The sequence below is a fragment of the Astyanax mexicanus genome, chromosome 22, assembly GCF_023375975.1.
Source record: "Astyanax mexicanus isolate ESR-SI-001 chromosome 22, AstMex3_surface, whole genome shotgun sequence".
Lineage (NCBI taxonomy): Eukaryota > Metazoa > Chordata > Actinopteri > Characiformes > Acestrorhamphidae > Astyanax > Astyanax mexicanus.
In genome coordinates this window covers 30649162-30766921 of record NC_064429.1, presented here as the reverse complement: position 1 = coordinate 30766921, position 117760 = coordinate 30649162, and the positions used below count along the sequence as shown (strand labels likewise).

Genomic DNA, 117760 nt, shown 5'->3' with positions numbered 1-117760 from the left:
ACACAGATACAGATGCAAATCAATTACGTTTGTGAATGTGAACCGTCAAGATGGCCAAATCCGATCTGAGCAAAAACTCGGATTTGAGCAATGAGGCTTGTAATGTGAACGTAGCCTTACTAACCATACAGTGCAAGTCGATATAAAAATGTAAAAAAAAAAAAATAAGGCATTTATATTAGTTCATTCATTCTAAAATATTAACACAATGTATGAAACAACTGCCAGATTCACATTATGCCAAAAAATGTAGGAAAAAAAAAAAACCATATACAGTATATCTTACGCACTTTGTGGGCAAACTGTAAAGAACAGTTCTTTACCTATAAAAGAGTACGAACTGTATCAACTACGTTTTCTTTTCAAAACACTTTTTGCCGTCAGTATAAAGACTGTTCTGAACCAGTAATATACAGGATGTAGCTGTAGATGCTCAGTGGTTGACCTGCTAATAACGACTTGGATTCCCAAAGGCTCATTCCAGTTTTCCTAAACAAGATCCCAGGACTCCAGAACAGCTTTTGTGTTTTGTGTTGCTGATGTTTTCTGGGAAACAGTTAAAATGTAGCACACTAGAGGGCTGATTGGGTTGCATTGCCAGTTCAAATCCCGGTCATGCAGCTTGCCATCAGCTGCTAGAGCCCTGAGAGAGCACAATTGGCCTTGTTCTCTCTCTGGGTGGGTACAGTACAGTAGATGGCGCTCTTTCCCCTCCTCATCACTCCTAGGGTGATATCGATCAGCACAAGGCTGCATCTGTGAGCTGATGTATTGGAACCGAGTCGCTGCGCTTTCCTCCGAGCGTTAGCTCTGTGATGCTACTCAGCAATTCTGCATCAGCAGCAGTTTGAAAAGAGGCGGAGTCTGACTTCACATGTATCGGAGGAGGTGTGTGCTAGTCTTCACCCTCCTGGTGTGTTGGGGCATCACTAGTGATAGGAGGAGTCCTATTGAGTGCGTTGGGTATTAGGCCTTTTAAATTGGTGTGAAAATGGGATAAAAATGTAAAATAATAAAAAAATGTAGTACACTGGAAATGACGTGAGAACTGACGTTCTTTCCAGTACTGTGGATATGTTATAGCTTATATGTTGCTATTTTCTGGTACAGTAATTAAATAGTATTAAAGTGATATAGTCAACACCACTTCCAAAGCAGCGCACAGCATTTACTCAGAAAAACACTCTTCAGAAATGATCGTAATGTAAATCTGCTTTAGTTTATTAGTTCTCAGTGCGTGCCTGAAAAGGTTAATAATGACTCATTAAATGAAGTGAGTTGATTACTTGCATACTGGAAGCAAATTCTGTTGTTTTATTGAAAAATGGCAATCTTTGCAGCTTTGCCCAAAACAGTATTACTGAGCGGTACATAGAGCATCATTCATGTATTTAGGGTATTAATAATTGTAGATTTTCTGTTTGAGTACACACAATTACTTAAAGTCTTAAAAAATATAAATATCTGGGTACCACTTTAAAATAAGACTACCTTTACAAAGGGTTTATAAATGGTCTAAAATTAGTTTATGAATGGTTACTAATTAGGTTGTAAATGCCTTAAAAATCATTAATAATAGTTATAACACATACATAGAAAGGGCAATAGTATAGATGGCTGTGGGTTCACTATTTGGCAAACAACAGGTCATTGTTGCCCTTTCTACATATGTGTTATAACTGATTATTAATGATTTTTAAGGCATTTACAACCTAATTAGTAACCATTAATAAACTAATTGTAGACCATTTATAAACCCTTTATAAAGGTAGTCTTATTTTAAAGTGGTACCATTATCTGTCACATTCATTCAGTACCAGTCTGTTAGAGAGGCTCATTCTTACCCACACAAACACACACAATGAAAAGTATGTATCTCCATTGTTTTATGGGGTTTTTTTTTCCAGTTTGAACGTTACAGCTTCTCTGTACCCTGTATAAATAATACTGACAAATTAGCTTACTTAATAATTGGCTTGCATTCAAACTTAAAAACATTTTTGCCTTATTCCTGATTCTTCATGTTTTCATTGGACAGCGACAATACATATAAAAAAACAGTGTTTTTGTATTTTCTTTTATAAAAGAAAGTGCAAAAACACTTTTTTTAACAAAGATGGCATAGCTGCACATTTACAATGCTGGTCAAGAAAAACATAATAAGTAATACAAAGATCAGCAAAAATGATTGGTGATTGAATTCATTGATTAGGAAAAAATTGAATTTATTTGAATTTTCCAAACCCCTAAAGATTTATGCATCAGATGCAGGACAGACCTGCAGTATGATTAAACCCTGGATACTTTGGCTAAAAATACAGTTTTAAATAACTTACTAGCCACAATACGCACAAATCATAATCAGCTGTTTTAATACGACTGTCTTAAGGTTTCATTTATACTTATTTAAAATTTGGGATATTTTTTTTTTTTTTTTTTTAGAAAATCTAAAATCAACAAAGAATGTATTTTATTGTACTGAATATATTCCTGTTCTGTTGATTGATGCCACTGTTTGTTAGTTAGTTTGTTTTTTTGTCCATGTCATGCTTTGTTTGACCTCAGGTGTCATGACGTGTTTGGATTGATAATGAAAACATGTTTATATGTGTCTATATTTATAATGACAGTTATTATTGTTAATATTAATAATAATTATTAATGTTGCTTGAGTATTGCCCTGTACACAGGGCCAGTAGATCAGTGCCTATTGTCTGAATCCCTACAATCAGTCCAGCGTGTATCTTCCATTGTTGTGTACTTCTGATACTTAAATTGCCTTAATTATTTTAGATTAATGAAATAATTCTGTAATTAAACACTGATATTTAAATTAGAGCTTTATGGCTCTGTGTGTGTTTTTGTTCATACAGTATTTATTATTTGTTACAGTGAAGCTGATTCTGCCACCTAGTGACTTTTCAGTATAAGTGTCTTAATATAATAACAGGTCTTCCAGCCAATACACGTGACACACGAGTTTACCCACTATCATACCTCTCTCCGACTTCCAACTCTGATCATTCATTTTGCCTTGCCATTAATTTACACATGGCTATCCCATGACTTTTGTCTACGTCAATATACTATCTGCTACAATTACAATGAACCTAATATTCACATTATATCATTATAAAAGACTTTGCAGTATTTTTTTAACTGCAAAGAATTAAGATACAAAAAGAATTTATCTATTAAAGAAATGTATCATGTATGCCTTTTGGAGTATTTCCTTTAACTGTAAAGGATTAAGATTAAAAATAATTTAACTATTAAAGAAATAAGAAAAGTATCACTATTAATGTTATACCTTAAAGATGTTTCTTTTAACTGTAAGGGATTAAGATAAAAAAAAAAAATTAACTATTTATAAAATGTATCACTTTTAACATTCAGCCTTTTGGAATATTTCTTTTAATTGTAAATAAATAAGATAAAAATAAAGAAATTACCTATTAAAGAAATGTATCATTTTTAACGTTATGTCTTTTGGAGTATTTCCTTTAACTTTTTACAGTACCAAATATTTTGGACCAGCGGTGCCCACACTTTTACATGCCAATGTTAATTCATATTATGAATGAATGAAAATAATTTACATCACTTTTAACATTAAGCCTTTTTGAGTATTTCATTTAAGTGTTAAGGATTAAAATAAAATAGAATTCAGCTATTAAAGAAATGTATCATTTTTAAAGTTACGCCTTTTGGAATATTTCTTTTAACTGCAAAGGATTAAGATAAAAAAGGATTTGACTACTAAAGAATTGTATCACTTTTAACATTAATTAATCCTTTTGAAGTATTTCCTTTAACTTTTCACATTACCAGATTTTTTGAAACAGCGGTGCTCACACTTTTAAATGCCAATGAAAATTCATAATTATAAATGAATGAATGAATACATTTACATTTTAAGCCTAATAGATAACCATAACACAATCAAAAAGTTAAACTATGTGTAAATTTAGGAGAAAAAGAATTTGCTTTTAATAACATTTTTAAAAACTATCTAAAATTAATTTTCAATATTGCTGTGCCCTCTAATTTTTTTTGCATACATGTACAAAAATGTATTATGGTTTATATATTAGGGTTTTATTAGGGTTTTAGGGTTTATTTTATATTGTTATTATATTTGTCGTTATATTTCTAAACCTTAACGTCACACTTCACTAAGTTTCCCTCTGCACCACTAGAGGATGCCAATACTATATGATAAATAAGGCACTCATATGATGTCTATGATCAGGCCTGCCCCAGTAAAGGAAGAGCAAAATTTTCCTCAGAAACCACAAATTAACAGCTCCCCAGATAAGGGCACCTCAATGCTTTACAGAGTATTTTGGTTTGTTTAACACTTTTAAGTTACTACAGGATTCCCTCTGTGTTCCTTCATAGTCCAAGTACGTCTCGCTGCAGCCTGTAGGAAGGCGGAGTTGGACATCCAACTCCGCCCACATCCAACCCCGCCCACATGTGCTCTTGTACGCCAACCCCCCTACTTTTTTGTTCAAGAAGCACTGTGTGCCACGTGAAATACGCATATAACGCCGATGTTGCGCTAAATTTACGCATATCTTGTGAGTAGTTCCACCACGTAGCCTTGGCTACAGCACTACACATGCTGTAGTGTAATGCACAGATATCACAAAAAATAGGCTATATATACAGTACCAGCCAAAAGTTTGGAAACACTTTCTCATTCATTTTTGGTTTAACATTGTAAATAAAGTAATACATAAGGAATCATGTGAACTTAAAAGTGTATGATTTTATTGTTTTTCTTATATGGCATGCTGCTAACTTGTGGTTTATGAGGCTGGTAACTCATTCTGTGTAACAGAGGGAACTCTTGCTCTTCTTTTTCATCACGTGTGCCATTTCTCCTTTATTTTATACAATAAGCAAATAATTGCATACAACGATTTGCTGTTTCCAAAAGATCAATTGCCTCTGTCCTGTATATCACAATACATTATACATTAATCTGTCCCACTCACCAGCAGAGTAAGCCATTATTTCACTGCATTAATCCTTACATTTAAATTTGTTAAACTAGTTGCCAGAGTGTGTAGATTTTATAAATTTATTTTAGACTGGTAAATATCTCCAGAATTATTGATTAGCTATCATAGGAATCATTATTTACTTATTATATAAAGTTAAAACTTACGATATACAGTTTTTGGTTATGTTCCATATGAAATAAAGAGCACATTATCAATCATGGCTTTGCACTGGTAGAGGCTGGTCAAAGGGTGCATCTGATTATTAAAGTGTTTGATTGTTAGATCACACCTGTTCTCTGTACTGTAATGCTCTATACTTCATATTACAGATAGACAGTGCTTCTTATCACCACTCAGCAGGGGGAAGGCTATTTGTGTCATAGGCATAGCTAATATATAATAATGATATTAGAAGTAATTCTGCATCTTCACTGTCAACAGGGTGCTGAAAATATTACAGATGAGAATGACACAGCTGCACTGTATAGCATACAATTTAGGACCACCACAGAGCAGCTATTATGTGGCTTGTTGGTTATTCACAACACTACAGTGACACTGACATAGTGGTGTTAAGAGCTGTGTTGGTATGAGTGGATCCGACAAAGTAGTGCCTCTGGAGAATTTAAACACCTCATTGTCACTACTGGACAGGAAATGCTCCATCAACCAGCATCATGTGGGCAGCGTCCTGTATTCAGCATCAAGTAGGCACCATCCCATGGGCACTGATGAAGAATTTGCAGATTTGCAACAAACTGTGCAGCAACAGATTTAAAGATTCTGTCTCTGACTTTTCACTCACAATGTAAAGCAGCTGTTGGTAGAAGTGTCTAATAGAGTGAACAGTGTTTTATACCTATTGTATATTATACACCAGTAAACCATTATGCAACTAAAGTGTCCTAGATGCTAATTGGAGCTAAAAAAAAGAATAATAGAAGCAGAAACAAGCAGGTGGTAATAATGGTATGCTGGATAGTGTATAACGATAGAGTACAATATATCAAATGCTGTGGATTCAGAAATTAAAATATCATATGTATGCATAGCTATTTTGTCAATAATAATAATAATAATAATAATAATAATAATAATAATAATAATAATAATGATATCCCTCTCCTGCTTCTCCTCTCCCAATTTTTGTATGGCTGACAGTAGTTCCCAGGGAAATTAACTCCATTTACAAACACTTTGTCCAAGCTAATACAATATCTTTATTGGCATTTATTGGCACACTAGCCTTTAAAATGTTTGGTTACATGCTTTGGTCAAACAAATACAGAAGTCTTTATTTAAAAATGCAACACCCAGCCACTCACACACCCAGCCACTCACACACCCAGCCACTCACACACCCAGCCACTCACACACCCAGCCACTCACACACCCAGCCACTCATGAAGCTGGCTGCAGAATCCAGGGTGCTCGTTTTCGCTGTAAAATGCCACAAGCTCCCCTCGTCTCCCATGCCCAACGTAGCCTGTAATATAAGTAAAAGCACACACTTTCACAAAGTAACAATCTCTCAAGCCCCAATACCTTAAATATATTGACTTACCAATTTCTGACCTCAGGAAAAAATTATCAAAATTTATTTAGAACAAACATACCCAGTATGTAGTCTTTATAAGTTTCTTGACAGTTCTGGCAGCACTGCAGTTCGTACATCCTGCGAAACTCGTCTTTACATGCAGCACTGTGATGTTTTCATGGCACTACACCTGTAGGTTTAAAAAAATCAAGAATTTTAAAATGATTTCAAAATCAATGAGTGTAATTCCTTTTCTAAGGGAAAACAAACATCTTAACTGTACTGAAATATCATGCTTACTGTCAAGCCACTCGAAATGTGCCCGGGCCCGGAATGATTGTTGTCCAAACAATGTCCCGGAAGAGACGACAAACCAGTGACAGCTTTAAAAAAGCTTTGTCACCCTCTTCCAGAACTGTATCTATGAGAATAAGGGGCATCTGTGAAAAACATTATAGAAGCATGTAGATTTTGATTCATGAAAATTATAGTAATTGAAAAAAATGACCAGATAACATTCTAAGGCTGCAACCAATTACTATTTTGGTATTCTATTAATCTGAGTTGGCACTTATTATTTCAATCATATCCCCAATCTCTGATTACTGTAGGAATGGCTAGCATTTTTGCCTGAAGACTGTAGTCAGCGTCATTCTGTTGACTAATCTCTGCCTTAACGTAACAAAACAGCTCTCTGCTTTTCTATCCCTTTAAAATGATAGCTCTCCAATAGCTTATGGGCTTCAAATGCCCTTGAAATGACTAGTCAACACTAGGTCAAGTTGAAATTTCAAATAATGTCAACTTATCTTTTCAGCCCAATTCAGACTTTTGAAAACAAACCACAACAGTAAAACATTTTAAATGGCCCAGTTAAATTAACCCGAAATAAAAAACACACATCCACACCCTTACACCTGTTCAAAGGAGACGTTGCCCATTCTATCTCCTTCATCAGTCACACGTTCAACACGCTGAACTTTCCTGAGAGAAAATATAATAATTAATATAATTAATACCATGCACAGAGGAAGCAAGACCAGAACTGGGAGAAGGTGTATCAGGAGTAGCTGGCAGAGGGGGAGCTGGACGTGCATCAGAAGTAGCAACAGTCTGTGGATTAAACACTTCTGCTATAATGGTCTTGGTTGCACTGCTGCACAGAGATACATGATGTCTGAACTGGTCTTTGCATAGTATTGTATGGCTGCAATAGACACAAAAGTGTGCTGTAGGTGTGCAGTTTAGAGATGAAGGAAACTGTAAGACCAAAATGCACACAACATGCAATTAAGCCTATAAATATTAATATTCTTCAACTCATTATGCCCATCAATTGAGTGTAAGATGTAAGTGCATTTGTTGATTCAAGATATTACATTTACATGTTTATTTGTTATAGCCAATAAAATCAATATCTCTCTCTCTGTTTAAAGAAATACTTCCCCATACCGTTATTCTCGACTGCTTGTTTGATATGGTTTTGTAGATGTAGGCTGTTATTAAATCGCTGGTCAGTGTCAAAACTGAAGCAGGGGCATTTGAAAACACCACACTGGCCAAACCGTGAAGGGTCAGGAGTGGCCTGGACATGTGTTGGATGCTGTAAAACAGAAAGCAACAAAACACAACATGAGCTTACAATTACTATATCGGTGCACATTAATTGTAACTACATTCAGTACAAAGGTAATAAATGTGCATCGACTTAACCCTCCTGTTACGTTACGGGTCAAATTGATCCATTTAGTAAGATAGTAAAAGTATTTTTTCTGTATGAAACGTCTTCAGCTTGCCTTTATTTGTATAATTAACATATAACATGAAAATGGTTAATTTCATATTTGCAACAACCCCCTGCAAAAACTAAAACTAAAACGAAATTGTAATGTTATGTTTCATTTATATGTAAAAATATTGTGTTGGTTGTTTAAAAGTAACAAAGTAGTAAAACAAAAAAAAAGTAAGATTTTTTAAAATGTAAAAACAAGTGAATTATCCTAATTGAACTATTACCTCTATTGTACACTATTGTACTAAATGTTGATACAACAATCAGCAATGGAGTTAGTTATTAAATATTTACTCTTCTGGTTAGGATTATTTTGGTTTCAGAAATATTTTGGATAATTAAAAATGAACCAGGTCAAATTAACCCGGGAATACCATTGCTATTCCTGACAAATTAAATAGGAGGATTAAGCATTGATATCTTCAAATATTTATTTGTATGACTAAGACTTTGAACCAATTTGAGTTAGTTAGATTATCTTGCTATCTTGTTAGCCAATTAACTTCTTGTATAGACAGTTTAAACAGTTTTTTAGGTTAGCTGACTATAACCCCTAGCTATGCCTTAAAAACAAAACTGATGCCTAGCTCACTACTAGCTATGAGAGTTTATCTGTGATACCATTAATTGGTAGCATTTTAGCCCATAAAACAGAAGGTAAGATAACTAAAGTTTGAATTAGACAAGACTGGGTGCAATTCTGCATTAGAATCCATCAAAAAAAAACGGCAATATGACTAGCTAGAAGCAAACAAACCACATGGTACACGCGCCGATGTAGAACCTTCATGTGCGTATCAACGACTCACCGTTTATTCATAAAATATAATATAGAAAAACAAGAGGACATTATAAAAATAGCTCTGTTAACTTAAAAAATAACTCAATATTTGTACTTATCGCCATAACCGGAGATATAAATCAGATAGATGCTTTAGCTGCTTTCTCGGCTACAATTCCTGTTTACCGGGAGTAAATGTAGGCGTTCGTGACGGACGTAAGGTGGGTGTTGCTTTAGACGTAAGGCGGAGTTGGACATGGGCGGAGTTGGATGTGGGCGGGGTTGGATGTCCAACTCCGCCTTCCTACAGGCTGCAGCGAGCGGCTCCTCTCATAGTCTGCATGTCTTTAGTATAGGTTTACAATGGAAAAGCTCTCCCTGCACCACTAGAGGGCACCAATACTATTAAATTAATGTGGTGTGTAGTAAAAATGAAGAGCTGTCTGTTATAATGAATATGCAACATCTTTTTTCAAATGAGAAATGGTTGAAATAACAACAACAAAATGCAGAGCTTTCAGACCTCAATTAATGCAAAGAAAACAAGTTTATACTCATAAAGTTTTAAAAGTTCAGAAATCAATATTTGGTGGAATAACGCTGATTTTTAATCACAGTTTTCATGCATCTTGGCATCATGTTCTCCTCCACCAGTCTTACACACTGCTTTTGGATGACTTTATGCGACTCCTGGTGCAAAAATTCAAGCAGTTCAGTTTGGTTTGATGACTCGTGATCATCCATCTTCCTCTTGATTATATTCCAGGAGTTTTCAATTTGGTCAAATCAAAGAAACACATAATTTTAAAGTGGTCTCTTATTTTTTTTCCAGAGCTGTATATGCAATATTAATATTGAACATTGAAAATTCATGTTTAAAATTGCCGAGTTGAATATGGATGAGTATCTGAATTTGCAGTTAAAGTTTATATTAATTAAATATTAACGTATTTATAAATATTTAAATATCTTTATATATTACATACCTAAAAAACACGTATTTGAACTACATAAGATAACCATAAATACCATAATTAGTGCGAATGTTATAAAGTTTCTGCAATAAATAAACGCTAAATGAGCGGTAGACAAAAGTATCTGTTCCAGTCCACCTTAAAACAAAAATAATTACTCCCAGTCGCCCTTAAAAAACTTTCTTCAAAAGCTGGAGGCAGGGGCCGTCTCTCGAAATCGCAATCTGATTCGTGTTCGGCCATGAGAATCCCACCTCAGTTTCTCATTGGCTGTATTAAAATGAACTAGGCGTGTCCCTTGCTCTTATTGGCTGCATGCTAATGTAGGGGCGAGTCGTTCAGTGCAGAGGAATGAGTAGAGGTGACGTCAGCCCCCCGCCTAGCAGCTAGAGCGAGGAGGGAGCGAGCGAGCGTGCGCACGCGTGTGTCAGTGCGCGTGTGGACAACAAACATGGCGACAGGATGGTGCGGGAAGGGGAGCGCGCTGGCTATGGTGGTGTTGGCGGTTTGCGGGGTCTGCGCGGGCGCAGCGGAGAGGGGAGCGGGCGCGGGGGGATCCGGGGACGCGGGCGGAGAGCCCCGCATCCTGGGCGTGCGGCTGGAGGGCAGCGACAAGCCGTTCACGACCACCGAGGACGGCGTGATCCAGGTGACCGAGGAGAGCAGCGTGTCCCTTCGCTTCTACGGGCTGCACCTGAGCAACGACACCCGGGCGCAGGTGAGGTTCGTGGATCTGGGCGGGGACGCAGGTGGAGGTGGTGCAGGTGGAGGTGGAGGTGGAGGAGGTGAGGATGCGCTGAACGGCACCTGCGACGATGTCACCAAAGACATCACCGTGCGGGGCAGCATGAACGTGAGTAAGCTGGGCACCTCTGCGGTGCTGCGCGTAAAAGTGAAGCTGCTGCGTAAAAGCGAGAAGCAGAGGGACTATGGCATGTGCACGAGGAGCCAGAGGGATGGTAGGTGGCATCTGCTGGGCGAGCAGGATGGCAAGCTGCGTGTGGTGGAGGAGAAGAAGTCACTGCTGCCTCTGTGGCTCCAGGTGATTCTGATCTGTGGCCTGCTGGTGCTGTCAGGTATGTTCAGTGGCTTGAACCTGGGCCTGATGGCACTGGACCCAATGGAGCTGCGCATTGTGCAGAGCTGTGGCACCGACAAGGAGAAAAAGTATGCCCGCAAGATCGAGCCCATCCGCAGGGAAGGGAACTACCTGCTCTGCTCCCTCCTTCTAGGCAACGTCCTGGTCAATACCACCCTCACCATCCTCCTGGATGACCTCATAGGCTCAGGTGTGGGCGCGGTGGTGGCCTCCACCATTGGCATCGTCATCTTCGGCGAGATTGTGCCCCAAGCCCTCTGCTCTCGCCACGGCTTGGCGGTGGGTGCCAACACCATCCTGCTCACTAAGTTCTTCATGCTGTTGACCTTCCCCATGTCCTACCCAGTCAGCAAGCTGCTGGACTGCGTCCTGGGCCAGGAGATGGGCACCGTCTACAACCGTGAGAAGCTGGTGGAGATGCTGAAGGTGACCGAGCCGTACAATGATTTGGTGAAAGAGGAGCTCAACATGATCCAGGGAGCCCTGGAGCTCAGGACTAAGACAGTAGAGGATGTCATGACCCCTCTCAGCAACTGCTTCATGATCCACAGTGATGCTGTGCTGGACTTCAACACCATGTCCGAGATCATGGAGAGCGGGTACACTCGCATCCCCGTCTTCGAGGATGACAGGACTAACATTGTGGATGTCCTGTTTGTGAAAGACCTGGCCTTCGTGGATCCTGACGACTGCACCACCCTCAAGACCATCACCAAGTTCTACAACCATCCGGTCCACTTTGTTTTCCATGACACCAAGTTGGACTCCATGTTGGAGGAGTTCAAGAAAGGTGTGTTGGCACGGCACAGGGTCTGGTGTGGGGTTGTTGGTGCAGGTTGAAGAGGGTGCACTAGTAGTTTTTTTACTCTGAACAGGAAGGTTTTTCTGAAGGTATTGTAGATAGATTGTACATAAGCAATGATTCAAATCAGATGTTTGTTTTGGGTTCAGGCAACTCAGACTTGTCCTCAGGTCCATCCAGATGGTCCACAGTTTTGCTCTGTCTATATATATGTATGTCATGAACTGAGCAAACATGGAAATTATGAGGACTGGTTTGAGAGGCACTTGCACAAAGAAGCATTAGTCTAAGGCCTCTTAAAGTATCTCCTATCATAAAGACTTAACACTGATCAGTTTCATCAGGTCTAATCAATATGAATGAAATTTAAAGTAACAGTCTGTAGGTTTTGGGCATGTGGGGATTGAGAAAGTGTAATTGCAGCAAAAGTAACCAGCAAATTATACTGGATCTTCTTTAAAAGCTGTATGTGTGACATAAGTATACACAAATCCTTCCAAAACCTACCAGACCACTCTGTTTTTAGATTAATAATATATTAGAGATTACAGGGTTCGTTAAAACAGCACACTGATACCATAAATCTTAAAGCTTAATATAGGGGTGGGCGATATGGCTCTAAAATAATATCACGATATTTCAGGGTATTTTTGCGATAACGATATACTTGGCGATATAGGAAAACTAAAACAATTCATTCATTTCAGGAATATAGTATAATAGTTTAACAGAATAATCATAATGTGGCAAAATAAATAATATAGCATAAAATAATATAATGCAGCAAATAATATTGCAGAATATTTAGTGCATGCATATAAACTGCAAACTAAAACAATTATACAATTAAGACATTAAAGTTTCACAGTAAATAATAGAATACTTTTAAGACAGAACAGCCCTATTATCACAATATGGATTTTTAATATCATGATATTTCTGTGTCACGATATATTGTATACGATATAATATTGCCCACTCCTAGCTCAATATGTAAGGACTGCTGCTTTAAGTTAAGCATATTACTAACATCATATTAACAATGAATCTCACCAAGCTTGTTTAATCTCTAGTCAGGTCAAATTTATTTGTATCACACATTTTGTTAACTGATGTTGGATATAACACTCATTCAAAGCTAAAGGAACTTAACTACTCTGGGATGGTCTAAGACTCATAAGGGGTTCTATCCTTTTTTTTTTGGTCCAAGCCACTTATACAATAATTAATAATGGTATAACGTAGTCTTAACACCACTTACTGGTGTTGTACTGAAATAATCATTGAAATGCATAGTAATAGTAGTTATAGCAATAAAGAAGTAATAAAGATTGATAATAGTAATTATAATAGCCACATAATCAGTAATACTACTGATTCGTTTATTGTTTAGTGGAAGGGCTTGTTTTTATTACAGCCTTTCTGCAGTATCAGTATGACGAAGGCCAATATCAATATAAAGCATAACTGTTGTGCACTGAAGGAAAGGAAATATAAATACTACATAAGGATTAGAGATGGATCAGTCTGGCAGTTGTTAGCTTATATTTTTTATGTACATATATCTTCCAGTGTCAATGCCAGTATGTGAATATTTATAAAAGCTCTAAATTACGACTATCTTGACAGGAATTTGCATTATATAGAAATATACTGATGTCAGAAGTCATGGGATAGCTGCAAGTAGATGTAAATTGATCATGTAGACTTGAGAAGTGATCATGTAGAAGTTGTGAGGTGTCTTCTTGTAAGGGAGGTTGAATGCTGGCCAGCATGCACATGGCAAGGCGATGTGAGTTAATAGTTGGATCGGATATTCTGTTTTTTTAAGTTATGTCCACTGTGGGCAGCATAGTGAATTTAATGATCGTGACCAACGGCATCTGGCAAGAATTGTCCACGTGTACGTCCACACATACGTCCACACGTACGTCCACATTCAGTGCAGAAGACTCCCACATGCATATCCTACAGGTTTTTTTTTATAAAGCTTCTGTGTGATTTGGGATGGAAGTAATGGAACTCAACACTACTAGTTCTTGTCCAATTACTTTTGGCATGGCAGTGTAATACGTTTTTAATACAAAATTTCTCTATATTTCTCTCCTTATTAAATATCAACTGTAGGGGTGCAAGGTATGACTTTAAAAACACAATATTAATTAAATAAAACATATAATTTCAGGAATACAAAACTTAAGCAAAATTAATGACTGATTAAAATAAAACTTTATTTGGCGATATTGTTGCATATGATATAATATGACGCACGTTTACTTGAGATTTTAATAAGACAATAAGAATTTTTTGTGGACGATATATCATCCCAGAAATTATTGCTATACACAATATTTTTGTAATTTTATGAATTATTTGAATTAACCATTTATCATAATTCGTTTGGAAATTATATACTTGTTTCTTCACCTACTTTAGTCCACACGGTGTGTATGGAGCCCCAGTTATTGAAGCACGACTGGCTAAAATATTTAAATAAACACAATAGATGATAGATATCACGATTATCAAAAATGATTGAGGTCATGTTCATTTATTGTACGATAAATCGATATTGCAATTATTGTAGGCCTAGAAGTCAGTGGTCCAGCATGTCATGATACTAATAATGCACTCCATATATCCAGGATTGAAGTAAAATAAATAAAATTGGAGAGATATAAATTGAGAACAGTGTAATTTTTGTTAAATGGCCCATATAGCCCTAAAATAATCACCATATTTCTGGGTATTTCTGATAAATTTTTGCTGTATTCATAAATGATGGCAATATTATTGCTTCTGATACGATATGGCACACCCCTAATCAACTGTTTAGCTAAATTTTACATGAGTTTGACACTATTTTAGTCAAGAAGTGCTCACCATAATAAGAAAACGAGTAACAGTGAAGTCATACAGCAGTGCATTCCAGCAGTGCATCATCTTCCTCAATAACCTCTCCCGTCTGTTTAGTCTGCTATTTGTCTGCTTTTGTTTCTTTGCAGCCAAGCATGGCTTACACTAAAGAGGTTAAGTCCATTATATGTGAACAAAGGGCAGCAGTTTACAGTCAATAGGCTTCGGCCCTGTGCTCTACACCTGCCAGTGGCATCCTGGCTGGTCTTCCCCATGCGTACAGTGTGGCAGCGGCAGCCAGCTCGCCCGGTCTCACTCTGTGCCGGCAGCACGTGACCTCAGGTTGAATGATGCTTTGACAAAATGAGAAGCCTAGTGTATCCCAGGGTTACTGGCTTCATGTTTGTTGTGGTTGCATTCATTCATCAATCCAGCACTTCATTCTCTTTCAAACCACCATCTGCTTTTTGCCTTTTCATAATGAGTAATGCATAATGAATGAATAGGGCTGTGTGAGTGTATTTGTAGCATAGCGAAGTTTCTGTTCATGGTCATCAACCATACACGGATTAACGCTTTATGTCTTTTATATCAGCTCCACTGACCATATAGGAGCATTTCGTTAGCCACCTGTTTCTCTGTATACTTCATTATTACCCTCCCTTCACCCTGTTCTTCAATGCTCAGGACCCCACAGGAGAGAGAAAACCATAAAACCATAATCCAACTGATTTTGCTATTTATAGGTATATGTTTGAGTAAAATAAAAATTGTTGTTTTATTCTATAAACTAGAGACAACATTTTTCCCAAATTCCAAATAAAAATATTGTCATTTGTTTGCAGAAAATGAGAAATGGCTGAAAAAAACAAGTTTAAATTCATAAAGAGTTTATTCATTTTAAGAGTTCAGAAATCAATATTTGGTGGAATAACCCTGTTTTTTTTAATCATAGTTTTCATGCATCTTGGCATGTTCTCCTCCACCAGTCTTACACACTGCTTTTGGACAACTTTGTGCCACTTTAATTTGGTAAAACCATTTTTAAGTGGTCTCTTTTTTTTCCCCAGAGCTGGTTGTACACAGATGGGTGTGGTGGTCATGAATGAGAATTTCTTGCGTATAGCTATCTTGTTAATAGAAAACACAGGTGCACCACTGACTGATTAAAACCCTGACAACCTGTCAGATGTTCATTGCTGTCATTTGTCTGCTGATGCTCTGCGCCTTTAAAACATCAATCTGCAAAAGTCAGAGCTCACCTGGCTCTTAAAGTTGATGGCACAATGAATTTTTCTGTTGTTACGATACTTGTTGATGGTTCACCTATAGATCATTAAAATAGGTCCCTCTATCTCTGACTTTACTTTATCTACAAGGTGTTTCAGCTGTAGGTAGGAGTGTGTTACAGAGTAGAGAACTGTGAGTGATGATTAAACACATTGTTTAAAAACTACAGCAGCACTGCTGTATCTGATCCACTCACTGTACCATCACAACACACACTAACACCATGCTAATCAGCGCTAATCACTACAGTGCTGAGAATAATGACCCTCCACCCAAATAATAATAATATCTGCTCTGTGGTATTGAAAAACAGGGTGAATAAGGATAATAATGAAATATACATAGAAACAGACACAGGACTACAGTCTGTAAATATAGAACTACAATATGATGACTGCACAAACAAGGAGGTGGTGTTAATGTTTTGGCTGATCATATACAGTACAGTACTGTCTAAGAAACAGCCGTTTTTAGTGTGGTGGGGGTGGGGGACTTGTTGATATTCTCCTAGGTGACACAGTGCACTCAGTCATGTCAGGTCCTTCTGACTCTGTTTAGACAGGGGAAGCTTGTTCGCTAAAACTTTAATGCTCAAATTGTGTTAGAAAAAAGTCATTTTTAACAAATAACATCACAAAAGTGGTATTTTCCCACCTTCAGACAATCTAAATAGCATTTTTAAGTTACGTTTTTTGGAAATCAGATCTGAAAAGAGAGTCAGTTTGTGGCTTTTTACACCTTTAAACCTTTATGTTGTGCTAATAATCGTTGTAGCACATTAGCAATTAGCACTTTCTGCTACTCTGTTGTTTGGTGTGTTTCAGTGTGAGAGTGAATGAGTGTGTGTGTGTGTGTGTGTGTTTGTGGGCTCGAATTGCTATATTGACGTTTTCTCATCCCTTCTTCTCTTTCCCTGTGTGTTACATAATGCTTCAGCATTTTCTGCTTGTAGGTCATCTGTCAAGTAATGTGCAGCAACAAGCGAAATCGAAGTATTTTTCGAACACTGCTCTGACAGAGTTAGACTAGCGCTAGCCCTGAAACAGCCCAGTCGTGTCCTAGCTGAGGTAGTTTTTAATGAAGATGAATGTCTTTAATAGATTTTGTCAGTTTAGTGTCATTACTATACTGTGAAGATTCTGCATCTTTGTGTTCTAGCTAAAGGAATGAAATCCCTGTTGGCAAAAATAAAACAGTCTGGCAAGCTAAACCTGACCTAGCCAGGCCACCCGTATGACCAAGCTGGTCCACCAGCACGTCAACCAGCATGACTTTGTGCTGGTGCTGCCAAATTTAATCCAAAAAAAGTTTTGTCGTAGACTTGTATTTATATATTTGCTCTTCGTTTACTGTTCTTTTACTCTTTTTTTTCCATGGCTTCTCTGCAAAACACACTGATTTTATATCGCCACTGTCCAATGAAAAACAAGAGAGAGATAAAAAAAAAAAAAAACTTCTAAACTTTCAATGAAATTCAATTTAAAAAGATTTTATTTTGGGTAATTTTTAAGAATATATATTTGTCTATTCATCACTATTCAAATTATGTAGTAAACTAAACATAGACAATAATAGAGATACTTGTTTTTCATTGGACAGCAACGATATGTAGCTTAGCTTCTGCTTTAGCTTAATAGCTAGTTAGCTGACTGGCTGTCATTCATACCAAACAGTAACATTTCTTTGAAAAGCAAGAAAAAATATACATTTGCACAAACTTTATATAATGATGAAAATGGTAGCATATATCATATTTTTTGTATAATTTCAGTTTTATTTTATTGCATTGTTTAGCAGCACTCTCCATAAACACCACTGTTGATCAATGTTCAACTCTCAAATTCCCAGCTCTTTCAAATTAGTTTATAATTATATAAAACATTCCTGGCACAAATTTGGATTTTAGGACAATAATTAAATAGACTTTAAATGACCAGAAGATGATTTAAATGTGGAAAGTGCTGATATTTATTGAGTAACTATGTAATATGTTTGTACAAACTGTAACTGTAAACTGAGTGTCCTATATTGTCCCTAACACTTGGTGCTGTTTACAAACTATTATATTGTCTAAATCAGGGGTCGGCAATAGGCATGAAATATCTGGCCCGTGAGATTGTTTTAAACTATAATGAATGATAATGGGAAAAAAATAATAATAAAATGCTTCTCTGACACGCTTTTGTTTACATTCCCCTCCCCTGTCTCTCTGTTGTGCTTAGCGTGACTTTTTAGTTTCTGCCCCTTCTCGTTTTTCCATCCATTCTTGGGCTCCCTTTTCTTTTAATGAGGGTGATTTTTCCCCAGCTGTATCCCAATTCACTAGTCGGGGCAGAGGTAGTGTATTGGAACATGACCTTGACAACATGGGTTTGATCCCGTGTGAGGAGCGGTGTGTGTTTATTTATTTATTTATTGATTTATTCCTTGCTTCTTGGGTTTACCTGCTTTGAGATCAACTTTTTGCAATTGGGTTCAACAACCCTCTGGGCTGCAGAGCTACTAGTCTTTAGCACTCCATCCCATTACACTTTTACAATTTTTCAAAACAGATTTTTTTTTTGTGGCCCGCCACTTAATTGCTGACCCCTGGTCTAAATGTTGTAGCCTCACTGACCTCCCTAGATCTATATTATTGCTAAATTCAATTATTAATATCATGGATTTGGGAGTGAATATTGTATATGCATGTTTGGTTGTAAACCTTTGGACATTGTGTATGTCTATCTTGACCTATATAACCCTTAAGAACCTGTCTGGCTCGTGAAAGCAGTACGCTTTTACTAATTGCCTTTACTGGGATCTGACTGATCTTCTCTTAAGACCTGCGCAAGAGCGTGTCCTTCAAACTGCCCGCACTGAACGTGTTGGAAAACCATCTTAAAGCTGACAAGCTGTTTCTGGGTTAGCGTCTTTCTTTAGTCACCCTGATTGAGATCTGTGTGGGAGAGAGAAACCTGTTCCTGGGTCAGCTCAACAACACGCTGGTCTGGATGGAGGCCGCTGTGTTTGAACAAGCTGTGAGGAAAGGCTGGAAACTGTCAAATCCAGAGCCAGAGTCTCCAGAGCCTGAGTCTCCTTCTAGTACTCACACTTTCTGTCCCTGATCTAAAGCAACTCCATTGTCTGCTGTTTCCTTATTCAGACAGCCTTTGACCTTTTTCTCCTTCCACCCTTCCTACCTGCCCTCTGCAATCTGACACCACGCCCAGGAACGGGTTGACTGACTGTCACTCCAATAACACGTGTGTTTGTTTTCGTAGCGTTTTCAGGGCAAAAATGTCCTGACTTTGTGGGAAAGCTAAAGGTAAAACAGGGAAAAACTGGTTTTGTGTAGATTTATGTGTGTTTGAGTGTGTAATCGGTTAGTGTAGAGCTGAATCATGGTCCTCTAGCACTGTTCTGATAAATTACACCACTGAGTTGGGTCACAACAGTGGGTATTTTATTCTCAATATATCTGTAAAATATCTGATCTGATATATGTCTCAATAGAACAGGAGTAGCAAGTCTGAATTCCTGTACAGATTAGTGCTTCCTCTATTGAAACACACCTGATTGAACTCTGTTCTGATAAAGATAATGAAAAGGACCAGGTTGGCCTGGTTGAGTGTGTGTGTGTGTTATGCTGTACTCTGGCCCTCAGTTCTCTACCTCTGTATTAGTCCTGATTAATTGGATGTCCTGGTACAGATGAACATGTCAAAAATGTTAAATAATGATCTTTTGAACTTATTTGTATAGTATATATAGTATATTATGAAATTTCACCACTGTTTTTATATCCATTCCAAATGATTACAGATTACAACTAGAAAGGTGTATTTCCTGAAGAATGGTGTTGCTGAGTGGTTGCTAGAGGGTTGCTATGGTGTCTGTGGTGGTTGCTAAGGTGTTGCTAGGTGGTTGCTAAGGTGTTGCTATGGTGCTGCTATGGTTTAAGTGGGGGTTGCTATGGTTTTGCTATCTAAGGTGTCTGTGGCGGTTGCTAAGGTGTTGATAAGCGGTTGCTGATGTGTTGCTAGGTGGTTGCTAAGGTGTTGCTATGGTGTCCATGGTGGTTGCTAAGGTGTTGCTGTTGTGTCCGTGGTGGTTGCTAAGCAGTTGCTAGGCGGTTGCTATGGTGTTGCTATCTATTTTGTCTGCGGCAGTTGCAAAGGTGTTGCTAAGCGGTTGCTGAGGTGTTGCTAGGTGGTTGCTAATGTGTTGCTATGGTATCTGTGGTGTTTGCTAAGTTGTTGCTAAGCGGTAAAGATATCCTAAATCCTATGTTAGGCCTTTGCAGAAGAGTAGAAGCTGTTATCCACCAAAGTAAAAACAGACTCTCTATTTGTAGGCCTACCCTTGATTTCACAAGCATTTCTGGACTAGGGCTGCAACGATTAGTCAATATAATCGATAATGTTCATTATTTAAATTTGGGTAAATAGCTCACTCTCACAGTTTACACTGAACGTAGTCTGTGTCTTCAAAAGTGCTAATACTCAACAGATTATATATTTACTCACTAAATAATCAGTACTTTATATGTTTAAACAACATCTAGACTTTTCAATGCCTTTGAAAACCCGTGTTCAGCTGTTTCTATTGTTTTTAGAGATGGAGAACATCTCAGAAATAATCGGTGACTAATCGACTAATCGAAAAAATAATCATCAAATTAGTCGACTACCAAAATAATCATCAGCTGCAGCTCTATTCTGGACAAGCAGGTTTTACCCTCATTCCAAAGATCTCCATGCTCTCACATCAACTTTGGCTCGTATGGAACTAGAACTGGTGTGTCAGTGGAGTCTGGGGTGTGCCCGTCAGACTTTCCGGTTTGAGTGGCCTTAAATTATGCATCATCATCCTGAGAACTGTCCTTTTGAGGGTTTGTTTTCAGGCCATTGTTTCAAGATTTTATGAGATGATCCTATTGTCTTTGTTGTCAGGAATGACCTATTGTCGCTTTACATCATCGTCTGCTCCTGTCTGCATTCGCCCACCTGCAGTCTAGCAGACATAACTCACGTAGACGTAGTAAAATTGCAGTCATAATTACCCTCAAAAATCTGAGTTTCAGCATACAGTAGGCAAGTATATAATAATAGGACACTGGGGTGAATTTCCAGTAGAAGCACTGGCAACCCTTTGCTCCACTGCTGTGACCGGAGTGTTGGTTTGTTTGTTATTATGGTTCGGCTAAGTGGATTCCTTCTGCTCCCTGTTCGGGACCATCATGTCGTAAGCCTCTCCGTGTGTAATAGGATCTGTGTGTGTGTGTGTGTATGTGTGTATGTGTGTGTGTGTGACTCTTTCACAGCAGTGTTTTCTCAAACACACTCTTCCTTTTTCTCTCTTCCTGTGCTGACAGTGCATGTAGAGAAAGGGAGAGAGAGAGAAAACAGTAGAGAGAGAAGAGAGGAAAGGTCAGTGGAAGAACAGTTTGAAGCTGATTGAAACAGAGGGAGGTAGAAATGATTGACAGCTGTCTAAGAAAGGAGCAAAGTGTCATCCTCCTGTCTGAGCTTATCACAATGGTTGACAGCCCCCACGTCTCATCTGGAGTACACTCTGCGCACACTTACACATGCATTGGCTTGTCACGGTAACCATTATTGTTTGGACAATATACTGTCTCAGAAATAATTGCAATATATATCAATATAATAATGTCATTTTATTCTGTTAGTTGCATGTTTGAATGTGTGGACCAGTGCTAATTTTACTGATAAAAACACTCCAATATTTGAGGGCAAGATTAATTATATGATGAATTATGAAGGATAATATATGTCTGTACATCAGCTGAGAGTCTATAGTAGGGTTGGGTAATGCAACAGGGCAATGACCCAAATACTAGTCCACAACAGAATGGCTAAAGAAAAATTTTAAAAATCTCCCTTTGGAGTTTCCTAGTCAGAGTCAGATCTCAAATGCTATATATTGAGGTTAAGAGAGACATACACTTAAAGCTTCCAAAGAATATGACAGGACTAAAACAGTTCTGCAGAAGCAATGGGCTAAAAATATAATAGAACAATTAAACAATTACATCATTTTAAAGAGCAGTGAACATGGAATTCATTAATAAATAAACATATTATAAAAATTATTAACTTTAGCATATTGGCTCATTCACATCAATGGGCTCTTCTTGCACAAAAACATATAATAACCAGTTTTGAGGTCAGCAGCATATTGCGATCATATTAATATATTGTAAAATAAGTGAATTATGTAAATATTGTAACAGACCTATGCATGAATTCATGTTTGTTTGTAGGTGAAGTGAAGTGTAAGTAAGGTGTGAACCAGATATTTGGCAATAATTTGGCCTGAATATGTGAGAATACATAATAATTAATGTACAGTTATTAAAAAATTGAATTCATACAGCTGTAAAAAAAAAAAAAAAAAAAAAGAAAACAAGAAAACAAGTCACTCTCTCTACAAGTGAATTAGTGATTTGAATTCCGAATCATGCTGCTTGTCATCAGCAGCCGGAGTCCGAGAGAGTACACTTAGCCATGCTTTCTTTGGGTGGGTGGATTCCTAGTGTGTTGTTTGTCAGCACAGGTGTCTTTTAGCTAATCTGTCCTCTGTGTACGGATTGGCTGTCTAGTGATGTTGCATCAACAGCAGTAGGAAAAGGGGCGGAGTCTACCTTGAAGTTGTATTGAAGTTGGAGGCATTGCTAGTGATGTGGTTCTGTTGAGTGGGTTAAGTGAGTTATTTGCCTTTCAAATTGGGGAGAAAATGGGATAAAAAATGTTTTTATTATTTATTTAGTGATTTTTTTTTATATCAGCAGAATTGTATTAGTGCTATAGTTGGTTTTTTCTCTGTTCTTCCAAATTAAGGGTTACTTTTGCCCTGTAGATGTATGACCAAGCTGAGACTTCTTCTCTTGAATGCATATACACACACACGTGTCTCAGTTGTTAGCATGCTGACTACACACACGCACACACACACACACACACACACACGTGATTTGTGGTGTGCCAACATGCTGCCCTGCACTGTCTGTTATGGAGGAGCAGAGGTTAGAGAAGGAACAGGTCATTGTATACTGTACAGCAGATTCTGTACTTTAATTTAACTTGACTTGTGGCCAAGTGGCCAAGGCTTTACTGGATTTAGTAGCCACTGACATAATGATAATAGAATAGCACATCAAAGAAATTATAACCTTTTAAAGACAACACTATTTTAATTTATCATATATTTGGAAATATATACTTTTATCTTCACCTACTGCAGTCTGTGCACACTGTGCAGTCTGGTATTGCATGACTGGCTAAAATACTGTTCACTCTTATATACAGCTCTGGAAATAAAATAAGAGACCACTTAAAAATTATGAGTTTCTTTGATTTTACCAAATTAAAAACCTCTGGAATATAATCAAGAGGAAGTTGGATGATCACAAGCCATCAAACCAAGCTGAACTGCTTTTTTTTTGCACCAGGAGTAAAGGCATAAAGTTATCCAAAAGCAGTGTGTAAGGCTGGTGAAGGAGAACATGCCAACATGCATGAAAACTGTGCAAGGTCTGAAAGCTCTGCATCTTTTTTTGTATACAAACATACAATTAAACACATCAGATCATATCACAATTATCAATTATTATTAGGCAATATCTATTTATTCTTTGATAAGTCAATAATTAATATGTATTCAACAGCAGTAAATTCTCCATCTTTTAGGTCACTGTGTGCTAAATTTAGCGTTTGTATGATGCTATAAAAGACTGCTGTTTAGATACAGTATGTGTGTGAGACCCGGACATTCCTGGAGTGGTGAGATGACGTTAATGGGCTGGTGCTGGTTTTAGTTTGGAGTTAATGCTGAGAATGAGTGGACCTTTTTTTCCCCTCAGCATAAGATCACTGGTGGATTATGGCTCTCATTTCCGGACTTTTGTTGGGATCACTGTTGAAGACTGCTCTGATTTTTATCAGTACAGTTTTTGACAGTCTGTTGATGTCACTAGTAGAGTTTTTATATGTTGATGTCATTGATGTAAATGGGTATGATAAAGTAGTTTTTGTTTGTTTGTTTTTATTTTGCTTATAGCTCATGACTCTCACATGTCAGATCACATGACCTGCTGCAGCTTTGGGCTCGGTTCCTCTTTCTTGCTCAAAGACATTGGCCTCCCCTTCCCTTATTCACTCTGAATGGTCTGACACTGTATGTTGGTTATGGAGCAGAGCTAAGATACTCCACTAAGATAACAATACTCTTGGCGATATGATGAAACACAGAAAAAAATAATCAAGATTAAACTACTGCAAAAAAAACAAAAATCTAATTTTAGTATTGCATACAATATGATATGGCACACCCCTAACTGAAATATTAAATAAATACAAAAATTTGTAACAAAAGTCAATGATCCAGAATGTCAAGATACTAATAATGCACTCCAAATATCTCCATATATCCAGGATTAAAGTAAAAGAAATGATAAAGAACAGATATAATCTAATCTGTCTCTAGTAGATATATCATGGGAAATGAGAACAGTGTGAATTTTACTTTTGCTAAAAATGGCTAAAAAGTAGTACCCTGATGTGATAATTAGGGGTGGGTGATATGGTGCGCTATGATATATTTTCCACCAGATACTCCATATAATACAGAAAAAAATAAGCCAAATATTGTGTTGGTTTTCCATAAAAAGTGTCATTAGAAAAAAAATATGATATTAAAGCATTTTAAAATCTTGTTTTTTTGCTTAGTCCAATATACTCCAGTTCAGCAGTGTAGCAAGATATCTACAATTTCTCATCGGCTTAGATGAGAACTTTGCCACCATTCTGTTATGATCAGTAACCACAGTAAGAACCCTTTCATGCAGTATTCTTTCTTTATTATTTCTCATTTCATTATGTTTTAACTGGAGTTAGAATCACTTCTCATGTATTTACAGACTGCAGACTGTTGTGATTCATTAAACCGTTAAACAGCGGTTGAGAAACTGGCTCAGTGGGTTTAAGAAAACAACCCATTTCACCACCTTTTTACAAATGATCAGTCTTTCTCGAACATTACAGCAGCAGAGCTTCACCTGTCCTCTTTATAATCATGAATAGGTTCATGTTTTGATTTTTTTATAGAGTTTTATGCCAGCTCTGGTGTTAGACAAATCTGTGATATCGATCCTTTGCTTTGAATTATGACTTAATTACTTATGTTCAATAGGGGTGGAAGATTATATCATTATTGCTATATATACTTTATATCGTATCATATCAGGTAGATATGTGGCTTTAAATATGAATATTTGCATTAAAACATAGGCTCTCCCTTAAGACTCGCCTCCTGATTTGACTTAAAACAGTTACTGCGTCATTATATATTTATATATATACTAAAAGGCGTACCGTATTATAAGGCACATTTTAAGTGACAATAGTAAGGAACAAGGGTGGCACCCAAGTAGACAAAACTGTCCAACGAGTGCTGGATGTTAATATACACAGATTTCTCTCCTGAAAACGTATTTTATTTTATTTAGGCCAGTAAGCGGAAACTTAAAACTGTTTATTTGGGGTTCGCTGAGCATATCGCTAGTAAATGCCACCCGATAGCACTAGACTGAGGAACCTTGAGTGTTCTGGTAAACCAGGGCACTATTAGCTAGGTTCGTCCCACATAGCTTGTTTTAAAAGGTTAAACACTCAGACTACAGTCCAATATACTCCTCTTTGAACGGCGAAAGAGCTAGCGCTGCGGTTAGCAGCTAATGCTAATACTGCTCCAGCCTCAGTGCTGGAGAAACTTTACTGAAAATCCTGTATAACTCTGTACTTCAGCGGAGTGGCTTTACTGCTCCTTAATACCTTTCTGGTGGTATTTTTTGGGGAAAATTATAGGATTTTAAGTGCACCTTATAGTGTAAAAAAATATGGTACTCAGAACGGTGTCGCTTGTCAAATGCGGTACCTGCGATAAAGAATATTGGTTGTCAAATTTTGTGAAACTGACACCAAAAAATCCATAATTCCTGGTATTTGCCTATAAAACCAACAAATAAACAACACAAATCTATGCTAATTTCTGCTAACACCTTATAAGATTGTAATATTATATGAGACAATGCATTGAGACAATGCATTGAAACAATATATGTGCCTTCTGCACTGAATGCAGATGTAATCTGTGTTTGCCAGGGTCTCATTTGTCACTTTTTCGCATGGACAGTTCTAGCTAGAAGCTGTCGGTCACAATCATTACCACCCACTGCTGTGCGGTCTACTGTGGGTAGTAATGCCTTATCTATGACACATTCCTGGTACGCACTATGGTTACACTGTGGATCGGGGAATGTTCAAGCAGCACTAGGTAGGATTTCCTTTATTTTTGATCTTTTTAAAGAAGTAAAATTACAGCTTGAAACTCACTGCAGCGCTGCATTGAGGTGTAATAAGAGGAATAGCGGTGCTCTCGTGTCTGTGCCGGAGCTCCTCTGAGCTCAAACCAGACTCTGTCCGTTTTCCGAGGCAGCCGCGACCAACGCTCACGAGAACTGCGACCTGCTTTCCGACCTTTAGCTGAAAAGAGACAGAATATGTCTGTGAAAGCCAGAAAACGAAAAAGAGAAACTAAACCTCCTGAAACATTTATTACGCTTTACAACTGTAGGGGGAGCCCATGAGCACAAAATCTCAATCCTAGTGGAGCTTTAAATGTCTTGCCATGAGCACACTGGCTAGTGTATAGCCTCACTCACAAGATAATACCTCACAATTTATTTAAGCATGACTTACACAAGTTACATACTGCTGCCCTATGACCTTTGGCACATATGTGTAGACGCATATCAATGTGCCCATCAGGTTCAAAACATATTAGGCCACTGGGAGAATTTGAAGCATGTATTGACATCATGTAATTTTTCAGCTAATCATCCCTGATTTTAGTATTGAATTGAGCTAAATTGTACATTTCTCTTTTTATTATATTTAATAATCAGTTATAATAGAAACAGCATGACTGACATAACAAAGCGTGACTAAATTTAGATAGTGTGTGTGCGTGTGTGAGTGTTGTGGGCTGGGGAACTGAAGATGTCTAGGAAAAGCTCTTTGGGTGCATACTGAAGAGTAGAATGTGTAGAATGTGTGTAGTGCTGGAGGGGTGTGTGTGTCTGTGTGCAAGTGTGTAGAGTGTGTATTGCTTGTGTGTGTGTGTGTGTGTGTGTGTGTAGAGAGGAGGGAGAAGAAAGACCAACATTGTTTTAACCACAGGGAGCGATGAGTCAGCGAGAACTGGCTTGTGGAAACTGCAGTGTGTGTGTGTGTGTGTGTGTGTCTGCGTGTGTGCATGTGTGTCTGCGTGCAAGTATGTACGCGTGACCCGTGCGTGCACGTCTTCGCATCAGTTCGCATCAGCAGTTACTTAAAAATGGCTCACTCAATCCTGCTGTACCAAAGGATCTCTGTGTGTGTTTGTGTGAATATATGTATATACAGTTCTGGAAAAAAATAAGAGTGATGAAAAATGATGAATTTCTTTGATTTTACCAAATTGAAAACCTCTGGAATAAAATCAAGAGGAAGATGGATGATCACAAGCCATCTAACCAAACTGAAATGCTTGAATTTTGCACCAGAAGAGATATAGCATGAAGTTATCCAAAAGCAGTGTGTAAGACTGGTGGAGGAGAACATGCTAAGATGCATGAAAACTGATTAAAAACCACCAGGATTATTCCACCAAATACTGATCTCTGAACTCTTAAAACCTTATGAATATGAATTTGTTTTCTTTGCATTATTTGAGGTCTGAAAGCTCTGCATCTTTTTTACACGAGGTAACCGCATGGCCTTCATCCACATGGCTGGGCACGTGCTTGTAAACGCACGTGTTGAAAGCTGTGTAACTCAGTCCAACACAGTTTTGCCCATATTTTTCCAGTTACAGCTGAATTCACGCTTTTAATCCCAGAAAAATGCTCTTATTTACCATTTAAAGGGCCATTTAAATGCCTGATTAAAGGGCTGATTACTGTTGTTTTGATGGTTTTTTTTTTCGGGTTTTGAGTGCTCGGCGCAGACTCAGCTCTTGATCGGTCTGGATGCATTGTTTAATATCGCGATATATATATAGTCAAAAATCGTGCAACCCTACTTTTTCCAATATCGTGCAGCCCTAGTTTGAATCCATCATGGCATTTGCATTGAGCTGTGGAGCAGCTAATAGATCTAATAGAGCATCTTCCCTAAACAGCAGAGACTGTTACTCCAACAAAAGCGGGATTAGCTCTGTTTTTAATAATATTAATTTTAGGTATCCCAACACTTTTGTCCATGTAGTACATGTATAATGAATGTATGTGTGTGGGCGTTGAGATGAAGTAATGGCTCGAGTGTGCCAGCAAGGCTGTCAGGACGTTGGCTCATCCTCTGTTGCATAGCCTCTTCACCACAGCCAGTCGTGACTCTTAATCACATGGCTGTATTATATTGTATTATTGTATATTTTACTAATTTTTAGTAATTTTGCCTCAGTCCAATCGAAATAACAAGTATTTTGTATAAATTATACACGGACATGCTTAATGGGAAAGGAACTACTGTGGTGTCCCATGACTTTTTCCATTTCCCTTATAAAATACTGGTTACTGATATATACTGTATATGTGAACAAACATACAGATTAACACAATAGACGATATCAGCATTATCAAATATTATTGATTATGTAATATCAATAATACTCTAATACTCTATAATATTATTGAATATTATAGAGGTCATGCCCATTTATTGTACGATACATGCACATGGTTTTAAAGCATGGTTTACACTCTGATTAGCTTATGATTCTAGCCATGCTGTGTTTTTCTCTCTCGTCCTGCTGCCTGCTCTCGCGCTCTTTTACCACAGGTATGCTGCTTGCAGGCTAGTTAGGGCATGATGGGCTTATTGTTGCGAGGGCAGAGCTTCAGTGGGAGCAGATAACACCACTGTTAAAGAAGCCGTGCTTTCTCTAACGGATCACACTGTATTTAATCCACTGTACAGTTTACCGATAGCTTTCGATCAATCACAGCCATGCTGTTAATAATTTAGCTCTGTAGTTTTGTAATATAAGGACGTGGCTGGGGAGGATTTCAGTAAATCAAACCCAAATCCTGCTCTCCTTCACAAAGCTGCGTTCTGTCTCCTCTTCATCCTGTTCAGCAGGAGAATATGCCTCTCCTTGTTTCCTCTTCTGTCAGATTCTGTGAGTTTCCTTCACTCAGGTTGAGTAACAGTGGGCTCCTTCTCGTAGTGTTGGCGGCGTGAGGTGTTTATTTATTGCTTTTCTAATCTTACATTTACATCAGCAGTGCTGCTTGAGTTAAATATTTACACCAGTATTGCTACTCTAATCTTATATCTACCTCAGTATTACTATTCTAGTCTTACATTTACCTCAACAGTGCTATACTTATCTTACATTTACCTCAGCAGTGCTATTCTAATCTTTCATTTACCTCAGTATTACTATTTTAATCTTATATTTACCTCAGCAGTGCTATTCTAATCTTACGTTTACATCAGCAGTGCTGCTTGAATCAAAGATTTACGTTAGTATTGCTATTCTAATCTTACATTTACCTCTGCAGTGCTGTTCTGATCTTACATTTACCTCAGCAGTGCTATTCTGTTTTTACATTTACATCAGCAGTGCTCCTTGAGTCAAACATTTACCTCAGTATTGCTATTTTGTTCTTATATTTACCTCAGCAGTGCTATTCTAATCTTACATTTACCTCAGTATTGCAATTTAAATTTTACGTTCAAGCCAATAGCTTAAATATACATACCGTATTACACATTTTATTACAGTTACTTTACAGTATATTTACATGCATTAAAAAAAACTGCGTAATAAGAGTGTGAATAGGTAAAATTTCTTATATAATGTGCTTATATTCTAAACTTCCATTTTTTGTCTTCTGATGCATCCCTAAAGGTTTCACATTAAACTCTGTATTTGTTATCAAAGCTTCTGGCAGTTTTTGGACTTTGGCCGCTATTTGAAACTGAAAGGGCCTGATAAAGCATAACTTGTCAGAAATGCTGAATGCAGCTCAGGGCCTGGTTATCAGGACTGGGTGAGTCTTACTCTAATACACACACACACACACACACACACACACACATGTTTGTTTTGCTATCCTTGTGAGGACTGTCCTGTCACATAATAATAACTAGCTAGTTTAAACTTCCCTTACACTTAACCTTAACCTCAGTGACCAAAAGTAAATCATCATCTCAGACTTTCTAACTGCAGGATCACTTCTTTAAACTCGTCTGTGCTTGTGAGGACATTTGGTAGCGAAATGTGTAAACCCACACACAGACACATCATATTCAGTGGCAGATCTATTAAGACAGACAGGCCTTGGGTTTTTTAGAGTGGGTGCATTAGACTAATCGATCAATACTTTGAATAGAATAACAGCTCGTTTACACAAGATGCAATCAACAGGAATGAATGTACATGAATACTGTATACCACATGTGTCAAACACAAGGCCCGCGGGCCAAATATGGCCCGCCACGTCTTTTTATGTGGCCCGCGAGAGCTTGTAAGATCTTAGTGTCTATAATAAATAAGTCAGAAGCGTTCTTTGACCAAAAAATACATTTCCCACAATGCTTGTCGATTGTATTACCCGCAAAGTTACGGCTTACTGCCACTACACGGCAGTGTAGTCATTGATGTGGAAACCCTGCCGGAGGGAAGGTGTAACTTCGCGGGTGGAATTGAGACATATAAATGTTTATCCCATAATGTCCAGAAAAAGAGAAGTTGATGCAGACGGACGGCTGTGCTTCAAGGCGAAAGACCGGTATGCCTTTTGTGTTACTGACCAAAATAAACGCTTTTTAGGAGAGATATAAGTTCTGTGTAAATATTTATAAGACAATAGCTGACAAAATCTGTTTTAATGACGTTAATAAACATCACTGTGACAGCGCTAGTCGCAGTTTCACCGCAGCAAAGTACGAGGACGTGAATCACTTATCTAACCAGCCTTTACTGATTTCTGCCCTCAATAACCCTTTCAATAACCTCCAATAGCCTTTAATAGTCTTCAGTAGCCTTCAACAGTCTAACCTTGCAGCCGTGGTGTGTCCACTAAACTCCTGAGGTTAGCAGCGCGATAACTGACCTGTTTATAATGTAATCCCAGCAGTGACTCATGCTCTAAACGGCTGCTGTTAGCTGATTGGGCTGAAAGATGAACTGTAGAGAGCTGTATTATTCGGTTACAAAAATCTTTATTTCATACACAGAAGAACTTAAAAATTTTAAAAACGCTCCAGACTGGCTGAGCTGAGCCCTGTAGCCCGTGGCTGGGCTGTAGCTCTGACTCAGTAAAGACTGCGGACTTGTGGTGCTGCTGCTGCAGCTCCCACTAGTGGTTGGATGAGGAACTGCTAAATCTGAGGAAATGCTATGTTCTTAACAGCTCACAATTTTTGATTTTATATTTATTAAGCCTTATTTCAGTTAATAATTTCAAAGTTAATATAACTTGATGTCATTTCTATTCACTTGAATAGTTTGGTTCTTGATTGATGGAGTTTTTGGATTTCATGACATGACAAATTAAAAGCATTTATGTTAATAGAGCAACAAGCAAACATTTTTTCCATGCAACTGTAATATTTGATTGAATAAATAATATATTGAGAGTTATTTAACATTAAGGAGTAATTACATTCATTTACATATATTACATTTGGTTACATTTTATTACATTTATAAGTTACATCTGGCCCTCCGAGGACAGCCAATATGCCAATGTGGCCCTCGGCCAAAATGAGTTTGACACCCCTGCTGTATACGGTAATGAATTACACAATAGTCTTAATAACCTTAAAATAATAAATAAAAACAAGACAGATCAGTCCGTGTGACGTTTGTGTATCAGTTATAAATTATGTGTTGTGAGACACCTGCTTACTACTTTTGTACATTGGATTTTGTAACATTTTTTAGTTTAAATCGCAAAAATGAATCAGTTTCTCTGATTTTGCTATTTATAGGTTTATGTTTGAGTAACATGAACATTGCTGTTTTATTCTTTAAACTATAGACAACATTTCTCCCAAATTCCAAATAAAAATATTGTAATTTAGAGCTTTTATTTGCAGAAATGGAATGGAAATGGCTGAAATAACAAACAAGATGCGGAGCTTTCAGAAAAAAGTCCATTTTATATCATTAAGACGAATTGGGTTATTTAGTTTGTTTTTTTCCAGTGTTATACTATAATATATTTCCCCCCTGACAATCTGAATATTACACACACAAAATCATCAATTTTTGAATTTTCCCCTTCAGTCTAGTGATATAATCCAACCTAATTTTGTTGCAAGATGCAAAAATTATAAATTAGAGAATCGAGTGATTTTTTTTTGCCTCTAAAATTGTAAGGAGCTGCATTAAAAAAAATAATTGGAGAAATTAATGAAAACCAGTTTTACACCCATTTTGAATTGTTAAGTTTGGCCTTAAATGATCCTAAGTTTAATTAAATAATTAAAACACTTTGAGCCATGACTTGTTTATGCCCTTAAATCCACTAAAATGACAACACCACTTACTAACCACATATGAACCACTGCAATCCAATGGAAAAACATGACAATACACAGTGGAGAAGAGTCATACTGATAATTATAATATCTAATAAAGCTTCATTGTCTGAATATTGTTTGTTTGAAAACAACCAGAAGCAATTAACATCCCCCTCCTCCCTCCGCCTCTCAGCTCTCAGAGTCTAGTCTAGTCTTGTTGTGAAACATCATAATTTGCTTTATTTACTCATGTACTCACTGCTGTGTGTTTAAACTGGAATCTTAAACACGGATAATTATTCCCATTAACTAGTGTTTACCAGTTTAAACATGACATCACCTTATCACAACAGCTTTATTTCAAAACAGGCTAAAATTAGCACACAAACAAGCCTAAGAACAAACAATGGGTAGCAATGGACAAAAGTAATGGGACAACTGTTCGTTCATGTTTTATTCTATGTCAACTGTTATCCAGATAAAATTTTATTGTATTCCATGAAAAAAAAGCTTTTGTTTGGTTGCAGCCTAAATTAGCTGTATTCATTTAATAGTAGGGGTTCTATTTACATTTGGACATATACAGCACCAGTCAAAAATATTAGAACAGAACTTCTTATTCAATATCTTATTTTATTTTGTTCCTACATTGTAAATGAAAACTGAAGTCATCCAGATTATAAAGAACCAACATAAGAAATCATGTTGTAACTTAAAAGTGTTAAACAAACCAAAATACTCGTAAATGTAAAGTATTTAGGTGCTCTTATCTGGGGAGCTGGTAATTTGCGGTTTCTTTTTTTTAATTTTCTCCCCAATTTTGCACTGTTAATTACCCAACCCGCTAATTAGAACTCCCCCCATCACTAGCAATGCCCCAACAGACCAGGAGGGTGTTGACTAACACATGCTTCCTCCAATGTAAAGTCAGACTCCGCCTCAGCATTACAGAGTAGCATCACAGCGCACTCGGAAGAAAGCACAGCGACTCGGTTCTGATACATCAGCTCACAGACGCCCTGTGCTGCGGACATCACCCTTTAGTGATGTGGGGAGAGAGCGCCATCTACCCACCCGGAGGGAGCAGGGCCAATTGTGCTCCCTCTGAGCGCCGGCTGAGCGGGGCTTTGAACCTGCAAATAATACAAATAGTTTTTTCTAAAAGATAAATTAATTAAAGTTGCATTAATGTTAATCTACAGTCATAATAAAGAACTATTTCTGAGTGATCTCTGTAGCTGGATGTGGTTGAGCTGCTAATACTCATCTGTATGGTCAGCAGCTTTATCAGCCATCAGCTCTGAAATCTTGGTAGTTGTTTAGAGTGATTTATATTGATTGGACTGACCTGTAACCTGTTGTTATTACTTTTCTCACAGGTAAATCCCACCTGGCCATCGTTCAGAAGGTGAATAACGAGGGGGATGGGGATCCGTTCTACGAGGTTCTGGGATTGGTCACTTTGGAGGATGTAATCGAGGAGATCATCAAGTCGGAGATTCTGGATGAATCGGATCTTTACAGTGAGTCACTGTTTCACACTGTTTCATCAGTTACAAAACTCAGAGACATACTTCAGTTACTTAGTCATCCTGAACTGACCGTGCTTACACACCAAACATGCTCACACACACACACACACACACACACACACACACACCATAGATACACAATGCAGTAGTACTGAATACTGCAGAGTCACACGCCTGAGAGAAACTCAGCCCATGTTTTGCTGTGGATCAGTGAGCAGTGACCTTTGACTCATATCTTTCTGCATGGTGTTTGATACTGTCTGAAGGGAAGTTGTTGAATTTTAAGCTACATTGTTTCAGTGAAAGGTTAATATTTAGGTTAAGGGTTGTACACCTTCCTTGTTTGGTCTAGACCAGTGGTTCTCAAACAGTTTAAACCATGTACCACCCACAATCAAACTTAAAATCAAAGTACCACAGCTCACATTAGTTAGTTAACTCTAGTAAGTCTAATAGAGGAATTGTGCAATAGAGGAAACATATGCAAGCAAACTTGTGGTGAACTATAGGGACAAAAATGCAATATGTAATAATTTGGGGCGATATGGATGCAAAGATAATATCACAATATTTCATGGTATTTTTGCATTAACAATGCTTTTGGCGATATGACAATATCTGACAACACTAATAAAAAAAAATTACTGCTTACACTACTGCAACAAAATTAAAATTAAATTTTAGTATTGCATAAGATACGATATGGCACACCCCTAACTAAGATATTAAAAAATATGAAAGAATTTTATCAAGTTTGTAACAAAATATCATAATACTAATAATAATGCACTCCAAATATCTCCATATATCCAGGATTAAAATAAAATAAATGATACTGGACAGATATAATCTGTCTTTAGTAGATATATAATGGGAAATGAGAACAGTGTGAAAAAAACAGCAAAAAAGTAGTATCCTGATGTGATAATTAGGGGTGGTTGATATGGCCTGATATTTCAGGGTATAATATCATTCACGATATTTAAAAATCACAAGGATAATATCACAATATTTCATAGTAATTTTGCATAAACAATACTTTTGGCGATATGACAAAACGCTGAACTAAAAAATGTAAATAAAAAAAATAAAAAATACTCTACTGCAGCAAAATAAAAATTAAATGTTATTACTGCATACGATATGATATGAAACTCCCCTAACTGAGATATAAAAAAAAATACTATAATTTTATCAGATTTGTAACTCAAGTCAATGTTCCAGAATGTCATGATTCTAATAATAATAATAATAATAATAATAATGCACTCCAAATATCTCCATATATCCAGGATTAAAGTAAAATAAATGATACTGGACGGATATAATCTGTCTCTAGTAGATATATAATGGGAAATGAGAACAGTGTGAATTTTGCCAGTTCTTTTGCTAAAAACAGTAAAAAGTAGCTCCCTGATGTGATAATTAGGGGTGGGTGATATTTCAGGGTATTATATCGCTCACGATATTCATAAATCACAAGGATAATATCACAATATTTCATGGTATTTTCACGTTAACAAGTACTCTATGGCGATATGACAAAACACTGAACTAAAAAAATGTAAAAAATAAAAAATAAAAAAAATACACTGCATGCGATATGATATGAAACTCCCCTAACTGAGATATTAAAAAAATATAAAAGAGTTTTATCAGATTCAGTAACTGAAGTCAATGATCCGGAATGTAATGATACTAATAACAATGCACTCCGATTAAAATAAAATAAATGATACTAGACAGATATAATCTGTCTCTAGTAGATATATAATGGGAAATGAGAACAGTGTGAATTTTGCCAGTTCTTTTGCTAAAAACAACAAAAAACTAGAACCCCCAAGTAATAACGCTGTTGAAAATCCTGATGTCAGTGTGAAACACAATAAATTGATGCTACAGTTAAGCATTCTATCATGGTTAAAGAACCCTTTAAATAAGGGACAGGGCAGAGGTTTCAGTGTTTTGAGGTTTGCACAGATGTAAAACATTGTTTTTTTCCTCTAAACTTTACTGAGAGCTGTTTATGTATTGAACTGTGTTGAGTAAAATACGTCTAATCATTTACACCGATGTGTTTTTCACACTCTAGCTGACAATCGTACCAGGAAGAGGGTGGCACCCAATAAGAACAAGCGAGATTTCTCCGCCTTCAAGCACGAGAGTGAATCTAAAGTGAAGATTTCTCCTCAGCTTCTGCTGGCCGCCCACAGGTTCCTGGCTACAGGTATATAACTAGTGCATGTCAGTGTATTGTGATAAAACTTTTGAACATGACCTGATCTGCACTGCCACCACATGACTGGTTGACTAGGTAATTGAATGAATATGTCTCTGCAATACATACAGAACCAATCAAAAGTTTGGACACACCTTCTCATTCAGTGTTTTTTTTTTTCCTTTATTTCTTTATTTAGTTTATTTTTACTGTTGTAGAGTAATATTAAAAACATGACAACAATTATGGGACACATATGGAAATACATAGTAAACAGTATAAAAAAATATTGGTCCTCTACATTAATCCCCTGATCTGAATTGAGGTGTTGATTTGAGGTGATTTAATTGGGATGAGCTGGAGGTTAATAGCATAAAGGAAAAGCAGCAACTATTGTTCAGCACCTCCAGGAACTCCTTCCTTCAAGATGCTGAAAAAAATATTCCAGGTGACTCTACCTCATGGAAAAAAACTGTGATTAAAATTTCAATAGTGTGCAGATCTGTCCCCCTTAATTTCTCAGGGGGTTCTGGGGTAATTTTCTCTTTAATTGGGGATCCTCTGTGATTTTATTCCTGTCCAGAACGAGCATGTGCGTGTTTTTCTCAGACGTCCTCTGAGAAAATGACAGGCTAAATTATCTACTGTTTTTCGCTGAACTCCATGGTCCTCCGGTGATTTTGTCACCTCACGTTTCATAAAACAGCTATTTTGTTACACTTTGGGCGAGCGTTTCCATGGAGATTCAAGTAAACACAATAGCGAGTGGAAATGGAGGAGCTACTGAACGCAATGTTATGTGATCGATAAAGCCAAACCAACTCACTGCTTCTCCTTTTTTTTTCAATTACAGTCCGGATGCAAGAGTTTTATCATTGAGTAGAAGTGTGAAAGATTTTTCACAGACGTCCCCCTGAGAAAATAATCCCGTCTGGATAGGGCTTTAAAAGAATATAAATTAGAAAACATATTCTCGCTTGTTTAACACTTTTTATTTACAGAATAATTCCGCACAAATGTGTAAAAAATCATATAAAAAGAAGAAAACACATTGAATGATAAGAAGTGTTTCCAAGCTTTTCTTGGTCATGAGCTCTTAAAAACCATATTTATGACCTATGAAATCAGCAGTTTCCAGGGGACGCGTCAGTGCTGCAGCAGCGCTGTGGTATTTGTGGCTGCTGCTTATGAGGTGCTCCCATGCAGCGCCGTCCCCTACTGAGCTTTAGATGGTTAGTGGGCTGCTGGCAGCAACAAGCCGTCTGTTAGATGGAGTCATGGTGCTGGGTAAAGTGAACTGGCGCAGGCAGGAGGGAGGCACTGTGGGTAAAAGGCTCTCGCTGTGGTCCGGAGGAGGTCAGGAGCGTGAGGTCAGCAGCATGACGGAGGAGTGTATATATTAAAAGAAAAAAAAAAAAACATTGTTCTTAAAGAATAATTTTTTTTTCCAACATGTTCCCTTTCTTTCTCTCATTCTTTCTCTTGTTCCTTTCTTTTTTCCGCAGAGGTGAATTTATTCAGCCCGGCTCAGATCTCTGAGAAGGTTCTGTTGAGGATCTTGAAGCACCCGGACGTGATCCATGAGATCAAATTCAACGAGAACGACAAGCGGTCGCCTCAGCACTACGTTTACCAGCGCGGCAAAGCCGTCGACTTCTTCGTTCTTATACTGCAGGTAGCAGCTCATACACACACACCTGTGCACACACCTGTATATGCTAGGGGTGTAACGGTACGTGCTTTTTTTACGAACCTTTACTGTACTGGAGTCATGGTTCGGTGATTTAAAGTGTCCAGACACCGTTGCTGCGCTGCCAAAGGAAATGAATGGCAGCCTGTCACTTTCCAGTGTGAACGCAGGGTTAGGCGCTCTCTCTCTCTCTCTCTCTCTCTCTCTTTCTCTGTCTCTTTCTCTCTCTCTCTTTCTTTCGCTCACACTGTCTTTCTGTCTCTTCTTTTTCGCTCGCGCCGTCTGTCTGTCTCTCTCTCTTACGCTCGTGCCATCTGTCTCTCTCTCTCTCTCTCTCTCTCTCTCTTTCTCTCTCTGAGATATTATAATACAGTGAAAAAGCTCTAGTTTGCCAGACTGCCAAATCACACTACACCATTATTACTGTCACTTTTTTAAGTGATTGACACCACTATATATATATATATATATATATATATATATATATATATATATATATAATTAAATTTTAACAATCAAAAGCTAATATTTCTTAAAAAGCACTCAAACACTGAAATGCATCTAGTAATATGCTTAGAAAAAATATTTGTAGTTAAAGTAATGCTGTTGTTGACAGTAAGAGAGAATCCTGGTTTCAAGCATTTAATAAAAGTGCTTGAGCCCTGTTACAACATTACATCCCAAAAACAAAACATAGTTATAATGAAGAATTATTGTTATTATGGAGTTAATAAAGGTGAGGCTATACAGAATGCCCTGCCTCTTTATTTTTTCCACCAACCGTACTGAACACGTACTGAAAACGTACCGAACCGTGAATGTTCTGTACCATTACACCTATAGTATTCACACACCTGTATACACACACATGCTTCCGTTACTTACATTCCTTACCTGGATCTTTGTAGTCAGATCTTTAGGCTTTATGTGAATTCTATGAACGTCTAAACGTCTAAACTACGGTCTGAGCTCAGACCTTCACCTTCAGTCGCCTTCAGTGCAGAGCATTCAAACATCTGTCCATTCATTGTTTCTAATTAAACAAAATTAAACAAAAGAATATATATATTTTTTTTGTAAGGAGCCAATATGCAAATCAGCTGTCTGCAGGCAGATGTTTAGTAACAAGGTAGAACTACTTCACTGCTGTACTTAAGTACTAAAATGCTGTATCTATTTTTTTTTTTCTCCTACTTCCACTTTTACTTTACTACATATTTTCACTGAGTTTAATACTTTTACTCCAATACGAATTATGATCTACGTTCTCCCCAGAGAGGGCACTAAATCCCCCGAATACCAAAACTTACGGACATCAGATTTAAACAATATAATATTCAATCTTTTGACTTCTTTTTTAATAACTACACAACGCAATACGTATACTTTTACTTTGAGTACTTGAGTAAAAACATTAGAATAAACTACTTGCAATACTTAAGACCATAAAATGTTGAATACTTTAGGGCTTCTTCTTAATTGTGGAGCTTAAAAGAACACTTCAACTTCTACTCGAGACACTTTTTTGAAGAGTACTTGTACTCTTAAGATTGGAGTCTTAAGTCTCTTGTACTTTATACATGTCTGTCTTCAGGGCATTCAAAGAACTTTCAGAGCCAATCAGACAGCAGGACACTCTGAGCAAACGGGTTAAGAAAGCAGGCTCTGGCCTGGAGCCAGGCAGAGGGGTTAACTTTACACTCTGGCTCAGCAGTCAGAGGGAAGACCATGCTCTTAATCAGCAGATTTTACAGCTGATGGGGCACTGGAGGTGAAGTTTCCCTGCCGCACGTGTTTGGATTTACGGCCCAGAATTATATTTGGCTCTGTATCTGTTTGGGTGTTCGTGGAATAACATCAGATCTCCAGTTTAATTGAGAGGTTGCCATATATGTTTCTGCTGCATATAATATTAATATATATTATTTCTGCTGCTGCTTCAGATTTTTTTTAAACGTCATAAAAACACAATTACAGTAACATGCAAATGACTTTTACTTTGAAACGACAAGTGGAAAAGAGAAATAAGGAAAACGAAAAAGAGAGAAAGGAGGTAGTTAAAACTAGCTTGTGTTTCGTTAGAATTCACAACGTAAAATAAAGTTTGTTGCAGTCGCTGAAAATGCCACACTAGACCCTAAAATTCCAAAAAGCAAGTTCAACTTTTAATAAGTTTTACTATGTGCCATGCAGAAACTTTACATTTAAACTAGTAATTTAAATATTTTGTGAGTATTATAGCAACCAGATTTATTAGACTAAAAAAATTACAAACATACTTCAAACATACTTGGTTCAATGTTCAGACATTCAGATAGAGGTCAAATAATTGTACATAAACTGAAATAAAATTACTTTTTTTCCTGACTTAATTAAATTGCAATCTGTGTGGAGTGAGGAGGTCTTTGTAAAGCAATGAAAATGTCTTTTATTTATTTCTGCATATAATTTATATATATATATATTTTTTTGACAAACATTTGGTGCATCCCTAATTGTATTAGTACTATGTTTAACTATAGCCATATAGAGAGTACCTAGAGCGTCAGTAGTAGGGGTGGGCAATATGGCCCTAAAATAATATCACCATATTATTTGTAAAATGAATAAAATGAAAATTTTACTTTATTATTTTAAGATATTCAAAATTGTTGGTGAAATTGCGTACGATACGATCTGGCACACCCCTAATCTCAATAGATCATTTTTTAAATCCCAGCAAACAAAACAGCAAAGTACAATACATTAACCTTAGAGTAGTTCTATTCTAAACAAAGATACACCTAACACAGATGTGCTATTTTAGTCATAAATATACCTCAGTCATGAATGTACCTCAATAGTGGTATTATAATCAAAAAGTATTAATATTTTATTCATAGATATGCATACATTATAGTTTATTTTGGTAACTTTCAGCTGGAAAATCAACTTAAATCTTTTTTTGGGTCATTCTGCCAACATTCTCTATAGCAGCTTGGATGTACGGTGGCCGAGAAAGCCCAGCGCAGTGCAAATTGAAAAGCGCTGCAAAAGCACAAAACACATCCATCAAAATTACAACACAGGCGCTGCAAAAAGAAAAACGCGCTGCAAATAGAACCACAACACAACGGAAGTGAGTCACAACACAACGGAAGTGAGTCACAACACAACGGAAGTGAGTCACAACACAACGGAAGTGAGTCACAACACAACGGAAGTGAGTCACAACACAACGGAAGTGAGTCACAACACAACGGAATTTTCCCGGGGGACCTTAAAAGATGCTGTACCAGCTGTATACAAAGGACAGTAAGTGGCAAACAAGCTTCTGAAAAGTAAGTTATGTGTATTACCTGTGATTACCACGGTTGTGTGCATATTATTAAAAGTTCTGCTTCACAAAACGCCTTGTTTGCCACTTATTGTCCTTTGTATACATAGTGAAGTCCGAGACGTTACTGAAGACGCAGCTTAGCTGGTACAGCATCTTTTAAGGTCCCCCGGGAAAATTCCGTTGTGTTGTGACTCACTTCCGTTGTGTTGTGGTTCTATTTGCAGCGCGTTTTTCTATTTGCAGCGCGTTTTTCCATTTGCTGCGCCTGTGTTGTAATTTTGATGGATGTGTTTTGTGCTTTTGCAGCGCTTTTCAATTTGCACTGCGTTGGGCTTTCTCGGCCACCGTATGGATGTGCTAGACTACTGTTTTTCACTTGTCAGGTGGATTACAGTGACTTCTTCAAAAAATACTAAATACTTACTAAAGAAAATGTAAGTAACAGACAAAAAAAATCCAGTCAATTCTAAATACTTACAAAAAAATGTGTAACACAAAAAATAAAAAAAAAACATCTAATCCAAGTCAAATTCTAAATACTTACAAAAGAAAATGTAAGTAACAGACAAAAAAATCCAAGTCAAATTCTAAATACTTATTAAAGAGTAAGTAAGTAACACTGGCTCAAAATTTGTTTTTTTTGGTTAGTCAGACCAGACACAGTGTACTCATCGTATCCATTCATTTTCCACCAGACTGTCCCTTTAACTGCACTGCGGGCGTATGGATTAGCAGGCCGGGTCGTATGGCGCAGGCCTCAGGACTCTGTATGAGCCTGTAGGAAGTGTTTGCCCTCGTTTATTCCAGGGTCCCAGACTGCCTGGGCAGAAGCAGGGGGCATTTCCGCTGTTAAATGCCCTGCAGTAGGTACAGAACAGCTGTGGTCTGGCTGAGCCTAATAAATAAATCAGTAATAATTTTTTTCTTGAGTGTGCTGAAGTGCTCCTGTGGGTAATGCTGCTGCTGCTGCTCCTCCTTCTTAATCAGGTCCTCAGTCTCTCTGAGTGTCTCTGTGCTCCAACCTTCTCATCTTAAATGTTATACAATGTTATATACATTTTTAGTAAACCTCAGTGTAATCTATAGTCCTGTAAATCCATATTCTGCCATTTTTAGCCTCTCTTCTGTGTTAAAAAAGGCAACTGTTCAGTGTGTGTGAGGCTATCCTAGTCCTGTACGCCTCGTATCTTTCTTTTGGAAAACAGCCAGTTAATGAAGAAATTGTAAGCTGTGTAAACTGATATCAAGCATTATTTTTATTTTGTTTCAATTATTGTGAGTAAAGTATTAAAGTGTCTGATATGCTATGCTGTTTTTCACTTGTGGGGCGGACAACAGCGATTAATCCAAAATCTCTCATTAAGTTTATCTATCTATCAATTTTTCTATCTGTTCGATATTATCTGTTTTATCTACCTGTTCTCTCTGTTTTATGTTTCTATATGTTCTATCTATCTGTTTCACCTATTCTATGTGTTCTATCTGTCTATTCTGTTTTATCTATCTATTTATCTGTGCAATTTATGTTCTATCTATCTATCTGTCTGTCTGTCTGTCTGTGTCCAGACAGACAGACAGACAGATAGATAGATAGATAGATAGATATCTGTCTATTTATAGTCTACCTATCTGTTTTGTCTTTTCCACTTGGTATATGTTCTATCTGTCTGCTCTCTCTGTTCTATCTGTTTTATCTTTCTACCTGTTCTACCTATCTCTTCTATCTTTTTTATTTGTTCTATCTGTTCTGTGTATTCTACCTATTCTACCTATTCTGTTTTATGTATCTTAATAATCTTTCTGTTTTATCTATCTATCTATATGTTCTATCTATTTGTTTTGTCTCTGTTTTATCTATCTATCTGTTCTGTCTATATGTTTTGTCTCTGTTTTATCTATCTGTTCTGTGTATTCTACTTGTTCTACCTATTCTCTGTTTTATGTATCTTAATAATCTTTCTGTTTTATCTATCGATATGTTCTATCTATCTGTTTTGTCTCTGTTTTATCTATCTATCTGTTCTGTTTATCTGTTTTGTCTAATCTATATGTTCTATCTTTTCTATTTATCTGTTCTAAAAATACTAGTTTCTGAATTTGTCCAAACATTGCAAAACTATATATACAAGTTTTTTGAGTATTAGTATTAGTGACTCTATGGGCTATATATAGTGTGAGAAGTAAGACTAAGACTCGCCCTATCTCTGACCATTACCTCAATATCCTAAAAAAAACCACATTTTTTTTCTTTTTGTTACAAACAATGAAATACGGAGCTTTTGTTGTTCCTGACTTTGTAAGAAAACCATAGAAAAACACGGCTAACCTGCAAAGTCATACAGTACAAATGTATAAATCACACACAAACACACACTGAGACATACTAGCCTGGGTTTGTTATGCCAATACTGCCCTATAAATACTCATTAGCCACAAAACCCCATCCCCCTTAGTGGTGTTAGTGGTCTGCTCTTAGCTCGGGGGCAAATTATAGACCTCCCAGACTCTGGAGCATTCCATGTAGACTCTGGAGGAGGGGACTGGGCTGTTTACATGTAAACATTCCAGAGACAGAAACCCCACCACTGCCTAATAACACAGTTCCCAAGTACAGGAGTCCCATCAGCACCTCACTGGGTACAGTGTAAACAGGTTCCGGCGTACAGGGGGATGAGGATTTACGCACGTACGTGTTTTTTTTTTTTTTTTAAAGCATGCCGATGCTCCTCAGATTCGCAACGGGCAGTAGTATCTGTCTTGAGCCGTGCCCGGCTGTTGATGATTTACTCGGCAGGGTGAAGTCATCGCCGAGCTATGAGGTGACGCCCTGATAGGCTGATTCCATCAGTGGCGACATCGTTTTTGTTATCTCTGTTTGGGGTACAGTAATGCTGGGATGTGTAATGCTGTGTATTACAGGTTAGGGAGTGTTAGTGTTCCTAAGTGATGGTTTGAGAGCTCATAATGGCTTATTCCAGTTACGACTGTATGTGGACATTAGCATGTGTGTGTGTAATGGCATGTAATTCCTGATGTTTATTCCTGTATGACTTTCTTAAAGCCTCCTCGGGACGAGAAGACAATTATCCCGCTCGCTTGCTGTTTTCTGGAGCGTCTGGAGTGACCTTCATAAAAGATTAAATATTAATTAATGCTTTTATTACTATTTTTTCAGAGGCGTTTAAACTAAGGTTGTCGCAGTCACTTAATAAAATGCTATATAAACATCGTACACAATAATATCCCCAACATTTTTAAATATCGTGAGCAATATTATACCTTAAAATATCATGCCATAGCACCCACCCCTAATTATCACACCAAGGTTCCACTTTTTTGTTGTTTTTAGCAAAAGAAAAATTATATCTCTACTAGAGACAGATTATATCTGTTCAATATAATTTGTTTTACTTTAATCCTGGATATATGGTGATATTTGGAGTGCAGTATTAGTATTATGACATTCTGGATCATTGACTTCTGTTACAAATCTGATAAAATTCTCATATTTTTTTAATATCTCAGTTAGGGGTGTGCCATATCATATTAAATGCAATAATAAAATGTAATTTTAATTTTTCTGCAGTAGTGTATTGTTAAAATATTTTTTTTAATTCAATGTTTTGCCATATCGCCAAGAATATCATTATCGTGAAAATACCATGAAATATTGTGATATTATTTTAGGGCCCATCCCTAATACACATATCAAGCATAATATTATGACAACCTTCTTGTCTCTACATCCATTATACATGTTTTTAAGCTCCACTGAAAAGACTGTAGTGGATTTCCTCTTTGCAGACCTTACACAGCCCATTTTATGGTTTGACCTTCTTAAAAACAGATTTTAGACTTATTGGATTAATTGTCCATTAAAAAAATAAGATTACTTATTTTTAAGTAATTACTTATTTTTACTGCCAGCACTGAATTGATAGCATGCACCAGTATCTTCTCAGAATCTATCAAAGTGTAGCTAAAAGCCTGTGAAGAAGACCCTCAGGAGCTGTTTTTACCCTCCCATGTTCTTCCAGGCTTTGTTTAAAGTGTACCGCTGCTCTGTGTCTCAGAAACCCCTCATCAAAGGCTGGAGTGCATTTTGTAGTCAAACCAAAATAGCAGCAGGAGAAAATTGATCCAGGCTGATGTTTATTTTAGGCTGCGCCGAGTTTTAATACTTCCTCTGGCTGATGCTCTGATACTCTGAATGAGAGCCCCTGCTGGAATAAAGCGCTGAGATGAACTGAACTGACTGTAATTACCTCTTTCCTGAAACTCTTGCGTATCTGGGAGACTGTTTATTTCCAGCATTCTTCATTTTCAGGTGTATATTTATGTCGGTGTTTGAGAGAGTAGAAATGGAGAGTGTGGGAGGAAAGGAAATTGAATTACAGAAATGTGTAAGAGAGAGGGGAAAAGAGGTGAAATGAATGGGTTAGAGGAGGAATGAATGATGAAAAATAGTTTTGTGAATTGATCTGTCCATCCGAGGAGAGAACTAAGGTTGGTGGAGAGCTAGTTAACATGCTGATCTTACTGGCGAGTTAGCTAACCTACCGGGAAGAGAAATAAGGTTAGCGGCGAGCTAGCTAACTAATTTTATCAGTGCCTCAAAACATCAGTGCCTCAAAACAGCTCCTCATGAAGCTTCTCTAAATTCATATATGCTATATGCTATAAACTAGCTGGATGGTAAAGAGATTATACCGTGTAGTTCTGTGTTTAGAAATAATGACGTATCAAAACGCTGCCACTATGATTGGGAGATGGCTGATTCGAATTTTGGTCATGCAGCTTGTCAACAGCTGCCAGAGCCCTGAGAGAGCACAACTGACCTAGCTCTCCATTGGTGGGTAGATGGCGCTGTTTCCCCTTATCATTTCTAGGGTGATGTGGATCAGCACAAGGCATCTGTGAGCTGATGTATCAGAACTGAGTCGCTGCACTTTCTCCGTGCGCACTGGCTGACTTCACATGTATCGGAAAAAAAATTAATTAATTTAGGAAAAAAGTGAACTAAAGAGAAAGCAAGCAAATCTGGATAAACCAATCTGGAACATTGTCTGTGCTGTGGTGTTTAGCCTGTTAGCTAACTTCGCTACCTGTTTTTTAATGGTACTGGTTTACTTCTACAGAGCCCTTGTTTAAGTGTGTGAGGTAAAATTACACAAATCTCTAAGCAATTTCAATATAGAAAATAGATGTACATTTTGTCACAAACGCACACAATGAAATAGGATTGTGAAACAAATATGAAGTCATTTTTTGCCCATATTTCTCTTAAAGTCTCTTAATCACTTCAGTGATCTTATTGGCTGAGAGTTTTCAATTGTTTTTAACCAGGAATGTCATTCCTCAAAGGGACCTTTCACCATTCTTTCTTATACAAAGACAGTTATTTAAGAAATATTTGCACATGGTGAACACAATGCAAGTTTTTGTAATTGTTTGTAAATCTTCCTCTTTTCTTGCCTATTAAGACTTTGGTACTGTACAGCCCAACACTACTTTATTAACCAGGTTTGTGGGCGGAGCAAGGATAGCCCATTTACCTCATAAACAGGAGGGAGAAGAGCATGAGCTAGAAGATGAAAGAACGGAGTGATAGAAGGGGAGGAAGATGAGTGGAGGGCTGAGGAGCTTAACAGCAGCAGCTCCCAGCAGTGCTTCTCAGGAGTTTTAATAACCTCTCACACTGACCTTTAATGGCATTCAGAGAGAGAGGGAGAGAGAGAATGAAGGAGAGGGGGAGAGAGAGAATGAAGGAGAGATTGAGAAAAAGAGAAGTAAGGGAAAGAATGGGAAGACGCAGAAACAGAAAGAGTGATGGGAAGACATTGGCCTTTTTTAATCCTAAGCTTTATATAGATTTTATTGGCCTGTTAATGCTTTTATTATGGCTATATATAAATGGCTTATATTAGAAGCTCTTTCCTATGCCCACATCCCCTGAGGTAACACTTCATCATCAGTTTGCACACTGCTGGCCCATGGTTTCTTTTTGACATATCAGTTTATTTCAGGTTGACTGAATGAACCACTTCTGACACCAATTTTTACATGTATACTTAAAGATGATATCCGTAAGTTTTGGGGTTTAGGACCCTCTCTGGTGAGAATGGGTAATTGCACCAAGCATGTGGAAGTGTGGGTGCGATGCGGTCTCCTTTCAGAGCAGATGAATTCGATTCCAGGTTATGTTCAGTCAGAGAGAGAGAGAGAGCGTGCTCAGTAAGAAACTTCACGTCTTCGTTTCTTTGTTTTTACTATGGGTGAATGAGCTACTGAGAAAGTTTCCCCTTCTGAAGTCTCCAATGCGCCACCAGCCGCTCGCGTTCAGTAAAACCGAGCTGGATCCTCTTTTAGAGGCTGTACGTGTGACGTAAGTACGTAAAGACCTGTGACGTGGCCAAAAGAATTCCCGCAATTTTTTTTTGAATGAATATATATATATATATATTAGGTCGTTCCAGCACACTGATACCATTAAAAACAATGTTATATTTTATTCCTTCTCAACTCAGAAATGCTTCTGCTTTCACAGACTGATGCTTTATATAATTAAAAATCAAAACTCTGTTTTTCAAAGTCAATGCAGTATTGCGAAACAAATAAACTAAAATATTGATATTTTTTAGATACTGGAGTGATATGTGTGCCTATAAAATAGCTCATGTTATGCTTATAAACAAGAACTGCACACACAGCCTGGCCTGGTTCCCTGAGTGTGGCTGGCACCAGCTTTGCCTACTGTGTTGTGTTGTGATGCCACTCTGAGTGATGGGCTGTTGACATGCTGTGACTTCAGAGCCCACAGGCTGAAGTGACGCACCAAATACCTGAAACGCACACACACACACACACACACACACACACACACACACACACACACATTACGTCAAGCACAAAGTGTTCAGTATTTGCTGAGCGTGTCAGCACACTAATGCTTCTTCCAAATTCAGAGGTACTGCTTTTGTTAGAGTAACTGTATCTAATGTCCAGGGAAAGCTTTCTGCTAGATCCCCACATCATCGAATAAGCAGTGGACGGAGTTTAGTATTTCCAGACTTCATACTTCTCTATATAGCACAAGCCTGGCATTAGACATGATGCCAATTGTTTCATTTTTATAATTATGTATTATATTAATTTTTTAAAATGTAATATATACCTTGCAATGCCATTAGCCACTGGCCGGTGTTCAGCCTCACTCACAAGATAACACCTCACAACTGTTGTGGTTGTTTCGTGTGCATTATTAGGCTGTCACCTGAGGTACCACTTTAAAATAAGTTTACATACTGATATCCCATGACTTTTGGCACATCAGTGCGTATATCTGGGTTCATTGTGTGTGTGTGTCTGTGAGTAAGAGAATGATGTAAATTCCTGTGCTCGTACGTGCTTAAGAATCCAGTGGTCAGTTGCTTTACACCGTGTGTGTGTGTGTGAGTGTGTGTGAGTGTGTGTGAGTGTGTGTGAGTGTGTGTGAGTGTGTGTGAGTGTGTGTGAGTGTGTGTGAGTGTGTGTGAGTGTGTGTGAGTGTGTGTGAGTGTGTGTAGTGTTGTCTCAGGAAGGATTAACTGTGCTATGTTGATGCTGCAGTTCTCACATTCCTGGCTTCACTTCTCACAATCCATTCTCAGTGAATTAAACAAACACACACACACACACACACTCTCTTGCTCAATCAGTTACAGGCCTCTTTATCCTTCCACTTATATCTCTCTTCTATCTGCCCATCCTTTGTTCCACTTGACTGCGTTCCTGTGGTCACTTATGTGATGAATAATATTGTGTGTGTGTGTGTGTGTGTGTGTGTGTGTGTGTGGTCCACAGGGTCGTGTAGAAGTGGAGGCTGGTCATGAGAATATGAAGTTTGAGACGGGTCCCTTCTCCTACTATGGTGTCATGGCACTGAGTGCGCCCACATTAGGTAAGACACAATAGTGCGCATACACACACACACACACACACACACACACCTGTTTATCCAAACAGTCCTGTTTTAACTATATATTTTTATAAATTTAAAACATATCACTTTTACGTGGCTGTATAAATAAAAACATCGGCTGGGAATTCTGCTACTGCACTTTGTAACTTTGGTGAAGCTGCAATCGACCTCTCCATAGAACTACAGAACTATGTACAACTCGATATACAGCTTTGGAAAAAATGAAGAGACCACTTCAGTTTCTGAATCAGTTTCTCAGATTTTGCTATTTATAGGTTTATGTTTGAGTAAAATGAACGTTGTTGTTTTATTCTATAAACTACAGACAACATTTCTCCCAACTTCCCCCAAAAATATTGTCATTTAGAGCATTTATATGTAGAAAATGAGAAATGTCTGAAATAACAAAAAAGATGCAGAGCTTTCAGACCTCAAATAATGCAAAGAAAACAAGTTCATATTTATAAAGTTTTGAGAGTTCAGTAATCAATGTTTTGTGGAATAACCCTGGTTTTTAATCAAAGTTTTCATGCATTTTGGCATGTTCTCCTCCACCAGTCTTACACACTGCTTTTGGATAACTTTATGCCTTTACTCCTGGTGCAGAAATTCAAGCAGTTCAGTTTAGTTTGATGGCTTGTGATCATCCATCTTCTTCTTGATTATATTCCAGAGGTTTTCAATTTGGTAAAATAAATTTTCAAGTGGTCTCTTATTTTTTTCCAGAGCTGTAGGTTCATGTTTATCTGCTCCAGTGAATTCTATTCTATTCACAGTACTTTTCTACAGAGACACAAGCTTTCACAAGTGAGTGTAATTTTAAAGAAGGGGTGTCCACAAACATTTGGACATATTGTATTCTTATCTGATTGATGATTGGCTGTACGGTAAGGGGAATACTCATGTAAATGTTTCAGTTTCAGTCAGATATCCTGTTGAGGTGTAAATAATTCACACTGTGTAATTTGAGCGCTGTTACCTGTTCCACTTTCTGTAAGTTCACGTCAGCCTTTGGCCTCCTCAGCGGCCGATTACCAACGACCACAGAGAACATCAGAGAGAACTTTGTGTAGGCGTTAAAGCAGATCTCAATACTGCCAAGATCATCCTACAACAGTAATTTACTGTAATAAAGGAATGTGTCATCCATTCAGAGGCCACCCATCCTCACAGCATGGGAAGAGTAATCATACGATTATACAGAAGTACATATACAGCTCTGAAAAAAAAGAGACCACTTAAAAAAGATGATTCTCTTTTTCTACCAAATTGAAAACCTCTGGAATATAATCAAGAGGAAGATGGATGATCACAAGCCATCAAACCACCAAACTGAACTGCTTGAATTTTTGCACCAGGAGTAAAGGCATAACGTTATCCAAAAGTAGTGTGTAAGACTGGTGGAGGAGAACATGATGCCAAGATGCATGAAAACTTTGATAACAAAACAGGGTTATTCCACCAAATATTGATTTCTGAACTTTTTTTCTTTGTGTTATTTGAGGTCTGAAAGCTCTGCATCTTTTTTGTTATTTCAGCCATTTATCATTTTCTGCAAATAAATGCTCTAAATGACAATATTTTTATTTGGAATTTGGGAGAAATGTTGTCTGTAGTTTATAGAATAAAACAACAATGTTCATTTTACTCAAATATAAACATATAAATAGCAAAATCAGAGAAACTGATTCAGAAACTGAAGCGGTCTCTTAATGTTTTCCAGAGCTGTACATTTCACTCATTTCTGTTGCATTACTCCCATCTTGTGGTGAAGGTGTGGCATTACTTTTGTTAATATTGTGTCTATGGTGAACATGGTACATCAAAATAATAAATAGGTGATACATGAAACATAAAATAAATTTAATAAGAAAAAGTTAAAAAATATATATAAAATATAATTAACATTTAAATAAAGGTAATTGATTTTAATGAATAATAATCATTTTTGCATTTATGTACCACACTTTTTTTTTTCAAATTTAATGCAGCATTTTATTTAGTAAATTTTTTAGTTACTCTACACTATTTTTTTTTATTATGTATTTTTGTAATTGTATTTATTCTTGTTTTCTGTTGTTTTATATTGATTTTTTTTTTTGATGTGTGGTCTTCTCTATATCTTCTATATTAGCTATTATTAGTAGGGGTGGGAATCGTTTACTATCTCACGATTCGATTCCGATTTTGGGGGCCACGATTCGATTCAAAATCGATTTTTGATTCAAAACGATTTGAATTATAAAAATTTCTGCTTCTGGCTTATGAATCTTATTGAAAAAAACCCTCCATAATATACACTGGTCCTGGAGCAGGTAATGTGTTACAAAAACAATAAAATGTGCAGGAATGTGGGTCCTCAGTGACAGAGGAATCACTGGGATATCACAATGACGTTAATGAACAATAAATAAATAATAAATAACACTGCTTTATTACCAGGCTACTAGCGGTGGTGTGTAGGTGACGCTGCTGGGCTGATGTGATGATAGCAGTGAAGCGCTAAAGTTCAGGAGCAGCTGCTGATTAACTAGTTAATTTAAGGTCGTTGTATTTCTTCAGAAAGGGGGCAGGAGGTGGAGAAATTAATTCATATGGTCCATTCCTTAATTCCTCTGTGATGAGGAGCTGAAATTAGCTCTGATTAGCTTATTGTATTTTTCCGTTCCGCCTTAAATGCTGCAGCCCGCTGCCACCTGTAGCGTTATTTAAGGTGGAACTGGAAAGTTAGCTAGTTAGCTAGCTAACAGTTACTGAAACTAACTACTAGCGATCTTTTTTATGCTTGTTATGAAGCATTCTGCCATAAAACATTGAAACTACACGTTAATCTAATGTAATATAGTGCTTGTTCTGCCATCTTACCGGTGATTCTCAAACACCTACGCTCTGTGTGTGTCTGGAAGATCTCCGTTTGAAAGGACAAGCGCTATTCCCAGGGTTGCCAGGTCCAACAAAAATACCCAGCCCAAAATCAGTCTAAAACCCGCCCCTCAGAATCGATTTTGGGACATTTTAAATCGATTCTGAATCGTAGTAAATGAGAATCAAGATTCTTATGTGAATCGATTTTTTGGCACACCTCTAATTATTAGCATTATTAGTATTACAGTCTTTAGCTATTGTGTAAATATAGTTTAAAAGAAAATGAAATATTAATAGTTCAGAATAGTAGTTAAAATATTAAATATAATTATGTTAAATACTGTAGGATTAAAATATTGTACCTATTATTAATTTAAAACAAAAAAAAAGCGTGGGGAAATTTACCTTTAAGTAATAGAAATACCTCAAAACAATTAAATACCTCCATAATGACCAAACAAATAAAGAAAAAACAACCAAAAAAATAAATGCTAATAGTTTTTAAACTGAATATTACTGTATTTCTCTCTGTCTGTCTCTCTTTGTCTCTCTCTCTCTGTATCTATCATATGTTCCTTCCATTTCTTGCTTCATATTTGCTCATGTAGACTTTCTCTCATCTCTATCTGTATCTCTCTCTCTCTCTCTCTCTCTCTCTCTTTCTCTCTTTCTTACCCTTTACTGCTCCATCTTTCTACCCCCCACCTCTATCCCCTAAACCAGTGAAACCAGTCTCTCGTCATCGTCATTTCTCTCTAAAGAGGTTTTCTCTCTTCTCCCGTTTTCCAGGTAAAGGTCAGCATGTGGAGTTACTCTAACCCCAGCCTGCTCACATTAACCCGAGCTGAGCTCTTACAGCAGCTCCTAATGGCTCAGATTAGCAGTGCAGTCAGTGGAGCTGCTCAGTCAGTATAGTATAGAGGCTGAGTGACGTAATAAAACTGAAGTGATGCTGAAATAACATTTTATAAACCAGTAAATACACATACAGTCGTCATTCCACTGCATGAGAATTCACTAACTTACACTGTGACAATTCAAGCAGTGGGGTTTTTCCACTCACTCCCCCATACAGTCCAAATATATGGATAAAAAATAAGTTTTTATGATTTCTTTACAGATATATTCTTATTTATTGTCTTTTCAATTAGCGTCTCAGCAAAATGCAAAATATCAGACAGACTCTCAGGAAAAAAATCCATTACACACACAGATTTCAGAGTTTATTTGTAATTTAAAATAATGATGAGTGTCCAAGATTAGATCAAATGTAAATATATAAAACACAAACAGCAAATATAAAGATAAAATATAGTAAATAAAATATAGATAAAATATATAAAAATATAGGACAAATATGTCCAATAACATATATTCAAAACAAATATTAGGTTTAATGCTCTTTTTTATGACTTTATGTATTTTATTGTATCTTCCAATGTGTACGAATATCACATTTAGCTAAACACTCAAAAACACACAAAAACACAACAGGAGTGTAATGCTGTATACAGGCTAAACCAATATGTAAACATTTTTCATATTAATGATCCATATTTAAAGGTATTCCAACATACATGCAATAAGTGAAATGTTTTTTTTAAAACTAGAGTGAAATTGCATTAATATGCTATTTTATTATTAGCATGTCAATACCATAAAATGGCCTTAAAATGACCATAATGATGATTGTTTATCACAATTATTTCTGGACAATATAGTTATTGTGGCAGTCCTGGAAGTATTTTAAAGTATGTAAAATATTATTGCACTGTTTATTATCAAATACAAATTGATATATTTAATGTATATTATTATTATTACTATTATTATCATCATTATATTATAGTATCTGTCCGTATAGTTGTTTATTCCTGCCTGTGTGTGTGAGTATGTGCATATTAGAGTTCTGCTACCTCTCTCATCTTCATGGTTTGATCCATTAAAATAGCAAATAAGATGTTTTGTTATTATAGCTATTAATATTTTGCTATTAATATCTAAGTAAATATAATAGGGGTGTCATGATTTCGATATTTCATGTCGTGGTCTCGAGCCTTGAAGTTTAAAAGAGGATCGTCGATCCCTCCCTCTAAGCTACGCAAGCATGCGTGCGCTACGCAAATGGTGCAGCACACTGTAGCCGACGCCGCGGACATTGTGACTGCTCAAAGAGCAGCCCTTTCTCCAGAGAATGTGGACATTCTCATCTTCTTAAAGAAAAACTTAAAAAAATATAAAAAATAACAGTTGTTTTGTGTAGCCTCAAATATGTTAATAGTTTTGGTACCTTAAGGAACATCTTTCTCTCAGATAAAGTTAATAATATATCTTTATTAAAGAAAAAAACTCATTCTCAGGGACTAAAAAAGTCTTATTTTTCATGTTTAACTGTTACAGTAGGATAGAGTTCAGTTTGTTAAGGCTCTAATTGTTCTATTATTTTGTACATGACTGTTCCTGTATTTTTTTATTATTTATTTTGTTATGTTGCACATTGCTGTTTTAATAGTGCACACTGCTGCTACCCAAAAAAGCCACTAGATGGTATAACATATATATCTTAATTAAATTATTTAAATTTGACCATTAGTGCCTAATGTCGTGTATTACAGATCACTTGTATCACTTTGCATCACTTATATCAAGCCCACCTTTTAAAATAAGATATTGTAAATCTGATGAATCAAACCAAAGACTGACCATAGACTAATCTAAAACTGGCATAGGCCTCTCTGCTGTAAAAAAAAGAAAAAAAAAAGAAAATCGAGAATCGAATTGAATTGTGACCCTAAAATCGGAAATAAAATCGAATCGAGAATTTAGAGAATCGAGACACCCCTAAAATATAATATATAAAAAACACTAATCGCAAATCAGATTAAATGTAGTGTGTAGATGTGACAAAGATGTCAGCTAACAAAATGATTAAATATCCACTGAGATAGTCCCAAAAATATGAACTGATATATAAACACTTATTATATTTTCATGGAAATTCAGTGGAAGTGAATACATCCTGCTGTTATTCTGCACCTTTTGGACTACTTTACATTTTGCATGAAGCTGCAGATCAGTAAACTCTGTTGCTCATGCCCACAGTGTCCATCTTCCTGATGTTTTATTATGAGACACGACAAATCCGAACATCAGAACTTATACTGAGCAGTTATCCTGTTTTTCAGTCGGTGCTTCTGCAGTCCTCATGCTTTTGCTTGGAATCCTATAAATAGAGCCGGTGCTGCGGATGAGTTTCCCTGGCCTCGCTGCCCTGTGGCCTGAATAAGGTCAGGAATTATCTGACCTTAGTTTTTACCAGCATTCTGCCTGCAGAGGGAGCCAGTTTATTAATATAGAGTAGTGTTTACAGTGATTACTCAGCAAAGTTTACTCAGCAAAAGTGTAAAATGTATTACCATTCATTACTCTGTAGGTAGAAGTATAGATACTAGGGTTTAAAATTCTGTAGAAGTTGGAGCATCAACTCAAGCTTTTTATTCTTTAAGTTAAAGTGTTTAAAAACTACTGGTTTCAAAGCTACTTAAAGTATAAAAGTGAAATTAATGTACAGGAAAAAAATAAAGCCATTAAGAGTCTTCCAGAACTGCATTTATGTATTTCCCAGAAAGTATTTGTGTTTTTACTGTTTAAAAATTATAATATGCTGCAGTAATGATTGGTATGTTCATGGAATTGGTTGTGTCTAACCTGTGAGTTGAACGTGACCTTCACCTATTTTTTCCACAGGATTACAGGCCATCAAATAATGCATTTCTCACTGGATTGCCATTTCTCTTATTTGTGCTTTTACTAATTTTGTCATGGTTTGTTGCATATTGGAGTATGATGATGATATGGAGTATTAAGAATTTAAAATATCGTACACACTTATATGTCATAAGTGCATATGTCTGTTTAGCCTGCTCTGTGTGCTGTGTGAGCATGATGGAGTGCTTTTTTGTTTTGTTTTTAGTAAATGTGGTGCTTATTATCTTGTGCTCAACCATTGTGAGCATTCTTATTGTACTATAAAGTGCAATTCAAATGTATTTTCATAATTTTTTAGAATTATTAGCTGTGTTAATGTAAGTTGTTTTAATTTTTTCTTTTTATTTTACACATTTATAAATATTTTAACATTATTATTATTATTATTATTATTATTATTATTATTATTATTATTATTATTATTATTATTATTATTATTCACAGTAGTAGTAGCAGTAGTAGTAAAAGTAATATATGTTATGTTAATGGTGGTAGTCTAATTATTAATTTAATTAAAAAAATTATAATATATCAAAATGTATATATAGTAGTGTTTTTTTATTTATTTTATATTAGAAATATGTAACACATGTTTTATATTATTAAAAATAGAAGTAGAAGAATATTTTTATAATATTGTAAGAGTATTACTAGTAGTAGTAGTAGCAGCAGTAGTTGTAATTTTGTATGTTTTATTATTGTATTTTATATATTATAAATGAATACATGTATTACTATACTGTAAGTTGCTTTAGATAAAAATGTCTGCTAAATGCAATGAAATGAAATGTAATGTAATGTAATCTTATTTCATTGTAGTTTTGGTGGGGATAGCAGTAATGTTAATTTTTCATTTATATTAGTTGTAGTAGTAGTAGTTCTTCTTCTTCGTGTCTGTATAGTTGTTTATTCCTGCCTGTGTGTGTATTTCAGAGTTCCGCTCCCCGTCTCATCTCAGCGGTTTGAACCGTTCAGTGTCCCTGAACTACACCGACCGCACAGAGTCTCAGTCCATCAGCGGCAGCAACACACAGCTCAACAGCGCCCCCTCTCCACAGTACATCCCTGACTTCAACGTACGCGCTCTGACCGACCTGCAGATCGTCAAGGTGAGAATTTACCGTTTTACCCAGAGGCAGAAACCTAAGAACGGCTGTTTTCCTGCCATTTAGAATGGCCTTAATTCAAAGCCCAAACACGCATTATAACTACATTATACTTAACCCACATACACCACAGAGAAGCAGCAGCCAATCACAAACAGCATACTCCTAACTGGAAACAACAGTCCGTTAGGCATTAGGATATAGTGACAACATCAGGGCAATTATAGTGTAAAATTTACCTGATCTCTGTGTTTTTGGACTGTGGGAGGAAAACAGAGACCACTCATGTAGGGACTTGAACCAAAGACCCCAGTGCTGGGAGGTGAACATGCCGACTACTTACCTAAATGTACCATGGAAAATCTGACATGTGACATTTAAATTCACTTGACTTTTAATAAATGTGAGACATTTAATTAACATTTACAATTAACAATGCTTTTTTTGTGTTTTGAAATGTAAAAGTTAGCATTTTAAGTTTTTAAAAATTCAGGTTCATAAATTAAAATATGTCTGATTTAAAAACACAAATTTAGGCCAGAGGTGAAACAGCCAGGCTTCACAGGAAAAGTAAACTGTCAGAGCAATTAAATGCACAGGCTCACATCTAACAAACTTTATTCTAAATCTCTAATTAGACAGATTTACAGTAAATGTACGGATTAGAATTTTTAGAATTTTAATATTTCATCATAAGCTATTTTGATATTTCACCACCCACGTGCAAAAAACATGCCAAAAACACAGAGCAGTCCAGACTGGTACAGACTGTTAATCTCTTCATGGAGTTTCTGGAAGTGTGTACTGATAGTAGTAGGGTTATTGTGTGACTCCGTGTCTGTCGATTCTTGTCGATTCTTGTCAGTTAGATTTCTCCATCTCAAGTCCCAGTGCCGTTTTACTCGACCACAAGCCAGAAGGTTCAGGTTATAACCAGTTCATGATCCCGGATGTAACAGGCAGGATGTTTTCTGTCATCATTTTACAATTATTTACCTTCACAGAACCGCTGTTGAATTCCTCAGTTGTATAACTGTGTAATTACTTTAGAGGCTACTTTAAGACAAGCTTCCATCAGAATATGATGTAACATCTGGGTGAGGCAAAATATTAGTCAATAATATCATATTTCCATATGTTTCCTCAAAGTCTGTTAGTTTAGAGATTATCCCAAAAACTGCTCTCTGTTTCTTAGAAATGTGTCATGTTAACACGACCTCTGGTTCACCATCATGTGTGCTGTTATCACACGTCACATGTCCAGAATTCCTAATTATCTTTACTACACCTTAATTACTAGCACATTAATGAAAGCCTGACTTTACCTTAATGAGGTCATGCCACCAGTGGCCCTACACAGCGAAATTGACAGTAACACAGTAAAATCTCCATGTTGAGACATCTGGCATGTTGAACACTACTTCTGTATGTGTGTAGCTCAATAAATATGATTATCGGTATAAAGTTCCAGTCAAATGTTTGGATACACTTTCTCATTCAGTCTTTTTTTTCTTTAGTGTTCAGTTACAATGTAGAGAAACATTAAAGTCACCCAGACTATGAAGGAACACTGTATAAAGGAATCATGTAGTAAATTAAAAGTATTAAAACTAATCAAGATACTCTGTGAAGCATTTCGGTGCTCTTATCTTGGGAGCTGTTAATATTTAACACTTTCTGAGGCTGGTAACTCTGATGAACTTATCCTGTACAACAGAGGAAACTCTTGATCTTTATTTCCTGGGGCGTTCCTGATGAGAGCCAGTTCCATCATAACATTTTTGATGGTCTTTGTGACTGCACTTGAGGATACTTTTAAATTTCTTGAAGTTTTTCTTATTGACTGATTTGACCTTCATTTTTATAAAGTCATTTTTTCTTTACATTAGTTGAACATTACTCAAATATTCACTATTCACTGTTTACCTGTAACTCTACCTCTTCACAACTTTACAACTGATGCTCTCAAACACATTATTAAGAGACAAGAAATTCAAGTAATTAACTCTTGACTCTAGTTCAGCACAGCTGTTAACTGAAAGCCTGAATTCCAGGAGACTCTACCTCATATGTTGAGTAAATTTTCAAGATGTGCAAAGCTGTCTAAGCAAGAGGTGGTACTTTAAGAAGAATCTAATTAGGTTAATTTTAACCTTCCTGTTATGTCACGGGTCAAATTTGTCCATTTAAATGTTTGAAGATCTAGAAAAATAATATTTTATAGTATAAAAGTATTTTTTCTGTATAAAACTTCTTCTGCTGGCCTTAATTAGTGTAATCAACATATAACGTCCTGCAATAAACAAAAACAAAAAAAAAATCTTGTTTTAATGTTATGTAAAGCTATTATGTCTAATATGTTGGTCTTTCAAAAGTAGTAAAGTAGCGAAACATTAAAAAAAGTTTGAACATGTCTTTTTTTTTTTTTTTTTTTTTTTTGAAAAACGAGAGAATTATCCTAATTGAACCATTACCTGTTAGAGGTAAGGAACACCACTGCACTAAATATTGATAGAATAAATAGCAATGTAGTTAAAAAATATAATTAAATATTCTTGCTGATTGTTAGGATTTTTTTAAATGATCATTATTCTGGATAATTATTATCTTGGATATTAATTGGTGATTTAAACATGAACTGAATCAAATTGATCGGGGAACATCATTGCTGTTCCTGACAAATGAACATAACAGGATGGTTAACACCTATTTTTTGTTAACTAAATTATTTTCCTTATAATTTGGATGACTTTAGTATTAATCTACAAAACAGTCAATTTTAAAATAAGGAAAAACTGTTATTAAAGTGTCCAGACTTTTGAATAGTGCTGTATTTTTATTTTTTATCCTGACGAAGGTTTAACTCTCTCTCTGTCTCTTTTTCCCTCCCCTCAGATCACTCGATCCCAGTATCAGAACGGTCTCATGGCGTCTCGTTTGGACAGCTCGCCCCAGTCTCCAGACAGCGGACACACACACACGGACCAGCACACACCTGTGGAGAACACACCAACCACAGTGCCTCAGTCTCCATCAGAAAACACACTCACACTGCCCCTGACGGACACGCCCCCCGACGAACACACCTCCCTCCTTAACGAGCAGAACTGTCTGCCTGCCCGCCAGGCCAACCACAACACACACAACGATGGCTCCATCTGACACACACTTACGCACACATGCACACACATATACATACACAATATAACAGACTGGAATACACATATATACAATAAGGGTACATTAATTAACAGTACTTACGACAGAAACCATTCTTAACTATTTATTAACTGACACTAGTTACAACTATATTTATTATTATAAATATATAATTTTTTATCAAATGTCTTGATTCATTATTATTTACTTTTATTATTCATATACATTAAAATAAGTAAATAAGCAATAACACACGAGAGGGAGTGCTATAATGTTGAATACATTTTAATACATACACATTATAGCACTAACCTCAAGTGAATTATTGCCGTTTATTAGAAGATTTTGAGTTAAAGAGGACTAGAAAATACAATCTGTTTGGTTATAAACACTCCCATTGCTGTTCTGTTTGTAGCTGTACTGTTTGGCTTGTAAGCGCTGCATTGTTGCTAGGTTACCTGTAACCTAGGAGTAATACATGGAGAGCTTCGGTTACAGTGCATTACCAGCTGATAGTGGTACTCGCAGAACCTCTCTCAGCCTATCACACATTGCAGGGATGGAACTAGCTGTGGTATAATGTTTAATAATGTTTTAACTAGTGTCAATTAATGAATCATTAGTTGAGACATTATTTAACCATTTAGCAAAATTTATTATGGTCATAAGTACTGTTATTAGACACGTTTATAGTGAAGTGTTACTCAATCTGTCTCCAGCTTGGTGGATCTACAGATTGAGAACAGACGAGTGTGTATAGACCAGCGCACACACACACACACACATATACACACACACTGAACTGCCTCCTGATACTCTCCAGTGATTTTTACAGGCTTGACTCCCACAAATCTGCCAAATCAAGTTGCCAACAAAAGGATGAAGAAAGAGTGTCCTGTGTGTCTGTGGAAGAGTGAGTGAGTAAGTGAGTTAGAGAGAGAGAGAGCGAGAGAGATACAGAATGTGTGTCTTCTGTTTCCCGGAACAGATGACCCCTCGCTCGACCTCGTCCAAGTGTTCCCACTCCAAACGCAAGACTTCCTGCTCCAAACACTAATCATTCTTGAGGTATTTTTCAGGATTGCACAGATTGGAGCGGATGATTCTTTCCAAACCAAACCAAAATATATTTTATTGTCACGTTTTTAAAGAAAGAATGCTCACAGAATGTAAGTGTGATTAATATTTTAATCGGTTTTACAGCAGTAGTTTGCTGAAAATGCAGCTTTGCACAGTTTTTTTTTCACTCAAAAAGTGTTTGAAGTTCAAATGTGGTCAATTAGCTCAAACATCTCTGGTGCCTAAAGTTAGATTTATTAATTTTTTTACGTTTTGTGATGAAGATATGAGACTAAGGCCTAATCCCATTTCACCTCCTGGCCACTTACCCCTTCTTTTGAGAGTAACCCTTCCCCTTGGAATAGAGTTAAAAATCCTACACCTCAAAAATTGGAACAACCCTTGAAATTAGCATTGATTAGCTTTTATATTATTTTATTTTTCCGTTCCGCCTTAAATGCTGCAGCCCCTTCTATCTGTTACACCAATTAAGGTGGAATGGGAAAGTTAGCTAGAGCTACTAGCAAAGTTTTTTTTTTTTTTGTTTATGCTTGATATGAAGAATTTGGCCGTAAAACATTGAAACTACACATTAAACTATGATAATATAGTGCAAATCATCACTTTTAACAAGGAAAAACCTACATTTGTGGGTTTCTCATAACCCTTGGTTTGAAGTGTGTATCAGAAAAAAGGGCTAACAAACTCTATCCCTTCCCCTACCCTACCCCTCCAGCCTAACAAGAATCGGGACACCCCTACCCCTCAACATGCACGTGCAAAATAGAGGGTTAGAGGTAAGGGGTAGGGCCAAGGGGTGAAATGGGATTAGGCCTAAGTGTGGCTAACTTGTTAAAGAGGCTTCAGCCATCTGAAACCAGCACTTTCAGAAACCCATTTACACCTGTTTTTTATGTAATCAGAATCTGGATTGTTGTATTCTGATATGATTTAAGTTGTTTTGTAGTCAGATTTGTGTCTTAGGTTAATCAGGCTGAAATCCAATTACGTCAGAAACCATCTTTCTTTTTAGCATCAGGCCAAGACACATTAAAATGAATACATCCAAGTGTAAACGCACCCAAGACACATATTTAAAATCGATACAAATCTGATCACTCAAACAAACCACATCAGGAGGGTCAGTGTAATGTTTTCTGGTTGTTTGAGGTTAAGTACGAAAATAGAATTGAGTGTTAAACATTTTCCAGTTTCCAGTTACAGGCTGAATTATCTACTGTTTTTTGCTTACCTCCGTGGTCCTCCAGTAATTTTAGTACCATCTGGATCCACATCTCTGAGTTTCTTCTCCTCGCCTTTAATAAAATAGCTATTTGTCCAATTACACTTTGGGTGCGAATTTCCACGGAGATCCGTGGAACAAACACAACAGCAAGTGGAAATGGAGGAGCTACTGAACGTGATGTCACGTGACCGAGAAAAAAAAAAAAAAAAAAAAACACACACACAGACGTCCCCCTGAGAAACTAATCCCGTCCAGATAGGGCTTTAGATTTTCAAATATTTCCTTTTTTGGAATCTTGTAAGAAAAATCTGATTGTGTAATTCAACTTTCTTTTAATACAAGATACAAAAATGAAAGAAAGTTTAGAGAATATTCATAAGAATTCGAAATTTGCCAACTTCAAAACATGCGAACTTCACAAGAAAGCGTGTTTCAGCTAATTGACTACGTTTGGGGTACGAGAGGAGATACTGTGTACATTTTTTCACCAAACTATTGTTATGAATCTAAACTTGGTTCAGTTGTATAGGGAAATGTATGTGTATATATGTGTGTGGGGCGAGACATGCCAGTTAATGCTGCCTAATGTTGCTGTGTGTGGGGTCTTATGATTAGATCATTTTGCTTTGACTTCCATTTCCATCAGTATAATAATACCTAACAAAATATTAGCAAATGACCAAAGATTTTGCGATCCTAAACACAGAGAAGTGACAAATAGAATTGTAATTGACTGAATTCATAGAAAAAAAAATTGTAAGAAAAAAACAAGCCCTTTTCACAAGTGAGCCCAAATGACCCAACACACAAAGAGTGCAAATGAACCAGAGATCCGCAAGATTTAGTGCTGGTTTAAAAACATCCCAAAACTTGCCCGAATCTGTCTGACTGCAGGATTTTCTTGCACAATACACTATAATCATTACAGGAAAAAAAAAAAGAAACCAAAGTAAAAGCATTTTCCCCCCAGAGCGTTAATGTTTAAACACTTGGAAGCTCCCAAATAAAACATGATTTGTGTATATTTTTACATTTCTAAGGAGCACTTGAAGGCAGCATACGTGGATGGCCAAGTGAGAGCGAGTTAAAACAAGCAGCTGTAAGAAAGTCACTCCATTTAAAAAGAATTTTAAAGACAGATTCATTAGATTACATTAAAACCTTAATCATATTTTTATATATATATATATATATATATATATATATATATATATATATATATATATATATATATATTTATATATTATTTGTGACACTGCACTCTTAAATATACAGGTGCCACAGAGGAGGGTACTGTAAACAATGCTAAAGATACGTTTTTTTTTTTCTTGTTCTTCAAATTTTTTGAAAAATTCTTCTTTACAAAAATACCTAATTGTAGCAATTAATGTAGTTCAATCAAATTAATGTAGTCTAATCAAATCAATTGACCTAATTGGTCAAATTGCCTTGAAAGACCATGTTCATGTTTTTAAACATTTATTTATGATAGGGAGAAAAAGATGCAATTAGATAGAAATGTTACACTCAGACTTAATAATAATAATAATAATAATAATTATATTATTAATGATGATATTGACGTAACTAGCTCAAACATCTACAAAAAAAGGCTAATTGTGTTTCTTAAAGGGGTGGGAATTGCAAAAAATCGCTCAATAACAATGATATTGCTAAGAATTATGATGCTTCACGGCATCTGTGTATCAATGAATAGGATAAAATACTGCTAAATAATCAAATATCAAGAATTATGGATTTATTTGAAAACATCCCAAAACTTGCCCGAATCTGTCTGACTTATCACATTATCACATGTGACAATGTTATATGGTGGATTGGCAAGTTAGTTATGTTAATATTACAAATAATGAATAATATAATCTTTCAAAGGAAAGTCAATGTAAAAAGATTTTATTTTAAGTCATTTTGGAACATCTGCTTTGGCCTATTTGTCACAGCACGTTCGTTGACAGCTGCTGTTTTCAGATGACTTTATAAACTAAATATGTCACTGTCCAATGAAAAACGAGTATTTCCAAAATAGCAGAAGAGAGGTAAAACCTTTTAAACTTTCAATGGAAGTCAAAGTAAAAACCGCTTTGGAGCTTTAAGCCGCTTTGGAGATTTTTTTATTGGTCCATTCATCATGAAATGTTGACACAGTGTAAGAACAGTTATTGTGTTCAAACTATGTAGGAATTTAAAAATCGTCAAAATTGAAGATACTTGTTTTTCATTTGACAGTGACCATATTAACACTTAAATATATATTTTTTGTAGACAGCAATGATAGAAATTATTTTTATAATTGGATTAGCTACATTTAGGCCTATTACAATATAATTTTTTGTGGACGATATATCGTCCCAGAAATTATTGCGATACACAAAATTTTTGTAATTTTAAGACTGTGATTTGCCACTGACATAATGATGAAAGAACAGCATAAAAAAGCAATTACAACATTTTTTTTAAAGACAACTAAATTTTAATTAATCATTAATTATAAGTAGTTTGGGAATTATATACCTATTTCTTTACCTACTTCAGTCCACACTGTGTGTATGGAGTCATTGAAGCAGTTATTGAAGCATGACCGGCTAAAATACTGTTCACTGTTATATATACATATATACATATATGTGAACAAACATATACAAATAAACACAATAGACACAATATCACTATTATCAAAAATTACTGAGGTCATGTTGATTTATTGTAAGATAAATCGATAAAGCAATTATTGTGACAGGCCAAGCTACATTGATTAAATTTGTCTGGTTGTTAAAGTTTGGGGAGACCTGTTTTAATGCATAATTTCTCAAAAAAAGAACCCTTTGTTGAAGCACGTTGTGTGTACTGTATTTATAGGAGTGTAAGACACATCTCAGGGAGACACTGAGCATCACACATAACAAACCACACAACAAACCACACACACATATAAAGGAACGACTTTTTGACCTTTCTCTTTGTATAAATGTACAACTATTAAGGACAAGTGACCAAAACACACATACTGAAGCGAACTGAAGCATGCTGTTGAAGAAGCATGTTGTACAGTTTATACTGAACTCATCTCGTATTCAGACCTAGAGAAGGATGTAGCATATTGATGAATGAATTCCATGTGTTATTATAATTATTATTATTAATCATTATCATCATCATCATCATCATCATTGTGAGTCAGGTATCTGGTGTTTTTTGACATCCACTGGTTTCCTGTGCAGTCATGCTGGTGTGTATCAGGTCTGTGTATGTGTGGGCCTGCCTGTGTGTGGGCCTGCCTGTGTGTGGGCCTGCCTGTGTGTAGTCGTTATGCAGTTCTGCCGTTCTGACTTATGGTCGCCTGTGAGGTTCTTAAACCCCAAAGTGAGCACGCCGTTCTGCTGAGGAGCCTCGCTTGTGGAAGTGAAGTTCTTCTTCGCTTCGGATGACGATGTTCGGTTTGTTCGGATTGTTCAGATTGTTCGGATGTTTGCTTGTGTTCTAAGCTTTTTACGAGCTTTTTAAGACTGTTTGTGGTTCCCCAGCTACTGGACTCGACGTGAACCAACCAGAAGATTATATAAATATACTGTATTTATTTTGCATACGATTCAAGTTGTATATTTTTGAGGTCTTGACTTTTTGTGAAATGTACCTTTTCTTGTCTGTATTTGTTTTTTTTTAAATGTTAAATCTGATTGTGTTCGGAGGTTCATGCTTTTAAATGGAGCAGTGTGCCACGGTACTGACTGACTGACGTACGTGTGAGAATGTGTTTCAGTTGTAAGACAATCTGTAGCTAAGTTTCTTCAAAGCCAAAATCTCTAATTACTCTACTTTACGTAACTAGTTACTTTACGTAACTTTACGTAAACTAGGACAGGGGTCCTGGAAGGTTTTAAGCTTTTCCTCTTTCTTTAATCTCTGTTTTTTTATGCTTTTTTATTTGTTTAATTTTTTATTTCATATTTTCACTGTGAGGACACTTTTTTTTATTTTGCTTTATACCAAATCTGTGGGAAAATCAGCCTTGACGAGCCGTGTACGCAGGTGAACAGTGTAGTGAACAAGTGTAGAGATAATGGACACAAAAAATAAAAATAAAAAAAATCATCAGCCTTTTGAATCACAGCAAGATTAGCCAAATAATAAATGAGACAGACTGGAAAGCATATTTTTACCTGCAACAATGAGGTTTCACTGTGCGTTTTTATGCATTTCGGCCGATTGAATGTGAGTGTGTACATGTATAGAGAGATGCTGCTTTGTTTATATGAATGGTTATTGGACAAATGTTGGTTTAAAGACAGAACAAAGCCTGTATTCTTCTGTTTTCTTTTATTTGAACCATTTTTTCTCTCTTATCTATCCCTTTTACCCATCTTCTATTTTTTTTATTTGCCTGGATTTGTCTGTTTCTTCTTGGATGGAATCTGGTATCTGATCAGAAACATATGATGATATTATTTATTAAAACAGTTTCTAAGACCACAGAATCCTTTCTTGGACTTAAACTCAAATGCAATATATAACATGTGTTTTCATTTAGAACATCAGGTTTTAATTTCTAAATTCCAACCAGTCCTTTTTTTACACATTTCTCATGGATCTTTATAATGAACAAACATATATTGAAATATATTATATGTTTAAATAGGCATTTATATAATTTGTACCTTCACGAAACAAAATTGCATTGGTACAGGATCCTCTTTTTAAGACTTGTATTATCAGTCTCTTAGCTAGTTGGTCTGCAGAGTTATATTTCCGAAAACATTTTAATGTAAATACTATTGGACAAATTGCTCTTATTTATTTTTTTTATTTTTTTAAATATGACCGCATGCATGTAAATGCAAAAAACACTATATTATAAAATTAATTTGATAATATTTAATTGGATGATAATTGGACCTGGAATGGCTTTCAGTTAACAGCTGTGCTGAACTCTTAATGTGTTTGAGAGCATCAGTTGTAAAGTTGTTAAGAGGTAGAGTTGGTATACAGTAAATAGCTCTATTTGAGAAACGTAATATTTTAATCCATATTATGGCAAAATGTACTCAACTAAGTAAAAAAACTATGTTTCAGTTCCAATGCTTTTTTTTGTGTGTGTGTAATGCTCTCAAACCCACGATTCGGTAAATAAATGATTAAATTAAGAAATAAGAAAATAATAATCAAATAATTAATATTTATATTTATTGCAGTGGACTAACTTATTTAACATTATTTAATTGTATATCATTTTTATATTTCGCGAATCGTCCCTAAGCAGTAAAATCTCATTAGCGTGATTAGCTGGGATGCTGATATGCTTTACTTCTATGCGCAGATTTTTAATTGCCAGTGCTGTGGGCAAGTCTAAACTGCTGTTCAATTGGCTAATAAATGTCTGTTATCACAGACAATAGAGTTTAATCAATGTTAAATGCTAGAATATGCAAGAAAAAAGAAAACAATATCTATTTTAATGGGTGCAGATTATGAAAGGGTTAAGAAATAAAGGGCAGTTAATCAAAAAAAAAAAACAAGAACCCAGAGTATCGATTTGTTTAACACTTTAACGTTTACATGTTTCGTTATGTGTTCTTTTATAGTCTGAATAACTTCAATATTCATTTATATATAACTTTTTTCTTGAAAAAATACTTTAAATAAATAGTAATATTATTATTAGCTCTATGTTTTTATTTTTAGGGACTTTTAACTTATGCGCATCCTGTACAGGCGGAAACGGACGTTATTTTTAAATCTTTGAATGGACCAATCAGAGTGAAGGGGGCGTTAACCCCGCAACATTCAAGCGTTTGTGTGCGTTTGTTTTGGAGAGAGTTTTGCGGGGAGAACACTTTAGCATTTCATGCTCATAATTTGATAGTTATAATAAAACGGGATTAAAATACAGTATTTTTAAGTGCAGTGATGGGAAGTTTAGCGGAGGAAGACGCGCCCAAACTCTCACGAACAGGTACAGTAATCTTTGTGACTGATACTGAGCTTAAGCAGCAGTGTGGGGACATTAGCTAAGCTAAGCTAACTAACTAGCAGCTTATATTTTTAAACAATTACCATTATTATAGCCCTATAAGCACTGGTAAAAGCTACAGTCCAAACTAGTTTAAATACGAGGCTGAATCTTTAGAAGTGTATAAAAGCTGAATGTATTTTTCCTTGGTTTTATGAGTTAACGTTACTGTTGAGTAGCTTACATTAGCCACTTAACCAGTGTGGCACAGGAGAACTGGTTTACTTTCACAGACGTAAAACATTAAAACGTTTTTTTTTTTCATCACAATGTGGCTTCATTGTACTGTCTAATTCTTAAACCTATATAACGCTAACAAACGTTTCAGGAATTGCCACTGCACTTAAATGTGTAATACTCCAGTGTAGAGCTGTCACAATAAACATTTTACCGATTATTTGGCGATATTGGGACGTAACATTTATTTATTTTTGCTCACATATTTATTACCTGTTGTGTTTATTTGGGCAGGAAAAGCCATATGAACATGAATTAAATTATTAAAATATTTTTTTTTACATTTATTTAGTACTTAACTTTTCATATTCTACTTCCAACCTCTAAATTTTACTTATTGAAAATTCGTTTCTGAGTTAAAGTATGTAAGAAATGTGTAATTGCACTAATATATGCTGTTGTATTGTCATTAGGGGTGGGAGATATGACCCTTAAATATTAGCACTATATTTAATGATATTTTCATGATAATACTCTTGGCAATATGACAAAACACTGCATAAAAAAAATCAAGAATACACTACTGCAATAAAATGAAAATTAAATTTTATAAATGCATATAATATGATATGGCACACACCAATCTAAGATATTCAATAGTCATGTTTAGTCAATTGAAGTCAATAATCCAGAATGTCATAATACTAATAATACACTCCAAATATCGCCATACATCCAGGATTAAAGTTAAATAAATGATACTGAACATGTATAATGTGTCTCTAGCACATAAATAATGGGAAATGAGAACAATGTGACATTTTTATTTTGCCAAAAAAGTAGTACCCTGATGTGGGTAGGGATGTGATTGGGGTGGGTGATGTTGCACAATATTTTAGGGTATGATATAAATCACGATATTCAAAAATGTTGGCGATATTATTGCGTATATGATATGGCACACCCCTAATTGTCATTATATCAACTGCACAGTTCTTCAGTATTGTTCAATTCAATTATTTCCTGGACATCATATTGGCAAAAAAATAATTATCCTGTCTGGCCCACTCCAGCATATTTAAATGTAGTTCAAGTACACTTGAAAAGTACATAAAGTGGCATATTGATAAGTATGGGCTTACCAAATGATCTGTGTAAATATTAACATTTTAGCTTCACAGCAGATATACCAACAAAGCACAATGTGACCTGTTTGTCAATAAACAAGGAGAGTCACACATGCTGGTTGCATTTTGACCATGTCATCAACATCATTGCTTGATATAAATTATTATTTCTTAACACTTAAGAACACTTTTTTTTCTAAATTTTTGTTTATTTTAATTTTATCTATTTTGTATTTTTTACCTAAGTTGATTTGTGTGTTGAGAGAGTACTTCAAAAAAAAGTAAAGAACCATATATTTACTGTCTTCCATTAAAACTATGTGTAAAAACTGAAGTGCTACACCAACTGTATTATGAAACTGGTGGAAATTTGTGCTCTAAGCTAAATTTAGGTAAATTCGTGCAGTGCTTTGAAACACTTTCAAAAATAGTAGGAACAGTAGAAACACTAGTTTCCCCATTAAATCTCAAAGCCTACTGTAATTGTAAAAACTATGCAATATTAAATGGCCTTCTCCATAATATCCCCACTCCTTTTCATATAAGTCTGAATAATGTTATCTTGAATTTGCTTAATTTGCATAATCTCATCTCATCACCATTACACATCATGAATGACCTGATTGACAGGGTGAGACATAGGTTGTATTCAAATTATCTGTTCGCAGAGTTACGCAAGCAGAAACTCGCTGAGTATTTGGCAGCAAAAGGCAGATTAAAACCACCAAACCCAAAGTAAGTCCTTTGAAATGTTTTTGCATCATTTTTGATGTTGCAATTTAAAGCCAATAACTAGAAAGTGTCAAATTAAAGATTGATTGATTGTTCCTTGTTTTCTCCTTTAAGGCCTTATCTCAAGGATGGTGGTACAGATGTGAAGAAACCCTCAGGGGGTCTGCAGAGGCCCCAGTCTGTAAGTTTATAGATTTCATGCCCAAAAAACGTTTTTAATTTTTTTTTCTTTTGATTGCAGTTTTACACAACGGGTGGAGTACTGTAATTTTACTTAGGAATGGCATGAGAAATCATGCCTTAAATGACTCAGATGGGAGTTACTCAATTTATGCACTGCCACCACCTCAAAAAATCACTCCTTACCAACTTTGAGAACTAGCAGCTACATGTTTATGACACGTATGTTGCCTAAAGGTGCAGAAGTACCGTTTCGAGGAGTCCTTTAACTCAGCTGAGGTTTGCCATATACTTGAAAGAGCTGAGGCATGTCTGATGTCAAGTCAAAGTCAAGTCAAAGTGGTTTTTATTGTCATTTCAGCTATATACAGAGTACACAGTGAAACGAAACAACGTTCCTCCAAGGACCATGGTGCACATAAACACAGTGTAGACAGAACAATAGTGCAACAGTACAAAAGTGCAGACAGACAATACAACACCATACAGACAAAGAATAATAAATAACAAGACATTGTGCAAATTTTGCAGTGTGCAATAGAGTCCAGTGAGGTAGTAGGGTTTTTAGTGCTTTCCATTTTCTGGGGTAAGGGGGGTAAGAGTGTGTGTGCATGTACAGAAAAACCATCAGTTCAGTCTCTGCAGTTAAGGAGTCTGATGGTGTTGGAGCCAGTTTTAGTTTCCTTAGATTAAATTCTTATTTTGGTTAACTTACTTTGGTTTGCTGGCCTCAGGCCATGGACTTTTATTTTGACACAGTTTTTGGTCACCTGACCAGGTAAAGATGGCTGCCTCTCACTTAGTAGACAGTCTCAGTTAGACAAAGAAAAGGGTTGTAGTGATATAGTTTTTTACCGCTTTAACCACTTTAAGCTTGAATATTTGGAAGCCTTTGAACTTGGAAAAATAATTACTTAAGTTTATTCTTTAAACTTCTTTATGTTGAGTCTTTACATTTGGTTTACTTTGCATTAGTTGGATAACAAACAATTTAGATTGCTTCACTGTGTAGCACCTGTTTGGCTGCCTATACCCTCTCCCTTCTCCCTGCTGCTGCCTGCCTGCCACTTCCCCTCTCCCTTCTCCCTGCTGCTGCCTGCCTGCCTGCATGCCATTGCCCCTCTCCCTCTGCCTGCCTGCTACTTACCTGCTTGTGGCCTACTTACCTCCATCTTCAACATCTTCATTCATCTGGACCAAGGTATGAACAACAGCTGTACACAGTGTTTAAAGATAAGCGCGTGACAACCACTATACTACATTTACCTTTTTAAAGATTTGATTGACTCGAAACTGGAACTCACATTAGTAAAAAACTTTTCATGAAGTGCTTATACTTGAAGACTCAACTTGAAATGGGATTTGTTTGACAATGGAATGTGGATTTGTTTGGATTGTGTATGCTTTTGGATACTGGATATTGGAACACATTCTTTAGGTTATACAGAAATCCTTCGTTGTAGTCCCTTTATTTGGAATAAGCTCCCTTGGTGAAATTGTTTGAAAATGTCTCATTCCAAGACACCTGAAGATGAAGTTGAAGCTGACGTTGCTAATTCATTAACAGTGGATGCCAATACACAGATCATGGCTCAATCTGAGTCACTTCAAGTTGACTTAGAAGTTGCTGATTCTCCTACAGATATTGATAAGTTGCAATTCATGTCTGAAGAGCTGGTGAATCAGCGCATTTCAACCCGAAAGGGAAAACTGAGTTATTGTACACGGAAACAAAATGAGTTGAAGGCATTTATGGACAGTGGCAATGTTGCTGGTATGAACAAAGGCATTCAAGATCTTATGGATGCAATGAATGAATTTGACAAGGCTCATTTGTTGGTGCAAGACATGTTGACTGGTGAAGAAAGGCGAGATGAACATGTCAAATGGTATGAACCAAAAAATAATTCCTTCTTGTCTTTTCTTGAACATGCGCAGACATTCAAAGGCAGTCTGTCTCAGCCATTACCTGTTATTACCCCTATGGACAGTGTTTCCAATGCAACTAGAAGGTCAAGGAGTTCTCACAAATCAAATGCATCATCACTGTCATCAGCTCGCGCAAAGGCTGAGGCAGAAAAGGCAGCTCTTCTTGAACGTGCTGCCGGGCTTAAGAAGAAGCAGGCTCTTGAGCTACAAAGGATGCACCTGCAAAGTGAAATAGAGCAGAATGCACTGGACACTGACATTGCTGCAGCAGACGCAAAAATGAAAGTTCTGGAGAATTATGAGAAAAAAATGGAAACAAAAGCACGCTCTGTTTGTCGAACAGAACCCATGGATGCCATGAACTCTTATCTGGAGGCACATAGAAAAGGCATAAAGGAAACTTATTCGGATCCAGAGATTTCAGTTGAATATGCTCATATACAAGCAGTCCCCAAGACTCCTCTTCAAGTGCTTACAGCACAGAGACAAACCCAACTCTCCTATCAACTACCTTCTTATCCACCCCAGCCTACAGCTGCCACCTCCAATCCACCTGCTGTAGCGTCAGCTTCAGTCCCTGCTGCTGTCACCTCAAATGCAGCCGGTGCACCCGTGTTCATTTCTACAGCTGCCACCTTTACTCCAGTGGCTGCACCAGCCGCTTCCATTCCTACAGCTGCCACCTTTACTCCAGTGGCTGCACCAGCCGCTTCCATTCCTACAGCTGCCTCCTCCACTCCCAACATAGTAGCCACTACTTCTGCTCCCACTGTGGTAATAGCTGCAGCTGATCCTACCACACACTCTGTACAGCCACATATGACTAGTGGTTTAAGTGACCTTGCAAACCTCTTTTTTGAGCAACAGCGGCTATCCTTGCTTCCCACTAGGGACATACCTGTTTTTGATGGGGAACCTTTGAACTTTAGGCCTTTTATGCAGGCATTTGTGCATGGAATTGAAAATAAGGCCATAAGTAATCAAGATCGCTTATATTATTTGGAGCAATACACTTCTGGCCAATCAAAGGAGTTGGTGAGAAGCTGTTTGCATATGAGTGCTGAAGAAGGCTATGCAGAGGCTAAACGACTGCTAGAGCACCACTTTGGTGACAAAATAAAGCTCACTAATGCATACATAGAGAAAGCCTTAAGTTGGAGTAACATTAAAGCAGAAGATGGAAAGGCGTTGTCCAGTTATGCACTCTTCCTTCGAGCATGCTGCAACCTGACTCAAAGTCTGCAAGATATGGAAGAGCTTAGTTTGCCCTCCAACCTGAGGCTTCTTGTTTCAAAGCTTCCTCTGAAGTTGAGGGAAAGATGGCGGTCAAAGGCATTTGACATCCTGGAGCGGAGAGGAGCCAAGGCTACTTTCTCTGACCTGGTCTCCTTCATTGAAAGGCAAGCAAGGATCATGCAAGATCCCCTGTTTGGTGACATCCAACAGCCACTTCACACAAAGAGGCTCTTGCAGACCACAATCCCATCAACTTCCAAGCTGTCATTTAAAAGTAAAGGTAGTTTTGTAACTGCTGTGACGAATGCATCTGCCCCTTCCACTATTGAAGATCCCAAGCAACAATCTGTTAACAGCAAACCTCCTGTTAACCATGTTACAAACACTTGTGCAATTTGTGAAGGAACACACACCTTGACTTCATGTAAAGAGTTGCTGTCTAAGACACATGAAGAACGTGTTGAAATATTAAAGAAGAAAGGTGTCTGTTTTGGCTGCTTGGTAAGGGGCCACATGAGCAAAGATTGTAAACGGCGCCTTACTTGTACTGTTTGTTCTAAAAGGCATCCCGACATTCTTCATATTTCAAGTAAATATAAAGATGGAGTCACAAATCACAACGGGACCTCCAGTGGATCTGGAAAGTCAGTAAATAGTGGATTGGTCTCACTGGGAAAGGAAAACATTGGTTCTAGTGACGATTATTGCACATTGGCTATTGTGCCTGTTCAAGTGAAGCTGAGTAAGTCTAATCATGTTGTTCAGACCTATGCATTCCTTGATCCAGGAAGTTCTGCTACATTTTGCACAGAAAGCCTCCGAAGACGACTGAATGCAAAGGGAAGACATCATAGGATTCTTTTGCGAACCATGGGTCAGGAGAAACCCACTGACAGCATCGTCATTAGTGGTTTAGAAGTAAGCAGCTTAGAAGGAGGAAACTTCTATGGACTGCCTGACGTTTACACGCAGAAAGAAATACCAGTCAGCAAAAATCACATACCAAGGCAGAAAGATTTGGAGATATGGCCACACTTGAAGGATGTATTTCTGCCCAGCATTGATGCTGACATTGATCTTCTGCTTGGTACAAATGTGCCCAAACTCATGGAGCCATGGAGGGTGATAAATAGCCATGGCAATGGGCCTTTTGCAACTAAAACCCTGCTAGGCTGGGTTGTCAGTGGTCTCCTCCATAACGAGCACACACGTCTCAATAAGCAAGGCAAACCATATGTTTACAGCCACCGGATTTCAGTGGAAACCTTACATGATCTTCTGATTCAGCAATACAACTATGACTTTCCTGAGAGTGCGTATGAGAAGGAGGAAATGTCTCAAGATGAACTGAGATTTCTGGACATAATGAACTCCTCCATTAAAGTAAAAGATGGACATTATCAGTTGCCATTGCCATTTAAAGGAGATCCCAAAATGCCTAACAACCGTTTGATGGCAGAGCAAAGGGCAGAATCTTTGAAGCGGAAGTTTGGGAGGAACACAGTCTTCAAGGAGGAATACACGTTGCTCATGAATGGCATGTTGAAATGTGGACATGCTGAACTTGTGCCCAAAGAGGAAGTGGCATTACAGAGCACAAGACGTTGGTACATACCACATCATGGAGTACGCCACCCCAAAAAGGGAAGCTTACGAGTGGTTTTTGACTGCTCCGCATCTTACCAGGGAACATCTCTCAACAATGAACTTCTGAAGGGCCCAAATCTTACAAACTCCTTGATTGGTGTCCTGCTGCGTTTCTGTCATGGGAACGTGGCCATACTGGCGGATGTGGAGAAGATGTATTATCAGGTGAAGATACCACCAAAGCATGCTGACTTTTTGCGCTTCTTGTGGTGGAAAGATGGCAACACAACTCAGCCTCTCATGGAATATAGGATGACTGTTCACATCTTTGGAGCTACATCATCAGCTAGTTGTGCCAGTTATGCCTTGAGAAGGACTGCTGAGGACCACAAAGACAGCTTCTCAGCTGACACAGTGAACACGGTCCTCAACAACTTTTTCGTTGATGATTTGCTAAAGTCTGTAGATACAGAGGCCAATGCCATACAACTGTACAAGGAATTAAAGGCTCTGTGTGCAGCAGGAGGTTTCAATCTAACAAAGTGGTCCAGTAACAGCCGAGCTGTCCTGGCCCACATTCCAGAATGTGAAATGGCTAAGGAAGTAAAGGACTTGGACCTAGACCTGGAAGACCTGCCAATAGAAAGGGCCCTAGGCGTGCACTGGAGTGCAGAAAATGACGTCTTTAAGTTCCATGTAGCTCCCAAAGAACAACCATGCACCAGGCGAGGCATTCTGTCTACGGTCAGTTCAATGTATGACCCGCTAGGTTTTCTTGCCCCAGTAACCTTTCCAGCAAAACATCTGCTGCAGGAACTTTGCAGGCTGAACCTTAGCTGGGACGAAGACATACCCAACACCCTGATGCAATCCTGGAAACTTTGGCTGCAAAGCCTTGAGACTCTCACAGACTTCAACATCACCCGCAGTTTCAAACCAAAGACGTTTGGAAAGGTTGAACATGCACAGTTACACCACTTCTGCGATGCAAGTGAAGTCGGATATGGCATGGCGACCTACTTGAGGTTAGTCAACAGTCAGGAGCAGGTGCATGTGAAATTTGTGATGGGGAAATCAAGAGTGGCACCGTTGAAGTTGTTGACAATCCCACGTCTTGAGCTGACTGCTGCAGTACTAGCCGTTCGTATAGACCGGATGCTCATGGATGAGCTGAAACTAGACTTGGAACCATCTGTGTTTTGGACAGACAGTACGACTGTCTTGAAGTACATACGAAGTGACAGCAGACGATTTCACACATTTGTTGCCAATCGTGTAAACGCAATAAGGGGCATGTCACATGTGTCACAGTGGAAACATGTTTCTGGAAAACTGAATCCTGCAGACTATGCATCACGTGGATTGAACGCTGCAGAGTTCCTGAAAGGCAACAACTGGATTAACGGTCCCAAGTTCTTGAAAGACCTGCCCAAACACTGGCCCAACTCACCTGTCGACCTTGGGATTTCACCAGATGACTTAGAGTTGAGAAAAAAGGTATTTGAAGTCCATGCCACTGTTGCCAGTCATCATGATCCGATCAGCATGTTACTGAACAACTTCTCCAATTGGAATAAGCTTAGAAGAGCTGTTGCCTGGTTCTTAAAGCTGAAGCGTATACTTACCCAACGTGTTCTCAAAAGAAAAGGGGCCTTAAAGGGAGTTGAGGCTGGTCCCATGACACATTCTGTTCAAGATCTAGAAGAGGCAGAAGAATCTATTGTGAAGTTCTGCCAAAAGCAAGGATTTCCGCAGGAGATAGAATGCCTGCGCAATGGAAAGAACGTCAGCCGGAAAAGCTCCATCTTCAGACTAGACCCAGTCCTTGACCATGGCATTTTAAGGGTTGGTGGCCGCCTTAGCAGGATGGCTATGCCAGAAGAGCAGAAACATCCAGCTATCTTGCCTAAGAGGCATTACATTTCAGAGCTTCTGCTTCAACATATCCATAAGCAAGTTGGTCATTGTGGCAGAAATCATATTTTGGCAAACTTAAGGAAAAGGTATTGGATTCCTTGTGCAAATTCCTTTGCAAGGGAAATTGTAAACAATTGTGTCCCCTGCAGGCGGAACTATGCACGTGCAGGGGAGCAGAAAATGGCAGATCTGCCAATTGACCGTCTAACTCCTGACCTCCCTCCATTCTCACATGTTGGAGTGGATTACTTTGGACCAATAGAGGTGAGAAGAGGGCGTGGCATGGCGAAACGTTACGGTGTGATATTTACTTGCCTGACTACCAGAGCAGTCCATTTGGAAGTAGCACACTCAATGGATACAGACTCCTGCGTGAATGCGTTCAGACGCTTCATCTCCAGAAGAGGCCAAGTAAAGGAACTAAGGTCAGACAATGGAACTAATTTGATCTCTGCTGAAAAGGAGTTACGGGATGCACTGAAACGTTGGAATATGGATCAAATTGAGCGCAGCCTCATTCAGAAAGGTGTTAAATGGACGTTCAATCCTCCAGCCGGCGCCCACCATGGAGGCATCTGGGAGCGCATAATAAGAATGGTGAAAAGAATATTATCCTCCATCACAAACCAGCAGTCTTTGGATGATGAAGGTCTAGTCACAGTAATGTGCGAAGTTGAATCCATCCTAAACAGCCGGCCTTTGACAACCGTTTCCAATGACCCCAATGACTTGGAACCATTGACTCCTAATCACCTCTTACAGCTTAAAGTTCAGCCTGTTCTCCCACCAGGAACATTCAAACTGGAAGACCTGTATGCCAGAAGACGGTGGCGACAAATACAGTATATCGCAGATCTCTTCTGGACACGGTGGATACAGGAATATGTTCCACTCATGCAGGAACGATCTAAATGGTCCCGCATCAGGCCCAACTTCTGCGTGGGAGACATTGTGGTGATTGCTGATCCTACAGCACCGCGAGGCTCATGGGTGATGGGAAGAGTCATCGAAGCCATAGCTGATCCCAAGGGCCTTGTTCGTTCTGTGAGATTGCAAACTAGAACCAACCAGCTCCTAAGGCCCATCAGCAAGATCTACCTGTTGGTCAAGGCCAACAACTGACATTGAACAAGACTCATGACATGCGCACGAGCTTCCTTTTGCACTGCATTCATAGACTGATATTTGCACACATTTATAGTATAATTGGATTTAGAACACTTAGAATTAGAATTTAGAAATTGAATTCATTGTTTATTGGTAACTGGCCCCATTGTAAATTTGTTTTGTTATAGCACACCTGGTAGCTATAAGGGGCCGGATATGTTGGAGCCAGTTTTAGTTTCCTTAGATTAAATTCTTATTTTGGTTAACTTACTTTGGTTTGCTGGCCTCAGGCCATGGACTTTTATTTTGACACAGTTTTTGGTCACCTGACCAGGTAAAGATGGCTGCCTCTCACTTAGTAGACAGTCTCAGTTAGACAAAGAAAAGGGTTGTAGTGATATAGTTTTTTACCGCTTTAACCACTTTAAGCTTGAATATTTGGAAGCCTTTGAACTTGGAAAAATAATTACTTAAGTTTATTCTTTAAACTTCTTTATGTTGAGTCTTTACATTTGGTTTACTTTGCATTAGTTGGATAACAAACAATTTAGATTGCTTCACTGTGTAGCACCTGTTTGGCTGCCTATACCCTCTCCCTTCTCCCTGCTGCTGCCTGCCTGCCACTTCCCCTCTCCCTTCTCCCTGCTGCTGCCTGCCTGCCTGCCTGCATGCCATTGCCCCTCTCCCTCTGCCTGCCTGCTACTTACCTGCTTGTGGCCTACTTACCTCCATCTTCAACATCTTCATTCATCTGGACCAAGGTATGAACAACAGCTGTACACAGTGTTTAAAGATAAGCGCGTGACAACCACTATACTACATTTACCTTTTTAAAGATTTGATTGACTCGAAACTGGAACTCACAGATGGCTTGGGGGTAGAAGCTGTTGCAGAATCTGGTCGTGCTGGACCGGATGCTGCGGTACCTTCTTCCCGAAGGCAGGAGGGAGAACAGTTTGTGTGAGGGATGGGTGGGGTCATTCACAATGCTGGTTGCTTTGCGGATGCTGCGGGTGGTGTAAATGTCCGTGATGGAGGGGAGAGAGATGCAGATGATCCTCTCAGCTGTCCTCACAATACGCTGGAGGGTCTTGCGGTCAGAGACGGTGCAGGTCCCAAACCAGGCAGTGATGCAGCTGCTCAGGATGCTCTCAATGGTCCCTCTATAGAAGAGTGTGAGGATGGGTGGAGGGAGACGGGCCTTTCTCCGCTTCCGGAGGAAGTAGAGATGCTGCTGGGCTTTCTTGGCTGTAGAGCTGGTGTTCAGGGTCCAGGTGAGGTTATCTGCTAAGTGGACACCAAGGAACTTGGTGCTCTTAACAATCTCCACAGAGGACCCGTCGATGTTGAGTGGAGAGTGGGTGTGTTGTGCTCTCCTGAAGTCAACAACCATTTCCTTTGTCTTGTCCACATTCAGGTGAAGGTTGTTGACTGTACACCAGTCTGTCAGCCGCTGCACCTCCTCTCTGTATGCTGACTCGTCGCCTTTGGTGATGAGACCCAGCACGGTTGTATCATCGGCGAACTTGATAAAGCTGTTAGAACTGTGTTTTGCAGCACAGTCATGAGTCAGCAGGGTGAACAGCAGAGGACTCAGGACACTGCCCTGGGGGGCCCCCGTGTTCAGTGTGATGGTGCTGGAGGTGCTGCCCCCGAGCCGGACTGACTGGGGTCTCCCCGTCAGAAAGTCCAGGATCCAGTTGCAGAGGGGGGTGTTGAGGCCGAGCGAGCTTAGCTTCCTGATGAGGTTCTGTGGGATGATGCTGTTGAATGCTGAACTGAAGTCTATAAACAGCATTCTGACGTAAGTGTCCTTCTTCTCCAGGTGGGTGAGGGAGAGATGAAGGGTGGTGATGGCATCGTCCGTGGAGCGATTGGGACGATACGCAAACTGCAGGGGGTCCAGTGAAGAGGGCAGTTGTCTTGATGTTCCTCATGACTAGCCTCTTGAAGCACTTCATGATGACGGTAGTCATTGAGGCAGGACACTGTGGACTTCTTCGGCATGGGGACGATGGTGGTGGACTTGAGGCACGTTGGGACAGTGGCACTGCACAGGGAGATGTTGAAGATGTCCGTGAGGACATCTGTCAGCTGGTCTGCGCACTCCCTGAGCACTCTGCCAGGGATGTTGTCTGGTCCTGCAGCTTTCCGTGGGTTGACTCTGTGCAGAGTGTTCCTCACGTCCACTGCAGTCAGGCACAACACCTGCTCGTCCGGCTTGGGCATGGTCTTTCTCGCCAACGTGTTGTTTTGTGCCTCAAACCGTGCATAAAAGTTATTCAGGGCATCAGGGAGGGAGGCATCACGTTCACAGGACGGTGGCATTGTCCTGTAGTTGGTGATTGCCTGGATGCCCTGCCACATGCACCGCGCGTCACCCGTGTCCTTGAAGTGGCTGTGGATTCTCTGGGCGTGTGCGTGCTTTGCCACTCTGATAGCTCGTGACAGGTCGGCTCTCGCTTTCCTCAGGGCCACCTTGTCACCCACTCTGAAGGCGGAGTCGCGGGTCCTCAGCAGCACACGTACCTCAGCAGTCATCCAAGGCTTCTGGTTTGGGCGTGTGGTGATGGTCTTGGAGACAGTGACATCATCAATACACTTGCTGATGTAGCCAGTGACTGATGCTGCATACTCCTCCAAATCAACAGAATCGCCTTCTGTAGCAGCCTCCCTAAACATGTCCCATGCAGTGCACTCAAAACAGACCTGAAGGGCAGAGATAGAGCCTGCCGGCCAGGTTTTCACCTGCTTCTGAACTGGTCTGGAGCATCTGATGAGTGGTGTGTATGTTGGTGTCAGCCAAACACACATGTGATCCGAGAAAGCGAGGTGGGGGCGGGGCTCCGCCCGGTACGCACTGGGGATGTTTGTGTAAACAAGATCCAACGCGCTCGCTCCTCTCGTTGCAAAGTTCACATGTTGGTGGAATTTAGGGAGCACTGACTTGAGATTTGCGTGGTTGAAATCTCCGGCGATAATAAACAGTCCGTCTGGGTGTTTGTTTTGCAGATCGCTGATAGTCCGATAGAGTTCACAGCGAGCCTCTTTAGCATTAGCACCAATGCTAGCGCTGGGTGGAATGTAGACAGCAGCTATTAGCACGGCGGAGAACTCCCGTACTAAATAAAAAGGTCTGCACTTGACTATCAGGAACTCCACCAGCGGAGAGCAGTGTTTGGCGACAGTCACAGCGTTGTTACACCATTCCGTGTTGATGTAAACACACACGCCTCCACCGCGGGTCTTCCCGGATTGAGCCGCGCTTCTATCGGCTCTGAACGCGGTTAGCCCGGCTAGCTGAATGGCGCTGTCCGGAATGTTGTCCTTCAGCCACGATTCCACAAAAACCAAAACACAGCAGTCTCTGAACTCACGCTGGGTAGTTCGCTGGAGTCGGATGTAGTCCAGTTTATTGTCACGGGAACAGACGTTTGCAAGAAAGAGCGATGGTATAGCCGGCCGGCTAGGACTAGCCTTTAGCCTCGCGCGGGTCCCGGCTCTCTTTCCGCGCTTCCGCTTACGCTCGCACCGCTTGCGATGGCACTTCCGCTGGGCTCCGGCGTCAGGAAACACCGCGGGCTGGCGGCCTGGGTCTCTTAGCAGGCTAAGCTCAAGTAGCGTCTGCAGAACCTCGTCCGGTAGCGTGTTTTCTGGCTGGTTTCTCCACTGTAGCAGGGTCTGGCGGTGGTAGAACATGTGCCGGGTGTTCCGATGCACATATTTGCAGGAAATAAACGGAAAAAAACGACAAATAGTAACACAAAAGCACCATTTAACGGACCCGGAGCGGCCGCTGCGTGTTAACGCGCCGCTATCTTGGGTGAGACGTGTTTGATGAAACACTTTTGTGAGCTTTTCTGTAGAAAAATGCACAAAACTTATTTTCCACGGAAAATTAAGGAATATTTACTCAATTTGAAGATGATTGAAATGACCTCATATCTTTATGGCTTGTTTTATGGACAGTAAAAGGTGTCAGTGTCTGTAAAAAAAAAAAAAAAAAAAAAGATTATGGCAATCTTAAGCCCTATCTGGACGGGATTAGTTTCTTCGGGGGTCCTGGGGTAATTTTCTTTTCTAGTGGGGTCCTCTGTGTTTTTATTCTCGTCCGGATTGACCATGTACGTGTTTTTCCTCAGACGTTCTCTAAGAAAATTACAGGGTGAATTATCTTCTGTTTTTCTCTGAACTCTTCTCGTGGTCCTCCGGTAATTTTAGTCCCATCCGGATGCACATCTCTTGAGTTTCGTCACCTCACTTTTAATAAAACAGCTATTTGTCCACTGCCACGCACCCTAATTACACTTTGGGTGCTCGTTTCCATGGAGATCCACATAAACACAACAGCGAGTGGAAATGAAGGAGCTACTGAACGAGATGTCATGTGACCGAGAAAGGCTAAAAAAAAAAAAAAAAACTCACTGGTCCTCCTGTTTTTTCAATTTCAGTCCGGATGCAAGAGTTTTATCACTGAGTAGAAGTGTAAAATATTTTTCACAGACGTCCCCCTGAGAAACTAATCCTGTCCAGATAGGCCTAAGAAACCCAAAGTTTATAAAGCAAAAGCTGGTGAATGTCACTTCACTAGATCATAACTCATTTGCATAACATTGAGAAAATCCCAATTCAATATGTTGGTTTGTTGTCGGATTGTTGATTACCAATGTTATTTGTTCACAAATCGCAGCTACAGACCATTTAATACCACAGGAAATTGCTGGTTGCATGTCGTTCTGTCCAAATAGGGCTTTTCATAGGCATGCTCTCCAGCTAACATCGTGTGACCTTTCTCTTCTTTTTTTTCAGTCCATCAAAGAAAAGGAGAACAGTATTCCAAGTGCTAAAGATGTAAGAAAAGCTGTGAAGCTGGGCAGTGCACTGTCAGAGAAGAATGCAAACACTACCACTTTCAAAAGGGAGTTGAGAACCCTACCCAGAGCCCCTTCTACCAGCCTTCAGCGCCTAGTTATCAAACCCACTTTGTCTCAAACAGCCCCACAACACTGCAGAACAAACTCGAAATTCACAACCACTGGTAGAAATGTCTCTATTAAAGAGCAGAAGACAAAAACAGCTCTTCAAACAGATGCTGGGCCATCAAAACTATATAAATCTCTCAAGACAGATCAACAGTCCATGTCTGGACAAGCAAAGACGTCCTTCAGGGTATCTTCTTTTAGATCGCAATCCATCAGCGTCAAAACGGGCATACCAAAAAGAACGGTAGTCACAGGAAAGGAATCTATATCTAATCAAATTACAAGCGCATCAGAGAGGAAGTTTTCAGCAACAAGACAACTACGAAATAAGGCGTCAGTCAAGCCTGAGGTACAGGTTGTGACTCATTGTACACAGACTGGACCTGCAGGCAAAGCACGCAGTGATACCACTCAGATCACGAAACCTCTGCACAGGAATTCACAGCCAGAAAAGGCCAGAACGGAATTGACTCAAAGAAAGGAATCACATTCTCAATCCAACAAGCCTGGAAATAATAAACCTGGTCTCCCAAACACACAAAGAAAAGCTCCTACTGCAGCTGAAATAAAGCCAGCTCTACAGTCAGCTGTTCCAAAAACTGCAAATCCTTCCATCAGAAAAAGTACAACAGCAACAATCAATAAAACTGTTAAATTACCCCCTTCTAAAACCACTGTTCCAGCAGCCCCATTGCCTAAAAGTCTTCCACAGCGCTCCAGGAGCTTCAGCCAGACCAGAGCGACAATTCCGCCCAAGACCCCTAAATCCGAGTTCAATCCTAGCACTCAGGGTGTTAGGACTGTCCCTCTGGATGGAAAGAAGAAGATAAATGCTGCTCAGGAGGAGAGAATGTGAGTGTTTTATTGTTAATCGTCTACAAATCTTCTTAGTTGTCTTCATATCTTGTCTACAAATTGTTAGAATGTTAAAATATTTTTTAATATGCCCGTATGTATAAGTCCGTTTACCATTCTAACCATCCTAAACTAAGAAATTTCGGTTCGCCAGCATCACGGACGCTATTAAGGAGTTCCAGTGACTGACCTCTGGGCTTATCACTGGAAATATGTTAAAGCTTGCTGTGAAAATAGCTTGTTATTTGATTGCTCCCATAGACTGTGTATAGCTGGACAGAGCATGGTCTCTCAAAAGGGAAGCCACCACAGGTCGGGCGCCCCTGCTGTACGGTTGCAGAAAGCTGTGTAACCCCACCCTTTTATATCCCCACAGAATTTGTTTTTTAAAACGTTATTCAGCTCTATTCAAAAAGATGTGGTTATTGTAAAAGGGCTGGGTTACAACTAGCCGGGGTGGGACCAATGACTGTATGGGTGGGACCATAGACTGTGTGAGCTCTGTGGAGGCAGCCCTCAGGGGTGAGTTTATTTAAATGAGTAGGCGGTCTCTCCACAGTCTTTCTCCCTCCTCTGGTCTCTACTGCACAGACTCTGGTTTCAGGATCGCCAACATGGCGGAAGATTTTGGCTTCATTTTCATTGAATGAATGGGAACGGCAACACGGCCTCCATCTTTTTTTACAGTCTCTGATTGCACCCACCCTAGGTTTGCTTTTTTAGTTTCTATAAACTTTATTTTTAGGCTTTAATGCTGTAGCCACACCCTTGTTTGGCCATGATCGACCAGTTCCTAAAATGTATGGGACTTTTTAGACTGTTTTTTGTCGTGTGTAATGTTAGTGTTGGGAGGTGAGGAATTTATTTGTCTAATCGATTTACTGCATTCACTGCGTTTTCACCAGTATATGTGTGTGTAATATATGTATATATATATAAAATATGGAGTTGTTTTATATTTGTTGCAGTTTTAGCAGCCAAACTACACTGAGTCTGATATTGAACACTTTATGTACAACTGAAATCTGATGCAAATCTCAATCAGGAATTATCAGTTAGAACTTCTCTAAATTTGTGTGCTTTTCTACATCAAGACAGGGAAATGAATGACCGCGAGAAGTCAGCATTTCAGTTGTGGAATAGTGAGGTATTAGACCCCATGATTGTTTTAAAAACAGGATGCAAACCAAAAAAGTGGGTGTGGCTGAATAAAGTGCCTTTTTAAGGATGAGCTTGAATACATTTATGTTGATGAACCCAGCTGTCAGCCACTGGAACTGATGGCTCCTGTGAGGCTGGAGATGAAACTGGTGATGATACAGGTCACATTACGGAACTGCTTATTGGGATTTTGAAATGGTGCCTCATATCCTTCAAAAAACGTATAAATGAATAATGACATTCATATTTTTGCTTTTTACACAGCCGTAAACTCCAGGAGTGGCGTGAATCCAGAGGTATAACGTATAAACGTCCTCCGATGCCTGTTAAGCCAGTGAGGAGGAAGACTACAGCTACAGTCTCTTCCATTTACTGGCCTACTATTGAGAAAGAGGATGAGGTCCATCGCTTCGTCTGTACTGTAGACCAGTCACTTAACGACTGTATAAAGCTTGTTGAGCAGGTAATATTACACACCTCCCAAGATTTCTTAAAATAATTCTCTTTAAAAGTAACTGTTTGTATTTAGGATCACTGATTTAAATACTTCATAGCACATTTTTGAGCTGTTTGTGTTGTAATTGTCTCTTTATCAAAACCAAACAAAATGAAACAATTTATATTTATTGAGCATCAAACATATTTTATAATTTCAGCGAAAAAAACAAATCTCAGCACATTGCTTCTACAACATACAACATTATGGCCCACTGCTTCAAAATTATTGCTTCCACTGTTTTATTTTTTTTATGGGGAAAAAAAAAAAAACCTTGGATAGAGGCTCTTGTATGAAGCGTGGGACACAGACTTAGCAGACGGTCTCCTTAGCTTTAATTGCTAATAGTCAGGCTAAAATCAAGATTCTTGAGTAACAGTGCTATGGTATTTTATATCTGCCGAAATTAATAAAAGCCAGTGAAAATATTTGTTTCATCCCCCAGCCAAATGTGTAATTTTGTTCGGTCTTAACTGTAAAATTTAATTTTGGCAAAGTGACTAATATATTTTTTTTAGACAGCTCAGGCAGATATTATATGAACTGTGTAACTAACTTTAAAACAAAGTATATGTTAATTGAGATGTATTTAATTTTATATTAAGCAAAATAATCTGCCAGTGAGGTAAGCTTGTCTTAGTAAGATTTCTTAAAAAAGTAACACTAAGTTTCAAAATGAATGAAGATAGACTTAAATCATGCAATAATTACTGAAAAAATGCTTACATTTTGACACAAATGTTGACTTTGTGCATATTAAGGTCATTATTCCTAAAAGAAAAAATGCAGCTCTGGAAAAAATAAGAGACCACTTACAAATTGAGTTTCTTTGATTTTACCAAATTAAAAAACTTGTTCACAAGCCATTAAACCAAGCTGAACTGCTTGTGTGTAAGACTGGTGGAGGTGAACATGCCAAGATGCATGAAAACTGTGATTAAAAACCAGGGTTATTCCACCAATTTTTTTTTTCCTTCTTAAAAAAAAGCTTAGTAAAGCAAAAAGTATCAGAAAAAATCACATTTATTATCTTTAACTTAACTACATTTCACTTGCTACACATTACACAGACTGCACACACAACTTTATTCTTCTTCTGTGATTCAAATAATTAGAAATAATTTCATAATACTACTCAGGGACTGTAGATCTGATCTGACTGTAGTCCATAGAAAAAAATAAGAGGTGTTATTTCCCGTTTGATAGAGCCCCTGGTGATTTAGTGAGGTTTTTCACATTACTTCATAAGTTAAAATTACAGTATTTTTTTGCTCACCTCTTTGCTGTATGCTCAAAGCTTTTATTGCTAACAGCTGCTGTAAAAACAACTCTCTGTCAAAAAAGGAGTGAATGAATTGATTTTCTGCAGACGTTTAAGCAGGATGTATGTCTTTGGGGTAAATGTAGTCACCCACTAAAAGAGTTGTGCAATATGAAATGATATTTAATGGCATAAACATGATTTATCACAGTGTTTTAACACACTTTAAATGCATCAGAATTAGTAGATTCTTAAAAACTGCTATTCAAATACTTTTATTCAGTTTTTGCTGCACATCATCTAATTAAACAGGGATTTTGATATGAATAATATGCGTATTAATGTTTGATAGTCAATACAATAAGAAAATCAATCACATATTGCCACCTCTAGATTAGGTTTGTTGCTTAAATTTGAGTAAATTTTGCAATATAGTTTCAAATGACCACACACAATGGCACAGTTTTGTAAGTTCTGAAATTTCATGTGCCGAGTCCGGACTTTGGAACATGTTCCAAAAGGAAATATGTCATCAGTTAGTCAAGCTAGTTACCATATCTGACTCAAACATAACCAGAGCTGCTGTTAAATTTGTTAAATCTGCTGTTAATGATCAAGCCTCATGGAGAGTCAGACTCATCGCCCTCCCAATCCATCACTCCAGGACACCGCTCTATCAGCACAACAATAGAAACAGTACAACAAGTATTAGTGGCATTAAAAAATATATTTTAATGAATGAAAATTAAATTCTGTTGACTAGTCATTCTTGGGGTCTTTGTGAGAAGGTGTGTTAATAGGTTCAGCTAAATTGAGGAGTTTGAAAAATTGGGTTTAAAAAAAAAAGTATAAATTCTTCACGTTTTTCTGAATATATCTGATGTATTAAACAAACAAGTCCTGAGTAGTAGAAAAAATGAAGAAATATTAACACACTAATAATAAGAGTTTATGTTTGACTTTTTCATGTAATTTTCTATTCTTCTCTCTTTTTATATGATTCTGAACAGGGTTGTCCTTTCGAGCAGATCAGAGATGTGCTATCTCGAGTGCCAATGGCACAGAAATTCGCCAAGTACTGGATCTGCAAAGTCAGGCTGATGGAGAGAGAAGGAAACCTCAACGTTCTACCAACATTTGAGGAAGCCGTTCGTGTGGTTAGAGAGGTACGCTGTCTGTAAAACAAAGTCTCTCGTTTTATTTCCATTCATTCAATGTCTGTTAGCATTGTGGCTAATCTCCCCCAAACTGTACAATCATGAGTGATGGACTTGTGAGAGGGGAATCCGGTTAGTTTTCTGATATTCACTATACTGGGCTGAGTGATGGACTCTCCAGAGGTGTAGCCGGTTACTGGTCTGATACTCAATGTATAGAGATCAGTGGCAGACTCTCTAGAAGGTCCTTATTTAGTGATATTAAAAGTTTTTTTACCATGCTTCTTCCACAAGGCGCAAGTTTGATACAAACATGAGTTTGAGTTTTCAATTAAATCAGATTTCACCCCTGGCTTTACGGTGGGTTTCTGCAGCCATGAGTGTGTTGAAGGAAGATCTGCAAGGTCTTGTAACACATAGATATAGATATTTAATAAAGGGAAGATGTCTACAAATATTTGGAGCATTGTTGCATAAGGATTTGGTTGCATTCAACACTGACTTCATGGTATTGGATGATCCCACAGCACAGCTACAAACTAAGATAAAAGCGGTTGAGATCATTTGACCTTATAGAGCACTGGGCTGAAAGGATCAGAACACAGTATTTCAGTCTATTGTGGAAAGTTAGAAAGCTTGTTCCAGTTCCTGGCAGTTCTAGGCTTGAAGCCAAAATAGAGTGAGTGGAAAAGTGTGAGAAAGCAGCACCTCTGCAGCTTTTGGAATCAAATCAAGGTCTTTCCATGAAAAAATAAACACAAAAGCAGTCCTTAACATTTCCCCAACCACCGAATTCATTGGTACATGAGCATTTGTGGGATCTGCTGGGACATCTGTCCAACCGTATCTCCTCTTGTTTCTCCAACAGGGTATTAGAACTGTAAAGTTTTCTCCAATTAACACATCCTTTCAGTCTAATATTATAATCACTAACCTATATAATCATTACTGTCATATCTACAGGACTCTGGTACAGTATAAAAAAAAAAAGTATATTTAAAAAAAGTTCTACATTTGTAGATTAATACAAAAATCATCCAAAGTATACATTTGTTAAACCAGAATATGTTTTATATTTTAGATTCTTCTATAAAGTAGCTACTTTTGCTCAGATGCCAGTTTTGCACATCTTGGCTGGATTTTTTTCAATCAGTTTTATGAGGTAGAGTCACCTGGAATTCAGGTTTTCAGTTAACAGCTGTGCTGAACTCATCAAGGGGTAATAGTTGAATTTCTTGCCTCTTATTGTGTTTGAGAGCATCAGTTGTAAAGTAGTGAAGAGGTAGACTTACAGGTATACAGTGAATAGCCCTATTTGAGTAATGTTCTAATCCAGATTATTAAAAGCAAAACCTATTCAACTAAATAAAAAATAAAAATACTTTAAGAAATGAAAATCAGTCAGTCTGAAACATTTTAAGAATTTTAAAAGTATCCTCAAGTGCAGTCGCCTTTAAAGACCATCAAAAACGTTATGATGAAACTGGCTCTCATCAGGACCACCTGAGGAAAGGAAGAGCAAGATTTTCCTCCGTGGTATAGGATATGTTTATCAGAGTTACCAGCCTCAGAAACCACAAGTTAACAGCTCCCCAGATAAGAGCACCTAAATGCTTCACAGAGTATTTTGGTTTGTTTAACACTTTTAAGTTACATTTTTTAAGTTTGTGTCCTTTATAGTCTGTAGGACTCTTGTATTCATTTGAACTGAATTAGACTGAGAATCGAGTGTTATCCCATTTCTGTTTTTCTGATATAAATCCAGAGCACAAACACTTTTGGACGTGAATGTTTTCATTACAAAAAAATTAAACATTCTGAAGCTTATGAAGATAAATCACGGCTATGGCCTGATGATAAATGGACACAATCCATTGATCATCTGTCCTTTTTTTATTCTTGTAATATTATTGGCTGCATTACATGGATCAGTGATAAAAGAGTAGTTTAGCTGGAGAAAATGAACTGGGTGTTGGTTCCCTAAGGACAACAGAATAAAGAGTATAGACCTCACATGAGTTTTATATATGCATATATATGTATGTATACGTATATAGTAGGGGTGGGCAATATTATATCGTATACAATATATTGTGACACAGAAATATTGTGATATTAAAAATCCATATCGTGATAATAGAGATGTTCTGTCTTAAAAGTAGTCTATTATTTACTGTGAAGCTTTAGGTGTATTTATTGTATAATTGTTTTAGTTTGCAGTTTATATGCATGCACTAAATATTCTGCAATATTATTTGCTGCATTATATTATTTTATGCTATATTATTTATTTTGCCACATTATGATTATTCTGTTATACTATTATACTATATTCCTGAAATTAATTAATTATTTTTCTGTTTTCCTATATCGCCAAGTATATCGTTATCGCAAAAATACCTTGAAATATTGTGATATTATTTTAGAGCCATATCGCCCACCCCTAATATATATAAATCCTTTTTCTAGTGCAGCGTAGCATTTTGATATATCTATAACTGTTTATTATAGGTGTGACGAGACACAAATATCACGAGACGAGACACGATACTGGGTTCACGAGAACGAGACGAGACGAGATTTAAAAATACAATTTTAAAGAAAACGTCAAAAATGAAAAATGGCTTGAAAACTAGAGTTTTATTTGACAAAATCATATAACGCAAACGTGGAATGGTTTCTCTCACGTAATGATTTTAGAAGAAATAGAAATAAGAATAAAAAAATAAAAAAAACTTTTCTAGGTCTTATATAGAGCAAACAATAAGTGCAAACCACATCCAGTCATATTAAGACTATGGTTTGTGTTTTTTTTCTCCTAAATCTCTTGTAATTTAACTATATTAAGACAATGGTACAGTGCAAACAGAGACAGAACATTTTTTTAATACAGTACAGAGCTAAGGGATCAGTACAGCTGTCTATGAAACAGTCACGTGTAGGATTTACTTACAGTATTTATATATGGTTTGTGTCTTGTTGGTCACTCTGTTACCGTTTATTGTTTCCACTGGAGCCAAAATGCAGCCAGACTTACTTAAACTTAAAAGTAGCAGAAGCATCTTCTATACAAATACCTGAATTTTCCTCTTCTGCTGAGAGCTGCTCTCACTGCTCAGCCAACACTCGCTTCTATCGCTACTGTGTTGCCAGATCCTTCTTAAAAAGTCCACACAACTGTTTTTTATTACAGCGAGATTTAAGCTTGATGGGAAATATCGTGCCACGAGATCTTGTCACACTCATACTGTTTATCGCTGCTCAGCTGGAAAACAGACCACCTACAACTAAGTGTTCTTGTGAAGATGATGTTTATATAGGCATTTTTCAGTGCTGAATGGATTTGTTTAAACTTCTTCTATGTTGTTTTAGTAAGTGTTCCATTTAACTCCTAATTATTGTTTTTTTTTTTTTTTTTTTTTTTGGAAACAGCTTTGTGCGTCACTCTGCTCTTATAATTGTTTCATCATGAAAGTGATGTGGAGTTGAACCAAAGCAAGTTTCTGTTCATTTATCTCAAAGCATCATAAATAATATTAATATTGTTTTCTTTTCAGCCTGTGGACGAACTGCGTGCTGTGATATTTGAAATCCTGAAAAAGAAAGAAGCAAAAGGTAAACTAAAGATTAAGATCTATTTATCTTTATATTTGTATTTTTTTGTCTATATGTGCAGTATTTAGCTTGGTTAGGTGATAGAGTTGCTGCAAAAGATGTTAGAAATTGTAAGTAGTTTTTAGTTTAATGTACCTTAAAATGCTATTTTTTTAGTTTGTGTTTAACTAGAGCTGGCTGATATTGTACAAAAAATAGTATTATACCACACTTAGTTCCGACACTACAATCTGATTGGCTGGGAGGCGTTTTATGAGTGCCGTTATCAGCCAGTAATGCACTGTAACCGAAGCTCTCCATGCATTACTCCGCCACATACAGGTAACCTAGCAACAAAGCAGCGCTTACAAGCCAAACAGAGCAGCAATGGGACTATTTTAACTTGTGGAGTTTATAACCAAACAGATCAAATTTTCTCAATCTCATTAACTCAAAATCTTTCACTAAACAGCAATAATGGAACTGTGGAATAATCGCAATAATACACTCGAGCTTTGTGCTATAACGTGTAATATTGGCACTGCCTATGACCGGAACACAGCACTGACAATATTACATGTTGCAGCACGAACTTTGAGTGTATTATTGCTTAAATAATCCAATTTTTTTTTTCAAATATATGAGCGTTTTTTGTTTACAATTTTTACTTCTAACATTTTTTTTTTTTTTTGTTAACAGACAGCACCATTTAAAGTAATGCGTAAACTATCAATTTCCTTACATTTAAATTAAATTTTTTATTTATTTTATTTTATTTTATTTTTTTATTTTTTTTGAACGAATAGTAAGCAGACCCCTTCAACCTTAAATGCAGCTTTTATATTAAACCTGGTCTAAACACAACATAACCTGCTTATATTTCAGTATTATAGTTAAGAAAAATATGTAAAAAATATATATATGTAATGGTGTTTATCTCAATTATTCCACTTATTAAAACAAATCATATTAAAACAGTAATTTGATTAATCAAAATCAAAAATCAAAATAATTTCATTAACCTCACAGCCCCAATTTTAATGTTAACCAACATTAATCTTACTTGCATTAATTGCATTACTGTGAAGCTAAATACACAACATAACGGATGTCTCTCCATTGTTTTATTTTTAGGTTCTGCTGTTTCACCTTGTATGGAGGAAAGAGAGGAAGTGGACAGTGAGGAAGAGGGGAAGCCGCAGTATGATATGCAAACTCCAAAACCAGTGGGAGCTCTGATAAGAGGGGAGAAGGGAAACTCATCTGTAATTAAATACAAGATCACGACCACTCCAGGGTACGTTATTCTCTCTTAATTGTTTTGCTCACTTAACAGACTTTTTTAAGAATAAGAGTGTGTTGAATGTTTTGCTGCTGGTTAACTAGTTAGCTTTAGGGCTTTATCATATCTCTTCAGAATGTGATGGGAGCTAAAATTAGCGTTTATTAGCTTTTATTTTCGTTCCACCTTAAATGCTGCAGCCTCTTCCTTCTGTTGCACTATTTAGCGTGGAACAGCAAAGTTAGCTAGCTAGTAAAACTCCAAGCGTTTTTTTTTGTATGCTTGTTATAAAGAAAAGTGACCATAAAATGTTGAAACTACACATTAAACTGGTAATCAGAATTTCTAACAAGTATAAAAAAAAACTTTGCGGGTTTCTTTTGTCTCTTGTGCCCCACTACATCTTACCAGTGATTCTCATAGTCTTCTGTTTGGAGTGTTAGTCTGACAAATCTCAGTTTAAGGGACCATGTAGCCCCAACACTTCCCCTAACCTGCCCCTCCAACAAGAATCAGAACAGCTTACTTACCCCTTGGCATGGATGCGCAAAAAACAGAGTGGTAGGGCTAAGTGGTAAAATGGGATTAAGCCTTAAAAGTACTTAAAATACTTAACGAAGTGCCACGGTCCAATGGTCACAGTTCGGCCTATAGGAGACTCTCTCTCTCTGTATCTCTCACACCCTCTCTCTTTCTCTCAATCTCTTAATATGTTTAACTGTTCACAAGTCTTAAAATCTTGATAATTAATGCCTTAAATTGTCTTAAGTTCACTGTAAATTTGCTGTAGGTATTACATTTTTAGATGGTGAATTTAATGGCAGTGGGAAAGCACATACGAACATTATCAGCGAGTAACTGGGGAGAGAACTAAGGTTAGCGTAGAGCTAGCTAACATTAGCGGCAAGCTAGCTAACATTAGCAGAGAACTAGCTAACGTTACTGAGGAGAGAGCTAAGGTTAGCAGAGAGCTAGCTAACATTAGCAGTGAGCTAGCTAACATGTTCTGCATCACAATAGAACAAAATTGTTAAAGAAAATTCATAACGAATTGGAAATTCTGCATTTTAATTTTCAATACAATAAATTATTTTCTACTTTTCTAAGTTATGACTACATTTTTAGGCCTTAAATTATAATTATCGGAGTCTTAAAAGACATTCATTTTACTTTAAAAATGGAGCAAGAACCCTAAACAATAATGTTGTTGTTTTTCTTCTTAATAAAGCGCCACAATCAGGCTCATTGTTTTTTTGTTTCAACAAGATCCAAAAGATGGAGCCTCTCATAATGATTTGGTACGAAGGTTTATACCTAACAATTACACATTCTCACAAAAAACTCAAGTACTGTCACTTTAACGTTTTATCTAGAGTCATAATTTACTCATGGTCCTGCACCTGATGTTTGTGTGCTTGTTCTGCTGTTTGCTGTACTCTGAGTAACAGTAGTGTAATAGCTGTTGGATGAAATATGTGTTGTTAAGAATTAACACAATTTTGGGATATGAACCACACCTCAATTTCCCGAGCTCCTCCCCCTGGTCCTATATATATACCTTCCAGCTGCTCACCTACGTGACTTTTGACCTCGCACCCGCCTCCACCCCATCACCACCCTCGTCTTAATCACTCATCTTCATTACTCACCTAGCTGCGGGGGGGACCTGGCTTGAGAACCGTCTCAAGCTGTTCTGAACTGTACCCCAAGCAACATCATCACAGTTTCCCTCCCCGCATTGCGTAGGCGGGGTTCATTATAGCAAAATATACAGTATATTGATCTTCTGCTTGTGGTTTTTCGTCAGTGGGAAAAGGAGTCAGCAGAGAGAGAGATCGGGGCGGGTCAACGGACACGAGCTTCGCTTCTTCACTCCAGTGCGTCGCTCGCTGCGAATCGAGAGATCGGCTCCTCGTTACCCGGCAGCCCTGCAGGAGCACGACCCCTGCGTGACCTCTCTCCCAGACCTCCTGACGGAAGATGACGGGGAGGTAAATGAGTTACGTGCAGCTGAAAGTGAAGACTCACCGCTCTATGTCTACCGTGAGAATGAAGCCCTGAAAGATCATGTGGCGATTGAACTGGTCTATGAGTGAGCAGAGAAATGACTGATTATTGCGTATCGGGTGACATCTTTCAAAACCGCGTTATTTCCGGGAACAGAAATTCGGCCTTTAGTGATTTTTATCTGCAGTTAGTAGTGATTCACATTGTGCCCCAGATGATTAACTTTCACCCACAGAGGAGAGTGGGAGCGAGTGAGGTGTTGAAGTGTTGTTTCATTTATCCTTAAGCTTATCCAGATTTTTAAATATTTAAACCTTGTGTGTAGGTTGTGCAAGTGATTCTCCAGGAAATGACAGAAATGGGCTTTAGACATAATTTATTTCTGTTAATCATTTAGGGGAGACACATTAAACATGAAACTGTTAACAGATGTGGGTTAAAACTCCCGTCCTGTAGATAGATTGAATCAGAAAACAGGTTGTTAATATTGAATGTACATACTATCCTACATACTAGATTAACTCTAGTAAATAAAGGAAGGAAACAAAGAAGGAAGGTGCACATTTTGAATGGAAATAAATAATTTTTATATGGTTATAAAAATGCAGTGTTGACTTATTTTGTTTTGTTTTTAGTTTTAAAGGGGGCATATTATGCAAAACTCACTTTTTTATTCTATTATATTTCCACTCGGGACTCATATGCCCATATAAACACTCCAAGCACGAAAATTAGCTAAAAGACAAAATTAGCTGCTTCTATGAGCCACTTGGATGCTCCCTTATTGTGACGTCACAATAATAAAAAAAAGCTACATAGAACCACCCCTAGCATCAACCTTCACCAGAGCCCTGCATACTAGATCAGTTAAAAAAATGCTATTTTGCTCATTTTGGTTGAGATGCACAGACAGTACACAGCAGGATAAACCAGCAGACTTCTTCTGAGGGAGGGATCTGTACCTACTGTCTGTGGCAAGCTGGCAGATGAGGGAGATATAAACTTAACTTTCAAATAATACGTTTGGTTTTGCTTTTCGATTTTTTGTAAAGAAATTTGTGATCATGTTTTGTATAGACCAAAGACCTAATTTTCGTAAATAGAGGTATAAAATATCTCTCCTTTAAGTGTAATCATACCACAGGAATTTAAAGTTGGAAAGCAGTAGAAGAACCTCACCAACCCTAAGTTCAGAATCTAAGGCAGCAGCATATTAGTAGTATGATTTATGAGCACTTTTGTCTATTTGTGTTATAGTAAATCAGTTCTAATCACAGTACAGGAATGTTTTAATGTGTTTAAATGTGCAAAATATTCTAGAATATGTAATTAAATTGTATCAGTGCTAACCTGAGACATAAAAAATGGGACATATTTGCTTGGATTTGCTGGCATAAAATACCAGATAAGGGTTGGTAAACTTCAAATATTTTAACTTATCTGTCTTGCTTACTGTTTCGACTCTATTATTACTCCCTCCTATACACACCCAAACCTAACAATGATAAAACTCCAGCTTTATCATTGTTGAAGTGTTGCTCCAGGCAATAACGGAAGCGGAAATTAGCTTTGAAAAGAATTTATTTCGGTTAATCGTTTACAGAAGGCAGATCATACTCTGTAAACAGCTTCGGATCATACTTTCCTTCCTGTAGATGAATCAGAAAACAGGTCATTTATCATAAAATGTACATAAAAGTCAAGAGGCTTTTATTGTCATTCCATCTCAGTACTGCTGTTTTACACTGTCAATTTAATATTGAAGAATATATTAGAGCTATACAGAAACAAATAATCAAAAGTGTTAAGCAAAAAAATATATATGTTTTATACTATTTAAGGACAGATCTGCACACTTGTTATTTTAATCTCAGTGTCTTCATGAGGGAGAATCACCTGGAATAGTTTTTCTCAGCATCTTGAAGGAAGCAGTTCCTGGAGGTGCTGAACAATAGTTGCTGCTTTTCCTTCACCCTGTAAAGCTCCAGCTCATCCCAATTAAATCACCTCAAATCATAGACTGTGTATAGCTGGACAGAGCATCGTCTCTTAAAAGTGAAGCCACCACAGGTCGGGCGCCCCCTGCTGCAGAAAGCTGTGTAACTCCACCCATCCCCATAGGTTTCAATGGCAAAACAGACAACTTTCAATCACGTTTTTTTCTAATATACTGTAATTCTACATCCATTATTTAAATGCAGCAGCTAGTGTGACCTCTGATTATACTGTAAAATGTTTATATCCACACAGAATTCGTTTTTTAAAACGTTATTGAGCTCTATTCAAAAAAAGGTGTGGTTATGGTAAAAGGGCTGGTTATGGGCGGGACCAATAACAGACAGTCAGCTCCACTCCACCCCGCTCTGCAGTCTGTGACCGCGAGGCAGCCCTCAGGGGTGGGTTTATTTAAATGAGTAGGCTGTCTCTCCACAGTCTTTCTCCCTCCTCTGGTCTCTACTGCACAGACTCTGGTCTCTGAATCGCCAAAATGGCAGAAGATTTTGGCTTCATTTTCATTGAATGAATGGGAACGGCGACACGGCGTCCATCTTTATATACAGTCTATGCCTCAAATCACCATTTCAGTTCATCAGCTTTAGATCACTTATTTTTACTGTTTACAATTTAATTCCATATTAGATTGTGTCCTTTAATTGCTTTCATGTATTTAATATTAATCTACAATATAAAAAGTCTTACAAACATTGAGACTTTTGATTAGTACTGTTTGTGTTTTTTTTTTTTTTTTCTCAATGTCCTTTTCTATTTTTCTTTATCTTTACTTAGTTCATTTCTTGATCATTTTTCTCCAAACGAAACTCTCAACTTGAAATGTGGCCACCATTTGAACCCAAGACCCCCAAGTGGCCAAAACACACAACTGAATGTTTATTTAACTGTACTATCTGTGTGTGTGTAAATGCTCTGGCACGTAGAAAGAAGTTTCTGGCACAGTTTTGACGAGAGGACATGTTCCATCATATCTCTTCCGAGCTCGTCGTCATTTCCTGCAATTTTATAACCCTTCATATGCAAATACTAACGCACGTACAAGTTATGTACAGAATATGCAGTTATCAACATTAACACAACCTTTTTGCTGTGTCTTTTCATTTCCTCCTCTGACCATATAGAGGACCAATTTGTAGTTCTTTAATTACACAGACTGTAGTCCTGTATCTATTTCTCTGCATACTTTATAGTATTTTCATTTTACCCCTTTTACCCTGTTCTTTAATACTCAGGAGTATGAGGTGTTAGTAGTATGTGTTGTGCTGATGGTACGAGTGGATTAGACAGTGCAGCAGTGCTGCTGGAGTTTTTAAACATCTGGGTTTCACTGCTGGGCTGTGTTGAAGAAAAGTGCCAGTGGACATGAGCCGTAAAGGATAAACGACCAATGCAAACTGTGCTGGAACAGATTCAGAGCTTTACTTTATCTACAAGGTGTTTCAATTGTAGGTAGGAGTTTTGTAATAGATTGGAAAACAGTTAGTGGTTAAACACAGTTTTAAAAGGTGTCCTTCTGCTAAAATCCACTTTTTCTTGTTCTTTGTGAAATACTATAGGTCTCTCTCAGTTGTTTATGATGCTGCACATAAAACTGTTCCTCAAACTCTATTGTCTGCAGTAACTAATAAAAGGAAATTTACAGAAAAACAAGTAAATCAGGAAAAGCCAACATTAAAAATGTCTAAATCAACTCGTGAATTAGTATTCATGGCCCCGCCCACCTCGGCTCGCGACCTCCCACAGGCAGAGCTGAAGCCAGGCAGCGAGAGCGTCTCGTCAGATAGGAGCTAACCAACAGCCCCAGGAACAGCATGGCAGTTCGTTCCTGTGTTATTTGTGCGAATAACACATCAGTGTTCTATACTAACACAGTAATTCAGAGCTAAGGAACAAATGGTTTTACTTTGTCCATGGAGGAAACACCATCAGCGAAGTACAATTGAGATAGGTAGGTGTATGTTTTAAACAGTTCTGTTTACACTAGTTAAAAATCTCTGGTGGATTTGGCATTGATTTTACAAAGATTGTAAGACTTAGCAGGACATTAAACATGTCGTAAAGTAACATATGACATTGCAAAGACTGTTATACGTGTAAAATGTTTTTAAAATGTTTCTAACTGTTTAGCGTCTTGATGGTGTCGCAATGCTGTTAGCCAATCAGAGGTGATATGTTTGCATGCATTCATATTCAAGACCAAGAGCCGAAATCCTATCGTTTCTCCCTGCCCACTCCTCCACCGGATTAAGCAATGTTATACCGGGTCACCAGAGCACATGACATTCATTCATACTAGAGACCACAACTAGACATTTTAAAATTAATGAAAAAATGATGGAATGAGAGCTTTAAAAACTTTAGCAGCACTGCTGCTGCTATGTCTGATCCACTCTTACCAGTATAACACAATGATAGCTGCTCTGTGAAGGTCCTGCGGAGGTCCTGATCATTGACGAACAGCGTGAAAGGAGGCGAATAGCTTTTGCTTTGTGAAATGGTTAATCAGTATTCATTGTGGTCTAAACCAAACGAAGGTGCCAAGAACACATTTCCCAACACCATACCACCAACACCTCCACCAGATTGGACTGTTGACACAAGGAAGGTTGGGCCTATGGAGTCATGCTGTTGATGCCAGCTTTCTGACTCACTAGGCTGGACACTTTCCAGTCTTCAACTGTCTAGTTTGTATGCATGTGCAGTGAACCACTGCAGCCTCAGCTTTTGGTTCTTGGCTGAATCTCGAGGTTTGGATGTGTTGTGTTTTGCATTCTGCTCTTTTTTTATCATTTTATTTCAAATTTTTCCCAATTTCTCCCAAATTTACATGGCCAGTTACCCAACCCACTCATTAGGACTCCGCAAATTACTAGTAAAGCCCCAACACACCAGGAGGGTGAAGACTAGCACATGCTTCCTCTGATACATGTGAAGTCAGCCACCGCTTCTTTTCGAGCTGCTGCTGATGCAGCATTGCCGAGCAGCCAGCGCACTCGGAGGAAAGCGCAGCGGCAAGGTTACGATACATCAGCTCACAGATGCCCTGTGCTGTGGACATCACCCTCTGAGCACCGGCAGCTTGATGGCAAAGCTGCATGAGCAGGGGTTCGAACCTGCGACCTCCTGCTCATACTGGCAGCGCTTTAGACCGTCGAGACAGTGTTGGGAGAGCGCGCATTGTCCTTCACGGAGCGTATGGACCAACAATATACACAAATATAGTCAATACTTTCCTGGAATGTTTTCTTGATTAGAGCCAGTTCCATCCATCAGTTTAAACATTACCGTAAGCCTCTGGCCTGTATTATGATCCTACTCTGCACCCAGTGATTCCAAATAATCATATGATCACATAGATATCATTTTTATTGAGTGCTTTATCCTATCTTATAGCTAACTGTTAGTGGACAGCAGTGCATGGCAATATTAATGTGTTTATTTTTTTTATAAGTTCATTCCCGCTATTTGATGAGTTTATTTCAGGGGAACTGATTACAGTAAACACTCACACAGCCTGCAGACCGGCCAAAAGTTGAAAAGACCTGCTTCAGCTGAGCCAGAACTAAAGTGCAACTGGAGTAGAGAGCTGGCTAGCCAGTGTAGCATGGCCATTAATAAACACAAACTATAATGTTACATAAAGCCATGTAACACTAAACTTAAGTTATTATTAAACCCTATCTTCATTTCTGGTATCTTTCCCACATACCTTAGGATAATGTTTTGATTAACGTCCCTCGTGTCCTAAATCAGTTGCCTGTCGATAGATTAATGCATAAGTTAGGGTGACAGTATTTTGGAATACTTGGAAGTCTGCTGTGGTTAAGACGTTTGGGCTGAGGGGCTGTGTCTGAAATATAAGCATATAAAGGGGTTTGACAATAAAACTGACACCTGTCATTTTAGTGTGGGATTTAGTGTGCCAATCTTCATTAATTGCACATTATTGCACCAGTAAGAGCAGAGTGTGAAGATTCAATTAGCAGGGTAAGTTTTGCTCTAAATATTGCAATGCACACAACATTATGGGAGACATACCAGAGTTCAAAAGAGGACAAATTGTTGGTGCACATCTTGCTGGCGCATCTGTGACCAAGACAGCAAGTCTTTGTGATGCATCAAGAGCCACGGTATCCAGGGTAACGTCAGCATACCACCAAGAAGAACCAACCACATTCAACAGGATTAACTGTGGACGCTGTAAGAGGAAGCTGTCTGAAAGGGATGTTCGGGTGCTAACCAGGATTGTATCCAAAAAACATAAAACCACGGCTGCACAAATCACGGCAGAATTCAATGTGCACCTCAACTCTCCTGTTTCCACCAGAACTGTCCGTCGCCACAATAAATTGAGATCAAACGTAGAGAAAAACTAATAAAGGAACTTAATTTTTGTCTTCCCGCTGTCTTCAGAAGAACCAATTGGTGTCACTTCCTGTTGTAGAACGTTTCAGATGTTGCAGAAAAAAACTGTCTAAATATTGTGCAACATACAATTGTAAGAATCTCCAGAAATCAGTGTGCATAAGACAAAAAGGCCTGTGTTGTGCCGAATTTAGCACCCCCGCCAGGAAAAGCACCCCCTCTCAGGAGCATATTTCTAAGTAAATTTAAAGCAGATTATCTTAGCTTTCATCAAGAAAACGGTGCTTACACACTTCCGAGATGCCGAATTCAGCACCCCTGCCAGGAAAAGCACTCCCTTACGGGAGAGGCTGCAGGTGACATGACTATATTTTTTATTATTTCTTAAGAGTCAGCGTAGCTTAGAACAGCATCTTGGGTATTTTATTTTTATTTTTTTAAGTTAAAGCCAAGAACACGTACAAGCACACTCCAGAGAGAGGGTGCTTTTCCTGGCGGGGGTGCTGAATTTGAAACAACACCGGCAATCAGTACTGAATGCTGGTGATCTTCAGGCCCTCAGGCTGTACTGATTCTGTACTGGGAATCACTGCATTGAACTCACTCAGGAACACTTCCAGAAATCAATCACTGTACTGTCTGTGATCTCTTACAATAAAATTATTATATAATAATAGGTGCCATGTGGGTCTTTATCATACAACAGATAAAAAAAACGGTATAAACAAACACACAATCAAACACATAATTAGGTCAGAGTACAAAAGGGTGTGCAGGATGGTGTTATCTCGGATTAAGGGTCATAAAATGCTTTACAGTCTGTCACTTTATGATGAGCCTTTGTTGTTTGGTGTGGTTGGTACTTTTTATCTGTTTTCAGGTGTGGTTTTATTATTATTTATATTGCGACAGGTGAGCTTAAATGAGCATCACATGTTTGAAACAAAGTTGAGAAGGTGCCGATAGGGGTGAGCTATATTGTATTGCATGTAATAATATTGTGAATAATATACATTTTTTGCTGTTTTTAGTGTTATCTGCACAGTATCATTAATCCTGGATATATGGAGGTATTTGGAGTGCATTATTAATATTATTGTTATCATGATATTCTGGATCATTGACTTCTGTAACAAATCTGATAAAAATTCTTGTATTTTTTTAATATCTTAGTTAGAGGTGTGCCATATCATATTGTATGCGATAATAAAATAAAATTTTCATTTTGTTGCAGTAGTGCAGGGGTGTCCAAACTACATTTTAGAAATAGAAATAGAATGAAAGTTGGCCCGCTGTTAAGCACGTTTTTATAATGTGAGATTCAAAGTTTGAACGCTAGGTGTCAGAAACGGGCAAAAGAGTCTAAAAGTGGAGAGAGTGCGCATTTCTAGCGCAGAAAAACGGGCCAAAGAGTCTAAATTCGGAGAGGGTTTTTTATATTGTGGCGACCGCCAAAAAGCTGTAAGTAAACCACTGAGTTCTTGTGTGTGCAGCAGAGTGCAGGGAGGAGGGGCTGCGTGTGTGTGTTTCTACGATGCAAATGAAACATCAATTTGAAAAATCTTAGTTTACACAACACTGTCAAAGATAAAGATAGTTAGTAAAGTAAAATGGTGTGTAAATGAAAGTAATCAGTAAAATGTATTATTTAAAGTGGGTATATTTCATTATTTGTTTTATTACAGAGTCTGTGTCCTGTGACTTCAAATATATTTCTCCTTCTGGCCCCAACAAAAAAAGTTTGGACACCCCTGCAGTAGTGTATTCTTAAAATGTATATATTTTTTAATTCAGTGTATTGTTATCGCGAAAATACCATGAAATATTGTGATATTATTTTAGGGCCATACTGCCCACCCCTTAGTGCCGACCTTTTGCATTGCAATATTTTTTTGGAAGAAACACTTCCTGCACTTTTACTGGAAAGGGTCTCAGATGGCTCAGATTCCTGTGTGCCCACCCCTTTGGGGAGAGGAGGTGTGTGCAGGAGTATAAATGGGAGGTGCTGCTGATCCACAGTTTACAGAGCGTGCATTGCAGTCCTCTGCTTCTGCTGCTGCTGCTGGACAAGAAAAGATAAGAGTGTATTTGTCTGAGGAGCTGCACTGCTGTTCCTGCACCAGTAGCCTGAGGTTCCTGAGGGAGCACATCTCCTCTACTGGACTCTCTTCTCTGGAAAAACATCTAAGAAGTAATTCATCGAGGTAAGTAATTATCCTAATCTGCTGGTTGAGATGTTGAACTCTGTTCTGAGGGACTATATAAGGAAAGTATTGCATTATCTCATGACTCAGTAAATACTAGAGACAGTAGGACAGAACAAACTGTTAATAAGTGCTGCTGAGTAATAGTACTACTGAGTAATGCTGCTGATTACAGTATAATGATGTTACTTTAACAAACTGTCTTAGCTCTTAGCTGCTAGTAGATATGTAGTTTTTTGAAACCTGTGTTTCTTATGTTTCTTAGTTTTCTTTATATATATATATATATATAGAGAGAGAGAGAGAGAGAGAGAGAAAAAGAAAGAAATCTGGAAAAAATGTAAGACCACTTCAGTTTATAAATCAGTTTGTCTGATTTTGCTATTTATACGTATAATGTTTGAGTTAAATGAACTTAGTTGTTTTATTAGTTGTTCTATAAACTACAGACAACATTTCTCCTAAATTCCAAATAAAAATATCGTCATTTAGAGCATTTATTTGCAGAAAATGAGAAATGTCTGAAATAACAAAATAGATGCAGAGCTTTCAGACCTCAAATCATGTAAAGAAAATATGTTCATATTCATAAAGTTGTAAGTGTTCAGAAATCAATATTTGGTGGAATAACCCTGGTTTGTTAATCACCGTTTTCATGCATCTTAGTATGTTCTCCTCCACTAGTCTTACACACTGCTTTTGGATAACTTTATGCCTTTACTCCTGGTGCAAAAATTCAGAAAAAAAAAGAAGTTCAGCTTGGCTTGATGGTTTATGATCATCCATCTTCCTCTTGATTATATTCCAGCTGAGGTTTTCATTTTTTTTCAGAGCTATATATATATATATATATATATATATATATATATATATATATATATATATATATATATATGAGGGTTTATGTAGGGCAGAGAATAGGAGAAGAAGATTAAGTTATATTCATAAGTCCACTTAACCATTATGTGTTTGTTTTTTTTAGCCCACTGAAAGCATGGCTCCTAATCGTCTAAAACCACTATTTGAGGGTCAGCTGGAAGCCAAATCCGGGGAGTGCGCCAAGATAGAATCCAGGACCATGAAAGCGGAAACAGTTCACAAAATAGTTGCCAAGCCTTTACGGGGAAAACGCTCAAAAGGTATGAAAAAAAAAATATATATATATATTTGTAAAGTCAAAGAAATTAGAATATATGGACAAAATATTGGGACCCTGCTTATTTATTTCATTGTTTCTTCCTAAATCAAGAGTGGTAAATAGAGTTTATCCTTCGTTTGTTGGGAGTAAAATTGGTCTTAGTCTCTACTGTACAGAAAGGGCTGTCGACTAGATTGTGCAACATTGCTGCAAGGATTTGTTTGCATGAAGTCAAATCAAGAGTCAGATTATTACCACGTCACTTCACCTTTCCCCCAATTTCCCAACTCCTCCAATCCTATTCAGACGTATCACATTAATCACATGAATTCATTCCAAGGAGCACCCCCCCCCCCCCCCCTCCCTGCTCCACTGCTCAGAACCAGGGGGCTAAATACTGCTGCAGCCCATGCCTGGCATTAGGCATTAGTGGGTTCATGTTTATGAACCTATCTGCTCCAGAGAGTTCTGTTCTGTGTCAGTAATGGATGGAAATTAGCTACTGTAACTGAATACATTCATTATCCTGAATGCAGGATGTCATTTTATAGAGTGTATGAAGAAAGCACAGTAATGCAAGAATAGGTTATTAATTAGTGATCACTTCGATTAGAAAGAAATTATCGGACTAATCCCAACAGAATTCTGTGATAAATCGAGATAAATCACACTTTTTCTTCTCCTTATAACTAAGCATTTACTAATGCTTATTTAAATGTAAATAAAATAATCAGCGTTAGATTGGCAACATTATATTTAACGTGTTAATATTTTTGTATTAGAGTGTCAATCATTAAAAATATAATTGTATTTATCAGTACAATAACTGTGATCTAATCTTGATTAAAATAATTAAAATAATCTCTAGATGTATATCGCATATCGCCATTCAGAGAAAAATACTGAGATATTAGTTTTGATCAATATCTCCCAGCTCTACACGTAGGTAATTGTCTGCATTTGTGTGGTTATTTTCCTCAGTCAGTTTATGGTCGTTGGGGAAGGAGGATAGAAATATGTACATGGCGTTCTGCTTCGAAGTGAACAACCTGAAATATTTTGCTGCAGCGAACACAAAGACGTCCAAACTCCAGGTGAGTTACAGCTCTGCTACTGGCACACCACACATGCTCACATTTACCACGCCCATGTACTCTAAAGAACGCTGCACTGAACTGTGGGATATGTGGGGGGGGGACTTTCTACTCCTTTCATTTTAAAAATAGCCTCGTTACTCCTATTTAATTTCAGCTTGTTTTCATTCCGGCTTCTCATCGTTTAATAAAACCCCTATCCCTTTTTTTATCCCATTTTCTCCCCAATTTAACTGGCCAATTACCCAACCTATGCCTATCACTAGTAATACCCCAACACACCAGGAAGTCTAACACATGCTTCCTCTGATACATGTAAAGTCAGCTACCTCTTCTTTTCGAGCTGCTGCTGATGTAGCATTGCCGAGCAGCCAGCAGCAGCTCGATTCCGGTACATCAGCTCACAGACGCCCTGTGCTGTGGACATCACCTTAGGAGTGATGTGGGGAGAGAGCGCCATCTACCCACCCGGAGAGTGCCGGCAGTTTGATGGCAAAGCAGCATGAGCTGGGGTTCGAACCTGCGACCGCCTGCTCATAGTGGCAGTGCTTTAGACCGCTGGACCATTCAGCGCCCCTTGAGCTTTTGTCCTTAATGGCTATATACTCAAGAGCAAAAGTGAAAGAGTTGATACTTCTTCAACTTCTACACAAGTATTTTATTAAACCCTAGTATCTATACTTCTACCTTTAGAGTAATTAACGGGTATACTCCCAATGCGAAAATGTATATTAACAATTTCTTCATTTTGTGAAGGATCATTATTTTTAACATTTTCATTATACTTTATCATATTATACTATATTAAAATTATATATATGCTTTAAATGTACTTTATTTAGACTTATATTGCTGCATTTATGAGAAGCCATAAAATATAACATCTTACAATAGTAAAACAAAATATAAACTAATAATAACCTATTTCTCCAAAAAGGGATAAATGGCTAATTTATGTTTTTTTTTTTTTTTTTTTGTTGAATAATGCATTTTTTTAAGACGCACTTTTTACCAGTAATGCTTACATGTTAATTCTAAAACAGTGCTCACATTACATCAGTTACCATATTTAACCATATTTGGTCAGTTGAAATATATATATATTTTTTTCTTTTCATTTTAAAAGGTAGAACAGCTGAAAGATCTGGACGATGTGGACAGCAAGTTCCTGTTTAGGTGGGGAGACTCAAATCGCGGAGACGACTGGAACAACCTGTGCTCTTTGGCCGAACCCAGCAAGTACCTGTCTGTCTCCGGCAAGGCGTTCACTCTCAGCTCCTCACAGGAAACCCTCTTTAAATTTACATGTGAAAGAGATAAATGTAAACTTAAGTCACGACGAATGGTTTCAAACAGGCTCTCCAGGTAGGCTTACTGGATTCACTCTGTGACTTATGCTTACTTCATTTTACTCTAACCCTGCTCGGACATTAGACAACGTAGACTACGTTCACATTACAAACCACATTGCTCGAATCCAATTTTTAGCTAAGATCAGATTTGGCTATCTTGACGGTTCACATTCACAAATGTAAGTGATCTGTATCTGTGTGTAATGTGAACGAATCTGTCCCTGAAACGCCTCACATGCTCACACTGATATGTGTATAAACGTCTCCTTCTTTACCAACAGCAAAAAGCGTCATATTTGAGAGACGACTTTTATAAAGGAAAACAGATGTGTTAGCAGCTCATATGTGGAGCATCTTTTGCTCAAAACCAGTATACTTTTACACTTTTACTTAAATAATGAAAAGCTAGAGTTGATACTTCAACTTCTACAGAAGTATTTTAAACCCTAGTATTTATACTTCTTCCTACAGAGTAATGAATGTAAATACCTTTAAAACCTTTAAGTCTAATATTACATAGTTACATAGGCCAGCATTTACAAACCAATGGGTTATTACTTTATTAAAAAAAGTTTACAGGGGCTTGAATCATAAGGTGCATCCAGAAAGCTTAGACATGTAATCTAGATGACACATGCATATGTAGCCATGTCTAAAAGTATCACATTAACAAGTATTACATTAACCGATGCTCTTATTTAGAGCTACTAATATCCCTATCCAGTGTGAATAAATTCCAAATATAACTCTAAGCTCAGAGACTGCCCAATACGAAATTTAGTATGAATGTCTAGAGTTATACAGGACACATAGTACACCCAAGAGCTAATATAGTGTCTCATTATGTAATTTCTGCAATCTGCTGGTCAAGGGTCAGCCTCACTCACAAGATAACACCTCACAACTTAGAACTTAGAAGTATGTGGACATTTCCAAGCAAAGCCGTTGTTTTGGCTTGCCTGTGTACATAAAGTCCCAATCCCATTTCACCACAATAAAAAAAAATCTTGAAAGCAGTCTCTTTGATATTTTGTATTTGGAATTTACTGTATTTTCTCTATATGTAGGAATATCCTGTGTATTTTTTGCAGTTTATATGTATGCTCCAAATATGCTGCACTTCAGTTTAGGGGTAGAATTTTTATGCTGCATTTATATTTTGTAACACTATCATTTTTTTATACAATATCTGTGTCTTTAAGTTATTGTTGTTTACAAAATAGACTAATGTTTATAGATTTTGTTTTCTACTGAATGAATAAATGTACTTATGTTATTTTTGCAGTAGTGTATTCTTGGAATTAATAAAAAAACTAAATTCAGTGTTTTGTCATATCGCTGAAATTAAAATTAAAATAAAATTGTGGAACATCATTGTTTGCATTTTGTTATTTTGTGTGTCACTTACATTACTATCGTTCTAACTATTCTATCTATCTCTATCTATCTATCTATATATCTATCTAAATATTTATCTATCTACCTATCTGTTTCTATCCATCTATCTATCTATATGAATATGTATGTGTATATCTATCTATCTATGTCTATATCTATCTAAATATTTATTTATCTCCCTATCTGTATCTATCTATCTATCTATCTATCTATCTATCTATCTATCTATCTATCTATCTATCTATCTATCTATATTTATATCGTTCTAATTATTCTATCTATCTATCTGTTCTTTCTATCTATCTATCTATCTAACTGTTCTATCTATATATCTATCTATCTACCTATTTGTATCTATCTATGTCTATCTATCTACATATCTATATATCTATCTGTATCTATCTATCTGGCTATATATCTATCAATCTATATATCTATGTCTATCTATATCTATCTATATCTATGTATCTATATCTGTATCTATCTATATATCTGGCTATATATCTATCAATCTATATATCTATGTCTATCTATATCTATGTATCTATATCTATGTATATCTATATATGTATCTATCTATCTATCTGGCTATATATCTATCAATCTATATTCTATGTTCTATCTATTTATATTTATATCGTTCTAATTATTCTATCTATCTATAATGGTTCTATCTATCTATCTGTTCTTTCTATCTTTCTATCTCTATCTATCTATATCTATCTATCTATTTCTATGTATCTATATCTATCTATCTCTCTATCTATCTATATATCTACCTATCTGTATCTATCTATGTCTATCTACATATCTATCTATCTATATATCTATCTGTATCTATCTATCTGGCTATATATCTATCAATCTATATATCTATGTCTATCTATGTATCTATATCTATGTATATCTATCTATCTATCTATCTATCTATCTATCTATCTATCTATCTATATGTATCTATCTATCTATCTATCTGGCTATATATCTATCAATCTATATATCTATGTCTATCTATATATCTATATCTATGTATCTATATCTCTGTATATCTATCTATCTATCTATCTATCTATCTATATATGTATTTATCTATCTGTATCTATCTATCTATCTGGCTATATATCTATCAATCTATATATCTATGTATCTATATCTATGTATGTATATCTATCTATCTATCTATCTATATCTATCTGTATCTATCTGTCTATCTATCCATCTATATATCTATCTAAATATATATATGTCTATCTATGTATCTATATCTATGTATCTATATCTCTGTATCTGTATCTATCTATCTGTATCTATCTATATCTATCTATCTATCTGGCTATATATCTATCAATCTATACATGTATGTCTATCTATATATCTATATCTATGTATCTATATCTATCTATCTATATATTTATCTATCTACCTACATCTATGTATCTATATCTATCTATCTATATATTTATCTATCTACCTATATATATGTATCTATCAATCTATCTATCTGGCTATATATCTGGCTATATACCTATAAATCTATTTGTCTATGTCTATCTATATATCTACATCTATGTATCTATCTATCTGGCTATATATCTATATCTATGTATCTATATCTATCTATCTATCTATCTATCTATCTATCTATCTATCTATCTATATATTTATCTATCTACCTACATCTATCTATCTAAACCTATGTATCTATATTTATCTGTATATTTATGTATCTACCTATATCTATCTATCTATCTATCTATCTATCTGTATCTATCTATGTCTATCGATGTATTTATGTATATCTATCTAACTATATATATATATATATATGTATCTATCTATATGTATGTATCTATCTATCTGGCTATATATCTATCAATATATATATCTATGTCTATCTATATATCTATATCTATGTATCTATATCTCTGTATATCTATCTATCTATCTATATATGTATCTATCTATCTGTATCTATCTATCTATCTATCTGGCTATATATCTATCAATCTATATATCTATGTATCTATATCTATGTATGTATATCTATCTATCTATATCTATCTGTATCTATCTATCTATCTATCTATCTATCTATCTATCTATCTATCTATCTATATATCTATGTCTATCTATATATCTATGTATCTATATCTATGTATGTATCTATCTATATCTATCTATCTATATCTATCTGTATCTATCTATCTATCTATCTATCTATATATCTATGTCTATCTATATATCTATGTATCTATATATCTGTATCTATCTATCTGTATCTATCTATCTTTATCTATCTATCTATCTATCTATCTGGCTATATATCTATCAATCTATACATGTATGTCTATCTATATATCTATATCTATGTATCTATATCTATCTATCTATCTATCTATCTATCTATCTATCTATATATTTATCTATCTACCTATATATATGTATCTATCAATCTATATATATCTATCTATCTGTATCTATCCATCTGTATCTATCTATCTATCTATATCTATGTATCTATATCTCTGTATCTATCTATCTATCTATCTATCTATCTATCTATCTATCTGGCTATATATATGTATCTATCAATCTATATCTATCTATCTATCTATCTGTATCTATCTATCTATCTGGCTATATAACTATAAATCTATTTGTCTATGTCTATCTATATATCTATATCTATGTATATACATCTATGTATCTATATCTATCTATCTATATCTATATATTTATCTATCTACCTACATCTATGTATCTATCTATCTATCTGGCTATATATCTATATCTATGTATCTATGTATCTATCTATCTATATATTTATCTATCTACCTACATCTATGTATCTAAACCTATGTATCTATATCTATCTGTATATTTATGTATCTACCTATATCTATGTATCTATATCTATGTATCTATATCTATGCATCTATCTATCTATCTATCTATCTATCTATCTATCTATCTATCTATCTATCTATCTATCTATCTATGTATCTATCTATCTCTGTATCTATCTATCTGTATCTATCTATCTATCTATCTATCTATATATTTATCTATCTACCTATCTATATCTATGTATCTATATCTATCTATTTCTACGTATCTATATCTTTCTATCTATCTATCTATCTATCTATCTATCTATCTATCTATCTATCTATCTACCTATCTGTATCTATCTATGTCTATCTATATCTTTCTATGTATCTATCTATATATTTATCTATCTACTAATCTGTATCTATCTATCTATCTATCTATCTATCTATCTATCTGGCTATATATCTATCAATCTATATATCTATGTCTATCTATATATCTATATCTATCTACCTATATCTATGTATCTATATCTATGTATCTATATCTATCTATCTATATATTTATCTATCTATCTATTTATCTATCTACCTATCTATATCTATGTATCTATATCTATCTATCTATTTCTATGTATCTATATCTTTCTATCTATATATCTATCTATCTATCTACCTATCTGTATCTATCTATGTCTATCTATATCTTTCTATGTATCTATCTATATATTTATCTATCTACCTATCTGTATCTATCTACCTGGCTATATATCTATCAATCTGTATATCTATGTCTATCTATGTATCTATATCTATCTATCTGTATCTATATATCTATGTCTATCTATATATCTATGTATCTATGTATCTATATCTATGTATCTATCTATCTGGCTATATATCTATCTGGCTATATATCTATGTATCTATATCTATGTATATCTATCTATCTATCTATCTATCTATCTATCTATCTATCTATCTATCTATCTATCTGTATCTATCTATATGTATCTATCTATCTATCTATCTGGCTATATATCTATCAATCTATATATCTATGTCTATCTATATATCTATATCTATGTATCTATATCTCTGTATATCTATCTATCTATCTATCTATCTATATATGTATTTATCTATCTGTATCTATCTATCTATCTGGCTATATATCTATCAATCTATATATCTATGTATCTATATCTATGTATGTATATCTATCTATCTATCTATCTATCTATCTGTATCTATCTGTCTATCTATCCATCTATATATCTATCTAAATATATATATGTCTATCTATGTATCTATATCTATGTATCTATATCTCTGTATCTGTATCTATCTATCTGTATCTATCTATCTGTATCTATCTATATCTATCTATCTATCTGGCTATATATCTATCAATCTATACATGTATGTCTATCTATATATCTATATCTATGTATCTATATCTATCTATCTATATATTTATCTATCTACCTACATCTATGTATCTATATCTATCTATCTATATATTTATCTATCTACCTATATATATGTATCTATCAATCTATCTATCTGGCTATATATCTGGCTATATACCTATAAATCTATTTGTCTATGTCTATCTATATATCTACATCTATGTATCTATCTATCTGGCTATATATCTATATCTATGTATCTATATCTATCTATCTATCTATCTATATATTTATCTATCTACCTACATCTATCTATCTAAAGCTATGTATCTATATTTATCTGTATATTTATGTATCTACCTATATCTATCTATCTATCTATCTATCTATCTATCTGTATCTATCTATGTCTATCGATGTATTTATGTATATCTATCTAACTATATATATATATATATGTATCTATCTATATGTATGTATCTATCTATCTGGCTATATATCTATCAATATATATATCTATGTCTATCTATATATCTATATCTATGTATCTATATCTCTGTATATCTATCTATCTATCTATATATGTATCTATCTATCTGTATCTATCTATCTATCTGGCTATATATCTATCAATCTATATATCTATGTATCTATATCTATGTATGTATATCTATCTATCTATATCTATCTGTATCTATCTATCTATCTATCTATCTATCTATCTATCTATCTATCTATCTATCTATCTATATATCTATGTCTATCTATATATCTATGTATCTATATCTATGTATGTATCTATCTATATCTATCTATCTATATCTATCTGTATCTATCTATCTATCTATCTATATATCTATGTCTATCTATATATCTATGTATCTATATATCTGTATCTGTATCTATCTATCTGTATCTATCTATCTTTATCTATCTATCTATCTATCTATCTGGCTATATATCTATCAATCTATACATGTATGTCTATCTATATATCTATATCTATGTATCTATATCTATCTATCTATCTATCTATATATTTATCTATCTACCTATATATATGTATCTATCAATCTATATATATCTATCTATCTGTATCTATCCATCTGTATCTATCTATCTATCTATATCTATGTATCTATATCTCTGTATCTATCTATCTATCTATCTATCTATCTATCTATCTATCTGGCTATATATATGTATCTATCAATCTATATCTATCTATCTATCTATCTGTATCTATCTATCTATCTGGCTATATAACTATAAATCTATTTGTCTATGTCTATCTATATATCTATATCTATGTATATACATCTATGTATCTATATCTATCTATCTATATCTATATATTTATCTATCTACCTACATCTATGTATCTATCTATCTATCTGGCTATATATCTATATCTATGTATCTATGTATCTATCTATCTATCTATATATTTATCTATCTACCTACATCTATGTATCTAAACCTATGTATCTATATCTATCTGTATATTTATGTATCTACCTATATCTATGTATCTATATCTATGTATCTATATCTATGCATCTATCTATCTATCTATCTATGTATCTATCTATCTCTGTATCTATCTATCTATCTATCTACCTATCTATATCTATGTATCTATATCTATCTATCTATTTCTATGTATCTATATCTTTCTATCTATATATCTATCTATCTACCTATCTGTATCTATCTATGTCTATCTATATCTTTCTATGTATCTATCTATATATTTATCTATCTACCTATCTGTATCTATCTACCTGGCTATATATCTATCAATCTGTATATCTATGTCTATCTATGTATCTATATCTATGTATCTATATCTATCTATCTGGCTATATATCTATCTGGCTATATATCTATGTCTATCTATATATCTATATCTATGTATCTATATCTATGTATCTGTATATATCTATATATATATATATATATATATCTACATATCTATCCTCTATCTGTCTGTCCGTCCGTCTGTCTACTTGTATTATGTCTATTTTTTGCTAGTGTCTTCTTCTGTGCCCTACCTACCTACCTACCTACCCACCCTGATCAGCTAAGTTACTGTAGTGGTTTATGTTCCAATCAGTAACATTCATCAAATTTCTAACATTTACCCATACACTTATCACCCTCTATACAACAAGCTCTTCACAGGGGTCATCAGGTAGGCACCTCCCTTCATCAGGGTTTCTCTGAATTAAGCCTGCAACCCCTCCGGAAGGCTCAGCAGTGAAGACTGGCGTCCCAGACTCACTCCCCTCCAAGCTCACTACACATCACCTATAGTTAACTACCTACACCTGCCAACAACCACCAATCACTAACAATATCTGAACCCTGCATTTGCTCTCCATTACACTGTACACAATGTATCTATCCATGTATGTAGTGTAATGTATGTATGTATTTATGTATGTATATACATTATATCTACCTAAATAACATAATACAGGAGGATGATAGTATCCTGCACCTAACAACTGGGGTTATAGGAAGGGGCCCAGTCTAGTCCCTTTCTTAATACTCTACACTCCCACTCATAAAACTTTAACTCCACCAAAAATGACAAGCCCCTATACCCGACAACTAAGTTGCTGTGGCCATTTATGATCCAATCAGCAACATTTAACCCAAACATCTAACCTTCCCTTTACCCATACACTAATCACTATGCTGCAAGCTCTTCACAGGGGTCCTCAGGTAGGCACCTCCCGTCATTAGTGTTTTGCTGAATTAGGCCTACAACACCTCCAGAAGGCTCAGCAGTGAATTCTGGCGTCCCAGACACACTCCCCTCCAAGCTCACTACATCAATATCACTATCCCAATATCACATGCACCAGGCAGCCTATGTCTACACATTCAAACACACTGGGCCCTTCCCCAACTAATCTCATCCCTCTGTATGCACAACTACTGACTAGATCTTTCAGCTAATTATAACAGATCCTTCATGATCTCAAAACACAGCCTCTGAACCAAAATTCAACCAATACAGACATGACCCACTTTGCTCCAAACACATAATATCTAACTCCACTAGTCCAACTTATCCCTGCCAACTCTCTACCTTTGTATACATCTCTGTACCTATTTATATGTATATATCTGTGCATCTATGTATATACACATGTATGTATAGATGTATAAATGTATGTGTGTATGCTGCCAGACGTTATATGGGCAGTCTTTTCACCCCTTCCTTCCTGTCCTCCTGAAGAAACGCAGGAAGCGCTGTAGCCATCCTCTCTGCATGGAAAGAGATAAAAGAAAACAGAATAAAATAAGACAGTGTAACCACTGATATAAGATATTCAATACACATGAATGGAATGAAAAACAACAGGAAACTTGTCCATTTTTACTGAATACTTTTAAGAAACTAAATAAAATGCTAGTTACAATTTATTGTCAGTATTCCTGCAACTGTAGGAATAAGGCCTAACATATTTGGACTAAATTATATCATTATAACATAATAATTATTGAATGAGAGACAGTAAATGAGAAATATATGGAACAAACTGATATTGATTTTTACCACACATATAAAGGAGCTTCTACACACTCTGGAAGCCTCCTCTACAGCTGAAATTAAGATTTATTCCAAACTCTTACCTTCGCAGCAGGCTTTGGGTTGTGGATAGCCGGACTGTGAAGGTGGTCTGCCTCTCCAACCAGCACCCCGACACGACGACGCGACCTGAAACAACTAAACATGCTGTTTATGGTGGTGGTGTGGTGCGGTTTACCCTGGGTGTTGGTGGTAGGTGAGGGCAGTGCAGTGGTAGGGGTGGGCAGGTCTGCCATCGGTGCTTCCTATAAAACACAGTGGCATATGAAAACATATGAAAACATACAACAACAAATATAAAATATACAAGCATTTACATCTAAATTGATGTGTGTTGTTTGAAATAAAACTGCTCTGACCTGCAGGCTGGAAGCCGGCTCCTTCTCTCCGTCACCATCCTGCCTACAACCATCCTCCTCCACATCAAGGTCCAAGTCAGCCACAACCTAGAAGGAACAGAGGTGACGAAATTTGTGTTTTTTAGAGAACTATAGATGTTCCATTTTGAAGATGGTGAGGTAGAAGTAGAGGCAGAGGCAGATACAGAACTAACTGTAATATCTTACCTGTGCAGCTGACTCAGGCCTGACCTCAGGCTCTAGTCCAGAAGAGTCCAGCCGGTGAGAGGGCACTGCCTCTGCAACCTGGACAAGAACTCCTCGAACTGGCCTGGGATGTGGAGGAGAGGGAGGCTCCATGGCGCTGGGGAGCTGAGGAATGGGGGCGAGATGCCTTGCAGGGGTGGGCGAAGGCGCTGGAGACCCTGGGTGGGAGATGGCCAGGAATTCTTCTATGCACTGTTTAATAAAAAAAAAAAAAAGACAAGCAAAAAGTATTTAAATTAAACGGGTGTGAAATGGGGTTGCTGTGTTAGTATCACAGCAAAATGTGT

The 117760-nt window shown here is 37.1% G+C and overlaps 2 protein-coding genes and 1 long non-coding RNA gene across 6 annotated transcripts; 2 read left to right on the top strand and 1 right to left on the bottom strand.

Moving 5' to 3' along the window:
• Positions 1 to 6208: 6208 nt before the first annotated feature.
• LOC111193743 (uncharacterized) lies at positions 6209 to 9441 on the bottom strand. 4 transcript variants are annotated; one of them, XR_007428881.1, is made up of 6 exons: positions 9151 to 9441; positions 8002 to 8152; positions 7467 to 7533; positions 6850 to 6970; positions 6629 to 6739; positions 6209 to 6498 (listed from the first exon to the last, which is right to left on the bottom strand). It is a non-coding gene; the product is annotated as an uncharacterized LOC111193743 (long non-coding RNA). The 4 variants fall into 4 exon arrangements; XR_007428882.1 differs by lacking the exon at positions 9151 to 9441 and having other exon boundaries at positions 7459 to 7533; positions 8002 to 8466; XR_007428880.1 differs by lacking the exon at positions 9151 to 9441 and having other exon boundaries at positions 6850 to 6989; positions 8002 to 8463.
• A 1067-nt stretch (positions 9442 to 10508) lies between these two features.
• LOC103022874 (metal transporter CNNM4) lies at positions 10509 to 62861 on the top strand. Its single transcript, XM_022667306.2, has 7 exons — positions 10509 to 11985; positions 34103 to 34246; positions 36348 to 36482; positions 37979 to 38148; positions 49325 to 49421; positions 57009 to 57184; positions 60077 to 62861. Exons 1-7 carry the CDS (start codon positions 10548 to 10550, stop codon positions 60341 to 60343), a joined length of 2427 nt encoding a protein of 808 aa, XP_022523027.2. The 5' UTR covers positions 10509 to 10547; the 3' UTR covers positions 60344 to 62861.
• A 5549-nt stretch (positions 62862 to 68410) lies between these two features.
• ckap2l (cytoskeleton associated protein 2-like) lies at positions 68411 to 96060 on the top strand. Its single transcript, XM_049470512.1, has 9 exons — positions 68411 to 68613; positions 70643 to 70709; positions 70821 to 70887; positions 83472 to 84496; positions 85925 to 86123; positions 88428 to 88583; positions 92132 to 92189; positions 93303 to 93465; positions 95258 to 96060. Exons 1-9 carry the CDS (start codon positions 68568 to 68570, stop codon positions 95544 to 95546), a joined length of 2070 nt encoding a protein of 689 aa, XP_049326469.1. The 5' UTR covers positions 68411 to 68567; the 3' UTR covers positions 95547 to 96060.
• The last annotated feature ends 21700 nt before the right edge of the window (positions 96061 to 117760 follow it).

What these genes read in the sequence shown, in the direction of transcription:
- LOC103022874 (XM_022667306.2), top strand. Translation starts at nt 10,548, where the DNA reads ATGGCGACAGGATGGTGCGGGAAGGGGAGCGCGCTGGCTATGGTGGTG. An exon ending in TCTTCGTTCTTATACTGCAG is followed by an intron (nt 38,149 to 49,324) that starts GTAGCAGCTCAT and finishes TGTGGTCCACAG; the next exon opens with GGTCGTGTAGAAGTGGAGGC. An exon ending in CCGACCTGCAGATCGTCAAG is followed by an intron (nt 57,185 to 60,076) that starts GTGAGAATTTAC and finishes CCCTCCCCTCAG; the next exon opens with ATCACTCGATCCCAGTATCA.
- ckap2l (XM_049470512.1), top strand. Translation starts at nt 68,568, where the DNA reads ATGGGAAGTTTAGCGGAGGAAGACGCGCCCAAACTCTCACGAACAG. An exon ending in GCTGCTCAGGAGGAGAGAAT is followed by an intron (nt 84,497 to 85,924) that starts GTGAGTGTTTTA and finishes CTTTTTACACAG; the next exon opens with CCGTAAACTCCAGGAGTGGC. An exon ending in GAAAAAGAAAGAAGCAAAAG is followed by an intron (nt 92,190 to 93,302) that starts GTAAACTAAAGA and finishes TTTTATTTTTAG; the next exon opens with GTTCTGCTGTTTCACCTTGT.